This window comes from Hyla sarda, unplaced genomic scaffold (genome assembly GCF_029499605.1).
Source record: "Hyla sarda isolate aHylSar1 unplaced genomic scaffold, aHylSar1.hap1 scaffold_267, whole genome shotgun sequence".
In the NCBI taxonomy this organism is placed as follows: domain Eukaryota; kingdom Metazoa; phylum Chordata; class Amphibia; order Anura; family Hylidae; genus Hyla; species Hyla sarda.
The window spans coordinates 131,417-256,636 of NW_026609364.1; the positions used below are offsets into that span (position 1 = coordinate 131,417).

The following is a 125,220-nucleotide window of genomic DNA, read 5'->3' on the forward strand; positions in this document are numbered from 1 at the left end:
AGAGAGGAGTCATGTCCTCATAGAGGAGGAGAGAGGAGTAATGTCCTCATAGAGGAGGAGAGAGGAGTAATGTCCTCATAGAGGAGGAGAGAGGAGTAATGTCCTCATAGAGGAGGAGAGAGGAGTCATGTCCTCATAGAGGAGGAGAGAGGAGTAATGTTCTCATAGAGGAGGAGAGAGGAGTAATGTCCTCATAGAGGAGGAGAGAGGAGTCATGTCCTCATAGAGGAGGAGAGAGGAGTAATGTCCTCATAGAGGAGGAGAGAGGAGTAATGTCCTCATAGAGGAGGAGAGAGAGGAGTAATGTCCTCATAGAGGAGGAGAGAGGAGTAATGTCCCCATAGAGGAGGAGAGAGGAGTAATGTCCTCATAGAGGAGGAGAGGAGTAATGTTCTCATAGAGGAGGAGAGGAGTAATGTCCCCATAGAGGAGGAGAGAGGAGTAATGTCCCCATAGAGGAGGAGAGGAGTAATGTCCCCATAGAGGAGGAGGAGGAGTAATGTCCCCATAGAGGAGGAGAGAGGAGTAATGTCCTCATAGAGAAGGAGAGAGGAGTAATGTCCTCATAGAGGAGGAGAGAGAGGAGTAATGTCCCCATAGAGGAGGAGAGAGGAGTCATGTTCTCATAGAGGAGGAGAGAGGAGTAATGTCCTCATAGAGGAGGAGAGAGGAGTAATGTCCTCATAGAGGAGGAGAGAGGAGTAATGTCCCCATAGAGGAGGAGAGAGGAGTAATGTCCCCATAGAGGAGGAGAGAGGAGTCATGTCCCCATAGAGGAGGAGAGAGGAGTAATGTCCTCATAGAGGAGGAGAGAGGAGTAATGTCCCCATTGAGGAGGAGAGAGGAGTAGGTAAGAGTAGGATTATAGGTAAGAGGAGGAGGAGTAGGTAAGAGGAGGAGCAGTAGGTAAGAGGAAGAGCAGTAGGTAAGAGGAGGAGCAGTAGGTAAGATGAGTATTATAGGTAAGAGGAGGAGCAGTAGGTAAGAGGAGGAGCAGTAGGTAAGAGGAGGATTATAGGTAAGAGGAGGATTATAGGTAAGAGGAGGAGCAGTAGGTAAGAGGAGGAGCAGTAGGTAAGAGGAGGAGCAGTAGGTAAGAGGAGGAGGAGTAGGTAAGAGGAGGAGCAGTAGGTAAGAGGAGGAGCAGTAGGTAAGAGGAGGAGGAGTAGGTAAGAGGAGGAGCAGTAGGTAAGAGGAGGGTTATAGGTAAGAGGAGGAGCAGTAGGTAAGAGGAGGAGGAGTAGGTAAGAGGAGGAGCAGTAGGTAAGAGGAGGAGCAGTAGGTAAGAGGAGGGTTATAGGTAAGAGGAGGAGCAGTAGGTAAGAGGAGGAGCAGTAGGTAAGAGGAGGAGCAGTAGGTAAGAGGAGAAGCAGTAGGTAAGAGGAGGAGCAGTAGGTAAAAGGAGGATTATAGGTAAGAGGAGAAGCAGTAGGTAAGAGGAGGAGGAGTAGGTAAGAGGAGGAGCAGTAGGTAAGAGGAAGAGCAGTAGGTAAGAGGAGGAGCAGTAGGTAAGAGGAGGAGCAGTATGTAAGAGGAGAAGCAGTAGGTAAGAGGAGGATTATAGGTAAGAGGAGGAGGAGTATGTAAGAGGAAGAGCAGTAGGTAAGAGGAGGAGCAGTATGTAAGAGGAGAAGCAGTAGGTAAGAGGAGGATTATAGGTAAGAGGAGGATCAGTAGGTAAGAGGAGGGTTATAGGTAAGAGGAGGAGCAGTAGGTAAGAGGAGGATTATAGGTAAGAGGAGGATTATAGGTAAGAGGAGGAGCAGTAGGTAAGAGGAGGAGCAGTAGGTAAGAGGAGGAGCAGTAGGTAAGAGGAGAAGCAGTAGGTAAGAGGAGGATTATAGGTAAGAGGAGGATTATAGGTAAGAGGAGGAGCAGTAGGTAAGAGGAGGGTTATAGGTAAGAGGAGGAGCAGTAGGTAAGAGGAGGATTATAGGTAAGAGGAGGAGCAGTAGGTAAGAGGAGGGTTATAGGTAAGAGGAGGAGCAGTAGGTAAGAGGAGGAGCAGTAGGTAAGAGGAGGAGCAGTAGGTAAGAGGAGAAGCATTAGGTAAGAGAAGGAGCAGTAGGTAAGAGGAGGATTATAGGTAAGAGGAGGAGCAGTAGGTAAGAGGAGGATTATAGGTAAGAGGAGGATTATAGGTAAGAGGAGGAGCAGTAGGTAAGAGGAGGATTATAGGTAAGAGGAGGATTATAGGTAAGAGGAGGAGGAGTAGGTAAGAGGAGGAGCAGTAGGTAAGAGGAGGAGCAGTAGGTAAGAGGAGGAGGAGTAGGTAAGAGGAGGAGCAGTAGGTAAGAGGAGGGTTATAGGTAAGAGGAGGAGCAGTAGGTAAGAGGAGGATTATAGGTAAGAGGAGGAGCAGTAGGTAAGAGGAGAAGCAGTAGTTAAGAGGAGGATTATAGGTAAAAGGAGGAGCAGTAGGTAAGAGGAGAAGCAGTAGTTAAGAGGAGGATTATAGGTAAAAGGAGGAGCAGTAGGTAAGAGGAGGAGCAGTAGGTAAGAGGAGGATTATAGGTAAGAGGAGAAGCAGTAGGTAAGAGGAGGATTATAGGTAAGAGGAGAAGCAGTAGGTAAGAGGAGGAGCAGTAGGTAAGAGGAGGAGCAGTAGGTAAGAGGAGGAGCAGTAGGTAAGAGGAGGATTATAGGTAAGAGGAGGATTATAGGTAAGAGGAGGATTATAGGTAAGAGGAGGAGCAGTAGGTAAGAGGAGGATTATAGGTAAAAAGAGGATTATAGGTAAGAGGAGGATTATAGGTAAGAGGAGGAGCAGTAGGAAAGAGGAGGAGCAGTAGGTAAGAGGAGAAGCAGTAGGTAAGAGGAGGATTATAGGTAAGAGGAGGAGGAGTATGTAAGAGGAGGAGCAGTAGGTAAGAGGAAGAGCAGTAGGTAAGAGGAGGAGCAGTATGTAAGAGGAGAAGCAGTAGGTAAGAGGAGGATTATAGGTAAGAGGAGGATCAGTAGGTAAGAGGAGGAGGAGTAGGTAAGAGGAGGAGGAGTAGGTAAGAGGAGGAGGAGTAGGTAAGAGGAGGAGGAGTAGGTAAGAGGAGGAGTAGGTAAGAGGAGGAGGAGTAGGTAAGAGGAGGAGCAGTAGGTAAGAGGAGGAGCAGTAAGTAAGAGGAGGAGCAGTAGGTAAGAGGAGGAGGAGTAGGTAAGAGGAGGAGGAGTAGGTAAGAGGAGGGTCTACCATGAGGAGGAGCAGTAGGTAAGAGGAGGGTCTACCATGAGGAGGAGCAGTAGGTAAGAGGAGGGTCTACCATGAGGAGGAGCAGTAGGTAAGAGGAGGAGGAGTAGGTAAGAGGAGGAGGAGTAGGTAAGAGGAGGAGGAGTAGGAGTAGGTAAGAGGAGGAGGAGTAGGTAAGAGGAGGAGTAGGTAAGAGGAGGAGGAGTAGGTAAGAGGAGGAGGAGTAGGTAAGAGGAGGAGCAGTAGGTAAGAGGAGGAGGAGTAGGTAAGAGGAGGAGGAGTAGGTAAGAGGAGGAGCAGTAGGTAAGAGGAGGAGTAGGTAAGAGGAGGAGCAGTAGGTAAGAGGAGGAGGAGTAGGTAAGAGGAGGAGGAGTAGGTAAGAGGAGGAGGAGTAGGTAAGAGGAGGAGGAGTAGGTAAGAGGAGGAGCAGTAGGTAAGAGGAGGAGTAGGTAAGAGGAGGAGGAGTAGGTAAGAGGAGGAGCAGTAGGTAAGAGGAGGAGCAGTAGGTAAGAGGAGGAGGAGTAGGTAAGAGGAGGAGGAGTAGGTAAGAGGAGGGTCTACCATGAGGAGGAGCAGTAGGTAAGAGGAGGGTCTACCATGAGGAGGAGCAGTAGGTAAGAGGAGGGTCTACCATGAGGAGGAGCAGTAGGTAAGAGGAGGAGGAGTAGGTAAGAGGAGGAGGAGTAGGTAAGAGGAGGAGGAGTAGGAGTAGGTAAGAGGGGGAGGAGTAGGTAAGAGGAGGAGTAGGTAAGAGGAGGAGGAGTAGGTAAGAGGAGGAGGAGTAGGTAAGAGGAGGAGCAGTAGGTAAGAGGAGGAGGAGTAGGTAAGAGGAGGAGCAGTAGGTAAGAGGAGGAGTAGGTAAGAGGAGGAGGAGTAGGTAAGAGGAGGAGCAGTAGGTAAGAGGAGGAGCAGTAGGTAAGAGGAGGAGGAGTAGGTAAGAGGAGGAGCAGTAGGTAAGAGGAGGAGCAGTAGGTAAGAGGAGGAGGAGTAGGTAAGAGGAGGAGCAGTAGGTAAGAGGAGGAGCAGTAGGTAAGAGGAGGAGGAGTAGGTAAGAGGAGGAGGAGTAGGTAAGAGGAGGAGTAGGTAAGAGGAGGAGCAGTAGGTAAGAGGAGGAGGAGTAGGTAAGAGGAGGAGCAGTAGGTAAGAGGAGGAGGAGTAGGTAAGAGGAGGAGCAGTAGGTAAGAGGAGGAGCAGTAGGTAAGAGGAGGAGCAGTAGGTAAGAGTAGGAGGAGTAGGTAAGAGGAGGAGGAGCAGGTAAGAGGAGGAGGAGTAGGTAAGAGGAGGAGGAGCAGGTAAGAGGAGGGTCTACCATGAGGAGGAGATGCGGGTTTGGGATGTGACTGGGTCTTTGTCGCTCCGGATCCGCAGGAGACGCATCATGTCAGACATCACACGAGTCCTCATCAGTGACAGTCTGGCATCTGCTTGTGCCCACATTCTGCGCTCACAGGGGGGCATCGAGGTGACCGAGAGTCCAGGCCTGAGCCCCCAGGATCTCCTCTCACAGATAAAGGTAGGATCAATGTAGATGAATGGGGAGAGCAATGCTCTGCAGGCAGATAGAATGCAATCATCTGCTGAGTAGACAGCCCAAGCATTCATCTGTACATAGTCAGAAGAGGAACAATAGTCTGCAGGAGATTAAACTGAGCAATAGTCTGCGACAGGAGAGGGCACCGTCTGTATGGTGGGAGCAGAGCGATGATCTGCAGAATATGTGAGACCGCAGGGTAAACGTGTGCACTCTTCAGGTTACATAACTGCGTAGTGAGATGTTCTGCAGAGAAGTGATAGTCTGCCCCTCCTGTCTGATAGTCTGTTATGTAATACTCTGCAGAGAATAAAAGTTGAAATATTAGAATAAGAAACTTGAAGAACCGTATTCAGGAGCGATAGTCTGCTAAAGATGAAGCACGTGTGTGCAGTGCAATACTCTGCAGGGCACAGGTTCAGCTGATCGCAAATCTCATTCATTACAAAGTCTGATGCAAGAGAAGCAAAAAATGTCAGGGGAAGGGGAGGAGTCAGTGAAAGGGGAGGAGTCACCATGAGGAGGAGGAGGAGAAGGAGGATGGACTGAGGAGTCACCAGGAGGAGAATGGACTGAGGAGGAGGATGGACTGAGGAGTCACCAGGAGGAGGATGAGGATGGACTGAGGAGGAGGATGGACTGAGGAGTCACCAGGAGGAGGATGGACTGAGGAGTCACCATAAGGAGGAGGAGGAGGATGAGGATGGACTGAGGAGTCACCATAAGGAGGATGAGGATGGACTAAGTTGTCACCAGGAGGAGGATGAGGAGGAGAGGAGGATGGACTGAGGAGTCACCAGGAGGAGGAGGAGGATGGACTGAGGTGTCACCAGGAGGAGGAGGATGGACTGAGGAGTCACCAGGAGGAGGAGGATGGACTGAGGAGTCACCAGGAGGAGGATGGACTGAGGAGGAGGATGGACTGAGGAGTCACCATAAGGAGGATGAGGATGGACTGAGGAGTCACCAGGAGGAGGAGGAGGATGAGGATGGACTGAGGAGTCACCATAAGGAGGATGAGGAGGATGGACTGAGGTGTCACCAGGAGGAGGAGGATGGACTGAGGAGTCACCAGGAGGAGGAGGAGGAGGAGGATGGACTGAGGTGTCACCAGGAGGAGGAGGAGGAGGATGGACTGAGGAGTCACCAGGAGGAGGAGGATGGACTGAGGAGTCACCAGGAGGAGGAGGATGGACTGAGGAGTCACCAGGAGGAGGAGGATGGACTGAGGAGTCACCAGGAGGAGGATGGACTGAGGAGGAGGATGGACTGAGGAGTCACCATAAGGAGGAGGGGGAGGAGGAGGATGGACTGAGGAGGAGGATGGACTGAGGAGTCACCATAAGGAGGAGGAGGAGGATGGACTGAGGAGTCACCAGGAGGAGGAGGAGGATGAGGATGGACTGAGGAGTCACCATAAGGAGGATGAGGATGGACTAAGGTGTCACCAGGAGGAGAATGAGGAGGAGAGGAGGATGGACTGAGGAGGAGGATGAGGATGAGGATGGACTGAGGAGTCACCAGGAGGAGGATGAGGATGGACTGAGGAGTCACCAGGAGGAGGATGGACTGAGGAGGAGGATGGACTGAGGAGTCACCATAAGGAGGAGGAGGAGGATGGACTGAGGAGTCACCATAAGGAGGAGGGGGAGGAGGAGGATGGACTGAGGAGTCACCATAAGGAGGAGGAGGAGGATGAACTGAGGAGTCACCAGGAGGAGGAGGAGGAGGATGAGGATGGACTGAGGAGTCACCATAAGGAGGAGGAGGATGGACTGAGGAGTCACCAGGAGGAGGAGGAGGATGAGGATGGACTGAGGAGTCACCATAAGGAGGAGGGGGAGGAGGAGGATGGACTGAGGAGTCACCATAAGGAGGAGGAGGAGGATGAACTGAGGAGTCACCAGGAGGAGGAGGAGGATGAGGATGGACTGAGGAGTCACCATAAGGAGGAGGAGGATGAACTGAGGAGTCACCAGGAGGAGGAGGAGGATGAGGATGGACTGAGGAGTCACCATAAGGAGGAGGAGGATGGACTGAGGAGTCACCAGGAGGAGGAGGAGGAAGAGGATGGACTGAGGAGTCACCATAAGGAGGAGGAGGATGGACTGAGGAGTCACCAGGAGGAGGAGGAGGATGAGGATGGACTAAGGTGTCACCAGGAGGAGAATGAGGAGGATGGACCGAGGCGTCACCAGGAGGAGGAGGATGGACTGAGGCGTCACCAGGAGGAGGAGGATGGACTGAGGCGTCACCAGGAGGAGGAGGATGGACTGAGGTGTCACCAGGAGGAGGAGGAGGATGGACTGAGGTGTCACCAGGAGGAGGAGGAGGAGGATGGACTGAGGTGTCACCAGGAGGAGGAGGAGGAGGAGGAGCTGTTGATGTAGGATTTGAGTGTTTGCTCAGCACATTGCTGGGGGGGGGGGGGGGGTTATTGTTCTTTCCCTCTTTGCTTTATCTATGGACTGTGAGTCACATGACCATGAATGATAGAAATCTCCTCCCTCCCCCACAGTGCACACAGCTCTGCATAATAAGTATTCACACCCCTAAACTTTATGCAATCTATTGAATGTGGTGACCCGGTGTATGGCGGGACCACGGGGTGTAGCGGTGTGAGTGGTGGTAGGGTCGGATGGTATTAACCCCTGGGGCAAGATGTTGTTAACCCCTAGTGTTCGTGACGCCAGGATGTGGTTGTGTGGTGTAGAGCACCGCCGCCAACAAACCCAGAAACTGCTAAATGAGAGTCCAAAGCAGACTGGATCTTTACTGAAGGAGAAGGCGGAAAACAGTCCTTACAGGTCCTACTCAGCAGAGGGGACCGGGACACAGGGAACCTCTCAGGCTTGGACTTGTGGTGGTAATGAGGATGGAGGTCACTGTACTACTGGTATCACTTTGGTAGGGACTGGAGAGACTTGTGGTGGTAATAATGAGGATGGAGGTCACTGTACTACTGGTATCACTTTGGTAGGGACCGTAGAGACTTGTGGTGGTAATAATGATGATGGAGGTCACTGTACTACTGGTATCACTTTGGTAGGGACCGTAGAGACTTGTAGTGGTAATAATGATGATGGAGGTCACTGTACTACTGGTATCACTTTGGTAGGGACCGTAGAGACTTGTAGTGGTAATTATGATGATGGAGGCCACTGTACTACTGGTATCACTGTGGTAGGGACCGTAGAGACTTGTGGTGGTAATAATGATGATGGAGGTCACTGTACTACTGGTATCACTTTGGTAGGGACCGTAGAGACTTGTGGTAATAATAATGATGATGGAGGTCACTGTACTACTGGTATCACTTTGGTAGGGACCGTAGAGACTTGTGGTGGTAATAATGATGATGGAGGTCACTGTACTACTGGTGTCACTTTGGTAGGGACCGTAGAGACTGGTGGTGGTAATAATGATGATGGAGGTCACTGTACTACTGGTATCACTTTGGTAGGGACCGTAGAGACTTGTGGTGGTAATAATGATGATGGAGGTCACTGTACTACTGGTATCACTTTGGTAGGGACCAGAGAGACTTGTGGTGGTAATAATGATGATGGAGGTCACTGTACTACTGGTATCACTTTGGTAGGGACCGTAGAGACTTGTGGTGGTAATAATGATGATGGAGGTCACTGTACTACTGGTATCACTGTGGTAGGGACCGTAGAGAATTGTGGTAATAATGATGATGGAGGTCACTGTACTACTGGTATCACTTTGGTAGGGACCGTAGAGACTTGTAGTGGTAATAATGATGATGGAGGTCACTGTACTACTGGTATCACTTTGGTAGGGACCGTAGAGAATTGTGGTGGTAATAATGATGATGGAGGTCACTGTACTACTGGTATCACTTTGGTAGGGACCGTAGAGACTTGTGGTGGTAATAATGATGATGGAGGTCCCTGTACTACTGGTATCACTTTGGTAGGGACCGTAGAGACTAGTAGTGGTAATAATAATGATGGAGGTCACTGTACTACTGGTATCACTTTGGTAGGGACCGTAGAGACTTGTAGTGGTAATAATAATGATGGAGGTCACTGTACTACTGGTATCACTTTGGTAGGGACCGTAGAGACTTGTGGTGGTAATAATGATGATGGAGGTCACTGTACTACTGGTATCACTGTGGTAGGGACCGGAGAGACTTGTAGTGGTAATAATAATGATGGAGGTCACTGTACTACTGGTATCACTTTGGTAGGGACCGTAGAGACTTGTAGTGGTAATAATGATGATGGAGGTCACTGTACTACTGGTATCACTTTGGTAGGGACCGTAGAGACTTGTAGTGGTAATAATGATGATTGAGGTCACTGTACTACTGGTATCACTTTGGTAGGGACCGTAGAGACTGGTGGTGGTAATAATGATGATGGAGGTCACTGTACTACTGGTATCACTTTGGTAGGGACTGGAGAGACTGGTGGTGGTAATAATGATGATGGAGGTCACTGTACTACTGGTATCACTTTGGTAGGGACCGTAGAGACTTGTGGTGGTAATAATGATGATGGAGGTCACTGTACTACTGGTATCACTTTGGTAGGGACTGGAGAGACTTGTAGTGGTAATAATGATGATGGAGGTCACTGTACTACTGGTATCACTTTGGTAGGGACCGTAGAGACTTGTGGTGGTAATAATGATGATGGAGGTCACTGTACTACTGGTATCACTTTGGTAGGGACCGTAGAGACTTGTGGTGGTAATAATGATGATGGAGGTCACTGTACTACTGGTATCACTTTGGTAGGGACCGTAGAGACTTGTGGTGGTAATAATAATGATGGAGGTCCCTGTACTACTGGTATCACTTTGGTAGGGACCGTAGAGACTAGTAGTGGTAATAATAATGATGGAGGTCACTGTACTACTGGTGTCACTTTGGTAGGGACCGTAGAGACTTGTGGTGGTAATAATGATGATGGAGGTCACTGTACTACTGGTATCACTTTGGTAGGGACCGTAGAGACTTGTGGTGGTAATAATAATGATGGAGGTCCCTGTACTACTGGTATCACTTTGGTAGGGACCGTAGAGACTTGTGGTGGTAATAATGATGATGGAGGTCACTGTACTACTGGTATCACTTTGGTAGGGACCGTAGAGACTTGTGGTGGTAATAATGATGATGGAGGTCACTGTACTACTGGTATCACTTTGGTAGGGACCGTAGAGACTTGTGGTGGTAATAATAATGATGGAGGTCCCTGTACTACTGGTATCACTTTGGTAGGGACCGTAGAGACTTGTGGTGGTAATAATGATGATGGAGGTCACTGTACTACTGGTATCACTTTGGTAGGGACCGTAGAGACTTGTGGTGGTAATAATGATGGAGGTCACTGTACTACTGGTATCACTTTGGTAGGGACCGTAGAGACTTGTGGTGGTAATAATGATGATGGAGGTCACTGTACTACTGGTATCACTTTGGTAGGGACCGTAGAGACTTGTGGTGGTAATAATGATGGAGGTCACTGTACTACTGGTATCACTTTGGTAGGGACCGTAGAGACTTGTGGTGGTAATAATGATGATGGAGGCCACTGTACTACTGGTATCACTTTGGTAGGGACCGTAAAGACTTGTGGTGGTAATAATGATGATGGAGGTCACTGTACTACTCGTATCACTTTGGTAGGGACCGTAGAGACTTGTGGTGGTAATAATGATGATGGAGGCCACTGTACTACTGGTATCACTTTGGTAGGGACCGTAGAGACTTGTGGTGGTAATAATGATGATGGAGGTCACTGTACTACTCGTATCACTTTGGTAGGGACCGTACAGAATTGTGGTGGTAATAATGATGATGGAGGTCACTGTACTACTGGTATCACTTTGGTAGGGACCGTAGAGACTTGTGGTGGTAATAATGATGGAGGTCACTGTACTACTGGTATCACTTTGGTAGGGACCGTAGAGACTTGTGGTGGTAATAATGATGATGGAGGCCACTGTACTACTGGTATCACTTTGGTAGGGACCGTAAAGACTTGTGGTGGTAATAATGATGATGGAGGTCACTGTACTACTCGTATCACTTTGGTAGGGACCGTAGAGACTTGTGGTGGTAATAATGATGATGGAGGCCACTGTACTACTGGTATCACTTTGGTAGGGACCGTAGAGACTTGTGGTGGTAATAATGATGATGGAGGTCACTGTACTACTCGTATCACTTTGGTAGGGACCGTACAGAATTGTGGTGGTAATAATGATGATGGAGGTCACTGTACTACTGGTATCACTTTGGTAGGGACCGTAGAGACTAGTAGTGGTAATAATGATGATGGAGGTCACTGTACTACTGGTATCACTTTGGTAGGGACCGTACAGACTTGTGGTGGTAATAATGATGATGGAGGTCACTGTACTACTGGTATCACTTTGGTAGGGACCGTAGAGACTTGTAGTGGTAATAATAATGATGGAGGTCACTGTACTACTGGTATCACTTTGGTAGGGACCGTAGAGACTTGTGGTGGTAATAATGATGATGGAGGTCACTGTATTACTGGTATCACTTTGGTAGGGACCGTAGAGACTTGTGGTGGTAATAATGATGATGGAGGCCACTGTACTACTGGTATCACTTTGGTAGGGACCGTAGTGAATTGTGGTGGTAATAATGATGATGGAGGTCACTGTACTACTGGTATCACTTTGGTAGGGACCGTAGAGACTAGTAGTGGTAATAATGATGATGGAGGTCACTGTACTACTGGTATCACTTTGGTAGGGACCGTAGAGACTTGTGGTGGTAATAATGATGATGGAGGTCACTGTACTACTGGTATCACTTTGGTAGGGACCGTAGAGACTTGTGGTGGTAATAATGATGATGGAGGTCACTGTACTACTGGTATCACTTTGGTAGGGACCGTAGAGACTTGTAGTGGTAATAATAATGATGGAGGTCACTGTACTACTGGTATCACTTTGGTAGGGACCGTAGAGACTTGTGGTGGTAATAATGATGATGGAGGTCACTGTACTACTGGTATCACTTTGGTAGGGACCGGAGAGACTTGTGGTGGTAATAATGATGGAGGTCACTGTACTACTGGTATCACTTTGGTAGGGACCGTAGAGACTTGTGGTGGTAATAATGATGATGGAGGTCACTGTACTACTGGTATCACTTTGGTAGGGACCGTAGAGACTTGTGATGGTAATAATAATGATGGAGGTCACTGTACTACTCGTATCACTTTGGTAGGGACCGTAGAGACTTGTGGTGGTAATAATGATGATGGAGGTCACTGTACTACTGGTATCACTTTGGTAGGGACTGGAGAGACTTGTGGTGGTAATAATGATGATGGAGGTCACTGTACTACTGGTATCACTTTGGTAGGGACCGTAGAGACTTGTAGTGATAATGATGGAGGTCACTGTACTACTGGTGTCACTTTGGTAGGGACTGGAGAGACTTGTGGTGGTAATAATGATGATGGAGGTCACTGTACTACTGGTATCACTTTGGTAGGGACCGTAGAGACTTGTAGTGGTAATAATGATGATGGAGGTCACTGTACTACTGGTATCACTTTGGTAGGGACCGTAGAGACTTGTGGTGGTAATAATGATGATGGAGGTCACTGTATTACTGGTATCACTTTGGTAGGGACCGTAGAGACTTGTGGTGGTAATAATGATGATGGAGGCCACTGTACTACTGGTATCACTTTGGTAGGGACCGTAGTGAATTGTGGTGGTAATAATGATGATGGAGGTCACTGTACTACTGGTATCACTTTGGTAGGGACCGTAGAGACTTGTAGTGGTAATAATGATGATGGAGGTCCCTGTACTACTGGTATCACTTTGGTAGGGACCGTAGAGACTAGTAGTGGTAATATTAATGATGGAGGTCACTGTACTACTGGTATCACTTTGGTAGGGACCGGAGAGACTTGTGGTGGTAATAATGATGGAGGTCACTGTACTACTGGTGTCACTTTGGTAGGGACCGTAGAGACTTGTAGTGGTAATAATAATGATGGAGGTCACTGTACTACTGGTATCACTTTGGTAGGGACCGTAGAGACTTGTAGTGGTAATAATGATGATGAAGGTCACTGTACTACTGGTATCACTTTGGTAGGGACCGTAGAGACTTGTAGTGGTAATAATGATGATGGAAGTCACTGTACTACTGGTGTCACTTTGGTAGGGACCGTAGAGACTTGTAGTGGTAATAATGATGATGGAGGTCACTGTACTACTGGTATCACTTTGGTAGGGACCGGAGAGACTTGTGGTGGTAATAATGATGGAGGTCACTGTACTACTGGTGTCACTTTGGTAGGGACCGTAGAGACTTGTGGTGGTAATAATGATGATGGAGGTCACTGTACTACTGGTATCACTTTGGTAGGGACCGTAGAGACTTGTGGTGGTAATAATGATGATGGAGGTCACTGTACTACTGGTATCACTTTGGTAGGGACCGTAGAGACTTGTGGTAATAATAATGATGGAGGTCACTGTACTACTGGTATCACTTTGGTAGGGACCGTAGAGACTTGTAGTGGTAATAATAATGATGATGGAGGTCACTGTACTACTGGCATCACTGTGGTAGGGACCGTAGAGACTTGTAGTGGTAATAATGATGATGGAGGTCACTGTACTACTGGTGTCACTTTGGTAGGGACCGTAGAGACTTGTAGTGGTAATAATGATGGAGGTCCCTGTACTACTGGTATCACTTTGGTAGGGACCGTAGAGACTTGTAGTGGTAATAATAATGATGATGGAGGTCACTGTACTACTGGTATCACTTTGGTAGGGACCGTAGAGACTTGTAGTGGTAATAATGATGGAGGTCACTGTACTACTGGTATCACTTTGGTAGGGACCGTAGAGACTTGTGGTGGTAATAATGATGATGGAGGTCACTGTACTACTGGTATCACTTTGGTAGGGACCGTAGAGACTTGTGGTGGTAATAATGATGATGGAGGTCACTGTACTACTGGTATCACTTTGGTTGGGACCGTAGAGACTTGTAGTGGTAATAATGATGATGGAGGCCACTGTACTACTGGTGTCACTTTGGTAGGGACCGTAGAGACTTGTGGTGGTAATAATGATGATGGAGGTCCCTGTACTACTGGTATCACTTTGGTAGGGACCGTAGAGACTTGTGGTGGTAATAATGATGATGGAGGTCACTGTTACTGTTATCACTTTGGTAGGGACCGGAGAGACTTGTGGTGGTAATAATAATGATGATGGAGGTCACTGTACTACTGGTATCACTTTGGTAGGGACCGTAGAGACTAGTAGTGGTAATAATAATGATGGAGGTCACTGTACTACTGGTATCACTTTGGTAGGGACCGTAGAGAATTGTGGTGGTAATAATGATGATGGAGGTCACTGTACTACTGGTATCACTTTGGTAGGGACCGTAGAGAATTGTGGTGGTAATAATGATGATGGAGGCCACTGTACTACTGGTATCACTGTGGTAGGGACCGTAGAGACTTGTGGTGGTAATAATGATGATGGAGGTCACTGTACTACTGGTATCACTTTGGTAGGGACCGTAGAGACTTGTAGTGGTAATAATGATGATGGAGGTCCCTGTACTACTGGTATCACTGTGGTAGGGACCGTAGAGACTTGTAGTGGTAATAATGATGATGGAGGTCACTGTACTACTGGTATCACTGTGGTAGGGACCGTAGAGACTTGTAGTGGTAATAATGATGATGGAGGTCATTGTACTACTGGTATCACTTTGGTAGGGACCGTAGAGACTTGTGGTGGTGATGATGATGGAGGTCACTGTACTACTGGTGTCACTTTGGTAGGGACCGTAGAGACTGGTGGTGGTAATAATGATGATGAAGGTCACTGTACTACTGGTATCACTTTGGTAGGGACCGTAGAGACTTGTAGTGGTAATAATAATGATGGAGGTCACTGTACTACTGCTATCACTTTGGTAGGGACCGTAGAGACTTGTGGTGGTAATAATGATGATGGAGGTCCCTGTACTACTGGTATCACTTTGGTAGGGACCGTAGAGACTTGTGGTGGTAATAATGATGATGGAGGTCCCTGTACTACTGGTATCACTTTGGTAGGGACCGTAGAGACTAGTAGTGGTAATAATAATGATGGAGGTCACTGTACTACTGGTATCACTTTGGTAGGGACCGTACAGACTTGTAGTGGTAATAATGATGATGGAGGTCACTGTACTACTGGTATCACTTTGGTAGGGACTGGAGAGACTTGTGGTGGTAATAATGATGATGGAGGTCACTGTACTACTGGTATCACTTTGGTAGGGACCGTAGAGACTTGTAGTGGTAATAATAATGATGGAGGTCACTGTACTACTGGTATCACTTTGGTAGGGACCGTAGAGACTTGTGGTGGTAATAATGATGATGGAGGTCACTGTATTACTGGTATCACTTTGGTAGGGACCGTAGAGACTTGTGGTGGTAATAATGATGATGGAGGTCACTGTACTACTGGTATCACTTTGGTAGGGACCGTAGAGACTTGTAGTGGTAATAATGATGGAGGTCACTGTACTACTGGTATCACTTTGGTAGGGACCGTAGAGACTTGTAGTGGTAATAATGATGGAGGTCACTGTACTACTGGTATCACTTTGGTAGGGACTGGAGAGACTTGTGGTGGTAATAATGATGATGGAGGTCACTGTACTACTGGTATCACTTTGGTAGGGACCGTAGAGACTTGTAGTGGTAATAATAATGATGGAGGTCACTGTACTACTGGTATCACTTTGGTAGGGACCGTAGAGACTTGTGGTGGTAATAATGATGATGGAGGTCACTGTATTACTGGTATCACTTTGGTAGGGACCGTAGAGACTTGTGGTGGTAATAATGATGATGGAGGTCACTGTACTACTGGTATCACTTTGGTAGGGACCGTAGAGACTTGTAGTGGTAATAATGATGGAGGTCACTGTACTACTGGTATCACTTTGGTAGGGACCGTAGAGACTTGTAGTGGTAATAATGATGGAGGTCACTGTACTACTGGTATCACTTTGGTAGGGACCGTAGAGACTAGTAGTGGTAATAATGATGATGGAGGTCACTGTACTACTGGTATCACTTTGGTAGGGACCGTAGAGACTTGTGGTGGTAATAATGATGATGGAGGTCACTGTACTACTGGTATCACTTTGGTAGGGACCGTAGAGACTTGTAGTGGTAATAATAATGATGGAGGTCACTGTACTACTGGTATCACTTTGGTAGGGACCGTAGAGACTTGTGGTGGTAATAATGATGATGGAGGTCACTGTACTACTGGTATCACTTTGGTAGGGACCGGAGAGACTTGTGGTGGTAATAATGATGGAGGTCACTGTACTACTGGTATCACTTTGGTAGGGACCGTAGAGACTTGTAGTGGTAATAATGATGGAGGTCACTGTACTACTGGTATCACTTTGGTAGGGACCGTAGAGACTTGTGGTGGTAATAATGATGATGGAGGTCACTGTACTACTGGTGTCACTTTGGTAGGGACCGTAGAGACTTGTAGTGGTAATAATAATGATGGAGGTCACTGTACTACTGGTATCACTTTGGTAGGGACCGTAGAGACTTGTAGTGGTAATAATGATGATGGAGGTCACTGTACTACTGGTATCACTTTGGTAGGGACCGTAGAGACTTGTGGTGGTAATAATGATGATGGAGGTCACTGTACTACTGGTATCACTTTGGTAGGGACCGTAGAGACTTGTAGTGGTAATAATGATGATGGAGGTCACTGTACTACTGGTATCACTTTGGTAGGGACCGTAGAGACTTGTGGTGGTAATAATGATGATGGAGGTCACTGTACTACTGGTATCACTTTGGTAGGGACCGTAGAGACTTGTGGTAATAATAATGATGGAGGTCACTGTACTACTGGTATCACTGTGGTAGGGACCGTAGAGACTTGTAGTGGTAATAATGATGATGGAGGTCACTGTACTACTGGTGTCACTTTGGTAGGGACCGTAGAGACTTGTAGTGGTAATAATGATGATGGAGGTCACTGTACTACTGGTATCACTTTGGTAGGGACCGGAGAGACTTGTGGTGGTAATAATGATGGAGGTCACTGTACTACTGGTATCACTTTGGTAGGGACCGTAGAGACTTGTAGTGGTAATAATGATGGAGGTCCCTGTACTACTGGTATCACTTTGGTAGGGACCGTAGAGACTTGTAGTGGTAATAATAATGATGATGGAGGTCACTGTACTACTGGTATCACTTTGGTAGGGACCGTAGAGACTTGTGGTGGTAATAATGATGATGGAGGTCACTGTACTACTGGTATCACTTTGGTAGGGACCGTAGAGACTTGTGGTGGTAATAATGATGATGGAGGTCACTGTACTACTGGTATCACTTTGGTTGGGACCGTAGAGACTTGTAGTGGTAATAATGATGATGGAGGCCACTGTACTACTGGTGTCACTTTGGTAGGGACCGTAGAGACTTGTGGTGGTAATAATGATGATGGAGGTCCCTGTACTACTGGTATCACTTTGGTAGGGACCGTAGAGACTTGTGGTGGTAATAATGATGGAGGTCACTGTACTACTGGTATCACTTTGGTAGGGACTGGAGAGACTTGTGGTGGTAATAATGATGATGGAGGTCACTGTACTACTGGTATCACTTTGGTAGGGACCGTAGAGACTAGTAGTGGTAATAATGATGATGGAGGTCCCTGTACTACTGGTATCACTTTGGTAGGGACCGTAGAGACTTGTAGTGGTAATAATAATGATGGAGGTCACTGTATTACTGGTATCACTTTGGTAGGGACCGTAGAGACTTGTGGTGGTAATAATGATGGAGGTCAAGGTACTACTGGTATCACTTTGGTAGGGACCGTAGAGACTTGTAGTGGTAATAATAATGATGGAGGTCACTGTACTACTGGTATCACTTTGGTAGGGACCGTAGAGACTTGTAGTGGTAATAATGATGATGGAGGTCACTGTACTACTGGTATCACTTTGGTAGGGACCGTAGAGACTTGTGGTGGTAATAATGATGATGGAGGTCACTGTACTACTGGTATCACTTTGGTAGGGACCGTAGAGACTTGTAGTGGTAATAATGATGATGGAGGTCACTGTACTACTGGTATCACTTTGGTAGGGACCGTAGAGACTTGTGGTGGTAATAATGATGATGGAGGTCACTGTACTACTGGTATCACTTTGGTAGGGACCGTAGAGACTTGTGGTAATAATAATGATGGAGGTCACTGTACTACTGGTATCACTGTGGTAGGGACCGTAGAGACTTGTAGTGGTAATAATGATGATGGAGGTCACTGTACTACTGGTATCACTTTGGTAGGGACCGGAGAGACTTGTGGTGGTAATAATGATGGAGGTCACTGTACTACTGGTGTCACTTTGGTAGGGACCGTAGAGACTTGTAGTGGTAATAATGATGGAGGTCCCTGTACTACTGGTATCACTTTGGTAGGGACCGTAGAGACTTGTAGTGGTAATAATAATGATGATGGAGGTCACTGTACTACTGGTATCACTTTGGTAGGGACCGTAGAGACTTGTGGTGGTAATAATGATGATGGAGGTCACTGTATTACTGGTATCACTTTGGTAGGGACCGTAGAGACTTGTGGTGGTAATAATGATGATGGAGGTCACTGTATTACTGGTATCACTTTGGTAGGGACCGTAGAGACTTGTGGTGGTAATAATGATGATGGAGGTCACTGTACTACTGGTATCACTTTGGTAGGGACCGTAGAGACTTGTAGTGGTAATAATGATGGAGGTCACTGTACTACTGGTATCACTTTGGTAGGGACCGTAGAGACTTGTAGTGGTAATAATGATGGAGGTCACTGTACTACTGGTATCACTTTGGTAGGGACCGTAGAGACTTGTGGTGGTAATAATGATGATGGAGGCCACTGTACTACTGGTATCACTTTGGTAGGGACCGTAGAGACTTGTGGTGGTAATAATGATGATGGAGGTCACTGTACTACTGGTATCACTTTGGTAGGGACCGTAGAGACTTGTAGTGGTAATAATAATGATGGAGGTCACTGTACTACTGGTATCACTTTGGTAGGGACCGTAGAGACTTGTGGTGGTAATAATGATGATGGAGGTCACTGTACTACTGGTATCACTTTGGTAGGGACCGGAGAGACTTGTGGTGGTAATAATGATGGAGGTCACTGTACTACTGGTATCACTTTGGTAGGGACCGTAGAGACTTGTAGTGGTAATAATGATGGAGGTCACTGTACTACTGGTATCACTTTGGTAGGGACCGTAGAGACTTGTGGTGGTAATAATGATGATGGAGGTCACTGTACTACTGGTGTCACTTTGGTAGGGACCGTAGAGACTTGTAGTGGTAATAATAATGATGGAGGTCACTGTACTACTGGTATCACTTTGGTAGGGACCGTAGAGACTTGTAGTGGTAATAATGATGATGGAGGTCACTGTACTACTGGTATCACTTTGGTAGGGACCGTAGAGACTTGTGGTGGTAATAATGATGATGGAGGTCACTGTACTACTGGTATCACTTTGGTAGGGACCGTAGAGACTTGTAGTGGTAATAATGATGATGGAGGTCACTGTACTACTGGTATCACTTTGGTAGGGACCGTAGAGACTTGTGGTGGTAATAATGATGATGGAGGTCACTGTACTACTGGTATCACTTTGGTAGGGACCGTAGAGACTTGTGGTAATAATAATGATGGAGGTCACTGTACTACTGGTATCACTGTGGTAGGGACCGTAGAGACTTGTAGTGGTAATAATGATGATGGAGGTCACTGTACTACTGGTGTCACTTTGGTAGGGACCGTAGAGACTTGTAGTGGTAATAATGATGATGGAGGTCACTGTACTACTGGTATCACTTTGGTAGGGACCGGAGAGACTTGTGGTGGTAATAATGATGGAGGTCACTGTACTACTGGTATCACTTTGGTAGGGACCGTAGAGACTTGTAGTGGTAATAATGATGGAGGTCCCTGTACTACTGGTATCACTTTGGTAGGGACCGTAGAGACTTGTAGTGGTAATAATAATGATGATGGAGGTCACTGTACTACTGGTATCACTTTGGTAGGGACCGTAGAGACTTGTGGTGGTAATAATGATGATGGAGGTCACTGTACTACTGGTATCACTTTGGTAGGGACCGTAGAGACTTGTGGTGGTAATAATGATGATGGAGGTCACTGTACTACTGGTATCACTTTGGTTGGGACCGTAGAGACTTGTAGTGGTAATAATGATGATGGAGGCCACTGTACTACTGGTGTCACTTTGGTAGGGACCGTAGAGACTTGTGGTGGTAATAATGATGATGGAGGTCCCTGTACTACTGGTATCACTTTGGTAGGGACCGTAGAGACTTGTGGTGGTAATAATGATGGAGGTCACTGTACTACTGGTATCACTTTGGTAGGGACTGGAGAGACTTGTGGTGGTAATAATGATGATGGAGGTCACTGTACTACTGGTATCACTTTGGTAGGGACCGTAGAGACTAGTAGTGGTAATAATGATGATGGAGGTCCCTGTACTACTGGTATCACTTTGGTAGGGACCGTAGAGACTTGTAGTGGTAATAATGATGATGGAGGTCACTGTACTACTGGTATCACTTTGGTAGGGACCGTAGAGACTTGTAGTGGTAATAATAATGATGGAGGTCACTGTACTACTGGTATCACTTTGGTAGGGACCGTAGAGACTTGTGGTGGTAATAATGATGATGGAGGTCACTGTACTACTGGTATCACTTTGGTAGGGACCGGAGAGACTTGTGGTGGTAATAATGATGGAGGTCAAGGTACTACTGGTATCACTTTGGTAGGGACCGTAGAGACTTGTAGTGGTAATAATAATGATGGAGGTCACTGTACTACTGGTATCACTTTGGTAGGGACCGTAGAGACTTGTAGTGGTAATAATGATGATGGAGGTCACTGTACTACTGGTATCACTTTGGTAGGGACCGTAGAGACTTGTGGTGGTAATAATGATGATGGAGGTCACTGTACTACTGGTATCACTTTGGTAGGGACCGTAGAGACTTGTAGTGGTAATAATGATGATGGAGGTCACTGTACTACTGGTATCACTTTGGTAGGGACCGTAGAGACTTGTGGTGGTAATAATGATGATGGAGGTCACTGTACTACTGGTATCACTTTGGTAGGGACCGTAGAGACTTGTGGTGGTAATAATGATGATGGAGGTCACTGTACTACTGGTATCACTTTGGTAGGGACTGTAGAGACTTGTGGTAATAATAATGATGGAGGTCCCTGTACTACTGGTATCACTTTGGTAGGGACCGTAGAGACTTGTGGTAATAATAATGATGGAGGTCACTGTACTACTGGTATCACTGTGGTAGGGACCGTAGAGACTTGTAGTGGTAATAATGATGATGGAGGTCACTGTACTACTGGTGTCACTTTGGTAGGGACCGTAGAGACTTGTAGTGGTAATAATGATGATGGAGGTCACTGTACTACTGGTATCACTTTGGTAGGGACCGGAGAGACTTGTGGTGGTAATAATGATGGAGGTCACTGTACTACTGGTGTCACTTTGGTAGGGACCGTAGAGACTTGTAGTGGTAATAATGATGGAGGTCCCTGTACTACTGGTATCACTTTGGTAGGGACCGTAGAGACTTGTAGTGGTAATAATAATGATGATGGAGGTCACTGTACTACTGGTATCACTTTGGTAGGGACCGTAGAGACTTGTGGTGGTAATAATGATGATGGAGGTCACTGTACTACTGGTATCACTTTGGTAGGGACCGTAGAGACTTGTGGTGGTAATAATGATGGAGGTCACTGTACTACTGGTGTCACTTTGGTAGGGACCGTAGAGACTTGTAGTGGTAATAATGATGATGAAGGTCACTGTACTACTGGTATCACTTTGGTAGGGACCGTAGAGACTTGTAGTGGTAATAATGATGATGGAAGTCACTGTACTACTGGTGTCACTTTGGTAGGGACCGTAGAGACTTGTAGTGGTAATAATGATGATGGAGGTCACTGTACTACTGGTATCACTTTGGTAGGGACCGGAGAGACTTGTGGTAATAATAATGATGGAGGTCACTGTACTACTGGTATCACTTTGGTAGGGACCGTAGAGACTTGTAGTGGTAATAATAATGATGATGGAGGTCACTGTACTACTGGCATCACTGTGGTAGGGACCGTAGAGACTTGTAGTGGTAATAATGATGATGGAGGTCACTGTACTACTGGTATCACTGTGGTAGGGACCGTAGAGAATTGTGGTGGTAATAATGATGATGGAGGTCACTGTACTACTGGTGTCACTTTGGTAGGGACCGTAGAGAATTGTGGTGGTAATAATGATGATGGAGGTCACTGTACTACTGGTGTCACTTTGGTAGGGACCGTAGAGACTTGTAGTGGTAATAATGATGATGGAGGTCACTGTATTACTGGTATCACTTTGGTAGGGACCGTAGAGACTTGTGGTGGTAATAATGATGGAGGTCACTGTACTACTGGTGTCACTTTGGTAGGGACCGTAGAGACTTGTAGTGGTAATAATGATGGAGGTCCCTGTACTACTGGTATCACTTTGGTAGGGACCGTAGAGACTTGTAGTGGTAATAATAATGATGATGGAGGTCACTGTACTACTGGTATCACTTTGGTAGGGACCGTAGAGACTTGTGGTGGTAATAATGATGATGGAGGTCACTGTACTACTGGTATCACTTTGGTAGGGACCGTAGAGACTTGTGGTGGTAATAATGATGATGGAGGTCACTGTACTACTGGTATCACTTTGGTTGGGACCGTAGAGACTGGTGGTGGTAATAATGATGATGGAGGCCACTGTACTACTGGTGTCACTTTGGTAGGGACCGTAGAGACTTGTGGTGGTAATAATGATGATGGAGGTCCCTGTACTACTGGTATCACTTTGGTAGGGACCGTAGAGACTTGTGGTGGTAATAATGATGATGGAGGTCACTGTTACTGTTATCACTTTGGTAGGGACCGGAGAGACTTGTGGTGGTAATAATAATGATGATGGAGGTCACTGTACTACTGGTATCACTTTGGTAGGGACCGTAGAGACTAGTAGTGGTAATAATAATGATGGAGGTCACTGTACTACTGGTATCACTTTGGTAGGGACCGTAGAGACTTGTGGTGGTAATAATGATGATGGAGGTCACTGTACTACTGGTATCACTTTGGTAGGGACCGTAGAGACTTGTAGTGGTAATAATGATGATGGAGGTCCCTGTACTACTGGTATCACTGTGGTAGGGACCGTAGAGACTTGTAGTGGTAATAATGATGATGGAGGTCACTGTACTACTGGTATCACTGTGGTAGGGACCGTAGAGACTTGTAGTGGTAATAATGATGATGGAGGTCATTGTACTACTGGTATCACTGTGGTAGGGACCGTAGAGACTTGTAGTGGTAATAATGATGATGGAGGTCCCTGTACTACTGGTATCACTTTGGTAGGGACCGTAGAGACTTGTGGTGGTAATAATGATGATGGAGGTCCCTGTACTACTGGTATCACTTTGGTAGGGACCGTAGAGACTAGTAGTGGTAATAATAATGATGGAGGTCACTGTACTACTGGTATCACTTTGGTAGGGACCGGAGAGACTTGTGGTGGTAATAATGATGATGGAGGTCACTGTACTACTGGTATCACTTTGGTAGGGACTGGAGAGACTTGTGGTGGTAATAATGATGATGGAGGTCACTGTACTACTGGTATCACTTTGGTAGGGACCGTAGAGACTTGTAGTGGTAATAATAATGGTGGAGGTCACTGTACTACTGGTATCACTTTGGTAGGGACCGTAGAGACTTGTAGTGGTAATAATGATGGAGGTCACTGTACTACTGGTATCACTTTGGTAGGGACCGTAGAGACTTGTAGTGGTAATAATGATGGAGGTCACTGTACTACTGGTATCACTTTGGTAGGGACCGTAGAGACTTGTGGTGGTAATAATGATGATGGAGGCCACTGTACTACTGGTATCACTTTGGTAGGGACCGTAGAGACTTGTGGTGGTAATAATGATGATGGAGGTCACTGTACTACTGGTATCACTTTGGTAGGGACCGTAGAGACTTGTGGTGGTAATAATGATGATGGAGGTCACTGTACTACTGGTATCACTTTGGTAGGGACCGTAGAGACTTGTAGTGGTAATAATAATGATGGAGGTCACTGTACTACTGGTATCACTTTGGTAGGGACCGTAGAGACTTGTGGTGGTAATAATGATGGAGGTCACTGTACTACTGGTATCACTTTGGTAGGGACCGTAGAGACTTGTAGTGGTAATAATGATGGAGGTCACTGTACTACTGGTATCACTTTGGTAGGGACCGTAGAGACTTGTGGTGGTAATAATGATGATGGAGGTCACTGTACTACTGGTGTCACTTTGGTAGGGACCGTAGAGACTTGTAGTGGTAATAATAATGATGGAGGTCACTGTACTACTGGTATCACTTTGGTAGGGACCGTAGAGACTTGTAGTGGTAATAATGATGATGGAGGTCACTGTACTACTGGTATCACTTTGGTAGGGACCGTAGAGACTTGTGGTGGTAATAATGATGATGGAGGTCACTGTACTACTGGTATCACTTTGGTAGGGACCGTAGAGACTTGTAGTGGTAATAATGATGATGGAGGTCACTGTACTACTGGTATCACTTTGGTAGGGACCGTAGAGACTTGTGGTGGTAATAATGATGATGGAGGTCACTGTACTACTGGTATCACTTTGGTAGGGACCGTAGAGACTTGTGGTAATAATAATGATGGAGGTCACTGTACTACTGGTATCACTGTGGTAGGGACCGTAGAGACTTGTAGTGGTAATAATGATGATGGAGGTCACTGTACTACTGGTGTCACTTTGGTAGGGACCGTAGAGACTTGTAGTGGTAATAATGATGATGGAGGTCACTGTACTACTGGTATCACTTTGGTAGGGACCGGAGAGACTTGTGGTGGTAATAATGATGGAGGTCACTGTACTACTGGTATCACTTTGGTAGGGACCGTAGAGACTTGTAGTGGTAATAATGATGGAGGTCCCTGTACTACTGGTATCACTTTGGTAGGGACCGTAGAGACTTGTAGTGGTAATAATAATGATGATGGAGGTCACTGTACTACTGGTATCACTTTGGTAGGGACCGTAGAGACTTGTGGTGGTAATAATGATGATGGAGGTCACTGTACTACTGGTATCACTTTGGTAGGGACCGTAGAGACTTGTGGTGGTAATAATGATGATGGAGGTCACTGTACTACTGGTATCACTTTGGTTGGGACCGTAGAGACTTGTAGTGGTAATAATGATGATGGAGGCCACTGTACTACTGGTGTCACTTTGGTAGGGACCGTAGAGACTTGTGGTGGTAATAATGATGATGGAGGTCCCTGTACTACTGGTATCACTTTGGTAGGGACCGTAGAGACTTGTGGTGGTAATAATGATGGAGGTCACTGTACTACTGGTATCACTTTGGTAGGGACTGGAGAGACTTGTGGTGGTAATAATGATGATGGAGGTCACTGTACTACTGGTATCACTTTGGTAGGGACCGTAGAGACTAGTAGTGGTAATAATGATGATGGAGGTCCCTGTACTACTGGTATCACTTTGGTAGGGACCGTAGAGACTTGTAGTGGTAATAATGATGATGGAGGTCACTGTACTACTGGTATCACTTTGGTAGGGACTGGAGAGACTTGTGGTGGTAATAATGATGATGGAGGTCACTGTACTACTGGTATCACTTTGGTAGGGACCGTAGAGACTTGTGGTAATAATAATGATGGAGGTCACTGTACTACTGGTATCACTGTGGTAGGGACCGTAGAGACTTGTAGTGGTAATAATGATGATGGAGGTCACTGTACTACTGGTATCACTTTGGTAGGGACCGTAGAGACTTGTGGTAATAATAATGATGGAGGTCACTGTACTACTGGTGTCACTTTGGTAGGGACCGTAGAGACTTGTGGTGGTAATAATGATGATGGAGGTCACTGTACTACTGGTATCACTTTGGTAGGGACCGGAGAGACTTGTGGTGGTAATAATGATGGAGGTCACTGTACTACTGGTATCACTTTGGTAGGGACCGTAGAGACTTGTAGTGGTAATAATGATGGAGGTCCCTGTACTACTGGTATCACTTTGGTAGGGACCGTAGAGACTTGTAGTGGTAATAATAATGATGATGGAGGTCACTGTACTACTGGTATCACTTTGGTAGGGACCGTAGAGACTTGTGGTGGTAATAATGATGATGGAGGTCACTGTACTACTGGTATCACTTTGGTAGGGACCGTAGAGACTTGTGGTGGTAATAATGATGATGGAGGTCACTGTACTACTGGTATCACTTTGGTAGGGACCGTAGAGACTTGTGGTGGTAATAATGATGATGGAGGCCACTGTACTACTGGTGTCACTTTGGTAGGGACCGTAGAGACTTGTGGTGGTAATAATGATGATGGAGGTCCCTGTACTACTGGTATCACTTTGGTAGGGACCGTAGAGACTTGTGGTGGTAATAATGATGGAGGTCACTGTACTACTGGTATCACTTTGGTAGGGACTGGAGAGACTTGTGGTGGTAATAATGATGGAGGTCACTGTACTACTGGTATCACTTTGGTAGGGACCGTAGAGACTAGTAGTGGTAATAATGATGATGGAGGTCCCTGTACTACTGGTATCACTTTGGTAGGGACCGTAGAGACTTGTAGTGGTAATAATGATGATGGAGGTCACTGTACTACTGGTATCACTTTGGTAGGGACTGGAGAGACTTGTGGTGGTAATAATGATGATGGAGGTCACTGTACTACTGCTATCACTTTGGTAGGGACCGTAGAGACTTGTGGTAATAATAATGATGGAGGTCACTGTACTACTGGTATCACTGTGGTAGGGACCGTAGAGACTTGTAGTGGTAATAATGATGATGGAGGTCACTGTACTACTGGTATCACTTTGGTAGGGACCGTAGAGACTTGTGGTAATAATAATGATGGAGGTCACTGTACTACTGGTGTCACTTTGGTAGGGACCGTAGAGACTTGTGGTGGTAATAATGATGATGGAGGTCACTGTACTACTGGTATCACTTTGGTAGGGACCGGAGAGACTTGTGGTGGTAATAATGATGGAGGTCACTGTACTACTGGTATCACTTTGGTAGGGACCGTAGAGACTTGTAGTGGTAATAATAATGATGATGGAGGTCACTGTACTACTGGTATCACTTTGGTAGGGACCGTAGAGACTTGTGGTGGTAATAATGATGATGGAGGTCACTGTACTACTGGTATCACTTTGGTAGGGACCGTAGAGACTTGTGGTGGTAATAATGATGATGGAGGTCACTGTACTACTGGTATCACTGTGGTAGGGACCGTAGAGACTTGTAGTGGTAATAATGATGATGGAGGTCAAGGTACTACTGGTATCACTTTGGTAGGGACCGTAGAGACTTGTAGTGGTAATAATAATGATGGAGGTCACTGTACTACTGGTATCACTTTGGTTGGGACCGTAGAGACTTGTGGTGGTAATAATGATGATGGAGGCCACTGTACTACTGGTGTCACTTTGGTAGGGACCGTAGAGACTTGTGGTGGTAATAATGATGATGGAGGTCCCTGTACTACTGGTGTCACTTTGGTAGGGACCGTAGAGACTTGTGGTGGTAATAATGATGATGGAGGTCACTGTACTACTGGTATCACTTTGGTAGGGACTGGAGAGACTTGTGGTGGTAATAATGATGATGGAGGTCACTGTACTACTGGTATCACTTTGGTAGGGACCGTAGAGACTAGTAGTGGTAATAATGATGATGGAGGTCACTGTACTACTGGTATCACTTTGGTAGGGACCGTAGAGACTTGTGGTGGTAATAATGATGATGGAGGTCACTGTTACTGTTATCACTTTGGTAGGGACCGTAGAGACTTGTGGTGGTAATAATGATGATGGAGGTCACTGTTACTGTTATCACTTTGGTAGGGACCGGAGAGACTTGTGGTGGTAATAATAATGATGATGGAGGTCACTGTACTACTGGTATCACTTTGGTAGGGACCGTAGAGACTAGTAGTGGTAATAATAATGATGGAGGTCACTGTACTACTGGTATCACTTTGGTAGGGACCGTAGAGACTTGTAGTGGTAATAATGATGATGGAGGCCACTGTACTACTGGTATCACTGTGGTAGGGACCGTAGAGACTTGTGGTGGTAATAATGATGATGGAGGTCACTGTACTACTGGTATCACTTTGGTAGGGACCGTAGAGACTTGTGGTGGTAATAATGATGATGGAGGTCACTGTACTACTGGTATCACTTTGGTAGGGACCGTAGAGACTTGTAGTGGTAATAATGATGATGGAGGTCCCTGTACTACTGGTATCACTTTGGTAGGGACCGTAGAGACTTGTGGTGGTAATAATGATGATGGAGGTCACTGTACTACTGGTATCACTGTGGTAGGGACCGTAGAGACTTGTAGTGGTAATAATGATGATGGAGGTCCCTGTACTACTGGTATCACTGTGGTAGGGACCGTAGAGACTTGTAGTGGTAATAATGATGATGGAGGTCACTGTACTACTGGTATCACTGTGGTAGGGACCGTAGAGACTTGTAGTGGTAATAATGATGATGGAGGTCATTGTACTACTGGTATCACTTTGGTAGGGACCGTAGAGACTTGTGGTGGTGATGATGATGGAGGTCACTGTACTACTGGTGTCACTTTGGTAGGGACCGTAGAGACTGGTGGTGGTAATAATGATGATGGAGGTCACTGTACTACTGGTATCACTTTGGTAGGGACCGTAGAGACTGGTGGTGGTAATAATGATGATGGAGGTCACTGTACTACTGGTATCACTTTGGTAGGGACCGTAGAGACTGGTGGTGGTAATAATGATGATGGAGGTCACTGTACTACTGGTATCACTTTGGTAGGGACCGTAGAGACTTGTGGTGGTAATAATGATGATGGAGGTCACTGTACTACTGGTGTCACTTTGGTAGGGACCGTAGAGACTTGTAGTGGTAATAATGATGATGGAGGTCACTGTACTACTGGTATCACTGTGGTAGGGACCGTAGAGACTTGTGGTGGTAATAATGATGATGGAGGTCCCTGTTCTACTGGTATCACTTTGGTTGGGACCGTAGAGACTTGTAGTGGTAATAATGATGATGGAGGTCACTGTACTACTGGTGTCACTTTGGTAGGGACCGTAGAGACTTGTAGTGGTAATAATGATGGAGGTCACTGTACTACTGGTATCACTGTGGTAGGGACCGTAGAGACTTGTGGTGGTAATAATAATGATGATGGAGGTCACTGTACTACTGGTGTCACTTTGGTAGGGACCAGAGAGACTAGTGGTGGTAATAATGATGATGGAGGTCACTGTACTACTGGTATCACTTTGGTAGGGACCGTAGAGACTTGTGGTGGTAATAATGATGATGGAGGTCACTGTATTACTGGTATCACTTTGGTAGGGACCGTACAGACTTGTGGTGGTAATAATGATGATGGAGGTCACTGTACTACTGGTGTCACTTTGGTAGGGACCGTAGAGACTTGTAGTGGTAATAATGATGATGGAGGTCACTGTACTACTGGTATCACTGTGGTAGGGACCGTAGAGACTTGTGGTGGTAATAATGATGATGGAGGTCCCTGTTCTACTGGTATCACTTTGGTTGGGACCGTAGAGACTTGTAGTGGTAATAATGATGATGGAGGTCACTGTACTACTGGTGTCACTTTGGTAGGGACCGTAGAGACTTGTAGTGGTAATAATGATGGAGGTCACTGTACTACTGGTATCACTGTGGTAGGGACCGTAGAGACTTGTGGTGGTAATAATGATGATGGAGGTCCCTGTACTACTGGTATCACTTTGGTAGGGACCGGAGAGACTTGTAGTGGTAATAATGATGATGGAGGTCACTGTACTACTGGTGTCACTTTGGTAGGGACCGTAGAGACTTGTGGTGGTAATAATGATGATGGAGGTCCCTGTACTACTGGTGTCACTTTGGTAGGGACCGTAGAGACTTGTAGTGGTAATAATGATGGAGGTCCCTGTACTACTGGTGTCACTTTGGTAGGGACCGTAGAGACTTGTGGTGGTAATAATGATGATGGAGGTCACTGTACTACTGGTATCACTTTGGTAGGGACCGTAGAGACTTGTAGTGGTAATAATGATGATGGAGGTCACTGTACTACTGGTATCACTTTGGTAGGGACCGTAGAGACTTGTGGTGGTAATAATGATGATGGAGGTCCCTGTACTACTGGTGTCACTTTGGTAGGGACCGTAGAGACTTGTGGTGGTAATAATGATGATGGAGGTCCCTGTACTACTGGTGTCACTTTGGTTGGGACCGTAGAGACTTGTGGTGGTAATAATGATGATGGAGGTCACTGTACTACTAGTATCACTTTGGTAGGGACCGTAGAGACTTGTAGTGGTAATAATAATGATGGAGGCCACTGTACTACTGGTGTCACTTTGGTAGGGACCGTAGAGACTTGTGGTAATAATGATGATGGAGGTCACTGTACTACTGGTATCACTTTGGTAGGGACCGTAGAGACTTGTAGTGGTAATAATGATGGAGGTCCCTGTACTACTGGTGTCACTTTGGTAGGGACCGTAGAGACTTGTGGTGGTAATAATGATGATGGAGGTCCCTGTACTACTGGTGTCACTTTGGTAGGGACCGTAGAGACTTGTAGTGGTAATAATGATGGAGGTCACTGTACTACTGTTATCACTGTGGTAGGGACCGTAGAGACTAGTAGTGGTAATAATGATGGAGGTCCCTGTACTACTGGTATCACTTTGGTAGGGACCGTAGAGACTTGTGGTGGTAATAATAATGATGGAGGTCACTGTACTACTGGTATCACTTTGGTAGGGACCGTAGGGACTTGTGGTGGTAATAATGATGATGGAGGTCACTGTACTACTGGTATCACTTTGGTAGGGACCGTAGAGACTTGTAGTGGTAATAATGATGATGGAGGTCACTGTACTACTGGTATCACTTTGGTAGGGACCGTAGAGACTTGTAGTGGTAATAATGATGGAGGTCCCTGTACTACTGGTGTCACTTTGGTAGGGACCGTAGAGACTTGTAGTGGTAATAATAATGATGGAGGTCACTGTACTACTGGTATCACTTTGGTAGGGACCGTAGAGACTTGTAGTGGTAATAATGATGGAGGTCCCTGTACTACTGGTATCACTTTGGTAGGGACCGTAGAGACTTATAGACATAGATGAGACTTACAGATTAGATGTGGCTGCAGACTTGTACAGGACCGGTGCTGGAACCAAGAGCTAAAGACTACAGTCCTTATATATCAGGGGCCGGACTAAAGCCCATTGGTAGCTGGTTTCCTGGTTACCTGTGTCTCTGGAACTCTGGGTATCAGGTGATCACATGTCACATGACCTTAGGAAGGTCCTATACAGTGTAACCATCCTAATAACCTTTACACATAGCTTGTATTCACTGTATAATACTTATAATAAATGTACATGAGTAATAAACAATAGAAATCCTAATAATGACCTAGGGGGGCCCTGCAGGAGAGCCCTGTGGACCTGAGGGACTCTACCTGAGGGAATTCAGGACTGTACTGAACCATGTTCTATACTGGGACACCCCAAATGAATAATAATATTTATAATGAAAGGTAAATTATTTGAATGTGGAAAAAACTGAGGACATGGAGGGACTAGACCTGCCTGGATATAACTGGGGACATGGAAGGACTAGACCTGCCTGGATATAACTGGGGACATGGAAGGACTAGACCTGCCTGGATATAACTGGGGACATGGAGGGACTAGACCTGCCTGGATATAACTGGGGACATGAAGGGACTAGACCTGCCTGGATATAACTGGGGACATGAAGGGCCTAGACCTGCCTGGATATAACTGGGGACATGGAGGGACTAGACCTGCCTGGATATAACTGGGGACATGGAGGGACTAGACCTGCCTGGATATAACTGGGGACATGGAGGGACTTGACCTGCCTGGATATAACTGGGGACATGAAGGGACTTGACCTGCCTGGATATAACTGGGGACATGAAGGGACTAGACCTGCCTGGATATAACTGGGGACATGAAGGGACTAGACCTGCCTGGATATAACTGGGGACATGGAAGGACTAGACCTGCCTGGATATAACTGGGGACATGAAGGGACTAGACCTGCCTGGATATAACTGGGGACATGGAGGGACTAGACCTGCCTTGATATAACTGGGGACATGAAGGTACTAGACCTGCCTGGATATAACTGGGGACATGAAGGGACTAGACCTGCCTGGACATAACTGGGGACATGGAAGGACTAGACCTGCCTGGATATAACTGGAGACATGAAGAGACTAGACCTGCCTGGATATAACTGGGGGATATGAAGGGACTAGACCTGCCTGGATATAACTGGAGACATGAAGAGACTAGACCTGCCTGGATATAACTGGGGGATATGAAGGGACTAGACCTGCCTGGATATAACTGGAGACATGAAGAGACTAGACCTGCCTGGATATAACTGGGGACATGAAGGGACTAGACCTGCCTGGATATAACTGGGGACATGGAGGGACTAGACCTGCCTTGATATAACTGGGGACATGAAGGTACTAGACCTGCCTGGATATAACTGGGGACATGAAGGGACTAGACCTGCCTGGATATAACTGGGGACATGGAAGGACTAGACCTGCCTGGATATAACTGGAGACATGAAGAGACTAGACCTGCCTGGATATAACTGGTGGATATGAAGGGACTAGACCTGCCTGGATATAACTGGAGACATGAAGAGACTAGACCTGCCTGGATATAACTGGGGGATATGAAGGGACTAGACCTGCCTGGATATAACTGGAGACATGAAGAGACTAGACCTGCCTGGATATAACTGGGGGATATGAAGGGACTAGACCTGCCTGGATATAACTGGAGACATGAAGAGACTAGACCTGCCTGGATATAACTGGGGACATGGAGGGACTAGACCTGCCTGGATATAACTGGGGACATGAAGGGACTAGACCTGCCTGGATATAACTGGGGACATGGAAGGACTAGACCAGCCTGGATATAACTGGGGACATGGAGGGACTAGACCTGCCTGGATATAACTGGTGGATATGAAGGGACTAGACCTGCCTGGATATAACTGGGGACATGAAGGGACTAGACCTGCCTGGATATAACTGGGGACATGAAGGGACTAGACCTGCCTGGATATAACTGGGGACATGGAAGGACTAGACCAGCCTGGATATAACTGGTGGATATGAAGGGACTAGACCTGCCTGGATATAACTGGAGACATGAAGAGACTAGACCTGCCTGGATATAACTGGGGACATGAAGGGACTAGACCTGCCTGGATATAACTGGGGACATGAAGGGACTAGACCTGCCTGGATATAACTGGGGGATATGAAGGGACTAGACCTGCCTGGATATAACTGGGGGATATGAAGGGACTAGACCTGCCTGGATATAACTGGGGGATATGAAGGGACTAGACCTGCCTGGATATAACTGGGGACATGAAGGGACTAGACCTGCCTGGATATAACTGGGGACATGAAGGGACTAGACCTGCCTGGATATAACTGGGGACATGGAGGGACTAGACCTGCCTGGATATAACTGGGGGATATGAAGGGACTAGACCTGCCTGGATATAACTGAGGACATGAAGGGACTAGACCTGCCTGGATATAACTGAGGACATGAAGGGACTAGACCTGCCTGGATATAACTGGGGGATATGAAGGGACTAGACCTGCCTGGATATAACTGAGGACATGAAGGGACTAGACCTGCCTGGATATAACTGGGGACATGAAGGGACTAGACCTGCCTGGATATAACTGGGGACATGAAGGGCCTAGACCTGCCTGGATATAACTGGGGACATGAAGGGACTAGACCTGCCTGGATATAACTGGGGGATATGAAGGGACTAGACCTGCCTGGATATAACTGGGGGATATGAAGGGACTAGACCTGCCTGGATATAAATGGGGACATGGAGGGACTAGACCTGCCTTGATATAACTGGGGACATGGAGGGACTAGACCTGCCTTGATATAACTGGGGACATGGAGGGACTAGACCTGCCTGGATATAACTGGGGACATGGAGGGACTAGACCTGCCTGGATATAACTGGGGACATGGAGGGACTAGACCTTCCTGGATATAACTGGGGACATGGAGGGACTAGACCTGCCTGGATATAACTGGGGGATATGAAGGGACTAGACCTGCCTGGATATAACTGGGGGATATGAAGGGACTAGACCTGCCTGGATATAACTGGGGACATGGAGGGACTAGACCTGCCTGGATATAACTGGGGACATGGAGGGACTAGTCCTGCCTGGATATAACTGGGGACATGGAGGGACTAGTCCTGCCTGGATATAACTGGGGACATGGAGGGACTAGACCTGCCTGGATATAACTGGGGACATGGAGGGACTAGACCTGTCTGGATATAACTGGGGACATGGAAGGACTAGACCTGCCTGGATATAACTGGGGACATGGAAGGACTAGACCTGCCTGGATATAACTGGGGACATGGAAGGACTAGACCTGCCTGGATATAACTGGGGACATGGAAGGACTAGACCTGCCTGGATATAACTGGGGACATGGAAGGACTAGACCTGCCTGGATATAACTGGGGACATGGAAGGACTAGACCTGCCTGGATATAACTGGGGACATTGATGGACTAGACCTGCCTGGATATAACTGGGGACATGGATGGACTAGACCTGCCTGGATATAACTGGGGACATTGATGGACTAGACCTGCCTGGATATAACTGGGGACATTGATGGACTAGACCTGCCTGGATATAACTGGGGACATTGATGGACTAGACCTGCCTGGATATAACTGGGGACATTGATGGACTAGACCTGCCTGGATATAACTGGGGACATTGATGGACTAGACCTGCCTGGATATAACTGGGGACATTGATGGACTAGACCTGCCTGGATATAACTGGGGACATTGATGGACTAGACCTGCCTGGATATAACTGGGGACATTGATGGACTAGACCTGCCTGGATATAACTGGGGACATTGATGGACTAGACCTGCCTTGATATAACTGGGGACATTGATGGACTAGACCTGCCTGGATATAACTGGGGACATTGATGGACTAGACCTGCCTGGATATAACTGGGGACATTGATGGACTAGACCTGCCTGGATATAACTGGGGACATTGATGGACTAGACCTGCCTGGATATAACTGGGGACATTGATGGACTAGACCTGCCTGGATATAACTGGGGACATTGATGGACTAGACCTGCCTGGATATAACTGGGGACATTGATGGACTAGACCTGCCTGGATATAACTGGGGACATTGATGGACTAGACCTGCCTGGATATAACTGGGGACATTGATGGACTAGACCTGCCTTGATATAACTGGGGACATTGATGGACTAGACCTGCCTGGATATAACTGGGGACATTGATGGACTAGACCTGCCTGGATATAACTGGGGACATTGATGGACTAGACCTGCCTGGATATAACTGGGGACATTGATGGACTAGACCTGCCAGCCTCCTGCTCTTTTGGGATCATATAGTGGTGATTAGATATATATTTGTTATCATGTATGAAGGTCGAGGACCCTGTTGTCCCTGCTGTCTTATTGGTTGTAAACTCTCTTACCCCACAGGACTATGATGGTCTTATTGTCCGCTCAGCCACTAAAGTTACAGCAGACGTCCTGACTGCAGGGTCAAGACTGAAGGTGGTCGGACGAGCGGGAACCGGAGTGGACAACGTGGATGTGGACGCGGCCACCAAGAATGGGATCATCGTAATGAAGTAAGAGCCTCATGAGTGCAGACTCAACCTCACCTCAATAAGAACGCCACACAAACAATCCCCCCACACACAATCCCCCACACACAATCCCCCCAAACACATGACCCCCCCACAAATCCCCCCCCCAAACACATGACCCCCCACACACACAATCCCCACACACAATCCCCCCAAACACATGACCCCCCCCCACACACAATCACCCCAAACACATGACCCTCAAACACATGACCCCCCCCACAATTACCCCAAACACATGACCCCCCACACACAATCCCCACACACAATCACCCCAAACACATAACCCCCCACACAATCCCCCCAAACACATGACCCCCCACACACAATCCCTCCAAACACATGACCCCCACACACAATCCCCCCAAACACATGACCCTGAATACATGACCCCCCCACAAAATCACCCCAAATACATGACCCCCCAAACACATGACCCCCCACACACAATCCCCCCAAACACATGACCCCCCACACAATCCCCACACACAAATCCCCCAAACACAAGACCCCCCATACTATCCCCCCCAAACACATGACCCCCCCCACACAATCACCCCAAACACATGACCCCCCAAACACATGACCCCCACACACGATCCCCCCTCCGAGTAGCGGTCCACCTCTGACATCACCCATTGGCCTTCCTCTTGTGAGGAGCAGAACACGGTGTCCAGAGGCAGCGCAAGCACTCATTGCTCCGCTGACCCTCCGGATGGGTAAGTCTGATCTGCAGTGCTATTGGTAGATCATCTATGCGCGCTCCCGACAGGAGCGCTGCATAGACTATCTGAGGGCGGAAGCAAGCGCCCAGCAAGGCATCAGTGACGTCGTACCTGCTGGGAAGCGCTGCTTCCTGCCCTGCTTTATAGAGCAGATTTAGAAGCACTAAATCTGCTCTATTAAAGCGATTTAAACGTTTTTTAAAGCCAGGTAGGGGGTTAGGGCTAGATTACTAATAGGTAGGGACATATTAGATGAAATATTACTTGGTAGGAGCTACACTTTAAAGGACAACCCTGACGGACACCAGACCCAACCTCCAAAGAGCGGCCAATCCAACCATTCACAAGCGGGAAACTCTCTGCCCCTACATACAAGGTCTTAAGCCAATCAACAAACCCCCCCGGCAGGCCATATCTCAGAAGAACAGACCAGAGGTACTCATGGTTAACCCGATCAAACGCTTTTGCCTGATCCAAGGACAGCAAGTACCCCTTCCAGTGGCCAGCCCTACCCTGCTCCACAGCCTCTCGGACACTGAGCACAGCACTAAATGTACTGCGGCCAGGAACAGAGCAATGCTGAGCCCCCGAAAGGAGCCGGGGTGCAAACTCCACCAGCCGGTTTAACAGCACTTTTGCCAGAATCTTTCTGTCCGCATTGAGAAGTGCTATGGGACGCCAATTCTCAATGTGGGACGGATCTTTACCCTTTGACAGGATGATCAGCGCTGACTTCATTGACTTTGGCAGAGTGCCCGAGGATAGACACTCATTAAAAACCGCGGTCAAGAGGGGAACCAAAGTGTCCTTAAAGGTCTTATAGAACTCAGATGTTAAGCCATCTGGACCGGGTGACTTCTTGAGGGCAAGCCCATCAATAGCCATCCTGACTTCCTCTTCCCGGATCATCTCTGTCAAAACGTCAAGAGAGGGGTCTACTCCTGGTTCAGGGACGGTTTCAGCCAAGAAAGCTGATACCTTATCTCGAGCTAGATCCTTCCTTCCCAAGAGGTGCGAGTAGAAGGATCTGACGACCTCCAGGATCCCTGATCTGGACCTTTTCAAGGATCCCGTACTATCAATCAGTCCTGAGACTATTTTACTATTCACTGACATCTTGCAGTTTCTGTAAGGGTCGGGTGAGCGGTACTTCCCGTAATCCCTCTCAAAAACCAAAGATGCGTGTCTGTCATACTGGCACTTCATCAACAAGGACTTCACTCTGGAGATATCGTCACGACTACCTCCAGTCGAGACAAGGTGCTCAAGTTTCTTCCTCAGGCCCTGGTACAAGCGGTACCTGTTTAGGCTTCTGAGGCCCGAGAGCTGGCGGAAGAATCTCGCAACCCTTTTTTTGAAGATCTCCCACCACTCTGACTTACTGCTACAAAGGCCCAGCAATGGTACCTGGCTCTGAAGAAAATCCTCAAAGGACTGTCTTATCTCCGCTTCTTCCAAGAGAGACGAATTCAGCTTCCAATAGCCTCTGCCCATCCGGGGGGTCTCTGTGACATTCAGAGAAAACAAAATTAAACAGTGATCGGAGAACTCCACCTCAACAACAGACACTGCTGAAGAGACGGCCTCCTCCTTTAAATAAAACCTGTCTATCCTAGACCTACAACTACCCCTATGATAGGTGAATCCTGCGTGGCCTGGGGTGTGCCGGATGTGGACATCCACCAGGCAAGCCTCACTCGCTATGCTATTAACCCCTTAACGACGCAGGACGTACATTTACGTCCTGAACATAACCGCGGGCATCGGAGCGATGCCGGCGTCATGCGCGGCAGGTACCGGCTGTGCATCGTAGCCAGGGACCCGCCAGTAATGGCGGACACCCGCGATCCCGCGGATGTCCGTCATTAACCCCTCAGATGCCGTGATCAATACCGATCACGGCATCTGCAGGATCGCGGTCACTTAACAGGATGATTGGATCGCCAGCAGCGCTGCCGTGGCGATCCGATCATCCTGCACGGCAGACGGAGGTCCCCTCACCTGGCTCCGCTGCCTTCCGGGAGTCTTCTGCTCTGATCTGCCTTCCCGCAGACCAGAGCAGAAGATGACCGATAATGCTGATCAGTGCTGTGTCCTATACATAGCACTGAACAGGATTAGCAATCGAGTGATTGCTTTAAATAGTCCCCTATGGGGACTATTAAAGTGTAAAAATAAAAGTAAAAAAATAAATGTGAAAACCCCCTCCCCCAATAAAAACATAAATTGTCCCATTTTCTCTACTTTACCCCCAAAAAGTGTAAAAAAAAATTATTTTATATACATATTTGGTATCGCCTCATACGTAAATATCCAAACTATTAAAATAAAATGTAAATGATCCCGTACGGTGAACGGCGTGAACGTAAAAAAAAAAAAAAGTCCAAAATAGCTGCTTTTTTATAACCTTTTATGCCAAAAAAAATTAATAAAAAATGTAATAAAAGCTTTGTATAAGCAAATATGGTATTAGTAAAAAGTACAGATCACGGCGCAAAAAATGAGCCCTCATACCACCGCTTATACGGAAAAATGAAAAAGTTATAGGTCTTCAAAATAGGGGGATTTTAAATGTACTAATTTGGTTTAAAAGTTTGCGTTTTTTTTTTTTTAAGCGCAACAGTAATAGAAAGTGTATTATGATGGGGATCATTTTAATCGTATTGACCCAGAGAATAAAAAACACATAATTTTTACCATAAATTGTACGGCGTGAAAACAAAACCTTCCAAAATTTGCAAAATTGCGGTTTTCTTTTTAATTTCCCCACACAAATAGTATATATTTTTTGTTGCGCCATACATTTTATGGTAAAGTGAGTGATGAGATTACAACGGACAACTGGTCCCGCAAAAAACAAGCCCTCATACTAGTCTGTGGAGGAAAATATAAAAGAGTTATGATTTTTTGAAGGGAGGAGGAAAAAACGAAAACGTAAAAATAAAATTGTTTGAGTCCTTAAGGTCCAAATGGGCTGAGTCCTTAACCCCTTAAGGACCAAGGGCGTACAGGTACGCCCTTGGTCCTGCTCTCCTGATATAACGCGGGGTTACACAGTAACCCCGCGTCATATCACGGCGGGCCCGGCGTCATAGTGAAGCCGGGACCCGCCTCTAATAGCGCGCAGCGCCGATCGCGGCTAAAAGTGAAACCGAAAGTGGCCGGCTAGCTCAGTCGGGCTGTACGGGATAGCCGCGGCTAATCGCGGCATCCCGAACAGCTGACAGGACAGCGGGAGGGCCCCTACCTGCCTCCTCGCTGTCCGATCGCCGAATGACTGCTCAGTGCCTGAGATCCAGGCCTGAGCAGTCATGCGGCAGAATCGTTGATCACTGGTTTCTTATGAGAAACCAGTGATCAGCATAGAAGATCAGTGTGTGCAGTGTTATAGGTCCCTATGGGATAACAATGATCAGTGTGTGCAGTGTTATAGGTCCCTATGGGATAACAATGATCAGTATAAGAGATCAGTGTGTGCAGTGTTATAGGTCCCTATGGGATAACAATGATCAGTATAAGAGATCAGTGTGTGCAGTGTTATAGGTCCCTATGGGATAACAATGATCAGTATAAGAGATCAGTGTGTGCAGTGTTATAGGTCCCTATGGGATAACAATGATCAGTATAAGAGATCAGTGTGTGCAGTGTTATAGGTCCCTATGGGATAACAATGATCAGTATAAGATCAGTGTGTGCAGTGTTATAGGTCCCTATGGGATAACAATGATCAGTATAAGAGATCAGTGTGTGCAGTGTTATAGGTCCCTATGGGATAACAATGATCAGTATAAGAGATCAGTGTGTGCAGTGTTATAGGTCCCTATGGGATAACAATGATCAGTATAAGAGATCAGTGTGTGCAGTGTTATAGGTCCCTATGGGATAACAATGATCAGTATAAGATCAGTGTGTGCAGTGTTATAGGTCCCTATGGGATAACAATGATCAGTATAAGAGATCAGTGTGTGCAGTGTTATAGGTCCCTATGGGATAACAATGATCAGTATAAGAGATCAGTGTGTGCAGTGTTATAGCCTCCTATGGGGTAATAATGATCAGTATAAGAGATCAGTGTGTGCAGTGTTATAGTCTCCTATGGGATAATAATGATCAGTATAAGAGATCAGTGTGTGCAGTGTTATAGTCTCCTATGGGATAACAATGATCAGTATAAGAGATCAGTGTGTGCAGTGTTATAGTCTCCTATGGGATAATAATGATCAGTATAAGAGATCAGTGTGTGCAGTGTTATAGTCTCCTATGGGATAATAATGATCAGTATAAGAGATCAGTGTGTGCAGTGTTATAGTCTCCTATGGGATAACAATGATCAGTATAAGAGATCAGTGTGTGCAGTGTTATAGTCTCCTATGGGATAACAATGATCAGTATAAGAGATCAGTGTGTGCAGTGTTATAGTCTCCTATGGGATAATAATGATCAGTATAAGAGATCAGTGTGTGCAGTGTTATAGTCTCCTATGGGATAATAATGATCAGTATAAGAGATCAGTGTGTGCAGTGTTATAGTCTCCTATGGGATAATAATGATCAGTATAAGAGATCAGTGTGTGCAGTGTTATAGTCTCCTATGGGAGCTATAACACTGCAAAAAAAAAGTGAAAAAAAAAAAAGTGAATAAATATCATTTAACTCCTCCCCTATTAAAAGTTTGAATCACCCCCCTTTTCCAATAAAAAAAAAAACAGTGTAAATAAAAATAAACTTATGTGGTATCGCCACGTGCGGAACTGTCCGAATTATAAAAATATATCATTAATTAAACCGCTTGGTCAATGGCGTGCGCGCAAAATAATTCCAAAGTCCAAAATAGTGCATTTTTGGTCACGTTTTATATCATTTATAAATGAATCAATAAGTCCTATCAATGCAAAAATGGTACCGTTAAAAACTTCAGATCACGGCGCAAAAAATGAGCCCTCATACCGCCCCATACACGCCCCAAAATAAAAAAGTTATAGGGGTCAGAAATGACAATTTTAAACGTATACATTGTCCTGCATGTAGTTATGATTTTTTCCAGAAGTCCGACAAAATCAAACCTATATAAGTAGGGGATCATTTTAACCGTATGGACCTACAGAATAAAGATAAGGTGTCATTTTTACCGAAAAATGTACTATGTAGAAACGGAAGCCCCCAAAAGTTACAAAACGGCGTTTTTTTTTTTCAATTTTGTCGCACAATGATTTTTTTTTTCCGTTTCACCGTAGATTTTTGGGTAAAATGACTGACGTCATTACAAAGTAGAATTGGTGGCGCAAAAAATAAGCATCATATGGATTTTTAGGTGCAAAATTGAAAGTGTTATGATTTTTTTAAGGCAAGGAGCAAAAAACGAAAATGCAAAAACGGAAAACCCCCCGGTCCTTAAGGGGTTAAGGGGTTAAAGGGGTACTCCCATGCAAAACTTTTTTTTTTTAAATCAACTGGTGCCAGAAAGTTAAACAGATTTGTAAATCACTTCTATTAAAAAATCTTAATCCTTCCAGTATTTTTTAGGGGCTGTATACGAAAGAGAAATCCAAAAAAAGAAATGAATTTCCTCTGATGTCATGAGCACAGTGCTCTCTGCTGACCTCTGCTGTCCATTTTAGGAACTGTCCAGAGCAGGAAAAAAATCCCCATAGCAAACATATGCTGCCCTGGACAGTTCCTAAAATGAACAGCAGAGGTCAGCAGAGAGCACTGTGGTCATGACATCAGAGGAAATTCATTTCTTTTTTGGATTTCTTTTTAGTATACAGCCCCCAAAAAGTCCTGGAAGGATTGAGATTTTTTAATAGAAGTGATTTACAAAGTGATTTCTGGCACCAGTAGAATAAAAAAAAAAAAAAAAAAAATTCCACGGTAGTACCCCTTTAAGGGCGACGCTATCATAAGTCAGCTTGTCTCTGGAACCTCCCTTGTCTTGGGGCCTCGTGACAGCATTAAAGTCCCCTCCAAAAGACCACCTGCCGACTTGTAAAATAAATTGGGCTTGATCCTCATAAAGAGACACTTCCGGTCCCACTTAGACTGTAGATGTTAATAAGGCGAAGTTCTCAGCATTAATATGGGCAAAAAAATCATAGGCCGCAAATCGAGCCATATCTGACTTAATGCTGGCGACATTAATGAGTTATATCCTGTATTATACTCCAGAACTGTACTCACTATTCTGCTGGTGAGATCACTGTGTACATACATTACATTACTTATCCTGTACTGATCCTGAGTGTTATATCCTGTATTATACCCCAGAGCTGTACTCACTATTCTGCTGGTGAGATCACTGTGTACATACATTACATTACTTATCCTGTACTGATCCTGAGTTATATCCTGTATTATACTCCAGATCTGTACTCACTATTCTGCTGGTGAGGTCACTGTGTACATACATTACATTATTTATCCTGTACTGATCCTGAGTTATATCCTGTATTATACTCCAGAGCTGTACTCACTATTCTGCTGGTGAGGTCACTGTGTACATACATTACATTACTTATCCTGTACTGATCCTGAGTTATATCCTGTATTATACTCCAGAACTGTACTCACTATTCTGCTGGTGAGGTCACTGTGTATATACATTACATTACTTATCCTGTACTGATCCTGAGTTATATCCTGTATTATACTCCAGAGCTGTACTCACTATTCTGCTGGTGAGGTCACTGTGTACATACATTACATTATTTATCCTGTACTGATCCTGAGTTATATCCTGTATTGTACTCCAGAGCTGTACTCACTATTCTGCTGGTGAGGTCACTGTGTACATACATTACATTACTTATCCTGTACTGATCCTGAGTTATATCCTGTATTATACTCCAGAGCTGTACTCACTATTCTGCTGGTGAGGTCACTGTGTACATACATTACATTACTTATCCTGTACTGATCCTGAGTTATATCCTGTATTATACTCCAGAGCTGTACTCACTATTCTGCTGGTGAGGTCACTGTGTACATACATTACATTACTTATCCTGTACTGATCCTGAGTTATATCCTGTATTATACCCCAGAGCTGTACTCACTATTCTGCTGGTGAGGTCACTGTGTACATACATTACATTACTTATCCTGTACTGATCCTGAGTTATATCCTGTATTATACTCCAGAGCTGTACTCACTATTCTGCTGGTGAGGTCACTGTGTACATACATTACATTACTTATCCTGTACTGATCCTGAGTTATATCCTGTATTATACCCCAGAGCTGTACTCACTATTCTGCTGGTGAGGTCACTGTGTATATACATTACATTACTTATCCTGTACTGATCCTGAGTTATATCCTGTATTATACTCCAGAGCTGTACTCACTATTCTGCTGGTGAGGTCACTGTGTACATACATTACATTACTTATCCTGTACTGATCCTGAGTTATATCCTGTATTATACCCCAGAGCTGTACTCACTATTCTGCTGGTGAGGTCACTGTGTATATACATTACATTACTTATCCTGTACTGATCCTGAGTTATATCCTGTATTATACTCCAGAGCTGTACTCACTATTCTGCTGGTGAGGTCACTGTGTACATACATTACATTACTTATCCTGTACTGATCCTGAGTTATATCCTGTAGATCTTTTATTAAAAAATATAAAACATTACAAACATCACCATAACAATAATACAAACAACATACACCTGTATAATATATACAATAATGAGTCCATATTAGTCCAAAAATGTCCAACCAAGTATCTTCTGGTCCAGCCTCATTCTCACCAAACACACCGCTATAATAACAACAACTACTAAACACTCTACAATAATAATAATACTTACAGTAATAATAATAACAATAATAACTAAAGGTCCGGTTGCATTTCCCCACCCAAAAAAATAAATATGTGTCAAACCACCAACAAACACCGCAAACAGAAAAACAGAATATACAATTTTTTGATTTTTTTTATTTTATTTTATTTTATTTTTTATTTTTTATTTTGGCCCTGAGCTGGTCCCGCATCCCATGCCCCCAGTACATGATAACAGACGTCCATGAACCAGTCCAGGATTTTTTTTCTTTTTTGAAATAAAAAGTCCCACACAGAAACCCCCCTCCCCCATCTACCCACCACCCAACCTAACACTAAACCCCAACACAACCCCTAGAAAAAAATACAATATATATATATATATATATATATATATATATATATATATACATATACATATACATAAATGTACAAACAAAACAAATATATACAAAATAATACAAACTATACAAACCAAACATCAATAAGGCTTTTCAATCACACAAACCCCTAAAGCTCAAGTTCAGTGCCTGCAAGCCCTATATCACCATATATCTACAGCACAAAACAAAAAGACTAATGTGCCAGCATCAGCCCACCACCAGGGGGAGACAACAGGCTAAGGCACTTTAAAGGCAGAGCCCCTCCACAGACGAGAGGCCCTGCCAGCACCCAGCCTCTCGTACTCCAGAGAACGCACCTTCACCAGGTCACCGAGAATGTTCCTAACCACCACATCCACAGGGAGGATTTTACGCTGCTTCGACACTAAACACCGTGCGTTCCACGTGTAATACCTGACCACTGAGCTGACTAGGAATAAAGTGCACCGGTCCCAGCCTCCAAGGTTTCTGAATGCCCCATAGGCCCATTCCGCATAGGAGAGACTGGCCAGCCGAGGCCAACCAATGGAAGCGCCCACCCTGGTGTAAACCTCTGTGTTAAAGGGACAATGAAGCAGAAAATGCTTTCCAGCATGCCTCCACACTCTTCGCGGGGACATCCCCGGTCATCAGAGCTCCTGCACTTCAGATTGTCCCTCACACACAGTTTCCCATGGAAGCAGCGCCAAGTCAAGTCCCAAAACTTCAAGGGGATCCTGATAGAATTCAAAAACTCTAAACCCACCTCCAGATACCGACTTGGGCAGTCCTTGAGCGCCAATGGCCTCTGGAAATGATAAGTTTCCTCTTGTCAAGGAATTTCCTCGACAGAGTCCTAATCTCCCACATCCCCAGACCCCACCGACGAATAACCTTCAGAACCGGGGTAGCGTAAGCCGGGAGATGCCCGTGTGGTGTGCGAAGATCCTTCACTTGCCCTCCTGTCTCCCATTCCTGGAAGAAAGGCCAAAACCATCCCCTACAGGAGGATACCCACGGTGGAGCCCTCTCTGACCAGAGGTTTGCTATATTGGTCTTAAGAAAGGTATTCACTAGGAACACCACAGGGTTGACCATACACAACCCCCCTAGTCTCCTCGTACGGTAAGTAACCTCCCTCTTCACTAGGTTCAGTCTATTCCCCCATAACATTTGGAAGAACACACTGTAGACGCGGGTCCAAAGAGGTTCTGGCAACATGCATACACTGCCCAAGTATATCAGCAAAGGGAGCAGGAAAGTTTTCATCAGGTTAACCCTTTCCCGGAGGGTCAAAGACCAACCCTTCCACTGATCCACCTTCTGAGCGGCGATCTTAAGCCTGCTTTCCCAGTTTTGTTTGCGGTAATCCCCTTGACCAAATTAGATGCTGAGGACTTTTGCGGATTCCTGGGGCTCTGGAAGGGCGTCCGGGAGATCAAAATCAGGATCTCCCCCTCCCAGCCAGAGACTCTCACACTTATCCTGATTGATCTTGGACCCGGATGCCTCCGAGTAGCGGTCCACCTCTGACATCACCCATCTGCCCTCCTCTTGTGAGGAGACAAACACGGTGACATCATCAGCGTACGCTACCGCCCTCAGAGCCGAATCCGGCACCACCAGGTCCATTCTCACCCCCGCCAACGGTCCACAATCAATTCTTCTAAGGAAAGGATCGATTGCAAACACGTACAGCAAAGGGCTCAAAGGACAACCCTGACGGACACCAGACCCAACCTCAAAAGAGCGGCCAATCCAACCATTCACAAGCGGGAAACTCTCTGCCCCTACATACAAGGTCTTAAGCCAATCAACAAACCCCCCTGGCAGACCATATCTCAGAAGGACAGACCAGAGGTACTCATGGTTAACCCGATCAAACGCTTTTGCCTGATCCAAGGACATCAAGTACCCCTTCCAGTGGCCAGCCCTACCCTGCTCCACAGCCTCTCGGACACTGAGCACAGCACTAAATGTACTGCGGCCCGGAACAGAGCAATGCTGAGCCCCCGAAAGGAGCCGGGGTGCAAACTCCACCAACCGGTTAAACAGCACTTTTGCCAGAATCTTTCTGTCCGCATTGAGAAGTGCTATGGGACGCCAATTCTCAATGTGGGACGGGTCTTTACCCTTTGACAGGATGATCAGCGCTGACCTCCTCATTGACTTTGGCAGAGTGCCCGAGGATAGACACTCATTAAAAACCGCGGTCAAGAGGGGAACCAAAGTGTCCTTAAAGGTCTTATAGAACTCAGATGTTAAGCCATCCGGACCGGGTGACTTCTTGAGGGCAAGCCCATCAATAGCCATCCTGACTTCCTCTTCCCGGATCATCTCTGTCAAAACGTCAAGAGAGGGGTCTACTCCTGGTTCAGGGACGGTTTCAGCCAAGAAAGCTGATACCGCGTGGCCTCGGGTGTGCCGGATGTGGACATCCACCAGGCGAGCCTCACTCGCTATGCTATTCAGGGCGACGCTATCATAAGTCAGCTTGTCTCTGGAACCTCCCCTGTCTTGGGGCCTCGTGACAGCATTAAAGTCCCCTCCAAAGACCACCTGCCTACTTGTAAAAAGATAGGGCTTGATCCTCATAAAGAGACACTTCCGGTCCCACTTAGACTGTGGGCCGTAGATGTTAATAAGGCGAAGTTCTTGTCCCCTCATGAGGACATCTAAGATCAGGCACCTCCCCATTTCTAACTCGATAACCCGTCGGCATTCTACCGCTGCGGTAAAAAGGACCGCCACTCCGCTATACGGCTCGGCCCCAAGAGACCAGTAGGAGGGCCCATTCCTCCACTCTCTTTTAGCCTTGTAGATAGATGACATATCTGTTAGCCTGGTCTCCTGCAAAAATAAAATATCAGCATTAATATGGGCAAAAAAATCATAGGCAGCAAAACGAGCTGTATCTGACTTAATGCTGGCGACATTAATGGACGCCAGTGTCAACGGAGAGGTGCCGCCACCGAGGGTGATTGAGTTAAACAGCTTTCTTTTTCCCACTCCCCTTCTCACCCTCCACATCAGAAGAACTCTTCACCCTTTTTAGAGAAATAGAAGTGTCCATCTCACCAGACGTCGTTTTACTTTCCTCATCTCCGGATTCTAGGCCAGTCCCTTCCCCTGAGGACATAACCTCCCCAGGGGAACAGGACTCGGCGCCCCCTGGAAGCCCCTCTGCCACCTCCCCCTCATCCTCCTCTTCCGAAGAAGAGGAGGAGATGTCCCTGAGGGGTCGGAATTGATTGGAAAGGCCAACCAGAGGGGAGTCAGTTTTGCCTTCCTTTGGCACCTGGACCAGGGTGGGAGAAGATCTTAAATCTCCCTTTTTTCTACTTGTACCCCGCTTTCGTGTCTCCTTCTGCCATCCCCCATCATCCTCCTCCACGCTATCTGAGGAGATGGCACCTTCCTCATTCTGGATCCTCCTGACCTCCTCATTCAACTCGCCATCCCTCGGGGTCTCAGCAGCAAGGTTGGCCTCTGGGACAGAATGAGAGGTCGTCCCGGTGACCCGGGCTTTCCCCATCACCCTATCCCTTTGGCGTTTATCAAGACGTCTTAGTTGGGCTGGTGTCTTTTTCTTGCTGTTCCTCACTGACCCCTCAGTTCCTCCACCCCTGCTAGTCCCCTCCCCAGCAGATTCCGGCTCGTGATCTTCACCCGCTGGGGACAAGACTGCATTAGCGAAAGAACGAGGACAACGACTGAATGGGTGACCTAAGTCACCACACAGGTGACACCTAATCTCTGCACAAGATGCGGCAAGATGGCCTACACCCCCACACAAGGCACATTTCTGCACCGTACAGTTTGCACTGAAGTGTGTGGGGTCACCACATCTGTGACAGAGCTTCGGCTGACCCCGGTAGAAAATCTGGATACGATCCGAGAAAGGCAGAGGATGGAATATGGGTAACTGTATTTCCTGAACGCTTAAGTTTTACCAAAAACGTCCAGGCTCCTGACCAGATGCCAAACTCGTCCCTGTTCTTCTGCGGGACCCCCATTACCTCGCCATACCGTCCTAACCAGGTGATGATGTCAACACAAGAGAGTGATTCGTTACGGGTCAAAACGGTCACTTTTTTTATTTAGTTTTGACGCGACAATGCCTGTACGGCAAAGTCTCGCCAGCCGGGCTCATTCTTTACCAATTCATAATTCGACCAGAAAAGCTCAAGCCCCTCTGGCCGAACAAAACTGATATCGAATTCAGGAGCACCGTAGGGATGTATCAAGGCGAAGATATCGACTGCCTTGAAGCCCATCTTTAGCAAGAGCTCAACCACTTTGGTCCTTGAAGGACACATATCTTCGCCCTGCCACCGAAGACGGACCACATTCCTACGGTTACTACCTGCCCCGGCTGTTGGGAGGGACCACACAGTATCGCCCCCTCTTTCCTCTCGGAAGGCAGAGAGACCGTGTCTCTCTATCCAGAAAGACAGATCAACTGCTCTACCCTCTACATTAATCGACCTTTCCCCCTTTTTCAGAGCTTCCAGGAGACGTCGCTGCAATAAACCGTCCCTAGAGTCAGGAGACGAGGAAAATATTCTACTTCCCCCAGCAGTGACATTGGCATAACTCCTATGGTCTGTCACCACTGGGGGGGCAACCGGACCAGACCCTACACCTACACCACTGCCAATGACAACATCCCCACCACCCCCAATGACAACATTAGCACTTCCCCCAACAACATTGTTTCCAATAGCCTCATCTGTAGTCCCATCACCACCACCCCCAATTACAGCAACAGCAAAATCACCTTCTCCAATAACATTAACCTCCATCCTCTCCCCAGTCATACACCCCGCACCCCCATTTACCTTCTCATTCACACTGGCTGGACCAGAAATAGCAAATCCGGGAAACGAGGATGATGATGATGATGATGATGTTTTTCCCCGTTTTGCCTCAGCATCACGGGGCACTGGGGCTGGGACAACCTCCACTGGCCCTTTAAGGGACCGGGCAGCATGCTTGCCCGGTCTAGAGGAGGCCCCAGCCCTGTTCTTATTAGTGCCCTCCGCCTCATCAGCATCATCTCCAGTCTTCTCATGGCGCCGCTGATCAATGGGATCAGCGGCACCAATGCAAAATAAACGTTTTTCTTTACTTTTGGGAGAATCTATTTTTCCCTTAGCCACCACGACTACCTCCGGCACCGAGTCACCCCCCTCTCCCACAGGGGAGCGAACTACAGCACCGGAGTCTGCCTCTCTGCCCACCGCTGGGCCGCCCTCACTGTACGGCCTTGCGGCCGATGCCTTCTCTGCTCCATCCCTGCTACTGCAAACAGGCATGGAGCTCTGCGCCCTTTTAGTATCTGTACTCTCCCCGCACCTTTGCACCGAGTCCACCACAGAACACGGGCTGGGCTGGGTAACGGGGCTTGCACAATGAGCTGACCCTGCGGCCGACTCAGGGTATACAGGGAGGGGGGTGTAGATGTAACTCACCACTTCTTGCTGCTTTGGCTTGGTCTTTTTCTTCTTACCCCCAGGTGCCTCATTTGGGAGCTCATCTCCAAACACCAGGTTCTGAGGACACACTGGGGATTCCAGCATACGGATCTGGGCCATTAGCGCCCCTCCCTGGTAGCTGCTGTCACTGTCCTCCCCTGAGTCGGCAGGTGATACTGCTGGTTGCTGTGCAGGGGGCCCACTGTACGGGGCCTGCTGCTGTTGCCTCAGGCCACCAGGTGGATCTGGCTGTAGTTCTTCCTCCATCTCCTCCGCATCATCCACCTGGCTCTCAGGTTGCAGCCCCATCAACCTTTTATATTTTTTCTTCTTCTTTCACCCTGAAGCGCTCCTCTTTTTCCAATTTTTCTTTAAATGGACCACTCTTCTCCAGTAAAGCTGCTCTCCTCTCCTCCAAAACTTGCATGTCAGCCATAAGTCTTTATATCTCTGACTGGATCTCAGTTTTTTTCCGTTTAGGAGATACCTTGGCTCTGGCACGGGCACAGCGCAGTTCCTCTCGGAGCCTCCTGATGGCCTTACAGGCGTCTTCATACTCACGGAGGTGACTTTTTACCCGGGATGTATAGGTGGAAATAGACTCCCGGGTCCTCAGCACTCCCCAGCCTTCCTCACTGAGGTCGGCTTCACCTCCGTGAGCACTCTGCCTTCTTCCGGACGAACCCAGCTTTCCACTGGCAGCACCCAGCTTTCCCAAGGAGGATCCCACCTTGGAGCTTCTCGCCTCTGTGGGGGGAGTTGGAGCAGCATTGCTGCGACTCCTGGTGGAACGCCTCACCCCCAAATTCTCCGATGTTCCGGCCGCTTGCTGGCTTCTACTGCTCCCCTGCGGCCTAGTCCGAGGAGCAGAAGCCTGGGCCTCGCCTCCCTCACTCATGCCTGGAAACCCACTCCCTCCCTGGGGAGGAGGAAGCAGGCCCAAGGTGGAACAGATGGTAATTCCCTGGAGCTCAGGAGACACAGCAGACACACACAGCACAGCTGAAGCACGACCACACCCGCAACTAATTGGTCAGCACTCCAGAGCTGTACTCACTATTCTGCTGGTGAGGTCACTGTGTACATACATTACATTACTTATCCTGTACTGATCCTGAGTTATATCCTGTAGATCTTTTATTAAAATTTCAAACATAACAATAAAAAAATTACAAAACATAAACATATCATATCCGACAGAACATAATCAATATAACGATCATAAAACCATCACCATAGCATAAAATACAACACCGGTCCACCCCACACTCATTCCTGCACACAAACAAATATATACAATATTTACAAAAGACATATTCCTATAATACCCATAATACCCATACCATACTAATAAACTATATACACTAATATACACTAATACTAAATGTGAATTTCCTGGCCCAGTTGCAATACCAAAAACCCAATACCAGTAATATACCAAAAAGAATAACAACAACAACAATAATAATATATACAAAATAATAAAAACCAACACAAACAAAATAACACCACATTTTTTTTATTTTTTTTTTTGGGCCCTGAGCTGGTCCCGCATCCCATGCCCCCAGAACATGTTACCAGACGTCCATGAACCAGTCCAGGATTTTCTGTATATATAAAAGTCCCATACAAACCCCCTGCCCCCTTTTTAACCCACCACCCAACCTAAACTAAACCCAAACCCCAGGTGGCATCACACAATATATACAATATATACATTACATAAAATATACACAGACTAACAATATATACAATACATAAGTATACAAATAGACTACAACAATAAATACAATAACAAATACATATAACAATATAAGCCAAACAACAAACCCCTAAAGCTCAAGTTCAGCGCCTGCAAGCCCTATATTACCATAAACCAACTGCTCAAAACAAAAAGACTAATGTGCCAGCATCAGCCCACCACCAGGGGGAGACAACAGGCTAAGGCACTTTAAAGGCAGAGCCCCTCCATAGACGAGAGGCCCTGCCAGCACCCAGCCTCTCGTACTCCAGAGAACGCACCTTCACCAGGTCACTGAGAATGTTCCTAACCACCACATCCACAGGGAGGATTTTACGCTGCGTCGACACTAAACACCGTGCGTTCCACGTGTAGTACCTGACCACTGAGCTGACTAGGAATAAAGTGCACTGGTCCCAGCCTCCAAGGTTTCTGAATGCCCCATAGGCCCATTCCGCATAGGAGAGACTGGCCAGCCGAGGCCAACCAATGGAAGCGCCCACCCTGGTGTAAACCTCTGTGTTAAAGGGACAATGAAGCAGAAAATGCTCCATGCTTTCCAGCATGCCTCCACACTCTTCGCGGGGACATCCCCGGTCATCAGAGCTCCTGCACTTCAGATTGTCCCTCACACACAGTTTCCCATGGAAGCAGCGCCAAGTCAAGTCCCAAAACTTCAAGGGGATCCTGATAGAATTCAAAAGCTCTAAACCCACCTCCAGATCCCGACTTGGGCAGTCCTTGAGCGCCAATGGCCTCTGGAAATGAGAAGACAGGACCCTCTTGTCAAGGAATTTCCTCGACAGAGTCCTAATCTCCCCCATCCCCAGACCCCACCGACGAATAACCTTCAGAACCGGGGTAGCGTAAGCCGGGAGATGCCCGTGTGGTGTGCGAAGATCCTTCACTTGCCCTCCTGTCTCCCATTCCTGGAAGAAAGGCCGAAACCATCCCCTACAGGAGGATACCCACGGAGGAGCCCTCTCTGACCAGAGGTTTGCTATATTGGTCTTAAGAAAGGTATTCACTAGGAACACCACAGGGTTGACCATACACAACCCCCCTAGTCTCCTTGTACGGTAAGTAACCTCCCTCTTCACTAGGTTCAGTCTGTTCCCCCATAACATCTGGAAGAACACACTGTAGACCCGGGTCCAGAGAGGTTCTGGCAACATACATACACTGCCAAGATATATCAACAAAGGGAGCAGGAATGTTTTGATCAGGTTAACCCTTTCCCGGAGGGTCAAAGACCAACCCTTCCACTGATCCACCTTCTGAGCGGCGATCTTAAGCCTGCTGTCCCAGTTTTGTTTGGGGTAATCCCCTTGGCCAAATTCAATGCCGAGAACTTTTGCAGATTCCTGGGGCTCTGGAAGGGCGTCCGGGAGATCAAAACTAGGATCTCCCCCTCCCAGCCAGAGACTCTCACACTTATCCTGGTTGATCTTGGACCCGGATGCCTCCGAGTAGCGGTCCACCTCTGACATCACCCATCTGACCTCCTCTTGTGAGGAGACAAACACAGTGACATCATCAGCATATGCTACCGCCCTCAGAGCCGAATCCGGCACCGCCAGGTCCATTCTCACCCCCGCCAACGGTCCACAATCAATCCTCCTAAGGAAAGGATCGATTGCAAACACGTACAGCAAAGGGCTTAAAGGACAACCCTGACGGACACCAGACCCAACCTCAAAGGAGCGACCAATCCAACCATTCACAAGCGGGAAACTCTCTGCCCCTGCATACAAGGTCTTAAGCCAATCAACAAACCCCCCCGGCAGGCCATATCTCAGAAGAACAGACCAGAGGTACTCATGGTTAACCCGATCAAACGCTTTTGCCTGATCCAAGGACAGCAAGTACCCCTTCCAGTGGCCAGCCCTACCCTGCTCCACAGCCTCCCGGACACCGAGCACAGCACTAAATGTACTGCGGCCCGGAACAGAGCAATGCTGAGCCCCCGAAAGGAGCCGGGGTGCAAACTCCACCAGCCGGTTAAACAGCACTTTTGCCAGAATCTTTCTGTCCGCATTGAGAAGAGCTATGGGACGCCAATTCTCAATGTGGGACGGGTCTTTACCCTTTGACAAGATGATCAGCGCTGACCTCCTCATTGTCTTTGGCAGAGTGCCCGAGGATAGACACTCATTAAAAACCGCAGTCAAGAGGGGAACCAAAGTGTCCTTAAAGGTTTTGTAGAACTCAGATGTTAAGCCATCCGGACCGGGTGACTTCTTGAGGGCAAGCCCATCAATCGCCATCCTGACTTCCTCTTCCCGGATCATCTCTGTCAAAACGTCAAGAGAGGAGTCTACTCCTGGTTCAGGGATGGTTTCAGCCAAGAAAGCTGATACCTTATCTCGATCTAGATCCTTCCTTCCCAAGAGGTGCGAGTAGAAGGATCTGACGACCTCCAGGATCCCTGATCTGGACCTTTTCAAGGATCCCGTACTATCAATCAGTCCTGAGACTATTTTACTATTCACTGACATCTTGCAGTTTCTGTAAGGGTCGGGCGAGCGGTACTTCCCGTAATCCCTCTCAAAAACCAAAGATGCGTGTCTGTCGTACTGGCACTTCATCAGCAAGGACTTCACTCTGGAGATATCCTCTCGGCTACCTCCAGTCGAGACAAGGTTCTCAAGTTTCTTCCTCAGGCCCTGGTACAAACGGTACCTATTTAGGCTTCTGAGGCCCGAGAGCTGGCGGAAGAATCTCGCAACCCTTTCCTTGAAGATCTCCCACCACTCTGACTTACTGCTACAAAGGCCCAGCAATGGTACCTGGCTCTGAAGAAAATCCTCAAAGGAATGTCTTATCTCCGCTTCTTCCAAGAGAGACGAATTCAGCTTCCAATAGCCTCTGCCCATCCGGGGGGTCTCTGTGACATTCAGAGAAAACAAAATTAAACAGTGATCGGAGAACTCCACCTCAACAACAGATACTGCTGAAGAGACGGCTTCCTCCTTCAAATAAAACCTGTCTATCCTAGACCTACAACTACCCCTATGATAGGTGAATCCCGCGTGGCCTGGGGTGTACCGGATGTGGACATCCACCAGGCGAGCCTCACTTGCTATGCTATTAAGGGCGACGCTATCATAAGTCAGCTTGTCTCTGGAACCTCCCCTATCTTGGGGCCTCGTGATAGCATTGAAGTCCCCTCCAAAGACCACCTGCCGACTTGTAAAAAGATAGGGCTTGATCCTCATAAAGAGACACTTCCGGTCCCACTTAGACTGTGGGCCGTAGATGTTAATAAGGCGAAGTTCTTGTCCCTTCATGAGGACATCTAAGATCAGGCACCTCCCCATTTCTAACTCGATAACCCGTCGGCATTCTACCGCTGAAGTAAAAAGGACCGCCACTCCGCTATACGGCTCGGCCCCAAGAGACCAGTAGGAGGGCCCATTCCTCCACTCTCTTTTAGCCTTGTAGATAGATGACATATCTGTTAGCCTGGTCTCCTGCAAAAATAAAATATCAGCATTAATATGGGCAAAAAAATCATAGGCCGCAAATCGAGCCGTATCTGACTTTATGCTGGCAACATTAATGGATGCCAGAGTCAACGGAGAGGGTGCCGCCATCGAGGGTGATTGAGTTAGACAGCTTTCTTTTTCCCACCATCCTTCCCATCCACCCCACCACCCTCCTCATCAGATGATGGTTTACCCCTTTTTAGTGAGATGGATGTGTCCATTTTCCCATTATATACATTTTCCTCGTCCCCTGACTCTGGGCCAGTCTCCCCCCCTGAAGACAAAGATTCCCCAGGGAGAGAGGACTCAGCGTCTCCTGTGAGCCCCACCGCAACATCCGGAACCTCCCCCCCCGCCTCCTCCCCCTCCGAAGAGGAAATGTCGCGGAGGGCTCGGAACCGGTTGGAGAGACCAATCAGAGGGAGATCAGTTGTACCTTCCTTTGGCATCTGGCGGGTGGGAGAAGATATTACATCTCCTCTTTTTTTATTCCTCCGAGTACCCCGCTTTGTTTCTGCCCATCCCCCACTGTCCTCATCCGCGCTCTCACCATGGGAGGACAGTGAGGAGACGGCATCCCCCTCTTTGTGGATCCTCCCAATCTCCTCATCCAGTTCACTATCCCCCAGGGCCTCAGCAGTAAGACTGGCCGCAGGGACAGGATCAGGAGTCACCCCAGTTGGTTGATGCTCCTGTCCACCCCACACTCATTCCTGCACACAAACAAATATATACAATATTTACAAAAGACATATTCCTATAATACCCATTATACCCATACCATACTAATAAACTATATACACTAATATACACTAATACTAAATGTGAATTTCCTGGCCCAGTTGCAATACCAAAAACCCAATACCAGTAATATACCAAAAAGAATAACAACAACAACAATAATAATATATACAAAATAATAAAAACCAACACAAACAAAATAACACCACTTTTTTTTATTTTTCTATTTTTTTTTTTATTTTTTTTTATTTTTTTTTTGGCCCTGAGCTGGTCCCGCATCCCATGCCCCCAGTACATGTTACCAGACGTCCATGAACCAGTCCAGGATTTTCTGTATATATAAAAGTCCCATACAAACCCCCTCCCCCCTTTTTAACCCAACCTAAACTAAACCCAATCCCCAGGTGGCATCACACAATATATACAATATATACATTACATAAAATATACACAGACTAACAATATATAAGTATACAAATAGACTACAACAATAAATAAAATAACAAATACATATAACACTATAAGCCAAACAACAAACCCCTAAAGCTCAAGTTCAGCGCCTGCAAGCCCTATATTACCATAAACCAACTGCTCAAAACAAAAAGACTAATGTGCCAGCATCAGCCCACCACCAGGGGGAGACAACAGGCTAAGGCACTTTAAAGGCAGAGCCCCTCCATAGACGAGAGGCCCTGCCAGCACCCAGCCTCTCGTACTCCAGAGAACGCACCTTCACCAGGTCACCGAGAATGTTCCTAACCACCACATCCACAGGGAGGATTTTACGCTGCGTCGACACTAAACACCGTGCGTTCCACGTGTAGTACCTAACCACTGAGCTGACTAGGAATAAAGTGCACCGGTCCCAGCCTCCAAGGTTTCTGAATGCCCCATAGGCCCATTCCGCATAGGAGAGACTGGCCAGCCGAGGCCAACCAATGGAAGCGCCCACCCTGGTGTAAACCTCTGTGTTAAAGGGACAATGAAGCAGAAAATGCTCCATGCTTTCCAGCATGCCTCCACACTCTTCGCGGGGACATCCCCGGTCATCAGAGCTCCTGCACTTCAGATTGTCCCTCACACACAGTTTCCCATGGAAGCAGCGCCAAGTCAAGTCCCAAAACTTCAAGGGGATCCTGATAGAATTCAAAAGCTCTAAACCCACCTCCAGATCCCGACTTGGGCAGTCCTTGAGCGCCAATGGCCTCTGGAAATGAGAAGACAGGACCCTCTTGTCAAGGAATTTCCTCGACAGAGTCCTAATCTCCCCCATCCCCAGACCCCACCGACGAATAACCTTCAGAACCGGGGTAGCGTAAGCCGGGAGATGCCCGTGTGGTGTGCGAAGATCCTTCACTTGCCCTCCTGTCTCCCATTCCTGGAAGAAAGGCCAAAACCATCCCCTACAGGAGGATACCCACGGAGGAGCCCTCTCTGACCAGAGGTTTGCTATATTGGTCTTAAGAAAGGTATTCACTAGGAATACCACAGGGTTGACCATACACAACCCCCCTAGTCTCCTTGTACGGTAAGTAACCTCCCTCTTCACTAGGTTCAGTCTGTTCCCCCATAACATTTGGAAGAACACACTGTAGACCCGGGTCCAAAGAGGTTCTGGCAACATGCATACACTGCCCTGGTATATCAGTAAAGGGAGCAGGAATGTTTTGATCAGGTTAACCCTTTCCCGGAGGGTCAAAGACCAACCCTTCCACTGATCCACCTTCTGAGCGGCGATCTTAAGCCTGCTGTCCCAGTTTTGTTTGGGCGTCCGGGAGATCAAAATTAGGATCTCCCCCTCCCAGCCAGAGACTCTCGCACTTATCCCGGTTGATCTTGGACCCGGATGCCTCCGAGTAGCGGTCCACCTCTGACATCACCCATTGGCCTTCCTCTTGTGAGGAGACAAACACGGTGACATCATCAGCATACGCTACCGCCCTCAGAGCCAAATCCGGCACCGCCAGGTCCATTCTCACCCCCGCCAACGGTCCACAATCAATCCTCCTAAGGAAAGGATCAATTGCAAACACGTACAGCAACGGGCTCAAAGGACAACCCTGACGGACACCAGACCCAACCTCAAAAGAGCGGCCAATCCAACCATTCACAAGCGGGAAACTTTCTGCCCCTGCGTACAAGGTCTTAAGCCAATCAACAAACCCCCCCGGCAGGCCATATCTCAGAAGAACAGACCAGAGGTACTCATGGTTAACCCGATCAAACGCCTTTGCCTGATCCAAGGACAGCAAGTACCCCTTCCAGTGGCCAGCCCTACCCTGCTCCACAGCCTCTCGGACACTGAGCACAGCACTAAATGTACTGCGGCCCGGAACAGAGCAATGCTGAGCCCCCGAAAGGAGCCGGGGTGCAAACTTCACCAGCCGGTTAAACAGCACTTTTGCCAGAATCTTTCGGTCCACATTGAGAAGCGCTATGGGACGCCAATTCTCAATGTGGAACGGGTCTTTACCCTTTGACAGGATGATCAGCGCTGACCTCCTCATTGACTTTGGCAGAGTGCCCGAGGATAGACACTCATTAAATACCTCGGTCAACAGGGGAACCAAAGTGTCCTTAAAGGTCTTATAGAACTCAGATGTTAAGCCATCTGGACCGGGTGATTTCTTGAGGGCAAGCCCATCAATAGCCATCCTGACTTCCTCTTCCCGGATCATCTCTGTCAAAACGTCAAGAGAGGGGTCTACTCCTGGTTCAGGGATGGTTTCAGCCAAGAAAGCTGACACCTTATCCCGATCTAGATCCTTCCTTCCCAAGAGGTGCGAGTAAAAGGATCTGACGACCTCCAAGATCCCTGATCTGGACCTTTTCAAGGATCCCGTACTATCAATCAGTCCTGAGACTACCTTACTATTCACTGACATCTTGCAGTTTCTGTAAGGGTCGGGCGAGCGGTACTTCCCGTAATCCCTCTCAAAAACCAAAGATGCGTGCCTATCGTACTGACACCTCATCAGCAAGGATTTCACTCTGGAGATATCATCACGACTACCTCCAGTCGAGACAAGGTGCTCAAGTTTCTTCCTCAGGCCCTGGTACAAGCGGTACCTGTTTAGGCTTCTGAGGCCTGAGAGCTGGCGGAAGAATCTCGCAACCCTTTTTTTGAAGATCTCCCACCACTCTGACTTACTGCTACAAAGGCCCAGCAATGGTACCTGGCTCTGAAGAAAATCCTCAAAGGACTGTCTTATCTCCGCTTCTTCCAAGAGAGACGAATTCAGCTTCCAATAGCCTCTGCCCATCCGGTGGGTCTCTGTAACATTCAGAGAAAACAAAATTAAACAGTGATCGGAGAACTCCACCTCAACAACAGACACTGCTGAAGAGACGGCCTCCTCCTTTAAATAAAACCTATCTATCCTAGACCTACAACTACCCCTATGATAGGTGAATCCCGCGTGGCCTGGGGTGTGCCGTATGTGGACATCCACCAGGCGAGCCTCACTCGCTATGCTATTCAGGGCGACGCTATCATAAGTCAGCTTGTCTCTGGCACCTCCCCTGTCTTGGGGCCTCGTGACAGCATTAAAGTCCCCTCCAAAGACCACCTGCCGACTTGTAAAAAGATAGGGCTTGATCCTCATAAAGAGACACTTCCGGTCCCACTTAGACTGTGGGCCGTAGATGTTAATAAGGCGAAGTTCTTGTCCCTTCATGAGGACATCTAAGATCAGGCACCTCCCCATTTCTAACTCGATAACCCGTCGGCATTCTACCGCTGCGGTAAAAAGGACCGCCACTCCGCTATACGGCTCGGCCCCAAGAGACCAGTAGGAGGGCCCATTCCTCCACTCTCTTTTAGCCTTGTAGATAGATGACATATCTGTTAGCCTGGTCTCTTGCAAAAATAAAATATCAGCATTAATATGGGCAAAAAAATCATAGGCCGCAAATCGAGCCGTATCTGACTTTATGCTGGCAACATTAATGGATGCCAGAGTCAACGGAGAGGGTGCCGCCATCAAGGGTGATTGAGTTAGACAGCTTTCTTTTTCCCACCATCCTTCCCATCCACCCCACCACCCTCCTCATCAGATGATGGTTTACCCCTTTTTAGTGAGATGGATGTGTCCATTTTCCCTTTATTTACATTTTCCTCGTCCCCTGACTCTGAGCCAGTCCCCCCCCCTGAAGACATAGGTTCCCCAGGGAGAGAGGACTCAGGGTCCCCTGTGGGCCCCACCGCAACATCCGGAACCTCACCCCCAGCCTCCTCCTCCGAAGAGGAAATGTCGCGGAGGGCTCGGAACCGGTTGGAGAGACCAATCAGAGGGGGGTCAGTTGTACCTTCCTTTGGCATCTGGCGGGTGGGAGAAGATTTTAAATCTCCCTTTTTCTTATTCCTCCGAGTACCCCGCTTTGTTTCTGCCCATCTCCCTCTGTCCTCATCCGCGCTCTCACCATGGGAGGACAGCGAGGAGACAGTATCCTCCTCTTTGTGGATCCTTCCAGTCTCCTCATCCAGTTCACTATCCCCCAGGGCCTCAGCAGTAACACTGGTCACAGGGACAGGATCAGAAGCCACCTCAGCTGGCTGATGCTCCTGTGACTCCCGAATCTCCCTATCCCTTTGACGCTTCTTGAGACGCCTCAGTTGGGCAGGCGTCTTCTGCTTACTTTTCTTCCCTGGCCCCTGCACCCCTTCATCCCCGCCAGCCATCCCCCCAGCAGAGTTCACCTCATGGCTTACCCCCACTGGGGCAACAACCGCGTTGACAAAGGAACGAGGGCAGCGACTGAATGGGTGACCTAAGTCACCACACAGGTGACACCTAATCTCTGCACAAGATGCAGCGAGATGGCCTATTTCCCCACACAGAGTGCACTTCTGCACAGTGCAATTGGCACTAAAATGTGTGGGGTCACCACATCTGTGACAGAGCTTCGGCTGACCCTGGTAGAAGATCTGGATACGATCCCTTCCGAGGAAGGTCGCAGATGGTATATGGGTAACGGTGTTTCCTGAAAGCTTAAGCTTGACCATAAACGTCCAGGCCCCTGACCAGATGCCATATTCATCCCTGTTCTTTTTTGGGACCTCCACCACCTCTCCATACCGACCTAGCCACGTCATGATGTCAACACAAGAAAGTGATTCGTTACGGGTTAAAACGGTCACTTTCTTGACATTGTTTTGGCGAGACACCGCCTGAATGGCAAAGTCTCGCCAGCCGGGCTCATTCTTTACCAGCTCATAATTCGACCAGAAGAGCTCAAGCCCCTCTGGCCGAACAAAGCTGATATCGAACTCAGGGGTACCATAAGGATGTATTAAGGCGTAGATGTCAGCTGCCTTAAAGCCCAACTTCAGCAGAAGCTCAACAACTTTAGATCTTGGAGGACATGTATCACTGCCTCTCCACCTCAGCCGGACCACATTCCTTCGGAGACCACCTGGCCCGGCTGTTGGGAGGGACCACACAGTATCCCCCCCTCTTTCCTCTCGGAAGGCTGAAAGACCATGTCTTTCTATCCAAAAGGATAGATCAACCTCCCTACCCTCTACATTGATTGATCTCTCCCCTCTCCTTAAGGCCCCCAGGAGACGCTGCTGCAAATTGCCCCCCCCAGAGCCAGAAGACGAGGAAGGTGCCCCCCTCCCCCCAGCGGTGACATTTGCGTAGCTGCGTACCGGTGCTGCCACCGCTGGGGGTGCAACTGGACCAGGCCCTACATCCCCACCACTAATCTGTGCCCCTTCACCACCCTCCTCCACATAATCCATACTCACACCATTATTGCCTGTTTTAGCTGATGTGCCCCCCATACCTCCACCCGTGCTACAGCCCATACTACAATTCACTCCAACATTAGCCTCCTCATTCATACTGGCTGGACCGGTGCGTTCTGGTGCAGATAGTGTACCATCAGCATCACTGGGTACCAGAGCTGGAGCCACCACCACAGGACAGGTCACCGGTCCTTTATACAAGGACCGGGAAGCCTGCCTAGCCTGTTTATTAGTGGCCCCAGCCCTGTTTTTACTGGTACCCTCCGCCTCATCAGTACTGGAGTTTTCTGCTCCTGGGCGCCGCTGTTCTGGATAAGCGGCGCCAATACAAAATAAAGGTTTTAGTCCAGTCTTTCTGGGAGGCGAAGACATCTTGGCCCCAGCAGCTCTTTCACGATGACACCGCTGCTCCAAAGGAACAGCAGTGCCAACGCTCAGAGCCACCGGAGCTCCCGCAGCTGACTCTGGCACAAAGCTGCCCCCCCCTCCCGTTAGGGAGCAGCCCAATGTGCCAGAGCCATCCATGCCCATCGCTGGGCAAATATCACTGTCCGACCTCACAGCCGATACATTGTCTGCTCCACCACTGTTACTACAAACAGCGATGGAGCTCACCGCCACACTAGACTCCATACTCTCCCCACTCTCCTGCACTGAGTCCACAGCAGAACTCAGGCTGGGCTGAGAAATGGGGTTCACACAGTGAGCTGACCCTGCGGCCAGTCCGGGGGGCTCAGGGAGGGGGGTATATACAAATGTTACCTGCTCCTGGAGCTTGGTCTTCTTTAGCTTCTTTTTCCTTCCCCCAGGTGCCTCCTCTGGTAACTCATCCCCAAACGTGAAGTCCTGGAGGCGACCTGGGGACTCCAGGAGCTGGATCTGGGCCATCAGTGCCCCTCCCTGGTGACTGGTGCTGCTCTCATCCCCCGAACCGCCAGAGCCACGGCCAGATGACATCGCCACTTGCCCTGCAGGGAGCCCACTGTATGGGGTCAGATGTTGCAGACCCCCGGGTGGATTTGGCTCAACATTATCGGCCTCCGCAGCGTCTCCTTCCTCCTCCACCCGTGGCTGAAGCCCCCTCAGCCGTCTCTGCTTCTCTCTCTCCATTGTATGAAAGCGGTCTTCATTTAAAAGTTTTTCCCTAAATGGCCCGCTGTTCTCTAAAATAAAAGTTCTCTTCTTCTCCAGTATCCTTATTTCATTTTTCAGCTGTTTAATCCGGGCTGACAGCTCAGCTTTCTGTCGTTTCGCCGCAGTTTCCATCAGGGCTTTTGCTTCCCGTACCTCCTCCTGGAGCCTATACAAGCTGCCCCTTGCTTCCTCATATCCACGGATGTGTTCTGCCACACGAGAGTTATGGGGGACTCCAGACTCCCGGGCCCTAGGCATCCCCCAATCCTCCTCCACACATCCGTGGGCATTTAGCTTTGCTCCAGGAGGAGTATCACAGTCCACATTGTCAGGCCTTGTTGTCACAGTACCTGTGCTTCCGGAACTTCTTGCACTTGTAGTCCCACAACTTGCAGGGCCAGCCTTGCGGCTGCTCTTTGTCTCTACGGGTTCAGGGGTGGCTGGAGATGCATCGCTGCACCTCCTGGCAGAGCGCCTCAACCCGGAGACCTCTGATGCACTTCCTGACGCTGGTCCCTCCACACCTGGTCGCTGGCTCCCCCTGCCCCCCGCGGACCTGATTCGGGGGGCAGGTGTTGTGGTTCTCCTCTCCTCGCTCATGCCTGAACACACGCTCTCCCTCTGGGGAAGGAAGAACGCTGTCCGGCACAGATGACACGGCAGAGCTCAGAGCGCACACACACCAAACAATCCAGCAAACGACTTCCTCCACACTCAGCAGACTCACAGGAAGATGCTCCCTCTAGTGGCCAGACTCCAGAGCTGTACTCACTACTCTGCTGGTGAGGTCACTGTGTACATACATTACATTACTTATCCTGTACTGATCCTGAGTTATATCCTGTATTATACTCCAGAGCTGTACTCACTATTCTGCTGGTGAGGTCACTGTGTACATACATTACATTACTTATCCTGTACTGATCCTGAGTTATATCCTGTATTATACCCCAGAGCTGTACTCACTATTCTGCTGGTGAGGTCACTGTGTACATACATTACATTACTTATCCTGTACTGATCCTGAGTTATATCTTGTATTATACTCCAGAGCTGTACTCACTATTCTGCTGGTGAGGTCACTGTGTACATACATTACTTATCCTGTACTGATCCTGAGTTATATCCTGTATTATACTCCAGAGCTGTACTCACTATTCTGCTGGTGAGGTCACTGTGTACATACATTACATTACTGATCCTCTACTGATCCTGAGTTATATCCTGTATTATACTCCAGAGCTGTACTCACTATTCTGCCGGTGAGGTCACTGTGTATATACATTACATTACTTATCCTGTACTGATCCTGAGTTATATCCTGTATTATACTCCAGAGCTGTACTCACTATTCTGCTGGTGAGGTCACTGTGTATATACATTACATTACTTATCCTGTACTGATCCTGAGTTATATCCTGTATTATACTCCAGAGCTGTACTCACTATTCTGCTGGTGAGGTCACTGTGTACATACATTACATTACTTATCCTGTACTGATCCTGAGTTATATCCTGTATTATACTCCAGAGCTGCGCTCATTCTGCTGGTGAGGTCACTGTGTACATACATTACATTACTTATCCTGTACTGATCCTGAGTTATATCCTGTATTATACCCCAGAGCTGTACTCACTATTCTGCTGGTGAGGTCACTGTGTACATACATTACATTACTTATCCTGTACTGATCCTGAGTTATATCCTGTATTATACTCCAGAGCTGTACTCACTATTCTGCTGGTGGGGATCCAGATGGGGGTGGGGGTCTCTCCTCACGTTTGCTCATCTCCTCCTCTCTTCCTCCAGCACTCCCACAGGTAACAGTATCAGTGCTGCGGAGCTGACGTGCGGCCTCATCCTCAGTCTCTCCAGGTGAGTGGGGCAGGTAGGTCCTTCAGTGTCTTGTATATTCGGCCTCTATGTCTTGTCTCTGTTTTATTTTAGCAGTGGGTGATTCCTCTTGGGTCGGGGTGCTCCCTCACTCTTCTATATTTTAGCAGTAGGTGATTCCTCTTGGGTCGGGGTGCTCCCTAACTCTTCTATATTTTAGCAGTGGGTGATTCCTCTTGGGTCGGGGTGCTCCCTCACTCTTCTCTATTTTAGCAGTGGGTGATTCCTCTTGGGTCGGGGTGCTCCCTCACTCTTCTATATTTTAGCAGTGGGTGATTCCTCTTGGGTCGGGGTGCTCCCTCACTGTACTATATTTTAGCAGTGGGTGATTCCTCTTGGGTCGGGGTGCTCCCTCACTACTATATTTTAGCAGTGGGTGATTCCTCTTGGGTCGGGGTGCTCCCTCACTCTTCTATATTTTAGCAGTGGGTGATTCCTCTTGGGTCGGGGTGCTCCCTCACTACTATATTTTAGCAGTGGGTGATTCCTCTTGGGTCGGGGTGCTCCCTCACTCTTCTATATTTTAGCAGTGGGTGATTCCTCTTGGGTCGGGGTGCTCCCTCACTCTTCTATATTTTAGCAGTGGGTGATTCCTCTTGGGTCGGGGTGCTCCCTCACTCTTCTATATTTTAGCAGTGGGTGATTCCTCTTGGGTCGGGGTGCTCCCTCACTCTTCTTTATTTTAGCAGTGGGTAATTCCTCTTGGGTCGGGGTGCTCCCTCACTCTTCTCTATTTTAGCAGTGGGTGATTCCTCTTGGGTCGGGGTGCTCCCTCACTCTTCTCTATTTTAGCAGTGGGTGATTCCTCTTGGGTCGGGGTGCTCCCTCACTGTACTATATTTTAGCAGTGGATGATTCCTCTTGGGTCGGGGTGCTCCCTCACTCTTCTATATTTTAGCAGTGGGTGATTCCTCTTGGGTCGGGGTGCTCCCTCACTCTTCTCTATTTTAGCAGTGGGTGATTCCTCTTGGGTCGGGGTGCTCCCTCACTCTTCTCTATTTTAGCAGTGGGTGATTCCTCTTGGGTCGGGGTGCTCCCTCACTGTACTATATTTTAGCAGTGGGTGATTCCTCTTGGGTCGGGGTGCTCCCTCACTGTACTATATTTTAGCAGTGGGTGATTCCTCTTGGGTCGGGGTGCTCCCTCACTCTTCTCTATTTTAGCAGTAGGTGATTCCTCTTGGGTCGGGGTGCTCCCTCACTGTACTATATTTTAGCAGTGGGTGATTCCTCTTGGGTCGGGGTGCTCCCTCACTCTTCTATATTTTAGCAGTAGGTGATTCCTCTTGGGTCGGGGTGCTCCCTCACTCTTCTATATTTTAGCAGTGGGTGATTCCTCTTGGGTCGGGGTGCTCCCTCACTCTTCTATATTTTAGCAGTAGGTGATTCCTCTTGGGTCGGGGTGCTCCCTCACTCTTCTATATTTTAGCAGTGGGTGATTCCTCTTGGGTCGGGGTGCTCCCTCACTACTATATTTTAGCAGTGGGTGATTCCTCTTGGGTCGGGGTGCTCCCTCACTACTATATTTTAGCAGTGGGTGATTCCTCTTGGGTCGGGGTGCTCCCTCACTGTACTATATTTTAGCAGTGGGTGATTCCTCTTGGGTCGGGGTGCTCCCTCACTACTATATTTTAGCAGTGGGTGATTCCTCTTGGGTCGGGGTGCTCCCTCACTCTTCTATATTTTAGCAGCGGATGATTCCTCTTGGGTCGGGGTGCTCCCTCACTCTTCTATATTTTAGCAGTAGGTGATTCCTCTTGGGTCGGGGTGCTCCCTCACTCTTCTATATTTTAGCAGTGGGTGATTCCTCTTGGGTTGGGGTGCTCCCTCACTACTATATTTTAGCAGTGGGTGATTCCTCTTGGGTCGGGGTGCTCCCTCACTCTTCTCTATTTTAGCAGTGGGTGATTCCTCTTGGGTCGGGGTGCTCCCTCACTCTTCTCTATTTTAGCAGTGGGTGATTCCTCTTGGGTCGGGGTGCTCCCTCACTGTACTATATTTTAGCAGTGGATGATTCCTCTTGGGTCGGGGTGCTCCCTCACTCTTCTATATTTTAGCAGTGGGTGATTCCTCTTGGGTCGGGGTGCTCCCTCACTCTTCTCTATTTTAGCAGTGGGTGATTCCTCTTGGGTCGGGGTGCTCCCTCACTCTTCTCTATTTTAGCAGTGGGTGATTCCTCTTGGGTCGGGGTGCTCCCTCACTGTACTATATTTTAGCAGTGGGTGATTCCTCTTGGGTCGGGGTGCTCCCTCACTGTACTATATTTTAGCAGTGGGTGATTCCTCTTGGGTCGGGGTGCTCCCTCACTCTTCTCTATTTTAGCAGTGGGTGATTCCTCTTGGGTCGGGGTGCTCCCTCACTCTTCTCTATTTTAGCAGTAGGTGATTCCTCTTGGGTCGGGGTGCTCCCTCACTCTTCTATATTTTAGCAGTGGGTGATTCCTCTTGGGTCGGGGTGCTCCCTCACTGTACTATATTTTAGCAGTGGGTGATTCCTCTTGGGTCGGGGTGCTCCCTCACTCTTCTCTATTTTAGCAGTGGGTGATTCCTCTTGGGTCGGGGTGCTCCCTCACTCTTCTCTATTTTAGCAGTGGGTGATTCCTCTTGGGTCGGGGTGCTCCCTCACTCTTCTATATTTTAGCAGTGGGTGATTCCTCTTGGGTCGGGGTGCTCCCTCACTTCTATATTTTAGCAGTGGGTGATTCCTCTTGGGTCGGGGTGCTCCCTCACTTCTATATTTTAGCAGTGGGTGATTCCTCTTGGGTTGGGGTGCTCCCTCACTACTATATTTTAGCAGTGGGTGATTCCTCTTGGGTCGGGGTGCTCCCTCACTCTTCTATATTTTAGCAGTGGGTGATTCCTCTTGGGTCGGGGTGCTCCCTCACTCTTCTATATTTTAGCAGTGGGTGATTCCTCTTGGGTCGGGGTGCTCCCTCACTCTTCTATATTTTAGCAGTGGGTGATTCCTCTTGGGTCGGGGTGCTCCCTCACTACTATATTTTAACAGTGGGTGATTCCTCTTGGGTCGGGGTGCTCCCTCACTCTTCTCTATTTTAGCAGTGGGTGATTCCTCTTGGGTCGGGGTGCTCCCTCACTCTTCTCTATTTTAGCAGTGGGTGATTCCTCTTGGGTCGGGGTGCTCCCTCACTACTATATTTTAGCAGTGGGTGATTCCTCTTGGGTCGGGGTGCTCCCTCACTACTATATTTTAGCAGTGGGTGATTCCTCTTGGGTCGGGGTGCTCCCTCACTCTTCTATATTTTAGCAGTGGGTGATTCCTCTTGGGTCGGGGTGCTCCCTCACTACTATATTTTAGCAGTGGGTGATTCCTCTTGGGTCGGGGTGCTCCCTCACTTCTATATTTTAGCAGTAGGTGATTCCTCTTGGGTCGGGGTGCTCCCTCACTCTTCTCTATTTTAGCAGTGGGTGATTCCTCTTGGGTCGGGGTGCTCCCTCACTCTTCTCTATTTTAGCAGTGGGTGATTCCTCTTGGGTCGGGGTGCTCCCTCACTACTATATTTTAGCAGTGGGTGATTCCTCTTGGGTCGGGGTGCTCCCTCACTGTACTATATTTTAGCAGTGGGTGATTCCTCTTGGGTCGGGGTGCTCCCTCACTTCTATATTTTAGCAGTGGGTGATTCCTCTTGGGTCGGGGTGCTCCCTCACTACTATATTTTAGCAGTGGGTGATTCCTCTTGGGTCGGGGTGCTCCCTCACTCTTCTCTATTTTAGCAGTGGGTGATTCCTCTTGGGTCGGGGTGCTCCCTCACTCTTCTCTATTTTAGCAGTGGGTGATTCCTCTTGGGTCGGGGTGCTCCCTCACTGTACTATATTTTAGCAGTGGGTGATTCCTCTTGGGTCGGGGTGCTCCCTCACTCTTCTATATTTTAGCAGTAGGTGATTCCTCTTGGGTCGGGGTGCTCCCTCACTCTTCTATATTTTAGCAGTGGGTGATTCCTCTTGGGTCGGGGTGCTCCCTCACTCTTCTCTATTTTAGCAGTGGGTGATTCCTCTTGGGTCAGGGTGCTCCCTCACTGTACTATATTTTAGCAGTGGGTGATTCCTCTTGGGTCGGGGTGCTCCCTCACTCTTCTATATTTTAGCAGTGGGTGATTCCTCTTGGGTCGGGGTGCTCCCTCACTCTTCTATATTTTAGCAGTAGGTGATTCCTCTTGGGTCGGGGTGCTCCCTCACTCTTCTCTATTTTAGCAGTGGGTGATTCCTCTTGGGTCGGGGTGCTCCCTCACTCTTCTATATTTTAGCAGTGGGTGATTCCTCTTGGGTCGGGGTGCTCCCTCACTCTTCTATATTTTAGCAGTGGGTGATTCCTCTTGGGTCGGGGTGCTCCCTCACTCTTCTCTATTTTAGCAGTGGGTGATTCCTCTTGGGTCGGGGTGCTCCCTCACTGTACTATATTTTAGCAGTGGGTGATTCCTCTTGGGTCGGGGTGCTCCCTCACTTCTATATTTTAGCAGTGGGTGATTCCTCTTGGGTCGGGGTGCTCCCTCACTCTTCTATATTTTAGCAGTGGGTGATTCCTCTTGGGTCGGGGTGCTCCCTCACTCTTCTATATTTTAGCAGTGGGTGATTCCTCTTGGGTCGGGGTGCTCCCTCACTCTTCTATATTTTAGCAGTGGGTGATTCCTCTTGGGTCGGAGTGCTCCCTCACTACTATATTTTAGCAGTGGGTGATTCCTCTTGGGTCGGGGTGCTCCCTCACTCTTCTCTATTTTAGCAGTGGGTGATTCCTCTTGGGTCGGGGTGCTCCCTCACTGTACTATATTTTAGCAGTGGGTGATTCCTCTTGGGTCGGGGTGCTCCCTCACTCTTCTATATTTTAGCAGTGGGTGATTCCTCTTGGGTCGGGGTGCTCCCTCACTACTATATTTTAGCAGTGGGTGATTCCTCTTGGGTCGGGGTGCTCCCTCACTTCTATATTTTAGCAGTGGGTGATTCCTCTTGGGTCGGGGTGCTCCCTCACTTCTATATTTTAGCAGTGGGTGATTCCTCTTGGGTCGGGGTGCTCCCTCACTACTATATTTTAGCAGTGGGTGATTCCTCTTGGGTCGGGGTGCTCCCTCACTGTACTATATTTTAGCAGTGGGTGATTCCTCTTGGGTCGGGGTGCTCCCTCACTTCTATATTTTAGCAGTGGGTGATTCCTCTTGGGTCGGGGTGCTCCCTCACTCTTCTATATTTTAGCAGTGGGTGATTCCTCTTGGGTCGGGGTGCTCCCTCACTCTTCTCTATTTTAGCAGTGGGTGATTCCTCTTGGGTCGGGGTGCTCCCTCACTCTTCTCTATTTTAGCAGTGGGTGATTCCTCTTGGGTCGGGGTGCTCCCTCACTCTTCTATATTTTAGCAGTGGGTGATTCCTCTTGGGTCGGGGTGCTCCCTCACTACTATATTTTAGCAGTGGGTGATTCCTCTTGGGTCGGGGTGCTCCCTCACTACTATATTTTAGCAGTGGGTGATTCCTCTTGGGTCGGGGTGCTCCCTCACTGTACTATATTTTAGCAGTGGGTGATTCCTCTTGGGTCGGGGTGCTCCCTCACTACTATATTTTAGCAGTGGGTGATTCCTCTTGGGTCGGGGTGCTCCCTCACTCTTCTATATTTTAGCAGCGGATGATTCCTCTTGGGTCGGGGTGCTCCCTCACTCTTCTATATTTTAGCAGTAGGTGATTCCTCTTGGGTCGGGGTGCTCCCTCACTCTTCTATATTTTAGCAGTGGGTGATTCCTCTTGGGTTGGGGTGCTCCCTCACTACTATATTTTAGCAGTGGGTGATTCCTCTTGGGTCGGGGTGCTCCCTCACTACTATATTTTAGCAGTGGGTGATTCCTCTTGGGTCGGGGTGCTCCCTCACTCTTCTCTATTTTAGCAGTGGGTGATTCCTCTTGGGTCGGGGTGCTCCCTCACTCTTCTCTATTTTAGCAGTGGGTGATTCCTCTTGGGTCGGGGTGCTCCCTCACTACTATATTTTAGCAGTGGGTGATTCATCTTGGGTCGGGGTGCTCCCTCACTGTACTATATTTTAGCAGTGGGTGATTCCTCTTGGGTCGGGGTGCTCCCTCACTCTTCTCTATTTTAGCAGTGGGTGATTCCTCTTGGGTCGGGGTGCTCCCTCACTCTTCTCTATTTTAGCAGTGGGTGATTCCTCTTGGGTCGGGGTGCTCCCTCACTCTTCTCTATTTTAGCAGTGGGTGATTCCTCTTGGGTCGGGGTGCTCCCTCACTCTTCTCTATTTAAGCAGTGGGTGATTCCTCTTGGGTCGGGGTGCTCCCTCACTGTACTATATTTTAGCAGTGGGTGATTCCTCTTGGGTCGGGGTGCTCCCTCACTCTTCTATATTTTAGCAGTGGGTGATTCCTCTTGGGTCGGGGTGCTCCCTCACTACTATATTTTAGCAGTAGGTGATTCTTCTTGGGTCGGGGTGCTCCCTCACTCTTCTATATTTTAGCAGTGGGTGATTCCTCTTGGGTCGGGGTGCTCCCTCACTCTTCTCTATTTTAGCAGTGGGTGATTCCTCTTGGGTCGGGGTGCTCCCTCACTCTTCTCTATTTTAGCAGTAGGTGATTCCTCTTGGGTCGGGGTGCTCCCTCACTCTTCTCTATTTTAGCAGTGGGTGATTCCTCTTGGGTCGGGGTGCTCCCTCACTGTACTATATTTTAGCAGTGGGTGATTCCTCTTGGGTCGGGGTGCTCCCTCACTCTTTTCTATTTTAGCAGTAGGTGATTCCTCTTGGGTCGGGGTGCTCCCTCACTCTTCTATATTTTAGCAGTGGTTGATTCCTCTTGGGTCGGGGTGCTCCCTCACTCTTCTATATTTTAGCAGTGGGTGATTCCTCTTGGGTCGGGGTGCTCCCTCACTGTACTATATTTTAGCAGTGGGTGATTCCTCTTGGGTCGGGGTGCTCCCTCACTCTTCTATATTTTAGCAGTGGGTGATTCCTCTTGGGTCGGGGTGCTCCCTCACTCTTCTATATTTTATCAGTGGGTGATTCCTCTTGGGTCGGGGTGCTCCCTCACTCTTCTATATTTTAGCAGTGGGTGATTCCTCTTGGGTCGGGGTGCTCCCTCACTGTACTATATTTTAGCAGTAGGTGATTCCTCTTGGGTCGGGGTGCTCCCTCCAGTGGGTGATTCCTCTTGGGTCGGGGTGCTCCCTCACTCTTCTATATTTTAGCAGTGGGTGATTCCTCTTGGGTCGGGGTGCTCCCTCACTGTACTATATTTTAGCAGTGGGTGATTCCTCTTGGGTCGGGGTGCTCCCTCACTGTACTATATTTTAGCAGTGGGTGATTCCTCTTGGTCGGGGTGCTCCCTCACTACTATATTTTAGCAGTGGGTGATTCCTCTTGGGTCGGGGTGCTCCCTCACTCTTCTATATTTTAGCAGTGGGTGATTCCTCTTGGGTCGGGGTGCTCCCTCACTCTTCTATATTTTAGCAGTGGGTGATTCCTCTTGGGTCGGGGTGCTCCCTCACTGTACTATATTTTAGCAGTGGGTGATTCCTCTTGGGTCGGGGTGCTCCCTCACTCTTCTATATTTTAGCAGTGGGTGATTCCTCTTGGGTCGGGGTGCTCCCTCACTCTTCTATATTTTATCAGTGGGTGATTCCTCTTGGGTCGGGGTGCTCCCTCACTACTATATTTTAGCAGTGGGTGATTCCTCTTGGGTCGGGGTGCTCCCTCACTACTATATTTTAGCAGTGGGTGATTCCTCTTGGGTCGGGGTGCTCCCTCACTACTATATTTTAGCAGTGGGTGATTCCTCTTGGGTCGGGGTGCTCCCTCACTCTTCTCTATTTTAGCAGTGGGTGATTCCTCTTGGGTCGGGGTGCTCCCTCACTACTATATTTTAGCAGTGGGTGATTCCTCTTGGGTCGGGGTGCTCCCTCACTACTATATTTTAGCAGTGGGTGATTCCTCTTGGGTCGGGGTGCTCCCTCACTCTTCTATATTTTAGCAGTGGGTGATTCCTCTTGGGTCGGGGTGCTCCCTCACTCTTCTATATTTTAGCAGTGGGTGATTCCTCTTGGGTCGGGGTGCTCCCTCACTACTATATTTTAGCAGTGGGTGATTCCTCTTGGGTCGGGGTGCTCCCTCGCTCTTCTCTATTTTCCAGGCAGATCCCTCAAGCTGCATCATCCATGAACCAGGGGAAATGGGACCGTAAGAAGGTGAGGACCACAACTCTTGCCCCTGTTGTGCCGGAGTAATGATAGTAATGTAGAGGATCGGCACTAACCTTCTCCCCCTCCCTCCAGTACATGGGCTCCGAGCTGTATGGGAAGACTCTGGGGGATTCTCGGTCTGGGACGAATCGGAAAAGAAGTAGCAATAAGGATGCAGTCATTCCAAATGAAGGTGGGAAACGGGCGAGCCAGCCCACCATGTCACCCTAATCCCCCACCATGTCACCATAATCCCCCCCCCACCATGTCACCCTAATCCACCCACCACGTCACCCTAATCCCCCCCACCATGTCACCCTAATCCCCCCACCATGTCACCCTAATCCCCCCACCACGTCACCATAATCCCCCCACCATGTCACCCTAATCCCCCCACCATGTCACCCTAATCCCCCACCACGTCACCCTAATCCCCCCCACCACGTCACCCTAATCCCCCCACCACATCACCCTAATCCCCCCACCACGTCACCATAATCCCCCCATCATGTCACCCTAATCCCCCAACCATGTCACCCTAATCCCCCCCACCATGTCACCCCTAATCCCCCCACCATGTCACCCTAATCCCCCCACCACGTCACCCTAATCCCCCCACCATGTCACCCTAATCCCCCCACCATGTCACCCCTAATCCCCCCACCACGTCACCATAATCCCCCCACCATGTCACCATAATCCCCCCACCATGTCACCCTAATCCCCCCACCATGTCACCCTAATCCCCCCACCATGTCACCCTAATCCCCCCACCACGTCACCCTAATCCCCCCACCATGTCACCCTAATCCCCCCACCACGTCACCCTAATTCCCCCACCACGTCACCCTAATTCCCCCCACCACGTCACCATAATCCCCCCACCACGTCACCATAATCCCCCCACCACGTCACCCTAATCCCCCCCACCACGTCACCCTAATCCCCCCCCACCGCGTCACCCTAATCCCCCCCCACCGCGTCACCCTAATCCCCCCACCGCGGTCACCCTAATCCCCCCCACCGCATCACCCTAATCCCCCCACCGCGTCACCCTAATCCCCCCCCCCCCCACCACGTCACCCCTAATCCCCCCCCACCACGTCACCCTAATCCCCCCACCACGTCACCCTAATCCCCCCACCACGTCACCCTAATCCCCCCCCCACCGCGTCACCCTAATCCCCCCCACCGCGTCACCCCTAATCCCCCCCACCGCGTCACCCTAATCCCCCCCCACCGCGTCACCCTAATCCCCCCCCACCGCGTCACCCTAATCCCCCCCACCGCGTCACCCTAATCCCCCCCACCACGTCACCCTAATCCCCCCCACCACGTCACCCTAATCCCCCCCCCACCACGTCACCCTAATCCCCCCCCACCGCATCACCATAATCCCCCCACCGCATCACCATAATCCCCCCACCGCGTCACCATAATCCCCCCACCGCGTCACCCTAATCCCCCCACCACGTCACCCTAATCCCCCCCACCGCGTCACCCTAATCCCCCCCACCGCGTCACCCTAATCCCCCCCACCGCGTCACCCTAATCCCCCCCCACCGCGTCACCCTAATCCCCTCCCACCACGGTCACCCTAATCCCCCCACCACTCCACCATAATCTCTCCACCACGTCACCCTAATCCCCCCACCACTCCACCATAATCTCTCCACCACGTCACCCTAATCCCCCCACCACCCATGTCACCTCTTTATTGATCAGACGTTGTGTCCTCCTCCTTCTCTCCTCTTTATTGATCAGACGTTGTGTCCTCCGCCTTCTCTCCTCTTTATTGATCAGACGTTGTGTCCTCCTCCTTCTCTCCTCTTTATTGATCAGACGTTGTGTCCTCCGCCTTCTCTCCTCTTTATTGATCAGACGTTGTCTCCTCCTCCTTCTCTCCTCTTTATTGATCAGACGTTGTCTCCTCCACCTTCTCTCCTCTTTATTGATCAGACGTTGTCTCCTCCACCTTCTCTCCTCTTTATTGATCAGACGTTGTCTCCTCCACCTTCTCTCCTCTTTATTGATCAGACGTTGTCTCCTCCACCTTCTCTCCTCTTTATTGATCAGACGTTGTTTCCTCCTCCTTCTCTCCTCTTTATTGATCAGACGTTGTGTCCTCCTCCTTCTCTCCTCTTTATTGATCAGACGTTGTGTCCTCCACCTTCTCTCCTCTTTATTGATCAGACGTTGTCTCCTCCCACCTTCTCTCCTCTTTATTGATCAGACGTTGTGTCCTCCACCTTCTCTCCTCTTTATTGATCAGACGTTGTGTCCTCCACCTTCTCTCCTCTTTATTGATCAGACGTTGTGTCCTCCGCCTTCTCTCCTCTTTATTGATCAGACGTTGTGTCCTCCACCTTCTCTCCTCTTTATTGATCAGACGTTGTCTCCTCCGCCTTCTCTCCTCTTTATTGATCAGACGTTGTCTCCTCCACCTTCTCTCCTCTTTATTGATCAGACGTTGTCTCCTCCACCTTCTCTCCTCTTTATTGATCAGGACGTTGTGTCCTCCGCCTTCTCTCCCTCTTTATTGATCAGACGTTGTCTCCTCCTCCTTCTCTCCTCTTTATTGATCAGACGTTGTCTCCTCCACCTTCTCTCCTCTTTATTGATCAGACGTTGTCTCCTCCACCTTCTCTCCTCTTTATTGATCAGACGTTGTCTCCTCCACCTTCTCTCCTCTTTATTGATCAGACGTTGTCTCCTCCGCCTTCTCTCCTCTTTATTGATCAGACGTTGTCTCCTCCGCCTTCTCTCCTCTTTATTGATCAGACGTTGTGTCCTCCACCTTCTCTCCTCTTTATTGATCGGACGTTGTGTCCTCCGCCTTCTCTCCTCTTTATTGATCGGACGTTGTGTCCTCCGCCTTCTCTCCTCTTTATTGATCAGACGTTGTCTCCTCCACCTTCTCTCCTCTTTATTGATCAGACGTTGTGTCCTCCTCCTTCTCTCCTCTTTATTGATCAGACGTTGTGTCCTCCACCTTCTCTCCTCTTTATTGATCAGACGTTGTGTCCTCCACCTTCTCTCCTCTTTATTGATCAGACGTTGTGTCCTCCACCTTCTCTCCTCTTTATTGATCAGACGTTGTGTCCTCCGCCTTCTCTCCTCTTTATTGATCAGACGTTGTGTCCTCCGCCTTCTCTCCTCTTTATTGATCAGATGTTGTCTCCTCCGCCTTCTCTCCTCTTTATTGATCAGACGTTGTCTCCTCCGCCTTCTCTCCTCTTTATTGATCAGACGTTGTGTCCTCCGCCTTCTCTCCTCTTTATTGATCAGACGTTGTGTCCTCCACCTTCTCTCCTCTTTATTGATCAAACGTTGTGTCCTCCGCCTTCTCTCCTCTTTATTGATCAGACGTTGTGTCCTCCGCCTTCTCTCCTCTTTATTGATCAGACGTTGTGTCCTCCGCCTTCTCTCCTCTTTATTGATCAGACGTTGTGTCCTCCGCCTTCTCTTCTCTTTATTGATCAGACGTTGTGTCCTCCGCCTTCTCTTCTCTTTATTGATCAGACGTTGTGTCCTCCGCCTTCTCTCCTCTTTATTGATCAGACGTTGTGTCCTTCGCCTTCTCTCCTCTTTATTGATCAGACGTTGTGTCCTTCGCCTTCTCTCCTCTTTATTGATCAGACGTTGTGCCCTCCGCCTTCTCTCCTCTTTATTGATCAGACGTTGTGTCCTCCTCCTTCTCTCCTCTTTATTGATCAGACGTTGTGTCCTCCTCCTTCTCTCCTCTTTATTGATCAGACGTTGTGTCCTCCACCTTCTCTCCTCTTTATTGATCAGACGTTGTCTCCTCCACCTTCTCTCCTCTTTATTGATCAGACGTTGTCTCCTCCACCTTCTCTCCTCTTTATTGATCAGACGTTGTGTCCTCCGCCTTCTCTCCTCTTTATTGATCAGACGTTGTGTCCTCCGCCTTCTCTCCTCTTTATTGATCAGACGTTGTGTCCTCCGCCTTCTCTCCTCTTTATTGATCAGACGTTGTGTCCTCCGCCTTCTCTCCTCTTTATTGATCAGACATTGTGTCCTCCGCCTTCTCTCCTCTTTATTGATCAGACATTGTGTCCTCCGCCTTCTCTCCTCTTTATTGATCAGACGTTGTGTCCTCCGCCTTCTCTCCTCTTTATTGATCAGACGTTGTGTCCTCCTCCTTCTCTCCTCTTTATTGATCAGACGTTGTGTCCTCCACCTTCTCTCCTCTTTATTGATCAGACGTTGTGTCCTCCGCCTTCTCTCCTCTTTATTGATCAGACGTTGTGTCCTCCTCCTTCTCTCCTCTTTATTGATCAGACGTTGTGTCCTCCTCCTTCTCTCCTCTTTATTGATCAGACGTTGTGTCCTCCACCTTCTCTCCTCTTTACTGATCAGACGTTGTGTCCTCCTCCTTCTCTCCTCTTTATTGATCAGACGTTGTGTCCTCCACCTTCTCTCCTCTTTATTGATCAGACGTTGTGTCCTCCGCCTTATTTTCCTTATTTGCTTTTTCATTCCTACAGACGATCGGATACGACCCTATAATCCCCCCGGAGGTCACAGCAGAGTTTGGGGTTCAACAGTTTTCACTAGAAGAAATCTGGGGACAGTGCGACTACATCACTGTTCACACACCCCTCCTGCCCTCCACCACAGGTATACGCAGCACTGTACACAGGTATACGCAGCACTGTTCACACACCCCTCCTGCCCTCCACCACAGGTATACGCAGCACTGTACACAGGTATACGCAGCACTGTTCACACACCCCTCCTGCCCTCCACCACAGGTATACGCAGCACTGTACACAGGTATACGCAGCACTGTTCACACACCCCTCCTGCCCTCCACCACAGGTATACGCAGCACTGTACACAGGTATACGCAGCACTGTTCACACACCCCTCCTGCCCTCCACCACAGGTATACGCAGCACTGTACACAGGTATACGCAGCACTGTTCACACACCCCTCCTGCCCTCCACCACAGGTATACGCAGCACTGTACACAGGTATACGCAGCACTGTTCACACACCCCTCCTGCCCTCCACCACAGGTATACGCAGCACTGTACACAGGTATACGCAGCACTGTTCACACACCCCTCCTGCCCTCCACCACAGGTATACGCAGCACTGTACACAGGTATACGCAGCACTGTTCACACACCCCTCCTGCCCTCCACCACAGGTATACGCAGCACTGTACACAGGTATACGCAGCACTGTTCACACACCCCTCCTGCCCTCCACCACAGGTATACGCAGCACTGTACACAGGTATACGCAGCACTGTTCACACACCCCTCCTGCCCTCCACCACAGGTATACGCAGCACTGTACACAGGTATACGCAGCACTGTTCACACACCCCTCCTGCCCTCCACCACAGGTATACGCAGCACTGTACACAGGTATACGCAGCACTGTTCACACACCCCTCCTGCCCTCCACCACAGGTATACGCAGCACTGTACACAGGTATACGCAGCACTGTTCACACACCCCTCCTGCCCTCCACCACAGGTATACGCAGCACTGTACACAGGTATACGCAGCACTGTTCACACACCCCTCCTGCCCTCCACCACAGGTATACGCAGCACTGTACACAGGTATACGCAGCACTGTTCACACACCCCTCCTGCCCTCCACCACAGGTATACGCAGCACTGTACACAGGTATACGCAGCACTGTTCACACACACCTCCTGCCCTCCACCACAGGTATACGCAGCACTGTACACAGGTATACGCAGCACTGTTCACACACACCTCCTGCCCTCCACCACAGGTATACGCAGCACTGTACACAGGTATACGCAGCACTGTTCACACACCCCTCCTGCCCTCCACCACAGGTATACGCAGCACTGTACACAGGTATACGCAGCACTGTTCACACACCCCTCCTGCCCTCCACCACAGGTATACGCAGCACTGTACACAGGTATACGCAGCACTGTTCACACACCCCTCCTGCCCTCCACCACAGGTATACGCAGCACTGTACACAGGTATACGCAGCACTGTTCACACACCCCTCCTGCCCTCCACCACAGGTATACGCAGCACTGTACACAGGTATACGCAGCACTGTTCACACACCCCTCCTGCCCTCCACCACAGGTATACGCAGCACTGTACACAGGTATACGCAGCACTGTTCACACACCCCTCCTGCCCTCCACCACGGGTATACGCAGCACTGTACACAGGTATACGCAGCACTGTTCACACACCCCTCCTGCCCTCCACCACGGGTATACGCAGCACTGTACACAGGTATACGCAGCACTGTTCACACACCCCTCCTGCCCTCCACCACGGGTATACGCAGCACTGTACACAGGTATACGCAGCACTGTTCACACACCCCTCCTGCCCTCCACCACGGGTATACGCAGCACTGTACACAGGTATACGCAGCACTGTTCACACACCCCTCCTGCCCTCCACCACAGGTATACGCAGCACTGTACACAGGTATACGCAGCACTGTTCACACACCCCTCCTGCCCTCCACCACAGGTATACGCAGCACTGTACACAGGTATACGCAGCACTGTTCACACACCCCTCCTGCCCTCCACCACAGGTATACGCAGCACTGTACACAGGTATACGCAGCACTGTTCACACACCCCTCCTGCCCTCCACCACAGGTATACGCAGCACTGTACACAGGTATACGCAGCACTGTTCACACACCCCTCCTGCCCTCCACCACAGGTATACGCAGCACTGTACACAGGTATACGCAGCACTGTTCACACACCCCTCCTGCCCTCCACCACAGGTATACGCAGCACTGTACACAGGTATACGCAGCACTGTTCACACACCCCTCCTGCCCTCCACCACAGGTATACGCAGCACTGTACACAGGTATACGCAGCACTGTTCACACACCCCTCCTGCCCTCCACCACAGGTATACGCAGCACTGTACACAGGTATACGCAGCACTGTTCACACACCCCTCCTGCCCTCCACCACAGGTATACGCAGCACTGTACACAGGTATACGCAGCACTGTTCACACACCCCTCCTGCCCTCCACCACAGGTATACGCAGCACTGTACACAGGTATACGCAGCACTGTTCACACACCCCTCCTGCCCTCCACCACAGGTATACACAGCACTGTACACAGGTATACGCAGCACTGTTCACACACCCCTCCTGCCCTCCACCACAGGTATACACAGCACTGTACACAGGTATACGCAGCACTGTTCACACACCCCTCCTGCCCTCCACCACAGGTATACACAGCACTGTACACAGGTATACGCAGCACTGTTCACACACCCCTCCTGCCCTCCACCACAGGTATACACAGCACTGTACACAGGTATACGCAGCACTGTTCACACACCCCTCCTGCCCTCCACCACAGGTATACGCAGCACTGTACACAGGTATACGCAGCACTGTTCACACACCCCTCCTGCCCTCCACCACAGGTATACGCAGCACTGTACACAGGTATACGCAGCACTGTTCACACACCCCTCCTGCCCTCCACCACAGGTATACGCAGCACTGTACACAGTTATACGCAGCACTGTTCACACACCCCTCCTGCCCTCCACCACAGGTATACGCAGCACTGTACACAGGTATACGCAGCACTGTTCACACACCCCTCCTGCCCTCCACCACAGGTATACGCAGCACTGTACACAGGTATACGCAGCACTGTTCACACACCCCTCCTGCCCTCCACCACAGGTATACGCAGCACTGTACACAGGTATACGCAGCACTGTTCACACACCCCTCCTGCCCTCCACCACAGGTATACACAGCACTGTACACAGGTATACGCAGCACTGTTCACACACCCCTCCTGCCCTCCACCACAGGTATACACAGCACTGTACACAGGTATACGCAGCACTGTTCACACACCCCTCCTGCCCTCCACCACAGGTATACACAGCACTGTACACAGGTATACGCAGCACTGTTCACACACCCCTCCTGCCCTCCACCACAGGTATACACAGCACTGTACACAGGTATACGCAGCACTGTTCACACACCCCTCCTGCCCTCCACCACAGGTATACGCAGCACTGTACACAGGTATACGCAGCACTGTTCACACACCCCTCCTGCCCTCCACCACAGGTATACGCAGCACTGTACACAGGTATACGCAGCACTGTTCACACACCCCTCCTGCCCTCCACCACAGGTATACGCAGCACTGTACACAGTTATACGCAGCACTGTTCACACACCCCTCCTGCCCTCCACCACAGGTATACGCAGCACTGTACACAGGTATACGCAGCACTGTTCACACACCCCTCCTGCCCTCCACCACAGGTATACGCAGCACTGTACACAGGTATACGCAGCACTGTTCACACACCCCTCCTGCCCTCCACCACAGGTATACGCAGCACTGTACACAGGTATACGCAGCTCTGTTCACACACCCCTCCTGCCCTCCACCACAGGTATACGCAGCACTGTACACAGGTATACGCAGCACTGTTCACACACCCCTCCTGCCCTCCACCACAGGTATACGCAGCACTGTACACAGGTATACGCAGCACTGTTCACACACCCCTCCTGCCCTCCACCACAGGTATACGCAGCACTGTACACAGGTATACGCAGCACTGTTCACACACCCCTCCTGCCCTCCACCACAGGTATACGCAGCACTGTACACAGGTATACGCAGCACTGTTCACACACCCCTCCTGCCCTCCACCACGGGTATACGCAGCACTGTACACAGGTATACGCAGCACTGTTCACACACCCCTCCTGCCCTCCACCACAGGTATACACAGCACTGTACACAGGTATACGCAGCACTGTTCACACACCCCTCCTGCCCTCCACCACAGGTATACACAGCACTGTACACAGGTATACGCAGCACTGTTCACACACCCCTCCTGTCCTCCACCACAGGTATACACAGCACTGTACACAGGTATACGCAGCACTGTTCACACACCCCTCCTGCCCTCCACCACAGGTATACGCAGCACTGTACACAGGTATACGCAGCACTGTTCACACACCCCTCCTGCCCTCCACCACAGGTATACGCAGCACTGTACACAGGTATACGCAGCACTGTTCACACACCCCTCCTGCCCTCCACCACAGGTATACGCAGCACTGTACACAGGTATACGCAGCACTGTTCACACACCCCTCCTGCCCTCCACCACAGGTATACACAGCACTGTACACAGGTATACGCAGCACTGTTCACACACCCCTCCTGTCCTCCACCACAGGTATACACAGCACTGTACACAGGTATACGCAGCACTGTTCACACACCCCTCCTGCCCTCCACCACAGGTATACGCAGCACTGTACACAGGTATACGCAGCACTGTTCACACACCCCTCCTGCCCTCCACCACAGGTATACACAGCACTGTACACAGGTATACGCAGCACTGTTCACACACCCCTCCTGCCCTCCACCACAGGTATACACAGCACTGTACACAGGTATACGCAGCACTGTTCACACACCCCTCCTGCCCTCCACCACAGGTATACACAGCACTGTACACAGGTATACGCAGCACTGTTCACACACCCCTCCTGCCCTCCACCACAGGTATACACAGCACTGTACACAGGTATACGCAGCACTGTACACAGGTCTCCTTTTCCTTCTCCAGGTCTCATAAATGACGCTGCATTCGCCAAGTGCAAACGTGGTGTCCAGGTCATTAACTGCGCCCGGGGGGGAATCATTGATGAGGCGGCATTACTGAGGGCCCTGGAGAGCGGGCAGTGCGGAGGAGCTGGACTGGACGTCTTCACCGAGGTAAATTGGAAACGGTGACAACTGAGACACCTGACCGCCATGAGACCTGAGACAGCTCACCGCCATGAGACCTGAGACACCTGACCGCCATGAGACCTGAGACACCTGACCGCCATGAGACCTGAGACACCTGACCGCCATGAGACCTGAGACACCTGACCGCCATGAGACCTGAGACACCTGACCGCCATGAGACCTGAGACAGCTCACCGCCATGAGACCTGAGACACCTGACCGCCATGAGACCTGAGACACCTGACCGCCATGAGACCTGAGACACCTGACCGCCATGAGACCTGAGACAGCTCACCGCCATGAGACCTGAGACACCTGACCGCCATGAGACCTGAGACACCTGACCGCCATGAGACCTGAGACAGCTGACCGCCATGAGACCTGAGACACCTGACCGCCATGAGACCTGAGACAGCTGACCGCCATGAGACCTGAGACACCTCACCGCCATGAGACCTGAGACACCTGACCGCCATGAGACCTGAGACACCTCACCGCCATGAGACCAGAGACAGCTCACCGCCATGAGACCTGAGACAGCTGACCGCCATGAGACCTGAGACACCTGACCGCCATGAGACCTGAGACAGCTGACCGCCATGAGACCTGAGACACCTCACCGCCATGAGACCAGAGACACCTCACCGCCATGAGACCTGAGACAGCTGACCGCCATGAGACCTGAGACACCTGACCGCCATGAGACCTGAGACAGCTCACCGCCATGAGACCTGAGACAGCTCACCGCCATGAGACCTGAGACAGCTGACCGCCATGAGACCTGAGACAGCTGACCGCCATGAGACCTGAGACAGCTGACCGCCATGAGACCTGAGACGGCTCACCACCATGAGACCTGAGACATCTCACCGCCATGAGACCTGAGACACCTGACCGCCATGAGACCTGAGACAGCTCACCGCCATGAGACCAGAGACAGCTCACCGCCATGAGACCAGAGACAGCTCACCGCCATGAGACCTGAGACACCTGACCGCCATGAGACCTGAGACAGCTCACCGCCATGAGACCAGAGACACCTGACCGCCATGAGACCTGAGACACCTGACCGCCATGAGACCTGAGACACCTGACCGCCATGAGACCTGAGACACCTGACCGCCATGAGACCAGACTCACCTGACCGCCATGAGACCTGAGACACCTGACCGCCATGAGACCAGACTCACCTGACCGCCATGAGACCAGAGACACCTGACCGCCATGAGACCTGAGACACCTGACCGCCATGAGACCAGACTCACCTGACCGCCATGAGACCTGAGACAGCTCACCGCCATGAGACCTGAGACAGCTCACCGCCATGAGACCAGAGACACCTGACCGCCATGAGACCTGAGACATGAGACACCTGACCGCCATGAGACCTGAGACACCTGACCGCCATGAGACCTGAGACAGCTCACCGCCATGAGACCTGAGACAGCTCACCGCCATGAGACCTGAGACAGCTCACCGCCATGAGACCAGAGACACCTGACCGCCATGAGACCTGAGACACCTGACCGCCATGAGACCTGAGACAGCTCACCGCCATGAGACCTGAGACACCTGACCGCCATGAGACCTGAGACACCTGACCGCCATGAGACCTGAGACACCTGACCGCCATGAGACCTGAGACACCTGACCGCCATGAGACCAGAGACAGCTCACCGCCATGAGACCTGAGACAGCTCACCGCCATGAGACCAGAGACACCTGACCGCCATGAGACCTGAGACACCTGACCGCCATGATACCTGAGACAGCTCACCGCCATGAGACCTGAGACACCTGACCGCCATGAGACCTGAGACACCTGACCGCCATGAGACCTGAGACAGCTGACCGCCATGAGACCTGAGACACCTGACCGCCATGAGACCTGAGACAGCTGACCGCCATGAGACCTGAGACACCTCACCGCCATGAGACCTGAGACACCTCACCGCCATGAGACCAGAGACAGCTCACCGCCATGAGACCTGAGACAGCTGACCGCCATGAGACCTGAGACAGCTGACCGCCATGAGACCTGAGACACCTGACCGCCATGAGACCTGAGACATCTCACCGCCATGAGACCTGAGACAGCTCACCGCCATGAGACCTGAGACAGCTGACCGCCATGAGACCTGAGACAGCTGACCGCCATGAGACCTGAGACAGCTCACCACCATGAGACCTGAGACATCTCACCGCCATGAGACCTGAGACACCTGACCGCCATGAGACCTGAGACAGCTCACCGCCATGAGACCAGAGACAGCTCACCGCCATGAGACCAGAGACAGCTCACCGCCATGAGACCTGAGACACCTGACCGCCATGAGACCTGAGACACCTGACCGCCATGAGACCAGAGACACCTGACCGCCATGAGACCTGAGACACCTGACCGCCATGAGACCTGAGACACCTGACCGCCATGAGACCTGAGACACCTGACCGCCATGAGACCTGAGACACCTGACCGCCATGAGACCAGACTCACCTGACCGCCATGAGACCTGAGACACCTGACCGCCATGAGACCAGACTCACCTGACCGCCATGAGACCAGAGACACCTGACCGCCATGAGACCTGAGACACCTGACCGCCATGAGACCAGACTCACCTGACCGCCATGAGACCTGAGACAGCTCACCGCCATGAGACCTGAGACAGCTCACCGCCATGAGACCAGAGACACCTGACCGCCATGAGACCTGAGACATGAGACACCTGACCGCCATGAGACCTGAGACACCTGACCGCCATGAGACCTGAGACAGCTCACCGCCATGAGACCTGAGACAGCTCACCGCCATGAGACCTGAGACAGCTCACCGCCATGAGACCAGAGACACCTGACCGCCATGAGACCTGAGACACCTGACCGCCATGAGACCTGAGACACCTGACCGCCATGAGACCAGAGACAGCTCACCGCCATGAGACCTGAGACACCTGACCGCCATGAGACCTGAGACAGCTCACCGCCATGAGACCTGAGACATCTCACCGCCATGAGACATGAGACACCTGACCGCCATGAGACCTGAGACAGCTCAGCGCCATGAGACCTGAGACAGCTCAGCGCCATGAGACCTGAGACAGCTCAGCGCCATGAGACCTGAGACAGCTCACCGCCATGAGACCTGAGACAGCTCACCGCCATGAGACCTGAGACAGCTCACCGCCATGAGACCTGAGACAGCTCACCGCCATGAGACCTGAGACAGCTCACCGCCATGAGACCTGAGACAGCTCACCGCCATGAGACCTGAGACAGCTCACCGCCATGAGACCTGAGACAGCTCACCGCCATGAGACCTGAGACAGCTCACCGCCATGAGACCTGAGACATCTCACCGCCATGAGACCTGAGACAGCTCACCGCCATGAGACCTGAGACAGCTCACCGCCATGAGACCTGAGACAGCTCACCGCCATGAGACCTGAGACAGCTCACCACCATGAGACCTGAGACACCTGACCGCCATGAGACCTGAGACAGCTCACCGCCATGAGACCTGAGGAACTTGACCACCATGAGACCTGAGACAGCTCACCGCCATGAGACCTGAGACAGCTCACCGCCATGAGACCTGAGACAGCTCACCGCCATGAGACCTGAGACAGCTCACCACCATGAGACCTGAGACACCTGACCGCCATGAGACCTGAGACAGCTCACCACCATGAGACCTGAGACACCTGACCGCCATGAGACCTGAGACAGCTCACCGCCATGAGACCTGAGAAACTTGACCACCATGAGACCTGAGACAGCTCACCGCCATGAGACCTGAGACATCTCACCGCCATGAGACCTGAGACATCTCACCGCCATGATGTCTGACAGCTGACACTGATGATGTCTCTTATTCTCAGGAGCCTCCTCGGGATCGGGCCCTCATAGACCATCCACTGGTGATCAGCCTCCCTCACCTCGGGGCCAGCACCCATGAGGCTCAGAACCGCTGCGGGGAGGAGATTGCTCTGCAGATTGTGGATGTGGTGAAGGAGCGGGCTCTTATGGGGGCAGTGAGTATATGGGGGGCTCTTATGGGGGCAGTGAGTATATGGGGGGCTCTTATGGGGGCAGTGAGTATATGGGGGGCTCTTATGGGGGCAGTGAGTATATGGGGGGCTCTTATGGGGGCAGTGAGTATATGGGGGGCTCTTATGGGGGCAGTGAGTATATGGGGGGCTCTTATGGGGGCAGTGAGTATATGGGGGGCTCTTATGGGGGCAGTGAGTATATGGGGGGCTCTTATGGGGGCAGTGAGTATATGGGGGGCTCTTATGGGGCAGTGAGTATATAGGGGGCTCTTATGGGGGCAGTGAGTATATGGGGGGCTCTTATGGGGGCAGTGAGTATATGGGGGCTCTTATGGGGGCAGTGAGTATATGGGGGGCTCTTATGGGGGCAGTGAGTATATAGGGGGCTCTTATGGGGGCAGTGAGTATATGGGGGGCTCTAATGGGGCAGTGAGTATATGGGGGGCTCCTATGGGGGCAGTGAGTATATGGGGGGCAGTGAGTATATGGGGGGCTCTTATGGGGGCAGTGAGTATATGGGGGGCTCTTATGGGGGCAGTGAGTATATTGGGGGCTCTTATGGGGGCAGTGAGTATATGGGGCTCTTATGGGGGCAGTGAGTATATGGGGGGCTCTTATGGGGCAGTGAGTATATGGGGGCTCTTATGGGGCAGTGAGTATATGGGGGGCTCTTATGGGGGCAGTGAGTATATGGGGGGCTCTTATGGGGCAGTGAGTATATGGGGGGCTCCTATGGGGGCAGTGAGTATATGGGGGGCTCTTATGGGGGCAGTGAGTATATGGGGGGCTCTTATGGGGGCAGTGAGTATATGGGGGGCTCTTATGGGGCAGTGAGTATATGGGGGGCTCTTATGGGGGCAGTGAGTATATGGGGGGCTCTTATGGGGCAGTGAGTATATGGGGGGCTCTTATGGGGGCAGTGAGTATATGGGGGGCTCTTATGGGGCAGTGAGTATATGGGGGGCTCTTATGGGGGCAGTGAGTATATGGGGGGCTCTTATGGGGGCAGTGAGTATATGGGGGGCTCTTATGGGGGCAGTGAGTATATGGGGGGCTCTTATGGGGGCAGTGAGTATATGGGGGGCTCTTATGGGGGCAGTGAGTATATGGGGGCTCTTATGGGGGCAGTGAGTATATGGGGGCTCTTATGGGGCAGTGAGTATATGGGGGGCTCTTATGGGGGCAGTGAGTATATGGGGGGCTCTTTTGGGGCAGTGAGTATATGGGGGGCTCTTATGGGGCAGTGAGTATATGGAGGCTCTTATGGGGCAGTGAGTATATGGGGGGCTCTTATGGGGGCAGTGAGTATATGGGGGGCTCTAATGGGGCAGTGAGTATATGGGGCTCTTATGGGGGCAGTTAGTATATTGGGAGCTCTTATGGGGCAGTGAGTATATTGGGGGCTCTTATGGGGGCAGTGAGTATATGGGGGGCTCTTATGGGGGCAGTGAGTATATGGGGGGCTCTTATGGGGGGCAGTGAGTATATGGGGGGCTCTTATGGGGGCAGTGAGTATATGGGGGGCTCTTATGGGGGCAGTGAGTATATGGGGGGCTCTTATGGGGCAATGAGTATATTGGGGGCTCTTATGGGGGCAGTGAGTATATGGGGGGCTCTTATGGGGCAGTGAGTATAAGGGGGGCTCTTATGGGGCAGTGAGTATAAAGGGGGCTCTTATGGGGGCAGTGAGTATATGGGGGGCTCTTATGGGGCAGTGAGTATAAGGGGGTTCTTATGGGGGCAGTGAGTATATGGGGGGCTCTTATGGGGGCAGTGAGTATATTGGGGGCTCTTATGGGGGCAGTGAGTATATTGGGGGCTCTTATGGGGGCAGTGAGTATATGGGGCTCTTATGGGGGCAGTGAGTATATGGGGGGCTCTTATGGGGCAGTGAGTATATGGGGGGCTCTTATGGGGCAGTGAGTATATGGGGCTCTTATGGGGGCAGTGAGTATATGGGGGGCTCTTATGGGGCAGTGAGTATATGGGGGGCTCTTATGGGGGCAGTGAGTATATGGGGGGCTCTTATGGGGGCAGTGAGTATATGGGGGGCTCTTATGGGGCAGTGAGTATAAGGGGGGCTCTTATGGGGCAGTGAGTATAAAGGGGGCTCTTATGGGTGCAGTGAGTATATGGGGGGCTCTTATGGGGCAGTGAGTATAAGGGGGTTCTTATGGGGGCAGTGAGTATATGGGGGGCTCTTATGGGGGCAGTGAGTATATTGGGGGCTCTTATGGGGGCAGTGAGTATATTGGGTGCTCTTATGGGGGCAGTGAGTATATGGGGCTCTTATGGGGGCAGTGAGTATATGGGGGGCTCTTATGGGGCAGTGAGTATATGGGGGGCTCTTATGGGGCAGTGAGTATATGGGGGGCTCTTATGGGGCAGTGAGTATATGGGGATCTTTTGGGGGCAGTGAGTATATGGGGGGCTCTTATGGGGCAGTGAGTATATGGGGGGCTCTTATGGGGGCAGTGAGTATATGGGGCTCTTATGGGGGCAGTGAGTATATGGGGGCTCTTATGGGGGCAGTGAGTATATAGGGGGCTCTTATGGGGCAGTGAGTATATGGGGGGCTCTTATGGGGCAGTGAGTATATGGGGGGCTCTTATGGGGCAGTGAGTATATGGGGGGCTCTTATGGGGCAGTGAGTATATGGGGGGCTCTTATGGGGGCAGTGAGTATATGGGGGGCTCTTATGGGGGCAGTGAGTATATGGGGGGCTCTTATGGGGGCAGTGAGTATATGGGGGGCTCTTATGGGGCAGTGAGTATATGTGGGGCTCTTATGGGGGCAGTGAGTATATGGGGGGCTCTTATGGGGCAGTGAGTATATGGGGGGCTCTTATGGGGCAGTGAGTATATGGGGGGCTCTTATGGGGCAGTGAGTATATGGGGATCTTATGGGGGCAGTGAGTATATGGGGGGCTCTTATGGGGCAGTGAGTATATGGGGGGCTCTTATGGGGGCAGTGAGTATATGGGGGGCTCTTATGGGGGCAGTGAGTATATGGGGGGCTCTTATGGGGCAGTGAGTATATGGGGATCTTATGGGGGCAGTGAGTATATGGGGGGCTCTTATGGGGCAGTGAGTATATGGGGGGCTCTTATGGGGGCAGTGAGTATATGGGGGGCTCTTATGGGGGCAGTGAGTATATGGGGGGCTCTTATGGGGGCAGTGAGTATATGGGGGGCTCTTATGGGGGCAGTGAGTATATGGGGGGTTCTTATGGGGGCAGTGAGTATATGGGGCTCTTATGGGGGCAGTGAGTATATGGGGGGCTCTTATGGGGCAGTGAGTATATAGGGGGCTCTTATGGGGCAGTGAGTATATGGGGGGCTCTTATGGGGCAGTGAGTATATAGGGGGCTCTTATGGGGGCAGTGAGTATATGGAGGGCTCTTATGGGGGCAGTGAGTATAAGGGGGGCTCTTATGGGGCAGTGAGTATAAGGGGGGCTCTTATGGGGCAGTGAGTATAAGGGGGGCTCTTATGGGGGCAGTGAGTATATGGGGGCTCTTTTGGGGCAGTGAGTATAAGGGGGTTCTTATGGGGGCAGTGAGTATAAGGGGGTTCTTATGGGGGCAGTGAGTATATGGGGGGCTCTTATGGGGGCAGTGAGTATATGGGGGGCTCTTATGGGGGCAGTGAGTATATTGGGGGCTCTTATGGAGGCAGTGAGTATATAGGGGGCTCTTATGGAGGCAGTGAGTATATAGGGGGCTATTATGGGGGCAGTGAGTATATGGGGGGCTCTTTTGGGGGCAGTGAGTATATGGGGGGCTCTTTTGGGGGCAGTGAGTATATGGGGGGCTCTTATGGGGGTAGTGAGTATATGGGGGGCTCTTATGGGGTAGTGAGTATAAGGGGGGCTCTTTTGGGGGCAGTGAGTATATGGGGGGCTCTTATGGGGGCAGTGAGTATATGGGGGGCTCTTATGGGGGCAGTGAGTATATGGGGGGCTCTTATGGGGGCAGTGAGTATATGGGGGGCTCTTATGGGGGCAGTGAGTATATGGGGGGCTCTTATGGGGGCAGTGAGTATATGGGGGGCTCTTATGGGGCAGTGAGTATATGGGGGGCTCTTATGGGGGCAGTGAGTATATGGGGGGCTCTTATGGGGGCAGTGAGTATATGGGGGGCTCTTATGGGGAGCAGTGAGTATATGGGGGGCTCTTATGGGGGCAGTGAGTATATGGGGGGCTCTTATGGGGGCAGTGAGTATATGGGGGGCTCTTATGGGGGCAGTGAGTATATGGGGGGCTCTTATGGGGGCAGTGAGTATATGGGGGGCTCTTATGGGGGCAGTGAGTATATGGGGGGCTCTTATGGGGGCAGTGAGTATATGGGGGGCTCTTATGGGGGCAGTGAGTATATGGGGGGCTCTTATGGGGGCAGTGAGTATATGGGGGGCTCTTATGGGGGCAGTGCTCACTATTCCCCATACTATGCAACATTTCTTCAACATCCGCCTAAACCTTGTGTACAGGATATCATATATCCAGAAAGTGTTCACCCCCCCGGGTCACTATATACAATGTATCCAGAAAGTCTTCACCCCGATCACTGTGTACAATGTATCCAGAAAGTCTTCACCCCGATCACTATATACAATGTATCCAGAAAGTCTTCACCCCGATCACTATATACAATGTATCCAGAAAGTCTTCACCCCCGGTCACTATATACAATGTATCCAGAAAGTCTTCACCCCCGGTCACTATATACAATGTATCCAGAAAGTCTTCAGCCCCGGTCACTATATACAATGTATCCAGAAAGTCTTCACCCCCGGTCACTATATACAATGTATCCAGAAAGTCTTCACCCCCGGTCACTATATACAGTATATCCTCTCTATGTATGTAGCTCTACAGGCAGTTATTTTCCCCTCATGAATTGGTGTTTGCTCTGATATACATTGTCATCTGTGAGACCTTATATAGACAGGGCTGTGTCTGAGCTCTGCAGGCAGTTATTTCCACCTCATGGTGTTTGCTCTGATATACATTGTCATCTGTGAGACCTTATATAGACAGGGCTGTGTCTGAGCTCTGCAGGCAGTTATTTCCACCTCATGGTGTTTGCTCTGATATACATTGTCATCTGTGAGACCTTATATAGACAGGGCTGTGTCTGAGCTCTGCAGGCAGTTATTTCCACCTCATGGTGTTTGCTCTGATATACATTGTCATCTGTGAGACCTTATATAGACAGGGCTGTGTCTGAGCTCTGCAGGCAGTTATTTCAACCTCATGGTGTTTGCTCTGATATACATTGTCATCTGTGAGACCTTATATAGACAGGGCTGTGTCTGAGCTCTACAGACAGTTATTTCCACCTCATGGCTTGGTGTTTGCGCAGCTGTGAGATTCTAAAATTCTGTGATCACTTTGTTATTATAAGGGAACAGAACAATATGTGACAGGAATCTGAAGACTTTCTGGATGCCTTGTATATGTGTCTGGGGTCCTGTACAGCCGACTGTAGAGAGTCCTGTAGAGAGTCCCGTACAGCAGACTGTAGAGAGTCCCGTACGGCAGACTGTAGAGAGTCCCGTACGGCAGACTGTAGAGAGTCCCGTACGGCAGACTGTAGAGAGTCCCGTGCGGCAGACTGTAGAGAGTCCCGTGCGGCAGACTGTAGGGAGTCCCGTGCGGCAGACTGTAGGGAGTCCCGTGCGGCAGACTGTAGGGAGTCCCGTACGGCAGACTGTAGGGAGTCCCGTACGGCAGACTGTAGGGAGTCCCGTACGGCAGACTGTAGGGAGTCCCGTGCGGCAGACTGTAGGGAGTCCCGTGCGGCAGACTGTAGGGAGTCCCGTGCGGCAGACTGTAGGGAGTCCCGTGCGGCAGACTGTAGGGAGTCCCGTGCGGCAGACTGTAGGGAGTCCCGTGCGGCAGACTGTAGGGAGTCCCGTGCGGCAGACTGTAGGGAGTCCCGTGCGGCAGACTGTAGGGAGTCCCGTGCGGCAGACTGTAGGGAGTCCCGTGCGGCAGACTGTAGGGAGTCCCGTGCGGCAGACTGTAGGGAGTCCCGTGCGGCAGACTGTAGGGAGTCCCGTGCGGCAGACTGTAGGGAGTCCCGTGCGGCAGACTGTAGGGAGTCCCGTGCGGCAGACTGTAGGGAGTCCCGTAGGGCAGACTGTAGGGAGTCCGGTAGGGCAGACTGTAGGGAGTCCCGTGCGGCAGACTGTAGGGAGTCCCGTGCGGCAGACTGTAGGGAGTCCCGTGCGGCAGACTGTAGGGAGTCCCGTGCGGCAGACTGTATTGTCCATGGGGCAGGGAGTTCATACGTCTCTGGAGTAACCTGCACATTGTGACATCTATTGTGACAGAGACAAAGCTTTTCCTGTATTCACATAATAAAGAGAAACTCTACAGACACCATCTTCTGCTTTTGCTCTGGTCGTGTTTCGTTGTCTGCGATGGGTTAATCACCTTCTGCTTTTTCTCTTCTCTGGTAATAATAGTGAATGTAATCAGACACCTCTGTTCACACATGGACAGGGCTTAGGGTATATACCTCTATAGGAAGGAGAAGACCCCTATAATAGTGTCCTCCTCAGATAGGTGTCTGTGTCCTCCTCAGATAGGTGTCTGCGTCCTCCTCAGATAGGTGTCTGCGTCCTCCTCAGATAGGTGTCTGCGTCCTCCTCGGATAGGTGTCTGCGTCCTCCTCGGATAGGTGTCTGCGTCCTCCTCGGATAGGTGTCTGTGTCCTCCTCGGATAGGTGTCTGTGTCCTCCTCGGATAGGTGTCTGTGTCCTCCTCGGATAGGTGTCTGTGTCCTCCTCGGATAGGTGTCTGTGTCCTCCTCGGATAGGTGTCTGTGTCCTCCTCGGATAGGTGTCTGTGTCCTCCTCGGATAGGTGTCTGTGTCCTCCTCGGATAGGTGTCTGTGTCCTCCTCGGATAGGTGTCTGTGTCCTCCTCGGATAGGTGTCTGTGTCCTCCTCGGATAGGTGTCTGTGTCCTCCTCGGATAGGTGTCTGTGTCCTCCTCGGATAGGTGTCTGTGTCCTCCTCGGATAGGTGTCTGTGCCCTCCTCGGATAGGTGTCTGTGTCCTCCTCGGATAGGTGTCTGTGTCCTCCTCAGATAGGTGTCTGTGTCCTCCTCAGGTGAATGCCCCGGCTCTTACCAAGGCCTTTGCTCCAGAGACTAAGCCATGGATAAAGTTGGGTGAAGCTCTGGGTCGTCTTCTTCGCTGCCTGTTGCCAAAAGTGAATGGAGAGATCCAAGTGACCACCACAGGTGAGCGGCCTCCGTGACCCCAGACTTCCTGTCCTCCAATGTGTTGTTTTCTCTGCGTCTGACAGTGATGGAGATTCACTGGATCTTCTGTCTTTTCTTAAAGGGGATCTCCACTGGCCAGCGTTCGGAATTACATTTTCTGAATGCTGTTTTCGCACTGCAGGGATCGACCATGCCCCTCGTGACATCATGACCACATCCCCTCAATGCAAGTCTATGGGAGGGGTCGTGATGGCCGAACTATATGATCCAGTGGAGTGGAGTGGCCAGTGAAGTACCCTTTTAAACATTGTTGTTATGATGGGCGCACCCCATGCCTGTCTCCCTGTACCATGTCAGGGATGGGCAGCGCCGGGTTCCTGGCTTCTCTCTTTCTCAGCTGGCGCTCACGTACCCCGCTTCCTAGGGCGCACGCGCACTTGCTCTCTGAAATTTAAGGGGCCAGCGCACCAGTAATTGGCTGTTGCCGGGCGCTGACCTTATAAAGTGTTCTCACTTTCTGTGACCCCTGATCTTCGTTCTACTTGTCATTGATAAAACGTTCCCTATTGTGTTTTGCTTTACTGTGTACCAGTTCTGTCTGGTACGTTCCTAATAAAGCCGCCTGCCCTGACCTTCCTACCAGTCCCTGACCTTGAGTTCTTCTTACAAGTCTATACCTTGCCTCAGCCACCACTGAGGGCAAGTCGCACCAGGGGTAGCGACCTGGGAGTTCGTCTGCCGCAGCATGTCCATCCCGCTTTGCAGCGAGCTCTGGTGAAAACCAGCGGCTCCTTAGACTCTGCTCCCTGGTGCGGCTTTCACCATCTTTCTCAGTGGTACAGCAGATTCACTAACCCAGCTGTAATAATAAGATCCGGGCATGGATCCCCCCCGAGGTGCCTCTGCCGAACGTTGTTTACTCTACCACCGTCGTGGCTCAACAGTCTCAGCAGTTAGTGCAACAGGTGAAACAGTTGAATCAGCTATCTGCTAGGATGCAGCAGCTCCTTTCCACTCAGCAGCCGCAACGTCAACAGCCACAACCTGCCCTTGTGGCTCCTCTGGTGTCTGCAGCTTCCATGTGTCTATTGGTCCTAAGCTTCGTCTGTCCCTGCCTTCCAATTATGAAGGGGACCCTAAATTGTGCAGGGGTTTCGTGACCCAGTTCCCCATGAGGAGGAACTGAGCATTCCAAGGTGGCATTCGTGGTCAGTCTTCTTTCCAGGAAGGCCCTAGCCTGGGCTACTCCACTTTGGGATAAAAGCGATCCTGTGACAACTAATTTGCAAGCCTTCCTCTCGGGGTTTTGCAGCGTCTTCAAACAACCTGCACGGGACTCCTCGGCTGAAACCGCACTTCTGAATCTCTGCCAAGGGGATTCTTCCATTGGTGAAAACATGGTCCTGTTCCGCACCCTAGCCTCAGAGCTCGACTGGGATGACGTGGCCATGTGTGCCACCTTTAAAATGGGCCTTTCCAGCAAGGTCAAAGATGCTTTGGCTGCACGGGACCCTCCATCTGCCCTAAGTGAGCTTATTTTGTTGGCTACCAGTATCGATGTGCGCTTCGCTGAGAGGCAAGAGGAAGAATGCGAACCAGCCACGTTGTCTTCCCCGATTGGCTCCAGTGTTACAGCAGCCGCCTCAACCACCAATGTTGCCACCAGCCGAAGAACCTTTGCAGGTGAATCGAGCCCACCTGACCCAGTAGGAATGGTCTTGCCGATGCAAAGAAAATTTGTGTCTATATTGTGCCAGCCCGGAGCATTTCTGCAGGAGTTGCCCATTACGGCCTCAACATCCCGGGATACACATGCACCTAGGGTTCGTGGGATAGGCATCCCTTGGTGTGAAAACCTCCTCTCCCCGACTGACTATGCCGGTTCTGCTTTCCTCTCTGACCGGGATTTCGTTCCACGTCTCAACCTTTGTGGATTCCGGTTCTGCTGGGAACTTTATAAAGCCTCCCTGATCCACGAACTTTGTCTCCCGGTGACTCGGCTCCCCAAGCCTTTATACATTTCATCCATCAACGGGGAATGCCTGAATTACGCGGTGCGATTTTGCACTGAACCACTGATGCTTCAAGGAGGTGCCTTGTATGAGGAGAGGATCAAGTTCCTCGTGCTTCCTCACTGCACTTTGTCTATTCTTCTAGGTCTTTCCTGGCTGCAACGTCATTCCCCAATACTTGACTGGCATTCCGGTGAAATCTCTCGCTGGGGTAAAGACTGCTTTAATCTCTGTCTGGTGACACCACAACCGAAGTTTTCCTTATCACATCCTTCCTTGCCAGGCCTGCCCTCTCCTTACCGGATCAATATGGCTTCAGGATGGACGCCGGCTACACGAGGCATCGGATAATCTCAAGGAGGACAAGTAAAATCAAAGGGGGTTTATTCCCAAGATGCAATGCGTTTCACTGCAGGTTTGCAGCTTCATCAGGCATAACAAGAAGCAACAACAATTAACCCTGTCAGTATAATGAGGGGGTGGGAATGGGGTATACAATATATTACATATATCACCACAAAGATCATTACATACATAACATAGAGAAGTAGAAAAGATTATTATATAAGATAAAATGCAGACATTCATAGCTTAACATTCATGCACATATTAAGCATCCGGATATATGTATGAGTGTATACGTTTCTATAAATATCTGTACGGCATCCACACATACAGACAGAAATAAGTGTATAATAACCACCATAAAAAAGAAATAATAATGAAAAAGAATAAGAAAAATATGATAAAGGAAAACTGAGCGGAGATCCAGCGCACCATGAAAATAGTCGGAGCTGGATCTGAGGGAACGCACCGCAAATGATGGCGGAAAAACTAACGGGCGTTCTCAATGTCTCCTTCAGACCATGCGGCACTAAAGTAGATAAATATCCAGAAAGACTCACGGATAATTAGATATTGATAATGGTTGGGAGCGCTATACGGAATTGTCTCCAGAATAATTAGAGGACGGGTCATTTTAATGGATTAATGTGAAATGTCGGGAAATGGCGAGTAATGGAAAACGATTTTTAATACTGGACCGATGTTTGTACATTGGAGAGCGGACTGTTTGAATAGTGCGCCAAATATATTGTAAATGACAGCTACAGGACAATAAGTATATTGCATATTGTGTATCACTATTTAAAAATTGTGTCATGGAAAAAAAATTGTTTGATAAGATTCGAATAAAAAAATAAAAAGAAAACGCAGATCATGCCGCAACATAAACAGCGATTTTTATTTCAGAGGGAACAACCTTTTATTAACGGAATAGTAGATAAACTAATCGTGTTCATCGTTTTCAATCTATTGGGTGGTAACATATTTTGTACATTTTTTGACCTCCTATATTGTTACTCTGAGCGCTCCGGGTCCCTACTCCTCCCCGGAGCGCTCACGGCGTCCCTCTCTCTGCAGCGCCCCCGGTCAGACCCGCTGACCGGGAGCTCTGCACTGACCTTGCCGGCGGGGATGCGATTCGCATAGCGGGACGCACCCGCTCGCGAATCGCATCCCAAGTCACTTACCTGTCCCGGTCCCCGGCTGTCATGTTCTGGCGTGCGCGGCTCCGCTCTCTAGGGCGCGCGCGGGCCAGCTCTCTAAGATTTAAAGGGCCAGTGCACCAATGATTGGTGCCTGGCCCAATCAGCCTAATTAGCTTCCACCTGCTCCCTGGCTATATCACCTCACTTCCCCTGCACTTCCTTGCCGGATCTTGTTGCCTTGTGCCAGTGAAAGCGTTTAGTGTTGTCCAAAGCCTGTGTTACCTGATCTCCTGCTATCCATCTTGACTACGAACCTTGCCGCCTGCCCCGACCTTCTGCTACGTCTGACCTTGCCTCTTCCTAGTCCTTCTGTCCCACGCCTTCTCAGCAGTCAGCGAGGTTGAGCCGTTGCCGGTGGATACGACCTGGTTGCTACCGCCGCAGCAAGACCATCCCGCTTTGCGGCGGGCTCTGGTGAAAACCAGTAGCAGCTTAGAACCGGTCCACCGACACGGTCCATGCCAATCCCTCGTTGACACAGAGGATCCACATCCAGCCTGCCGAATCGTAACAGTAGATCCGGTCATGGATTCCGCTGAGGTGCCGCTGCCAAGTCTCGCTGACCTTATCACGGTGGTCGCTCAGCAATCGCAGCAAATTGCCCAACAAGGACAGCAGCTGTCGCAGCTGACCGCCACGTTACAGCAACTTCTGCCTCTGCTACAGCAGCAACCATCTCCTCCGCCAGCTCCTGCACCTCCTCTGCAGCGAGTGGCCGCTCCTAGCCTCCGCTTGTCCCTGCCGGACAAATTTGATGGGGACTCTGCCGTGGCTTCTTGTCTCAATGTTCCCTACATATGGAGATGTTGTCGGACCAATTTCCTACAGAACGGTCTAAGGTGGCGTTCGTAGTGAGTCTTCTGTCTGGAAAGGCCTTGTCTTGGGTCACACCGCTCTGGGACCGCAATGATCCTGCCACAGTCCAGTCCTTCTTCGCTGAAGTCCGTAGTGTCTTCGAAGAACCAGCCCGAGCTTCTTCTGCCGAGACTGCCCTGCTGAACCTGGTCCAGGGTAATTCTTCAGTAGGCGAGTACGCCATCCAATTTCGTACTCTCGCTTCCGAATTATCTTGGAATAACGAGGCTCTCTGCGCGACCCTTAAAAAAGGCCTATCCAGTAACATCAAGGATGTGCTGGCCGCACGAGAGATTCCTGCCAACCTGCAAGAACTTATCCATTTGGCCACCCGCATTGACATGCGTTTTTCTGAGAGACACCAGGAGCTCCGCCAGGAAAAAGACCTTGATCTCTGGGCACCTCTCTCTCACAGGATCCTTTGCAATCTACCCCTGTGCCTCCCGCCGAGGAGGCTATGCAAGTGGATCGGTCTCGCCTGACCCATGAAGAGAGGTCTCGCCGTAGGGATAACAATTTATGTCTGTACTGCGCTAGTACCGAACACTTCTTGGTGGATTGCCCTATTCGCCCTCCACGTCTGGGAAACGCACGCACCCAGTTCACGTGGGTGTGGCGTCCCTTGGTACGAAGTCTGCTTCTCCACGTCTCCCTGTGCCCGTGCGGATTTCTCCTTCTGCCAACTCCTCCTTCTCAGCCGTGGCCTGCTTGGACTCTGGTGCTTCTGGAAATTTTACTCTGGATTCTTTGGTGAATAAGTTCTGCATCCCGCTGACCCGTCTCGTCAAGCCGCTCTACATTTCTTCGGTCAACAGAGTGAAGTTGGACTGTACTGTGCGTTACTGCACAGAACCCCTCTTAATGTGCATTGGACCCCATCACGAAAAGATAGAATTTTTCGTCCTTCCCAACTGCACCTCTGAAGTCCTCCTCGGTCTGCCATGGCTCCAGCATCATTCTCCCACCCTTGACTGGACCACCGGGGAGATCAAGAATTGGGGTTCTGCTTGCCGTAAGAAATGCCTCACATCTGCTCCCAGTCCCGTCTGTCGGGCCTCAGTGTCTCCTCCTGTGCCTGGTCTCCCCAAGGCCTATCAGGACTGTGCAGTGCCTCCTCATAGCCCCCGTCCTGGTGACACTCTGCCCCGTGACAAGCTTCACCCTCTGCCCCCCCTCCCCATTTCCATTCCTTCTGAATTACCTGCCACTGGTATAGCTACCCAGGACTTCTTTTTTCAGAACTAAACTCAAGAGACGCCCCCTATGTTCTCTTCTCAGTTAAAGGGACAAGGAGACAAAAAGAGGGGGAGACCTAAGGGGGGGTACTGTTACGCCAAGCCCTCCGGGTCCCTGCTCCTCCCCGGAGCGCTCGCGGTGTCTTTCTCTCTGCAGCGCCCCGGTCAGACCCGCTGACCGGGAGCGCTGCACTGACATTGCCGGTGGGGATGCGATTCGCATAGCGGGACGCGCCCACTCGCGAATCGCATCCCAAGTCACTTACCCGTCCCGTTCCCCCGCTGTCATGTTCTGGCGCGCGCGGCTTCGCTCTCTAGGGCACGCGCGCGCCAGCTCTCTAAGATTTAAAGGGCCAGTGCACCAATGATTGGTGCCTGGCCCAATCAGCCTAATTAGCTTCCACCTGCTCCGTGTCCATATTACCTCACTTCCCCTGCACTCCCTTGCCGAATCTTGTTGCCTTGTGCCAGTGAAAGCGTTTAGTGTTGTCCAAAGCCTGTGTTCCAGATCTCCTGCTATCCTCATTGACTACGAACCTTGCCGCCTGCCCCGACCTTCTGCTACGTCTGACCTTGCCTCTGCCTAGTCCTTCTGTCCCACCCTAGAACCGGTCCACCGACACGGTCCACGCCAATCCCTCGTTTACAGAGAGGATCCACATCCAGCTAGCCGAATCGTAACATATATGTTATTCCTACAGTGTTTGGTACTAAAAATCTTTTAAAATCGGATTGTGATGAATAATATGTCAATTGTGCTTGAGGATCATTTTAATCTCTTTGGCTCCACTGTTATAGTTCGAAATAAAATTATATTTGAACCGATCATTAGTCACTTACCGTATATACTCGAGTATAAGCTGACCCGAATATAAGCCGAGGCCCTTAATTTCACCACAAAATCCCAGGAAAAGTTATTGACTCGAGTATAAGCCTAGGGTGGGAAAAACATCATCCCCTCCCCCCTGTCATCATCCAGACCCTCATCATCATCACCCTGTCATAATCAGCCGATGGTTGCCCGGGCTTGCTGGGAGTTGTAGTTTTGAAACCTCTGGAGGTTGGCAGGTTGAAGACCACTGAGGGCGGAGAGTTCACTCGAGTATAAGCTGAGGGGGGTGTTTTCGGCACGAAAAATCGTGCTGAAAAGCTCTGCTTATACTCGAGTATATACGGTACTCACTTAGTTAATAACGATGTCGGGTAGACGTTGGCTACAAACCGTTCCCTTAAATCTATCGCTTGAGTAAAAAAATCAGTCTGGTAGAGTTTTTACGTATTCTAAGATATTGCCCATACGGGACGCCCTTCAGCCAACCGGGATAATGCGCAATACTATATTCTAAAAAGCAGAATAGAATGTATTTTAGCGCTTAGGTAGGACTTTTGTTCTTTCTTTAACCCCTTAAGGACCGACCTATTTTTTACCTTAATGACTCTTTGACGTGTGTCCCTTTAAATGGTAATAACTTAAGAACGCTTTTTCTGAGCGGAGCGATTATGATATCCTTTTGTTCGTGACATATTGTACTTTATATAACTGGTGCATTTTTGTGGATACATGCAGGCATTTTTATGAAAAACACCAAAATATTGTGAAAAACTGGAAAATTTCGGGAATTTTTTTTATGGTGTACATTGTGCGGTAAAAGTGATGTTATATCTATTCTGTGGGTCGGTACGATTATGGCGATAACCATTTTATATCGCTTTCTATGTTCGTTTTCCTTTCCTTTTGCGGGATGAGCTGTACTTTTCATTGGTATCATTTTTGTGATACGTTATACCTTTTGATCTTTATTCAGCTATTTGTTCCAAAATTGGCGAATTTTGCGCTATTTTTTTTTTTACATTATAGTTTTATAGTACACGTCATTACGGATGTGACAATACCTATTATGTATATGATTTGTGTTTTTGATCTTTTTTGGTGATAATACACGGCTTTTATTGGGAAAGGGGCATTTTTTTTATACTTTCTACACTTCATACTTTTATTGAAGAACTTTTTATTTTATTTTTTACACTTTTTACAGGTTATACTATGAATACATTTGTACTGCAGCACAGTATGACCCGATCAGCTGCACCCAGTACAGTCTCCGGCTGGATCTCACAGGCTTCCGTAGCAGGCAGATAAGAGGCCATGATCTGACCTCCTGCTGCCATAATTTTTTTTTATAAACATATTTGGTATCATCGCGTGTGTCAATGTCTGAACTAATAAAATATAAAATGTTATATAAAATATAATGTTACTGATCCCGTATGGTGATTTTTTCACATTTTATAAAAAAATATTAATAAAAAATTATGTAAAAGTTTTATATAAACAAATGTGGTATCGATAAAAAGTACAGATGACGGCACAAAAATGAGCCCTCATACCGCCCTATATACTGAAAAATGAAAAGTTATAGGTGGTCAAAATAGGGCGATTTTAGATGACTGATTTTGTACAAAAAGTTTTAGATTTTTTTTTAAGCGGTACAAAAATATAAAAGTATCTCGCCATGGGTATCATTTTAATTGTATTGACCCACAGAATAAAAAACACGTGTCATTTTTACCATAAAGTGTATAGGGTAAAAACAAAACCCACCAAAATGTTCAAAATTGTGGTTTTCATAAAAATTTACTCCCTAAAAAAATTTTTTTTGTGTTCGCCGTAAATTTTATGGTAAAATGAGAGGTTTCATTACAAAGTACAATTGGTCACGCAAAAAACAAGCCCTTATATGGGTCTGTAGATGGAAATATAAGAGTTATGGATTTTAGGAGAGGAGGAAAAACGGAAACTCAAAAGTAAAATGGGCCTAGTCCTTAAGGTGAAAATGGGCTTGGTCCTTAAGGGGTTAACACTCCATTTTTTCTGGAGATACATATATTATGCCTACTACCATCATTTCTGATACCGGGGAAGATATTGTTCCTCTTGTGAGCAATAATATATCTTGTCTTTCCTCTTGTACTATTGTAGAATCGGATTTATCTAATTTTCCTATGAATAACAAAATGTTTTTTCCGTTGTTGCCTCCGCTAATTTTACCCTCTGCCCCTGCGGTTCTCCATGAACACCGTCATCTAACATTTTGGATCTTTCACTATTTGTCCTTTGTCACCCACATGTGTCGCTTCCTCTTTTTTACCGCCCTTCCCCCGTTCACACTGCGACTCCTCCACACGCAGTTCCGCACCAATCATCAGATCACACAATATGTCCCATCTCTTCACAGACCATCCAAAAAAAGAAAAGAGCGACCAGAGGTTGTAGAGGAGGTAAATCACGTAGACCCAATTCGGTTCAATTTGAAACAACAAAAAAAAAGAAAATAGTTTAATCTCTTCTTATTCCTTGATCTTTTTGCCCTGTCACTTGCCCTAATGAATTACAACTTTTTGGGGATTTGACTCAATATATTAGGAAACTTATCCTTGCAAGACATTTTTTCTATACTTGCAAATAATCAGACTAATCGCACGGCCTCTAACTCTCGATTCTACAACTCCATAGAGACATGTAGAGGTCAGGGCCGGATCATCATTGGCGCTCATGGAGCGCCTGCTCCAGGCCACGTGTCCGCATGGGGCCCCATCACATTTGGGATGTGGGGAACTATACTGCACCTAATGTGGGGAACTATACTGCACCTAATGTGGGGGACTATATTGCATCTAATGTGGGGGGACTATACTGCACCTAATGTGGGGGACTATACTGCACCTAATGTGGGGGAACTATACTGCACCTAATGTGGGAGAACTATACTGCACCTAATGAGGGGAGCTATACTGCACCTAATGTGGGGGAACTATACTGCACCTAATGTGGGGGAACTATACTGCACCTAATGTGGGGAACTATACTGCACCTAATGTGGAGAACTATACTGCACCTAATGTGGGGAACTATACTGCACCTAATGTGGGGGAACTATACTGCACCTAATGTGGGAGAACTATACTGCACCTAATGTGGAGAACTATACTGCACCTAATGTGGGGGAACTATACTGCACCTAATATGGGGAACTATACTGTACCTAATGTGGGGGAACTATACTGCACCTAATGTGGGGGAACTATACTGCACCTAATGTGGGGGAACTATACTGCACCTAATGTGCGGGAATTGTACTGCACCTAATGTGGGGGAACTATACAGCACCTAATGTGGGGGAACTATACTGCACCTAATGTGGGAGAACTATACTGCACCTAATGTGAGGGAACTATACTGCACCTAATGTGGGGAGCTATACTGCACCTAATGTGGGGGAACTATACTGCACCTAATGTGGGGGAACTATTCTGCACCTAATGTGGGGGAACTATACTGCCCCTAATGTGGGGGAACTATACTGCACCTAATGTGGGGGAACTATACTGCCCCTAATGTGGGGGAACTATACTGCCCCTAATGTGGGGGAACTATACTGCACCTAATGTGGGGGAACTATACTGCACCTAATGTGGGGGATCTATACTGCACCTAATGTGGGGGGAACTATACTGCACCTAATGTGGGGGAAGTACTGCACATCTAATGTGGGGAACTATACTGCACCTAATGTGGGGGGAACTATACTGCCCCTAATGTGGGGAACTATACTGCACATAATGTGCGGGAATTGTACTGCACCTAATGTGGGGGAACTATACAGCACCTAATGTGGAGGAACTATACTGCACCTAATGTGGGGGAACTATACTGCACCTAATGTGGGGGAACTATACTGCACCTAATGTGGGGGAACTATACTGCCCCTAATGTGTGGGAACTATACTGCACCTAATGTGGGGGAACTATACTGCACCTAATGTGGGGGAAGTACTGCACATCTAATGTGGGGAACTATACTGCACCTAATGTGGGGGAACTATACTGCACCTAATGTGCGGGGATTGTACTGCACCTAATGTGGGGGAACTATACAGCACCTAATGTGGGGGAACTATACTGCACCTAATGTGGGGGAACTATACTGCACCTAATGTGGGGGGGGGGGCACTGCACCTAATGTGGGGGAACTATACTGCACCTAATGTGGGGGAACTATACTGCCCCTAATGTGGGGGAACTATACTGCACCTAATGTGGGGGATCTATACTGCACCTAATGTGGGGGGACCTATACTGCACCTAATGTGGGGGAAGTACTGCACATCTAATGTGGGGAACTATACTGCACCTAATGTGGGGGAACTATACTGCACCTAATGTGCGGGGATTGTACTGCACCTAATGTGGGGGAACTATACAGCACCTAATGTGGGGGAACTATACTGCACCTAATGTGGGGGGGGACACTGCACCTAATGTGGGGGAACTATACTGCACCTAATGTGGGGGGACACACTGCACCTAATGTGGGGGAACTATACTGCACCTAATGTGGGGGGACACACTGCACCTAATGTGGGGGGACACACTGCACCTAATGTGGGGGAACTATACTGCACCTAATGTGGGGGGACACACTGCACCTAATGTGGGGGAACTATACTGCACCTAATGTGGGGGGACACACTGCACCTAATGTGGGGGATCTATACTGCACCTAATGTGGGGGAACTATACTGCACCTAATGTGGGGGAACTATACTGCCAACCTAATGTGCGGGGACTATACTGCACCTAATGTGGGGGAACTATACTGCACCTAATGTGCGGGGATTGTACTGCACCTAATGTGGGGGAACTATACAGCACCTAATGTGGGGGAACTATACTGCACCTAATGTGGGGGAACTATACTGCACCTAATGTGGGGGGGGGGGCACTGCACCTAATGTGGGGGAACTATACTGCACCTAATGTGGGGGAACTATACTGCCCCTAATGTGGGGGAACTATACTGCACCTAATGTGGGGGATCTATACTGCACCTAATGTGGGGGGACCTATACTGCACCTAATGTGGGGGAAGTACTGCACATCTAATGTGGGGAACTATACTGCACCTAATGTGGGGGAACTATACTGCACCTAATGTGCGGGGATTGTACTGCACCTAATGTGGGGGAACTATACAGCACCTAATGTGGGGGAACTATACTGCACCTAATGTGGGGGGGGACACTGCACCTAATGTGGGGGAACTATACTGCACCTAATGTGGGGGGACACACTGCACCTAATGTGGGGGAACTATACTGCACCTAATGTGGGGGGACACACTGCACCTAATGTGGGGGGACACACTGCACCTAATGTGGGGGAACTATACTGCACCTAATGTGGGGGGACACACTGCACCTAATGTGGGGGAACTATACTGCACCTAATGTGGGGGGACACACTGCACCTAATGTGGGGGATCTATACTGCACCTAATGTGGGGGAACTATACTGCACCTAATGTGGGGGAACTATACTGCCAACCTAATGTGCGGGGACTATACTGCACCTAATGTGGGGGGACTGTCGGGGGGGGGGGGCATCATAATGAAGCGCTTGGTCTTCCAGGCAGCCTTAATCTGGTCCTGGTTAAACCCTTTTCATCATTGTATCCTCTCCACCATTATGGTAATTTTTCTTAGATACATTCGACACTGTTGTAATGAGTTCAGTAAAATAAATGATTCGTTTATTACATTTAGTAACATTGATAATTTGACACCGATGGAGAGAAAAGTCATTTATAACATTACAGAACAAGGAAAATATTAAGCAAATTTAAAGAAAAAAAAGGCATTCCTGCACTCACCGCAATGGTACAAGACAAGCGGCTCCTCTTAGGCTGGGTTCACACTACGATTTGTAATTACGCTTCCCGTATACGGCTGGGAGGAGGGGGGCGGGGCTTAATCGCGGCGCCCGCACTCAGCCGTATACGGGAACCGTATTTAATGCATGTCTATGAGCCGACTGGAGGGAACTGCAGCCTCTGGTCGGCTGCTTTTTCGGCCCTATGCGGTTTCCCGACCGCAGGCAAAAACGTGGTCAGCCACGATTAAGCCCCGCCCCCTCCTCCCAGCCATATACAGGAACCGTAAGTACAAAACATGGTGTGAACCCAGCTTTACAGGTCCCCCGTCAGGCTGGCACACATACTTAGCATGGGCGCTCAGAGGCGACTGCCGGCGGTTTCACGCACAGAGATCATGCGCTTCTTCTGGCCTTGGAACGAGGCCGGAAGAAGCCCATGCGGGAATATCCATGCAGGAATACCCCTTTAACTCAAGCATATCAAAAAGTTAAGAACAAAAACAAATACATTTGGTTAATCCTGTGGAGAAGAAGGGAATAGAACAACTTGGTAGTGAAGCGGCTCATACATCAAAATCCGATAAAAGTAAAAACACAATGAAATATAAAAATAAAATAAAGTCTAATGATCGGTTCAAATATCATTTTATTACGAACTATAACAGTGGAGCCAAAGAGATTAAAATGATCCTCAAGCGCAATTGGCATATTATTCGTCGCGATCCGATTTTAAAAGATTTTTAGTACCAAACACTCCAGGAATAACATATAGGAGGTCAAAAAATGTACAAAATATGTTACCACCCAATAGATTGAAAACGATGAACACGATTAGTTTATCTACTATTCCGTTAATAAAAGGTTGTTCCCTCTGAAATAAAAATCGCTGTTTATGTTGCGGCATGATCTGCGTTTTCTTTTTATTTTTTTATTCGAATCTTATCAAACAATTTTTTTTCCATGACACAATTTTTAAATAGTGATACACAATATGCAATATACTTATTGTCCTGTAGCTGTCATTTACAATATATTTGGCGCACTATTCAAACAGTCCGCTCTCCAATGTACAAACATCGGTCCAGTATTAAAAATCGTTTTCCATTACTCGCCATTTCCCGACATTTCACATTAATCCATTAAAATGACCCGTCCTCTAATTATTCTGGAGACAATTCCGTATAGCGCTCCCAACCATTATCAATATCTAATTATCCGTGAGTCTTTCTGGATATTTATCTACTTTAGTGCCACATGGTCTGAAGGAGACATTGAGAACGCCCGTTAGTTTTTCCGCCATCATTTGCGGTGCGTTCCCTCAGATCCAGCTCCGACTATTTTCATGGTGCGCTGGATCTCCGCTCAGTTTTCCTTTATCATATTTTTCTTATTCTTTTTCATTATTATTTCTTTTTTATGGTGGTTATTATACACTTATTTCTGTCTGTATGTGTGGATGCCGTACAGATATTTATAGAAACGTATACACTCATACATATATCCGGATGCTTACCGTATATACTCGAGTATAAGCCGAGTTTTTCAGCACGATTTTTCGTGCTGAAAACACCCCCCTCGGCTTATACTCGAGTGAACTCCCCCACCCGCAGTGGTCTTCAACCTGCGGACCTCCAGAGGTTTCAAAACTACAACTCCCAGTAAGCCCGGGCAGCCATCGGCTGTCTGGGCTTGCTGGGAGTTGTAGTTTTGAAACCTCTGGAGGCCCGCAGGTTGAAGACCACTGCGGCCTTCGACATCATCCAGCCCCCCCTCCCCCTTTTAGTTCTGTACAGTACTCACCTCCGCTCGGTGCTGGTCCGGTGCTGCAGGACTGTCCGGAGAGGAGGTGGTCCGGTGGGATAGTGGTTCCGGGCTGCTATCTTCACCGGGGAGGCCTCTTCTAAGCGCTTCGGGCCCGGCCTCAGAATAGTCACGTTGCCTTGACAACGACGCAGAGGTATGTTCATTGCCAACGTACTTCTGCGTCGTTGTCAAGGCAACGCCTCTATTCCGGGCCGGAAGCGCTTAGAAGAGGCCTCCCCGGTGAAGATAGCAGCCCGGAACCACTATCCCACCGGACCACCTCCTCTCCGGACAGTCCTGCAGGACCGGACCAGCGGCGAGCGGAGGTGAGTACTGTACAGAACTAAAGGGGGGTGAGAGGGGGCTGGATGATGTCGAAGGCCGCAGTGGTCTTCAACCGATGGCTGCCCGGGCTTGCTGGGAGTTGTAGTTTTGAAACCTCTGGAGGACCGCAGGTTGAAGACCACTGAGGGCGAATGATGAGAAGAGGATGATGAAGGGGGGGGGGGATGATGACAAGAGGATGATAAAGGGGGGGGGGTGGGATGATGAAGGGGGGATGTGTGGGATGATGACAAGGGGATGATGAAGGGGGGATGTGTGGGATGATGACAAGGGGATGATGAAGGGGGGATGTGCGGGATGATGACAAGGGGATGATGAAGGGGGAATGTGCGGGATGATAAGGGGATGATGAAGGGGGGATGTGTGGGATGATAAGGGGATGATGATGAGGATGTTAATGACGGGTCTGGATGATGACAGGGGGGGATGATGTATTTCCCACCCTAGGCTTATACTCGAGTCAATAACTTTTCCTGGGATTTTGGGTTGAAATTATGGGTCTCGGCTTATACTCGGGTCGGCTTATACTTGAGTATATACGGTAATATGTGCATGAATGTTAAGCTATGAATGTCTGCATTTTATCTTATATAATAATCTTTTCTACTTCTCTATGTTATGTATGTAATGATCTTTGTGGTGATATATGTAATATATTGTATACCCCCTTCCCACCCCCTCATTATACTGACAGGGTTAATTGTTGTTGCTTCTTGTTATGCCTGATGAAGCTGCAAACCTGCAGTGAAACGCGTTGCATCTTGGGAATAAACCCCCTTTGATTTTACTTGTCCTCCTTGAGATTATCCGACGCCTCGTGTAGCCGGCGTCCATCCTGAAGCCATATTGATCTTGTACTACCTTTCATCCGGAGGGCAGCGGATAGCTCTGTTACCTATGTGCCTACCATTGTTGTGTATGTACCATTGTTGTGTATGTACCATTGTTGTGTATGTACCATTGTTGTGTATGTACCATTGTCGTGTATGGACCATTGTCGTGTATGGACCATGGTCGTGTGTGGACCATGGTCGTGTGTGGACCATGGTCGTGTGTGGACCATGGTCGTGTGTGGACCATGGTCGTGTGTGGACCATGGTCGTGTGTGGACCATTGCCGTGTGTGGACCATTGCCGTGTGTGGACCATTGCCGTGTGTGGACCATTGCCGTGTGTGGACCATTGCCGTGTGTGGACCATTGCCGTGTGTGGACCATTGCCGTGTGTGGACCATGGCCGTGTGTGGACCATGGCCGTGTGTGGACCATGGCCGTGTGTGGACCATGGCCGTGTGTGGACCATTGTCGTGTGTGGACCATTGTCGTGTGTGGACCATTGTCGTGTGTGGACCATTGTCGTCTATGTACCATTGTTTTCTTTCATTTATAGATTCTCCTTACCGGGACTTTGCAGATGTGTTCTGCGTAAAACAGGCTGAGAGCCTTCCTCCGCATTGGCCCGGTTACTGTCCGATCGACCTTCGGCCTGGGACTACACCTCCTCAGGGAAGAATCTGTCCCTTGTCAGCCCCTGAAATGCTAGCCATGGCTGAATATATTAACGAGAATCTCCAGAAGGGTTTCATCCGAAAGTCTTCCTCTCCTCTGCCGGTGCTGGATTATTCTTTGTGGAGAAGGACGGGTCACTCCACTCATGTATTGATTATAGGGGGGCTCAATAAAATCACAATCAAGATCCAGTACCCCCTACCACTGATTTAGGAATTTTTTGACTGCCTGCGGGGTGCCAAGGTTTTCTCGAAGCTGGATCTGCGAGGAGCTTATAATCTGATCAAAATACGGGAAGAAGACGAATGGAAGACGGCCTTTAATACTTGTGATGGGCTTTGTCTTTTATACTTGTGTCATGGTATATTTGGATGACATCCTGATATTTTCGCCAAACTTGGAGGTCCATCGCACCCATGTGCGCCAAGTGCGTTGCCTTAGGAGCAATCGACTGTATGACAAATTTGAGAAATGCCTTTTTAAGAAGACGAGTCTGCCATTTCTTGGTTATATTGTCTTCAACCAAGGCCCAGATGGACCCAGACAAGCTGTCATCTGTTCTCAACTGGCCACGACCAGCGCTTCATTGGATTCGCCAATTACTATCATCAATTCATTCCGCATTTCTCCTCAATGGTTGCCCCGGTTTGGGTGCTTACCAAGAAGAATGGTAATCCCAAATCCTGGCCTCCTGAAGCTGAAGAAGCATTCTCCCAGTTGAAATCAGCGTTTGCTTCCGCACCTGTTGTGTCTAGACCCGATCAGGGAAAAACATATTTTCTTGAAGTAGATACATCCTCGGTAGGTGCCGGTGCGGTTCTGACCCAGAAGTCCACCAATGGCAAAACGGTGTCTTGCTGCTTCTTTTCCAAGACGTTCTCACCACCTGAAAGGAACTATACCATAGGAGATCAGAAATCTTGGACATTAACCCCTTAACGATGCAGGGCGTAAATGTACGTCCTGGTGAGCTGGTTTGTAACGCACCAGGACGTACATTTACGTCCTATACATAACCGCGAGCATCAGAGCAATGCTCGGGTCATGCGCGGCAGGTCAGATGTACGCCATTAACCCATCAGATGCCGTGATCAATACAGATCACGGCATCTGCAGCATCGCGGTCACAAAAATGGATGATCGGATCGCCCGCAGCGCTGCCGCGGCGATCCGATCATCCAGAATGGCAGACAGAGGTCCCCTCACCTGCCTCCACTGCCTTCCACGGGTCTTCTGCTCTGGTCTGAGATCGAGCAGACAATACAAGAAGATGACCGATAATACTGATGAGTGCTGTGTCCTATACATAACACTGAACAGTATTAGCAATCGAATGATTGCTATAAATAGTCTCCTATGGGGACTATTAAAGTGTAAAAAAAAAAGTAAAAAAAAAAGTAAAAAAAAATTGAAAAACTCCCTCCCCCAATAAAAACGCAAATTTTCCCTATTTCACCCCCAAAAAGTGTAAAAAAAAAAAATTTGATGTAGATATTTGGTATCGCCGCGTGCGTAAATATCCGTAAATATCTGAACTATTAAAATAAAATGTTAATGATATTGTACGGTGAACGGTAGATGTTATAAGCCTTCAAAATAGGGGATTGTAAACGTACTAATTTGGTTAAACAGTTTGCGATTTTTTTTCAAGCACAACAGTAATAGAAAAGTATATTATCATGGGTATCATTTTAATTATATTGACCCAAAGAATAAAGAACACGTCATTTTTACCGTAAATTGTTCGGCGTGAAAACGAAACCTTCCAAAATTTTCAAAATTGTGGTTTTCTTTTTAATTTCCCCACACAAATAGTATTTATTTGGTTGCACCATACATTTTATGGTAAAGTGAGTAATGGCATTACTAGAGACAACTGGTTGCGCAAAAAACAAGCCCTCATACCAGTCTGGGGAAGAAAATTTTAAAGAGTTATGATTTTTTGAAGACGAGGAGGAAAAAACAAAAAAGTAAAAATAAAATAATGGGCTGAGTCCTTAAGGGGTTTAGCTCGCCCTCGAAAAATGGCGTCACCTTCTGGAAGGATCTCGCCATTCAGTCAATATTTTCACGGACCATAAAAATCTCCAGTACTTACAGTCCGCACAGCGACTAAACCCCCGGCAGGCCATATAGTCTTTTTCTTTTCCAGATTTTATTTCCTTATTCATTTTTGGCCAGCGAACAAGAACCTTAAAGCTGATGCTCTCTCTAGGGCCTCTGATGTGGTTAGACTGGATTCCTCCCCTCGGCATATTGTGCCTCCTGAACGAGTGATTTCGGCCGCACCAGTCGACCTTCAGCAAGTACCCCCAGGGAAGTCTTTTGTGCCTACCCGCCTTAAAGTAAAGGTTTTGAACTGGGGTCATTCTCCTTTACTGGCCGGGCATCCTGGGTTTCGGAAGTCTATTCAGCTCATCTCCCGTCACTACTGGGGGCCGATCCTGAAGCACAATGTTACTGATTTTGTTCGTTCCTGTGCTATCTTTGCCTGTGACAAGACACCTTGTCTAAAGCCTGGGGGCCTTCTACAACCTATGCCCATTCCGGAGTCTCCTTGGACTCACATTCCCATGGACTTCATCACAGATCTGCTGCCCTCCCCTAACTATGCGGTCATTTGGGTGATCACTGATCGCTTCTCCAAGATGCCAAGATGTCCCATTTTGTACCACTACCTGGACTTTCCTCTGCTCCTCAGCTGGCAGAACAAATCTTTCAGCATATCTTTCGTCTTCATGGGTTACCATCACACATTGTCTCAGACCGAGGGGTCCAGTTCGTCTCCACATTTTGGCGGGCTCTCTGTTCCCGTCTAAAGGTCAAGTTGGACTTCTCCTTGGCATATCACCCACAAACCAATGGCCAGGTAGAAAGGGTGAATCAAATTCTAGAACATTTCCTTCGCCACTTTGTTTCTGCTTGGCAGGACGATTGGGCCAACCTCTTACCTTGGGCAGAGTTTTCCTATAATCACCTGTACTCTGAGGCTATAAGAACATCTCCATTCTTCATTGTTTACGGTCACCATCCTCGCCCTTCCCTTCCTCTGCCTGCCCCTTCTGGAGTACCTGCCGTGGATGACCAGGTTCAGGACTTAACTTCTATTTGGCAGTAAACCCTGCACTCTTTAGTTAACGCCTCTACCCGCATGAAGACTCAGGCCGATAAGAAGAGAAGACCACCCCCGATTTTCTCTCCTGGGGACAAGGTTTGGCTGTGTGTACAATTGAAGATCCTCAGTTACAAACTTCTCTTTTTTAGTGCCATTCAAGATCTTGCATCGTATTTACCCGGTGTCTTATAATCTCTGCTTGCCTCCATCCCTTCGTATCCTGAACTCCTTTCACGTCTCCCTCCTTAAGCCATTAATACTCAACCGTTTCTCCCAGGGGGATGTCTTTCCTAGTCCTGTGACCGGTGCTCCGGACGTATTTGAATTAAAGGAGATTCTGGCCGCCAAGACCAACAGGAACAAACTATTCTTCCTGGTAGACTGGAAGGGGTTTCGGACTTGAGGAAAGGTCCTGGGAACAGGAGGAGAACATTCTGGACCGGAATCTGGTGCCTTTATTTCTGCAGCCTAAAAAGAGGGGGAGACCTAAGAGGGGGGAACCGTTACGATTCACGCCGCAGCCGGACATGCTGGCCACGGGTGCATCCCTTGCCCGTCTCCCTGTACTGTGTCAGGGACGGGCAGCGCCACGGATCGCATGTCCGGTTGTGGGCCTTCTCAGCTGGCCCCAGGATACTTGCCCCACTGCTTTCCTGGCTCCTCTCTTTCTCATGACAGCTGGCATATGCTTCCTAGGGCACGCACGCATCGGCTCTCTGACATTTAAAGGGCCAGCTCAACGGTAATTGGCTATTGCCTGGTGCTGACCCTATAAAGTGTTCTTTATAGGGTCCCTGTGACCCCTGATCTTTATTCTACTTGCCATTGAGAAAGCGTTCCCTATTGTGTTTTGCTTTACCGTGTACCAGTTCTGTTTGCTACATTCCTGCCCACCGAATCAAGCCGCCTGCCCTGACCTTCCTGCCAGTCCCTGACCTTGAGTTCTTCTTACGAGTCTGTGCCTTGCCTCACCTCAGCCACCACTGAGGGCAAGTCGCGCCAGGGGTAGCGACCTGAAAATTTGCCTGCCGCAGCAAGTCCATCCTGCTTTACGGCGGGCTTTGGTGAAAACCAGCGGCTCCTTAGACTCCGCTCCCTGGTGCAACTTTCACCATCCTCCTCAGTGGTACAGCGGATCCATTAACACAGCTGTAACAGTTGTGTTGTAGTCATGGGATCCATCCCCCATTGGATTCTGGGCCGGGCAGATCAGTGTCATAATCCTCCTGTTCTTTATCTGCCCAGATATAACATCATGTTTTTTCTATCAATAGGGGGGGCTCTGAAGAATTATGGCTCCTTCCTCTGCTCGGCTGTTGCCATTGGAATTCTCCAAGATGAAGACAAGAAGGTGAACCTGGTGAACTCCTGCATCTTCGCAAAGGAAATAGGAATCCAGGTGATCTGTCCTTCTGGTTCTCAGTCATTACAAAGTCTGTTGGTGGATCTAGAACCAAGTCTGTATTTTCCTCAGGTCACTTGGGCAAATTGATTGTGGTGTCTAAATGTGGGAAAACCCATTGCTGGTACAGAGAGCAGATCGGGACCATCGTGGCAACATTTCGGGGTCCTGTTCAGCTGAGAGGAGAGGTGGAGGTCCCTTACCATGCTCCATTCCATCCAATCTGCGCTCCAATACTAGATAGCATCAGAATCCTGTACTAATGGAGCACCAATAACACTGATCAGTGCTGTTCTATAGCAGGCTGTAGCAATGGAGCACAGATAACACTGATCAGTGCTGTTCTATGACAAGCTGTAGTAATGGAGCACAGATAACACTGATCAGTGGTGTTCTATGGCAGGCTGTAGTAATGGAGCACAGATAACACTGATCAGTGCTGTTCTATGACAAGCTGTAGTAATGGAGCACAGATAACACTGATCAGTGGTGTTCTATGGCAGGCTGTAGTAATGGAGTGCAGATAACACTGATCAATGCTGTTCTATGGCAGGCTGTAGAAATGGAGTGCAGAGAACACTGATCAGTGCTGTGCTATGGCAGCCTGTAGTAATGGAGTGCAGATAATACTGATCAATGCTATCCCAATACAGGCTGTAGTAATAGAACACCTATAACACTGATCAATGCTGTTCTATGGCAGCCTGTAGTAATGGAGCACAGATAATACTGATCAGTGGTGTTCTATGGCAGGCTGTAGTAATGGAGTGCAGATAACACTGATCAATGCTGTTCTATGGCAGGCTGTAGAAATGGAGTGCAGATAACACTGATCAATGCTGTTCTATGGCAGTCTGTAGTAATGGAGTGCAGATAACACTGATCAGTGGTGTTCTATGGCAGCCTGTAGTAATGAAGTGCAGATAACACTGATCAGTGGTGTTCTATGGCAGCCTGTAGTAATGGAGTGCAGATAATACTGATCAATGCTATCCCAATACAGGCTGTAGTAATGGAGCACAGATAACACTGATCAATGCTGTCCTATGGCAGCCTGTAGTAAGAGAACACCTATAACACTGATCAATGCTGTGCTATAGCAGCCTGTAATAATGGAATGCTGACAACACTGATCAATGCTGTTCTATGGCAGGCTGTAGTAATGGAGCACAGATAACACTGATCAGTGGTGTTCTATGGCAGGCTGTAGTAATGGAGTGCAGATAACACTGATCAATGCTGTTCTATGGCAGGCTGTAGAAATGGAATGCAGATAACACTGATCAATGCTGTTCTATGGCAGTCTGTAGTAATGGAGTGCAGATAACACTGATCAGTGGTGTTCTATGGCAGCCTGTAGTAATGGAGTGCAGATAACACTGATCAATGCTGTCCTATGGCAGCCTGTAGTAATAGAACACCTATAACACTGATCAATGCTGTGCTATAGCAGCCTGTAATAATGGAATGCTGACCACACTGATCAGTGCTGTGCTATGGCAGGCTCCTATGGCACAGCATTGTTCAGTGTATGCAATCTAAAGATTATATGTAACTTTCTCCTGTGGGGACAGTTACAGTGAAAACATTGAAAAATATATGTGACTAGGCCCCTCTCCATTAATAAAAAAAAGTTTTGACCCCCCCCCTTTCACATTTTACATAAACAAGTGAGGTATCGCCGCGTGCGGAAATGTCCCAACTATTAAAATATTTATCAATACCTGTCCAGAGGAAAAGTTGCTCAGTTGTCCATAGCAACCAATCAGATCGCTTCTTTCATTTTCAAACAGGCCTCTGATTGGTTGCTAGGGGCAGCTCAGCTACATTTCCTCTGGACAGGATTTGATAAATCTCCCCCATAATGCTAATAAAATATATGGTCAATATCGAACACATAAAATTATATCAAAGTCCAGAATTGCGTGTTTTTGGTCACCTGATATATTAGAAAGAAATCGATAAAAAGTGTTAAAAAAAAAAGTTCCATCACAACAACAATGGTCCTGAAAAAATATACAGATTACTGCGCAAAAGACGACTCTGATCTATCACTGTATACGGAAATAAAGTGAAAATCATTATGGCGATTAGAAGACAAGGAAGAAAAATACAAAAAGCGGGGTACTCCGCTGCTCAGCATTTGGAACAAACTTTTCCCATGAGCTCGTGATGTCATAGCCCCGCCCCCTCAATGCAAGTCTATAAGAGGGGGGGGGGTGACGACCGTCAAGCCCCCTCCCATAGACTTACATTGAGGGGGCGGGGCTATGATGTCACAAGCTGCCGGCTCCAGCGTTTGGAACATTTTGTTCCAAATGCTGAGCAGAGGAGTACCCCTTTAACCCCTTAAGGACCAGGCCATTTTACACCTCAGGACCAGAGCGTTTTTTGCACATCTGACCACTGTCACTTTAAACATTAATAACTCTGATGCTTTTAGTTATCATTCTGATTCCGAGATTGTTTTTTCGTGACATATTCTACTTTAACATAATGGTAAAATTTTATGGTAACTTGCATCCTTTCTTGGTGAAAAATCCCAAAATTTGATGAAAAATTTGAAAAATTTGCATTTTTCTAACTTTGAAGCTTTCTGCTTGTAAGGAAAATGGATATTCCAAATAAAAAAATTTTTGATTCACATATACAATATGTCTACTTTATGTTTGCATCATAAAATTTATGAGTTTTTACTTTTGGAGGCACCAGAGGGCTTCAAAGTTCAGCAGCAATTTTCCAATTTTTCACAAAATTTTCAAACTCACTATTTTTCAGGGACCAGTTCAGGTTTGAAGTGGATTTGAAGGGTCTTCCCATTAGAAATACCCCACAAATGACCCCATTATAAAAACTACACCCCCTAAAGTATTCAAAATGACATTCAGTCAGCGTTTTAACCCTTTAGGTGTTTCACAGGAATAGCAGCAAAGTGAAGGAGAAAATTCACAATCTTCATTTTTTACACTCGCATGTTCTTGTAGACCCAATTTTTTTATTTTTACAAGGAGTAAAAGGAGAAAATGTATACTTGTATTTGTAGCCCAATTTCTCTCGAGTAAGCACATACCTCATATGTCTATGTAAATTGTTCGGCGGGCGCAGTAGAGGGCTCAGAAGGGAAGGAGCGACAAGGGGATTTTGGAGAGTACGTTTTTCTGAAATGGTTTTTGGGGGGCATGTTGCATTTAGGAAGCCCCTATGGTGCCAGAACAGCAAAAAACCCTCACATGGCATACCATTTTGGAAACTAGACCCCTAGAGGAACGTAACAAGGAATTAAGTGAGCCTTAATACCCCACAGGTGTTTCACGACTTTTGCATATGTAAAAAAAAATAAAAAAATTTTCACTAAAATGTGTGTTTCCCCCCAAATTTCACATTTTTGCAAGGGTTAATAGCAGAATAGACCCCCCAAAATTTGTAACCCCATCTCTTCTGAGTATGGAAATACCCCATGTGTGGATGTCAAGTGCTCTGCTGGCGCACTACAATGCTCAGAAGAGAAGGAGCGCCGTTGAGCTTTTGGGAAAAAAATTGTTTGGAATGGAAGTCAGGGGCCATGTGCGTTTACAAAGCCCCCCGTGGTGCCAGAACAGTGGACCCCCCCACATGTGACCCTATTTTGGAAACTACACCCCTAACAGAATTTAATAAGGGGTGCAGTGAGTATTTACACCCCACTGGCTTACATTTTTCATTTTCACGGACCACTGTTCCAAAAATCTGTCAGACACCTGTGGGGCGTAAATGCTCACTGTACCCCTTATTACATTCCGTGAGGGGTGTAGTTTCCAAAATGGGGTCACATGTGGGTATTTTTTTGGGGGGGGTTTATGTCAGAACCGCTGTAAAATCAGCCACCCCTGTGCAAATCACCAATTTAGACCTCAAATGTACATAGTGCGCTCTCACTCCTGAGCCTTGTTGTGCGTCCACAGAGCATTTTACGCCCACATATGGGGTATTTCTGTACTCAGGAGAAATAGCGTTACAAATTTTGGGGGTCTTTTTTTTCCTTTTAACGCTTGTGAAAATAAAAAGTAAAGGGCAACACCGGCATGTTAGTGTAATTTTTTTTATTTTTTTACACTAACAGGCTGGTGTAGACCCCAACTTTTCCTAAGGGGTAAAAGGAGAAAAAGCCCCCCAAAATTTGTAGTGTAATTTCTCCCGAGTACGGAGATACCCCATATGTGGCCCTAAACTGTTTTCTTGAAATACGACAGGGCTCCAAAGTGAGAGAGCACCATGCGCATTTGAGGACTAAATTAGGGATTGCACAGGGGTGGACATAGGGGAATTATACGCCAGTGATTCCCAAACAGGGTGCCTCCAGCTGTTGCTAAATTCCCAGCATGCCTGGACAGTCAGTGACTGTCCGGAAATGCTGGGAGTTGTTGTTTTGCAACAGCTGGAGGCTCCGTTTTGGAAACACTGCCATACAATACGTTTTTCATTTTTATTGGGGGGACAGTGTAAGGGGGTGTATATGTATTGTTTTACTCTTTATTAAGTGTTAGTGTAGTGTAGTGTAGTGTTTTTAGGGTACAGTCACACTGGCGGGTTACGGTGAGTTTCTCGCTAGAAGTTTGAGCTACGGCGAAAAATTTGCCGCAGCCCAAACTTGAAGCAGGAATGCTGCCCGTGTGAATGTACCCTGTACGTTCACATGGGGGGGGGGCAAACCTCCAGCTGTTTCAAAACTACAACTCCCAGCATGTACTGACAGACCGTGAATGCTGGGAGTTGTACTTTTGCAAAAGCTGGAGGCACACTGGTTGGAAAACCTTCAGTTAGGTTCTGTTACCTAAGTCAGTATTTTCTAACCAGTGTGCCTCCAGCTGTTGCAAAACTACAACTCCCAGCATGTACTGATCGCCGAAGGGCATGCTGGGAGATGTAGTTATGCAATAGCTGGAGGTACGCAACTACAACTCCCAGCATGCCGAGACAGCTGATTGCTGTTTGGACATGCTGGGATTTGCAGTTTTGCATCTGGAGGGCTACAGTTTTAGAGACCACTGCAAAGTGATCTCCAAACTGTGGACCTCCAGCTGTTGCAAAACTACAATTCCCAGCATGCCCTGACAGCAAACAGTTGTTTGAGCATGCTAGGAGTTGTAGTTTTGCAAGATCTGGAGGGCTACAGTTTAGGGACCACTATATAGTGGTCTCAAACTGTAGCCCTCCAGCTGTTGCAAAACTACATATTCCAGCATGCCCAAACAGCAGTCTGGGCATGCTGGGAGTTGTAGTTTTGCAACATCTGGAGGGCTACAGTTAGAGACCACTGTATAATGGTCTCAAACTGTACCCTCCAGATGTTGCTAGGCAACTCACCGGCTTCCGTCGGATCCAGCCGCACGTCATCGCCGCCCGCCGATCTCCGTCGCCTGCAGCCTCCGACGCCCGCCCGGATCGGTAAGTGGATCTTCGGCGCCGGTCCCCGTCGTTTCCCCGTCCTGCCCTGCCTATTGTAGGAGGGCAGGACGGGGAAAACGAAAGTAAACCCCCCCGCCCCTGATCTGCTATTGGTGCCACCTCACTCCTATCGCTTCAGGGGGATCGTGGGTGTCTTAGACACCCGCGATCCTCCTTACATTTCGGGTCACTATAGACCCGGAATGACCCGGAATCGCGCAAATCGCAAGTGTGAATTCACTTGCGATTTGCCGCGATCGCCGACATGGGGGGGTCTGATGACCCCCCTGGGCATTTGCACGGGATGCCTGCTGAATGATTTCAGCAGCCATCCCGCTCCGATTCCCGCTCGGCGCACGGCGGGGACTAAAACTGCCCATGACGTAAATGTACGTCCCTGGTCCTTAAGACCCAGGGTGTCGGGACGTACCGTTACGTCATGGGTCCTGTAGGGGTTAAGGGGTTCAACCAACACAAGTCCCAGACTATGAATCCTGATGGTCGTCTCCTCTTTCTTCAGGTAACGTCTCGTCATTCGGGGGACTCGGCAGAGACGAGGTTGGAGGTGTCGGGAGGAGGTCTGACCTTAGTTGGGGGTCTGAGCGGTGACCTCCCCGGCCTCATTCAGATCGGACCCTCTCGGTTCAGGAGTCCGGTGTCATTGGAGGGAACTCTACTGCTGTGGACGGAGGAGACAAATCTACCAAAACTTGTGGGTGAGTGATGACCTGACACGTGTGGTCACCTCTGACCCCGTCCCTGACCTTCCCTCGCGCTCTGTGTAACCCCGACATTCCCAGAATATATCATTTCATATGACATTGGTCCCGTGTGAAATCTTCTGTGTCCTCTTTGGACTCCATTTTCCTTCCTCACCGTCTTTTCTTATGTTCCAGAGGTTCTTGCAGCAGCGGGGAGTCAGCTCCAGAGTTTCCATGTATCCGGAGGATATAATGTGGCGGAAGTATCGGCCCCCCTCTCGGATCTGTCGTCTCTGGGGTCCTGCCAGCAGATCTCCCTATAATTCTCCACATGAAGTGTTTCCGGTCATTAGTTACTGAAATATTAATGATGTTATTAAAGACAAAGCTTCTAATTATATCGTCTTCCTCATCTTCAGATTGTAAAGATATAGAAGAGTCTAGAATGTTCTACATTGTATCAGATCACAGACATCTCTACATTATATCAGATCACAGACATCTCTACATTATATCAGATCACAGACATCTCTATATTATATCAGATCACAGACATCTCTATATTATATCAGATCACAGACATCTCTATATTATATCAGATCACAGACATCTCTATATTATATCAGATCACAGACATCTCTATATTATATCAGATCACAGACATCTCTATATTATATCAGATCACAGACATCTCTACATTATATCAGATCACAGACATCTCTATATTATATCAGATCACAGACATCTCTACATTATATCAGATCACAGACATCTCTATATTATATCAGGAGATCACAGATATCTCTACATTATATCAGATCACAGACATCTCTACATTATATCAGATCACAGACATCTCTATATTATATCAGATCACAGACATCTCTACATTATATCAGATCATAGACATCTCTATATTATATCAGATCACAGACATCTCTATATTATATCAGATCACAGACATCTCTACATTATATCAGATCACAGACATCTCTATATAATATCAGATCACAGACATCTCTATATAATATCAGATCACAGACATCTCTATATTATATCAGATCACAGACATCTCTATATTATATCAGATCACAGACATCTCTACATTATATCAGATCACAGACATCTCTATATTATATCAGATCACAGACATCTCTATATAATATCAGATCACAGACATCTCTATATTATATCAGATCACAGACATCTCTATATTATATCAGATCACAGACATCTCTATATTATATCAGATCACAGACATCTCTATATTATATCAGATCACAGATATCTCTATATTATATCAGGAGATCACAGACATCTCTACATTATATCAGATCACAGAAATCTCTACATTATATCAGATCACAGACATCTCTATATTATATCAGATCACAGACATCTCTATATTATATCAGATCACAGACATCTCTATATTATATCAGATCACAGACATCTCTACATTATATCAGATCACAGACATCTCTATATTATATCAGATCACAGACATCTCTACATTATATCAGATCACAGACATCTCTATATTATATCAGATCACAGACATCTCTATATTATATCAGATCACAGATATCTCTATATTATATCAGATCACAGACATCTCTATATTATATCAGATCACAGACATCTCTATATTATATCAGATCACAGACATCTCTACATTATATCAGATCACAGACATCTCTATATTATATCAGATCACAGACATCTCTATATTATATCAGATCACAGACATCTCTATATTATATCAGATCACAGACATCTCTACATTATATCAGATCACAGACATCTCTATATTATATCAGATCACAGACATCTCTATATTATATCAGATCACAGACATCTCTATATTATATCAGATCACAGACATCTCTATATTATATCAGGAGATCACAGACATCTCTATATTATATCAGATCACAGACATCTCTATATTATATCAGATCACAGACATCTCTATATTATATCAGATCACAGACATCTCTATATTATATCAGATCACAGACATCTCTATATTATATCAGATCACAGACATCTCTACATTATATCAGATCACAGACATCTCTATATTATATCAGATCACAGACATCTCTATATTATATCAGATCACAGACATCTCTATATTATATCAGATCACAGACATCTCTATATTATATCAGGAGATCACAGACATCTCTATATTATATCAGATCACAGACATCTCTATATTATATCAGATCACAGACATCTCTATATTATATCAGATCACATACATCTCTATATTATATCAGATCACAGACATCTCTATATTATATCAGATCACAGACATCTCTATATTATATCAGGAGATCACAGACATCTCTATATTATATCAGATCACAGAAATCTCTATATTATATCAGATCACAGACATCTCTATATTATATCAGATCACAGACATCTCTATATTATATCAGATCACAGACATCTCTATATTATATCAGGAGATCACAGACATCTCTATATTATATCAGATCACAGAAATCTCTATATTATATCAGATCACAGACATCTCTATATTATATCAGATCACAGACATCTCTATATTATATCAGATCACAGATATCTCTATATTATATCAGATCACAGACATCTCTACATTATATCAGATCACAGACATCTCTATATTATATCAGATCACAGACATCTCTATATTATATCAGATCACAGACATCTCTATATTATATCAGATCACAGACATCTCTATATTATATCAGATCACAGACATCTCTATATTATATCAGATCACAGACATCTCTACATTATATCAGATCACAGACATCTCTATATTATATCAGATCACAGACATCTCTATATTATATCAGATCACAGATATCTCTATATTATATCAGATCACAGACATCTCTACATTATATCAGATCACAGACATCTCTACATTATATCAGATCACAGACATCTCTACATTATATCAGGAGATCACAGACATCTCTATATTATATCAGATCACAGACATCTCTATATTATATCAGATCACAGACATCTCTATATTATATCAGATCACAGACATCTCTACATTATATCAGATCACAGACATCTCTACATTATATCAGATCACAGACATCTCTATATTATATCAGATCACAGACATCTCTATATTATATCAGATCACAGACATCTCTATATTATATCAGGAGATCACAGACATCTCTATATTATATCAGATCACAGAAATCTCTACATTATATCAGATCACAGACATCTCTATATTATATCAGATCACAGACATCTCTATATTATATCAGATCACAGACATCTCTATATTATATCAGATCACAGACATCTCTATATTATATCAGATCACAGACATCTCTATATTATATCAGGAGATCACAGACATCTCTATATTATATCAGATCACAGACATCTCTATATTATATCAGATCACAGACATCTCTATATTATATCAGATCACAGACATCTCTATATTATATCAGATCACAGACATCTCTATATTATATCAGGAGATCACAGACATCTCTATATTATATCAGATCACAGAAATCTCTATATTATATCAGATCACAGACATCTCTAATATTATATCAGATCACAGACATCTCTATATTATATCAGATCACAGACATCTCTATATTATATCAGATCACAGACATCTCTATATTATATCAGATCACAGACATCTCTATATTATATCAGGAGATCACAGACATCTCTATATTATATCAGATCAATCAAGACATCTCTATATTATATCAGATCACAGACATCTCTATATTATATCAGATCACAGACATCTCTATATTATATCAGATCACAGACATCTCTATATTATATCAGATCACAGACATCTCTATATTATATCAGATCACAGACATCTCTACATTATATCAGATCACAGACATCTCTATATTATATCAGATCACAGACATCTCTATATTATATCAGATCACAGACATCTCTATATTATATCAGATCACAGACATCTCTACATTATATCAGGAGATCACAGACATCTCTATATTATATCAGATCACAGACATCTCTATATTATATCAGGATCACAGACATCTCTATATTATATCAGATCACAGACATCTCTACATTATATCAGATCACAGACATCTCTATATTATATCAGATCACAGACATCTCTATATTATATCAGATCACAGACATCTCTACATTATATCAGGAGATCACAGACATCTCTATATTATATCAGATCACAGACATCTCTATATTATATCAGATCACAGACATCTCTACATTATATCAGGAGATCACAGA

General features: G+C 48.4%; 1 protein-coding gene across 1 annotated transcript; it reads left to right on the forward strand.

Moving 5' to 3' along the window:
* The first annotated feature begins 4,480 nt into the window (after window positions 1–4,480).
* On the forward strand, window positions 4,481–121,319 carry PHGDH (phosphoglycerate dehydrogenase). The gene is given in 13 exon segments (XM_056553274.1): window positions 4,481–4,694; window positions 35,704–35,855; window positions 64,893–64,958; window positions 73,101–73,155; window positions 73,243–73,275; window positions 73,277–73,342; window positions 77,658–77,790; window positions 82,813–82,961; window positions 86,858–87,010; window positions 94,146–94,278; window positions 114,669–114,793; window positions 120,741–120,936; window positions 121,117–121,319. Coding segments are annotated over 13 exon segments (1,581 nt in total). The 5' UTR covers window positions 4,481–4,502; the 3' UTR covers window positions 121,245–121,319.
* The last annotated feature ends 3,901 nt before the right edge of the window (window positions 121,320–125,220 follow it).